This window comes from Rutidosis leptorrhynchoides, chromosome 5, assembly GCF_046630445.1.
Source record: "Rutidosis leptorrhynchoides isolate AG116_Rl617_1_P2 chromosome 5, CSIRO_AGI_Rlap_v1, whole genome shotgun sequence".
Lineage (NCBI taxonomy): Eukaryota > Viridiplantae > Streptophyta > Magnoliopsida > Asterales > Asteraceae > Rutidosis > Rutidosis leptorrhynchoides.
This window is the reverse complement of record NC_092337.1, coordinates 62,215,906-62,360,084: the sequence shown is the minus strand read 5'-3', so window position 1 is coordinate 62,360,084 and position 144,179 is coordinate 62,215,906. Positions and strand designations below refer to the sequence as shown.

The 144,179-nt window shown below is 33.6% G+C and overlaps 1 protein-coding gene across 1 annotated transcript; it reads right to left on the bottom strand.

Moving 5' to 3' along the window:
• Positions 1-30,648: 30,648 nt before the first annotated feature.
• On the bottom strand, positions 30,649-107,083 carry LOC139848680 (serpin-ZX-like). Its single transcript, XM_071838391.1, has 4 exons — positions 107,021-107,083; positions 106,432-106,767; positions 106,060-106,130; positions 30,649-31,381 (listed from the first exon to the last, which is right to left on the bottom strand). Exons 1-4 carry the CDS (start codon positions 107,081-107,083, stop codon positions 30,649-30,651), a joined length of 1,203 nt encoding a protein of 400 aa, XP_071694492.1.
• Between the last annotated feature and the right edge of the window lie 37,096 nt (positions 107,084-144,179).

Here is a 144,179-nt window from a genome sequence, read left to right as displayed (position 1 = left end):
GTTGATAACGCAAATTCGTTTTATGGTTTCCAAGGTTTGAATCGTATGTTTGCTCGGTCCGTCGGGTTTTGGATGGTACGCGGTACTCATGTCTAAACGTGGTCCCGAGACTTTTTGTGAGGCACTCCAAAATCTAGAAGTGAAACGAGGATCTCGGTCCGAAACGGAGTACATTCCGTAAGGTATATTTGAACAAGTTTGCTAGGAATTGAAAACGTTAGCTAGGACAAGTTTCTCAAGAAAATTCGCGTCGCGGAAGATTTATCGGTTTCCAAATACGTTCGTCGAGACTATTCACCCTCGAGGCGAATACTAGTATAACGTGAAGAGTCTCTCTCCATTGAGAATTTAGAATAAGGACCTCCTGAACCGGAAGTACGAGGGTGATGCAAGAGAAGTTTCCGCCCCGATGTGAGCATACCAAGCATTTTGTAGTTCGTCTATAAAAACTATAAGAAAACGAGATAGTACACACGTGTAACATATGTTTGAAGTCGGAAGAATTTGTCATTCATTCGGAAGCATCAATATGGTTTGACAATAATCGAAGATGTGTCCCGGGTATGGTTGTTATCAGTATTCTCGGAGTTGTCGGATGTTCAAACAAGAAAAATGAAGTCATGTACATGGCACATGGTGGTGTTTAGGTTGATCGAGTCTAACCACCATCACGTGTCACTAGAACTTTGGTATGTCTTACCGTAATATAACCACGTTGATCGAGTGTCGTTATATTACGCTAACTCATACTTCCATTCTCACATCACTCCATAGAATCAAGTTCGTGTAACCGTGAAGATCTAAAATGAACAAAATGTAACGATGTCTCAAACGTGACTCGTATTAAATCGAAAGAATTTCTGCAACTCTAAGGAAGCGTTCCCCGAGAGAAGTGTATAAATGATTATTCACGTCAATGCGATTCGAGTCAGACAAAAATGTACTTAGGTATGAAAAGAGTAACGAGTCATGATAACGAGTAGTACGCAACCGTAGTGATAAATAGTGATGACGATACTCATCTAGAGTAGTGGTGGTAACTTTACAACACTTGTGGATAGTAAGCTGAGACGGGGTGGATAACAACCAAGGAGTCAGAATTCCCGAACTAGAGTGACTAACGAAGTCGTGGTCATCCGTACGCGTATAAACCTTGAATTCACGTGTGTTACCAAAAAGTGGCGGAATACGAGTTCGTATGATGAAGGTTGAGCACCATTAAAAAGTTTGCCTAAGAATGATTCAAGTATAATGCACAAGTAGTCAAGTAAGTGCTATCTATAGCAAATGTATGTCAGAATGCAATGGCTAACTATCCGGTTGTAGTCTAGACTCACTAATGCGTCCTAACGACTCTGTTAGACACACTAATGCACGTCCTAGTTCCCTACAACCAACGCTCTGATACCATCTGTAACGACCCGACCAAATCGTCATTGACGGCGCCGCTACTTAGGTCCCATTACGTGGTCGTAGTCCCTATATGAGACTCGTTTGACCAAAATTATGTCGCATTCATTTGAAAAGTACAAGACTTACAAAGTTTAGTTTACCAAACGGATCGACAACAAGTTTAAGTTTACAAAAGTATAATGTATAAATGAAATAAACTTGCGACATAATATAAGTTGAAAGTCACGGTTGCTATAAATAGCGTAAGTATGTAAACAAATGTTTGAATCCAAAGGTGCTATCACTAGCGTATGCATGTATGCTTGACCTCAAGCAAGAAATCAAAGAGTGCGGAAGCATGTATCAAATAGCCGAGTATGAACCTGAGAAACATATAGAAAACTGTCAACGAAAAACGTTGGTGAAATCATAGGTGTTTGTAAACGTTGTTTTTGAACCACAAGATTTAGTATTCCCATAGTTGATTATCAAAATCGTTTGCATTCCAAAAGTATTGTTCGCGAGCACTCAATTATCAAGACTTAACGTTTCCTCCATTGTATACCCCATCCATAGTGCTAGAACAAACACTGATTCTCGAAAATATATTTCATCCGTAGACGGTAGCGAACCGTCCGTAATGAGGGTTTGTCAAACCCGTATGGCCACACAATATAAGTTCTCGCTTACACCCTGCAAGTGTAACTAATGATAATCGAATTGAGGATTTTTGTTCTAACTCGCTGTGGAATGTTTGTTTTCCTTGTACTTGTGTTCAAAGTATAAAAGTAAGTAGTACAAAATGTAACAAAGTATATGTTTCTCAGCCCACAATTTAAAAGTATAAAAAGTTGTTGAAAAGGTGGGACTATGATCTCACCTCGAGTGCACGAGTATAAAAGTACTTCACAAAGTAACGTATGCATGAAAGTTGCTTAGCCTTGACCTAAACAAGTAAGTTGTATCAATTAACCGGTTACGACACAAGGTCGGGTGAAATGTGTTCAATTAGTCCTATGGCTCGTTACGACTCGATTAAGTATAGCATGTGAATCACGTTGTCAAGTTTCATACAAGAAACAAGTATAAAAGCATGTTAGAATGATTGTATAAAAGTTTGGTTAAGTTTGACTAAAAGTCAAACTTGGTCAAAGTCAACGAAAAAGTCAACGCGTTCGGGTCGGGTCCCGAACTATTTTTCTGAGGTTTTTATTCATATATAAGTATATTAAAACAAGTTTCATGTGAATCGGAGGTCGATAGCTAGTCAAACATTTCGCGTGAAATGCGCCAAACAAAGCAGAATCTGGCCAGGCCAATCCGCGCGCCGCGCGGGGATGGGGCGCGCCGCGCCACCATCTGGGCAGAGATTTCTGGTCAGTTTTTCAAAGTATGCACGAACCAAAACATTTTCTAACACAACACTTGACCCGCAAACAATTAGAACATGTATTTTATATCATCGGAAAGCTATTTCGACAAGGAATACAATTAACTACCTTTCACAAGCAAAAACATCGATTACAATAACCGAAAACTCGTCAATTGATCAAGAAAGGTTTATTTTCAAAGTTTCAAGTTCGTAAAACGTATTTTATGATTCGGGAATCCAATTTACACATACGATATGCCGTTTCGAAGGTAATTAAGCATACATTGCATCTAAACACTTACTAACAACATTAACAAGCATTCAACGCATCAAAAGTTCGTTTTAAAGCTATCAAACCCTAACCAAAAGTTCACAAAATCAATAATCACGTTTATGAAGTTTCTTCAATCAATCTATACATCAACATGGAGCTAATGATGCTAGTAACACTTTTAAAACATGAACTTTAACAATCTAACACATTTGATCATCCAAAATCAAAGATTAAGCATACACTTTTCATTTTCAAGCTAGTTACGCCAAAACATCAAGATCGAGCATACAAATCATATATTCATGTTATACACGAGCCATAGACACTAACTAACAACATTTCAAGTCAAAAACACGAATTTAAAGAAATCTAGAGTTTTTAGAAAGTTACCCAAACTTGATGAAATTGGTATCAAAATGTAGAGGATGAAGAGAGGATCACGAATATGTAATTTGTTTTGAAGTTTGCTTCCCGATCCGAATTTAGATGATGAATGTTTGAATTGGGTGTTTGTGTGTGTGTTCTTGCTAGAGAGAAAGAGAGAGAGATGGGGGTGATTGAATGGTGAGGAAGGTGGGGAGGTGGTGGCTAGTTGCCCCAATTTGGCCAAGTGACGAGATTGGTCCCTCAAGTTTCAAAGCGGGTGCGGTAATTAACCAAACGAATATTTTAAAACGCTCGAGTAACGGGTGATGTCAAAATTAAATAGCGGGAATATAATGAACGTTACTCACGGAAACTATTAATTTAAATACAAAGGATTATGTTCCTAAAAAAAAAGACGGTGTTAAAATTAAATTTAACGGAAAAACGCGGGATGTTACAATATACATATATACCAAAGTATGTTTAAAATATATTTACAACACTTTTAATATATTTTGATGTTTTAAGTTTATTAAGTCAGCTGTCCTCGTTAGTAACCTACAACTAGTTGTCCACAGTTAGATGTACAGAAATAAATCGATAAATATTATCTTGAATCAATCCACGACCCAGTGTATACGTATCTCAGTATTGATCACAACTCAAACTATATATATTTTGGAATCAACCTCAACCCTGTATAGCTAACTCCAACATTCACATATAGAGTGTCTATGGTTGTTCCGAAATATATATAGATGTGTCGACATGATAGGTCGAAACATTGTATACGTGTCTATGGTATCTCAAGATTACATAATATACAATACAAGTTGATTAAGTTATGGTTGGAATAGATTTGTTACCAATTTTCACGTAGCTAAAATGAGAAAAATTATCCAATCTTGTTTTACCCATAACTTCTTCATTTTAAATCCGTTTTGAGTGAATCAAATTGCTATGGTTTCATATTGAACTCTATTTTATGAATCTAAACAGAAAAGTATAGGTTTATAGTCGAAAAAATAAGTTACAAGTCGTTTTTGTAAAGGTAGTCATTTCAGTCGAAAGAACGACGTCTAGATGACCATTTTAGAAAACATACTTCCACTTTGAGTTTAACCATAATTTTTGGATATAGTTTCATGTTCATAATAAAAATCATTTTCTCAGAATAACAACTTTTAAATCAAAGTTTATCATAGTTTTTAATTAACTAACCCAAAACAGCCCGCGGTGTTACTACGACGGCGTAAATCCGGTTTTACGGTGTTTTTCGTGTTTCCAGGTTTTAAATCATTAAGTTAGCATATCATATAGATATAGAACATGTGTGTAGTTAATTTTAAAAGTCATGTTAGAAGGATTAACTTTTGTTTGCGAACAAGTTTAGAATTAACTAAACTATGTTCTAGTGATTACGAGTTTAAACCTTCGAATAAGATAGTTTTATATATATGAATCGAATGATGTTATGAACATCATTACTACCTCAAGTTTAGTAGGTAAACCTACTGGAAGTGACAAGAAATGATCTAGCTTCAAAGGATCTTGGATGGCTTGAAAGTTCTTGAAGTAGGATCATGACACAAAAACAAGTTCAAGTAAGATTTTTACTCGAATTAAGATAGTTTATAGTTATAGAAATTGAATCAAAGTTTGAATATGAATATTACCTTGAATAAGAAAGATAACCTACTGTATATAACAAAGGTTTCTTGATCTTAGATGATTACTTGGAATGGATTAGAAAGCTTGGAAGTAAATTAGTAAACTTGAATGGATTTTTGAAGTGTTCTTCCTATGATGATTATAGCTTGATTATTGAAGTGATTTTTGATGAAGATGATGATTAACTACTGGAAAAATACGTTCATAATAGTGTGTGTGTGTGTGTTGAGAGAGAATTAGAAAGAGAATTGGAAGTGAAATGGAGTGAATGATGAGTGGTAATTGGTGAGTGGTGAGTGGGGTTAAAAGGAGTTCTAGTTAGTTGACTAGCTCATGGTAGAAGTTAAAATTGATTAGTCATACATGACATAATCAAGAGTGGAATCCCATGCTAGTTCCTATTGGTATATACTCATAGTAAGTACGTTTTGAAGCTGTATATAATACGGGTAAGAATACGACTAGAATTCTTGATGAAAGAAAAGAATGGAAAAGTAACTGTAACCATTTTCGTTAAGTATCAGTGTTTTTATATATGTCTTGAAGTCTTCCAAAAGTATTTTAATACATCTAAATACACTACATGTATATACATTTTAACTGAGTCGTTAAGTCATCGTTAGTCGTTACATGTAAGTGTTGTTTTGAAACCTTTAAGTTAACGATCTCAATTAATGTTGTTAACCCATTGTTTATTATATCTAATGAGATGTTAAATTATTATATTATCATGATATTATGATATATTAATATATCTTAATATGATATATATACATTTAAATGTCGTTACAACGATAATCATTACATATATGTCTCGTTTCGAAATCCTTAAGTTAGTAGTCTTGTTTATATGTATATAACTCATTGTTAATATACTTATGGAGATACTTACTTATCATAATCTCATGTTAACCATATGTATATCCATATATATATCGTCATGTCATTTTTACAAGTTTTAACGTTCGTGAATCGCCGGTCAACTTGGGTGGTTAATTGTCTATATGAAACATATTTCAATTAATCAAGTCTTAACAAGTATGATTGCTTAACATGTTGGAAACATTTAATCATGTAAATATCAATCTCAATTAATATATATAAACATGGAAAAGTTCGGGTCACTACAGTACCTACCCGTTAAATAAATTTCGTCCCGAAATTTTAAGCTGTTGAAGGTGTTGACGAATCTTCTGGAAATAGATGCGGGTATTTCTTCTTCATCTGATCTTCACGCTCCCAGGTGAACTCGGGTCCTCTACGAGCATTCCATCGAACCTTAACAATTGGTATCTTGTTTTTCTTAAGTCTTTTAACCTTACGATCCATTATTTCGACGGGTTCTTCGATGAATTGGAGTTTTTCGTTGATTTGGATTTCATCTAACGGAATAGTGAGATCTTCTTTAGCAAAACATTTCTTCAAATTCGAGACGTGGAAAGTGTTATGTACAGCCGCGAGTTGTTGAGGTAACTCAAGTCGGTAAGCTACTGGTCCGACACGATCAATAATCTTGAATGGTCCAATATACCTTGGATTTAATTTCCCTCGTTTACCAAATCGAACAACGCCTTTCCAAGGTGCAACTTTAAGCATGACCATCTCTCCAATTTCAAATTCTATATCTTTTCTTTTAATGTCAGCGTAGCTCTTTTGTCGACTTTGGGCGGTTTTCAACCGTTGTTGAATTTGGATGATCTTCTCGGTAGTTTCTTGTATAATCTCCGGACCCGTAATCTGTCTATCCCCCACTTCACTCCAAAAAATCGGAGACCTGCACTTTCTACCATAAAGTGCTTCAAACGGCGCCATCTCAATGCTTGAATGGTAGCTGTTGTTGTAGGAAAATTCTGCTAACGGTAGATGTCGATCCCAACTATTTCCGAAATCAATAACACATGCTCGTAGCATATCTTCAAGCATTTGTATCGTCCTTTCGCTTTGCCCATCAGTTTGTGGATGATAGGCAGTACTCATATCTAGACGAGTTCCTAATGCTTGCTGTAATGTCTGCCAGAATCTTGAAATAAATCTGCCATACCTATCAGAGATAATAGAGATTGGTATTCCATGTCTGGAGACGACTTCCTTCAAATACAGTCGTGCTAACTTCTCCATCTTGTCATCTTCTCTTATTGGCAGGAAGTGTGCTGATTTGGTGAGACGATCAACTATTACCCAAATAGTATCAAAACCACTTGCAGTCCTTGGCAATTTAGTGATGAAATCCATGGTAATGTTTTCCCATTTCCATTTCGGGATTTCGGGTTGTTGAAGTAGACCTGATGGTTTCTGATGCTCAGCTTTGACCTTAGAACATGTCAAACATTCTCCTACGTATTTAGCAACATCAGCTTTCATACCCGGCCACCAAAAATGTTTCTTGAGATCCTTGTACATCTTCCCCGTTCCAGGATGTATTGAGTATCTGGTTTTATGAGCTTCTCTAAGTACCATTTCTCTCATATTTCCAAATTTTGGTACCCAAATCCTTTCAGCCCTATACCGGGTTCCGTCTTCCCGAATATTAAGATGTTTCTCCGATCCTTTGGGTATTTCATCCTTTAAATTTCCCTCTTTTAAAACTCCTTGTTGCGCCTCCTTTATTTGAGTAGTAAGGTTATTATGAATCATTATATTCATAGATTTTACTCGAATGGGTTCTCTGTCCTTCCTGCTGAAGGCATCGGCTACCACATTTGCCTTCCCCGGGTGGTAACGAATCTCAAAGTCGTAATCGTTCAATAATTCAATCCACCTACGCTGCCTCATATTCACTTGTTTCTGATTAAATATGTGTTGAAGACTTTTGTGGTCGGTATATATAATACTTTTGACCCGTAGTACCTCCAAGTCTTTAATGCAAAAACAACCGCGCCTAATTCCAAATCATGCGTCGTATAATTTTGTTCGTGAATCTTCAATTGTCTAGACGCATAAGCAATCACCTTCGTCCGTTGCATTAATACACAACCGAGACCTTGCTTTGATGCGTCACAATAAATCACAAAATCATCATTCCCTTCAGGCAATGACAATATAGGTGCCGTAGTTAGCTTTTTCTTCAATAACTGAAACGCTTTCTCTTGTTCATCATTCCATTCAAATTTCTTCCCTTTATGCGTTAATGCAGTCAAGGGTTTTGCTATTCTGGAAAAGTCTTGGATGAACCTTCTGTAGTAACCAGCTAGTCCTAAAAACTGGCATATGTGTTTCGGAGTTTTCGGGGTTTCCCACTTTTCAACAGTTTCTATCTTTGCCGGATCCACCTTAATACCTTCTTTGTTCACTATGTGACCGAGGAATTGAACTTCTTCCAACCAAAATGCACACTTTGAAAACTTAGCGTACAATTCTTCCTTCCTCAATACTTCTAACACCTTTCTCAAATGTTCACCGTGTTCTTGGTCATTCTTTGAGTAAATAAGTATGTCATCAATGAAAACAATGACAAACTTGTCAAGGTATGGTCCACACACTCGGTTCATAAGGTCCATGAACACAGCTGGTGCATTAGTTAAACCAAACGGCATGACCATAAACTCGTAATGACCGTAACGTGTTCTGAAAGCAGTCTTTGGAATATCATCTTCTTTCACCCGCATTTGATGATACCCGGAACGTAAGTCAATCTTTGAATAAACAGACGAGCCTTGTAGTTGATCAAATAAGTCGTCGATTCTTGGTAGTGGGTAGCGGTTCTTGATGGTAAGTTTGTTCAACTCTCGGTAGTCGATACACAACCTGAATGTACCATCTTTCTTCTTGACAAACAAAACAGGAGCTCCCCACGGTGATGTACTTGGTCGAATGAAACCACGCTCTAAAAGTTCTTGTAATTGGATTTGCAATTCTTTCATCTCGCTGGGTGCGAGTCTGTAAGGAGCACGAGCTATTGGTGCAGCTCCTGGTACAAGATCTATTTGAAATTCAACGGATCGCTGTGGGGGTAATCCCGGTAATTCTTTCGGAAATACATCGGGAAATTCTTTTGCAATGGGAACATCATTGATGCTCTTTTCTTCAGTTTGTACTTTCTCGACGTGTGTTAGAACAGCATAGCAACCTTTTCTTATTAGTTTTTGTGCCTTCAAATTACTAATAATATGTAGCATCGTGTTGCCCTTTTCTCCGTACACCATTAAGGGTTTTCCTTTTTCTCGTATAATACGAATTGCATTTTTGTAACAGACGATCTCCGCTTTCACTTCTTTCAACCAGTCCATACCGATTATCACATCAAAACTCCCTAACTCTACTGGTATCAAATCAATCTTAAATGTTTCGTTAACCAGTTTAATTTCTCGATTCCGACATATATTATCTGCTAAAATTAATTTACCATTTGCTAATTCGAGTAAAAATTTACTATCCAAAGGCTTCAATGGACAACTTAATTTAGCACAAAAATCTCTACTCATATAGCTTCTATCCACACCCGAATCAAATAAAACGTAAGCAGATTTATTGTCAATTAGAAACGTACCCGTAACAAGCTCCGGGTCTTCCTGTGCCTCTGCCGCATTAATATTGAAAACTCTTCCGCGGCCTTGTCCATTCGTGTTCTCCTGGTTCGGGCAATTTCTAATAATGTGGCCCGGTTTTCCACATTTATAACAAACTACATTGGCATAACTTGCTCCAACACTACTTGCTCCGCCATTACTCGTTCCGACACCATTTGTTCCTTTCGTTCTATTAACCCCTGGTCCGTAGACCTCACACTTCGCCGCGCTATGACCATTTCTTTTACACTTGTTGCAAAATTTGGTGCAGAACCCCGAGTGATACATTTCACACCTTTGGCATAGCTGCTTCTGATTGTTGTTGTTGTTGCGGTTATTATTGTTGTTGGGATGATTGTTGTAGTTGCTGTTGCTGTTGTTGTTGTTGTTGTTGTTGTTGTTGTTGTTGTTGTTGTTGGGCCGTTTGTTTTAGTTGCGATTGATGTTGCGATTGTTGGGATAATTGTTGCGATTATTGTTGTAATTGCTGTTGTTGTTGTATTGGTGATTCTTATCACCGTTTTCCTCACACTTTCTTTTTACTTGCTTCACATTGGCCTCTTCAGCAGTATGTTCTTTAATTCTTTCTTCAATCTGGTTCACTAGTTTATGAGCCATTCTACATGCCTGTTGTATAGAGGCGGGCTCGTGTGAACTTATATCTTCTTGGATTCTTTCCGGTAATCCTTTCACAAATGCGTCGATCTTCTCTTCCTCATCTTCGAATGCTCCCGGACACAATAGGCACAATTCTGTGAATCGTCTTTCGTACGTGGTAATATCAAATCCTTGGGTTCGTAACCCTCTAAGTTCTGTCTTGAGCTTATTGACCTCGGTTCTGGGACGGTACTTCTCGTTCATCAAGTGCTTGAATGCTGACCACGGTAATGCGTACGCATCGTCTTGTCCCACTTGCTCTAGATAGGTATTCCACCATGTTAACGCAGAACCTGTGAAGGTATGCGTAGCGTACTTCACTTTGTCCTCTTTAGTACACTTACTTATGGCAAACACCGATTCGACCTTCTCGGTCCACCGTTTCAATCCGATCGGTCCTTCGGTTCCATCAAATTCCAAAGGTTTGCAGGCAGTGAATTCTTTGTAGGTGCATCCTACACGATTTCCTGTACTGCTAGATCCAAGGTTATTGTTGATATGTAGTGCAGCCTGTACTGCGGCTATGTTTGAAGCTAGAAAAGTACGGAATTCCTCTTCATTCATATTCACGGTGTGTCGAGTAGTCGGTGCCATTTCCTTCAAAATAGTCAAATGGAACAAGTTAATCATACAGAATATTAAGAGTAGTTAATAGTATTTCGTAGCATAATATGAACTCATTTATAAAAGCTTTTTCTTCATATTAGCGTTTTATAAGTTTAAATTCGGGTAGTACCTACCCGTTAAGTTCATACTTAGTAGCTAATATACAATTCAACTACTACAATTCTATATGAAAAACTGATTATAATAATATTTCGCGTTCAAACTTTTATACAATATTTTACAAACTTACAATACCGCTTATTTTACATAAAGCATGAAATATAGCACACAATAACTTTGATACAAGATAGTTGTGAAGATAATTCTAGCTAGTACACAAGTCGTTCAGCAAAGGCAATAAAGACACGTAATTCATACGTCCAGAAACAAGTCATGCATTCTGGTTTTACTAGGACTACTTCCCATCCTTGGTCTTGTGGAACATAACCGTTATGGCCGTTGATAAGACAGCGTGTTGTAACGTCGTCAAAGGGACGAGGGTTACGTAATGTCCAACAGTCCTGTAACAATCTAAAAACCTCATTTATTACCCCAATTACCGACTCCGTCACTTGTGGAAACGTTTTGTTTAATAGTTGTAGCCCAATGTTCTTGTTCTCACTTTGGTGAGAAGCGAGCATTACTAATCCGTAAGCATAACATGCTTCTTTATGTTGCATGTTAGCCGCTTTTTCTAAATCATGAAGTCCTATATTCGGATATACTGAGTCAAAATAATTTCTTAACCCGTTGCGTAAAATAGCATTTGGGTTCCCCGCAATATATGCGTCAAAGTAAACACATCGTAACTTATGGATTTCCCAATGTGATATCCCCCATCTTTCGAACGAAAGCCTTTTATAAACCAAGGCATTCTTGGAACGTTCTTCGAATGTCTTACAAACTGATCTCGCCTTAAATAGTTGTGCCGAGGAATTCTGACCGACTCTAGACAAGATTTCATCAATCATGTCTCCGGGTAGGTCTCTTAAAATATTGGGTTGTCTATCCATTTTGTGTTTTTATACTGTAAAATAGACAAGAGTTAGATTCATAAAAAAATACTTATTAATACAAGCAATTTTTACATATATCATAAAGCATAAGCACACTATATTACATATATTACACCACACGAATACAACTATCATATTCCGACTCGCTCGTTTCTTCTTGTTCGGTTTTGGTTCGTTTTGCCAAGTTTCTAGGGATATATGATGTTCCCCTAATACGAGCCGTCGTTGTCCACATTGGTTTAGAAAAACCTGGTGGTTTAGAGGTTCCCGGGTCATTGTTATAACTTAAGGACTTCGGGGGTTGACGATACATATAAAGTTCATCGGGGTTGGAATTAGATTTCTCTATTTTTATGCCCTTTCCCTTATTATTTTCTTTTGCCTTTTTAAATTCAGTTGGGGTAATTTCTATAACATCATCGGAATTCTCGTCGGAATCCGATTCATCAGAGAATTGGTAATCCTCCCAATATTTTACTTCCTTGGCGGAAACACCATTGACCATAATTAACCTTGGTCGGTTGGTTGAGGATTCTCTTTTACTTAACCATTTTATTATTTCCCCCACCGGTTCTATTTCTTCTTCCGGTTCCGATTCTTCTTCCGGTTCCGATTCTTCTTCCGGTTCCGACTCTTCTTCCGGTTCCTCTTCGGGAACTTGTGAATCAGTCCACGAATCATTCCAATTTACATTTGACTCTTCATTATTATTAGGTGAGTCAATGGGACTTGTTCTAGAGGTAGACATCTATCACATAATATCAAACACGTTAAGAGATTAATATATCACATAATATTCATATGTTAAAAATATATAGTTTCCAACAAAAATGTTAAGCAATCATTTTTAAAGAAAACACGGTCGAAGTCCAGACTCACTAATGCATCCTAACAAACTCGATAAGACACACTAATGCAAATTTTCTGGTTCTCTAAGACCAACGCTCGGATACCAACTGAAATGTCCCGTTCTTATTGATTAAAAACGTTCCATATTAATTGATTTCGTTGCGAGGTTTTGACCTCTATATGAGACGTTTTTCAAAGACTGCATTCATTTTTAAAACAAACCATAACCTTTATTTCATAGATAAAGGTTTTAAAAAGATTTACGTAGATTATCAAATAATGATAATCTAAAATATCCTGTTTACACACGACCATTACATAATGGTTTACAATACAAATATGTTACAACAAAATAATTTTCTTGAATGCAGTTTTTACACAATATCATACAAGCATGGACTCCAAATCTCGTCCTTATTTAAGTATGCAACAGCGGAAGCTCTTAATAATCACATGAGAATAAACATGCTTAAAACGTCAACAAAAATGTTGGTGAGTTATAGGTTTAACCTATATATATATATATCAAATCATAATAATAGACCACAAGATTTCATATTTCAATACACATCCCATACATAGAGATAAAAATCATTCATATGGTGAACACCTGGTAACCGACATTAACAAGATGCATATATATAAGAATATCCCCATCATTCCGGGACACCCTTCGGATATGATATAAATTTCGAAGTACTAAAGCATCCGGTACTTTGGATGGGGTTTGTTAGGCCCAATAGATCTATCTTTAGGATTCGCGTCAATTAGGGTGTCTGTTCCCTAATTCTTAGATTACCAGACTTAATAAAAAGGGGCATATTCGATTTCGATAATTCAACCATAGAATGTAGTTTCACGTACTTGTGTCTATTTTGTAAATCATTTATAAAACCTGCATGTATTCTCATCCCAAAAATATTAGATTTTAAAAGTGGGACTATAACTCACTTTCACAGATTTTTACTTCTTCGGGAAGTAAGACTTGGCCACTGGTTGATTCACAAACCTATAACAATATATACATATATATATCAAAGTATGTTTAAAATATATTTACAACACTTTTAATATATTTTGATGTTTTAAGTTTATTAAGTCAGCTGTCCTCGTTAGTAACCTACAACTAGTTGTCCACAGTTAGATGTACAGAAATAAATCGATAAATATTATCTTGAATCAATCCACGACCCAGTGTATACGTATCTCAGTATTGATCACAACTCAAACTATATATATTTTGGAATCAACCTCAACCCTGTATAGCTAACTCCAACATTCACATATAGAGTGTCTATGGTTGTTCCGAAATATATATAGATGTGTCGACATGATAGGTCGAAACATTGTATACGTGTCTATGGTATCTCAAGATTACATAATATAAAATACAAGTTGATTAAGTTATGGTTGGAATAGATTTGTTACCAATTTTCACGTAGCTAAAATGAGAAAAATTATCCAATCTTGTTTTACCCATAACTTCTTCATTTTAAATCCGTTTTGAGTGAATCAAATTGCTATAGTTTCATATTGAACTCTATTTTATGAATCTAAACAGAAAAGTATAGGTTTATAGTCGGAAAAATAAGTTACAAGTCGTTTTTGTAAAGGTAGTCATTTCAGTCGAAAGAACGACGTCTAGATGACCATTTTAGAAAACATACTTCCACTTTGAGTTTAACCATAATTTTTGGATATAGTTTCATGTTCATAATAAAAATCATTTTCTCAGAATAACAACTTTTAAATCAAAGTTTATCATAGTTTTTAATTAACTAACCCAAAACAGCCCGCGGTGTTACTACGACAGCGTAAATCCGGTTTTACGGTGTTTTTCGTGTTTTCAGGTTTTAAATCATTAAGTTAGCATATCATATAGATATAGAACATGTGTGTAGTTAATTTTAAAAGTCAAGTTAGAAGGATTAACTTTTGTTTGCGAACAAGTTTAGAATTAACTAAACTATGTTCTAGTGATTACGAGTTTAAACCTTCGAATAAGATAGTTTTATATATATGAATCGAATGATGTTATGAACATCATTACTACCTCAAGTTTAGTAGGTAAACCTACTGGAAGTGACAAGAAATGATCTAGCTTCAAAGGATCTTGGATGGCTTGAAAGTTCTTGAAGTAGGATCATGACACAAAAACAAGTTCAAGTAAGATTTTTACTCGAATTAAGATAGTTTATAGTTATAGAAATTGAATCAAAGTTTGAATATGAATATTACCTTGAATAAGAAAGATAACCTACTGTATATAACAAAGGTTTCTTGATCTTAGATGATTACTTGGAATGGATTAGAAATCTTGGAAGTAAATTAGTAAACTTGAATGGATTTTTGAAGTGTTCTTGAAGTGTTCTTCCTATGATGATTATAGCTTGATTCTTGAAGTGATTTTTGATGAAGATGATGATTAACTACTAGAAAAATACGTTCATAATAGTGTGTGCGTGTGTTGAGAGAGAATTAGAAAGAGAATTGGAAGTGAAATGGAGTGAATGATGAGTGGTAATTGGTGAGTGGTGAGTGGGGTTAAAAGGAGTTCTAGTTAGTTGACTAGCTCATGGTAGAAGTTAAAATTGATTAGTCATACATGACATAATCAAGAGTGGAATCCCATGCTAGTTCCTATTGGTATATACTCATAGTAAGTACGTTTTGAAGCTGTGTATAATACGGGTAAGAATACGACTAGAATTCTTGATGAAAGAAAAGAATGGAAAAGTAACTGTAACCATTTTCGTTAAGCTAGTTCCTATTGATATATACTCATATTGTTGTTATTTCACATTTGATATTTTGTTTCTTGTCGTCAAAATTAGTACCTTTTTCTGAACTTAATGACAGTCTTTGAAAGTACGTTGTTTTACCCTGTTTTGTATATAACATAAAATACAAACATACATAATTTTGAAGTTGGGTATATTACCTCACGTTCAAAAATTTATAAAATCTAATATTTTTTTTGGCATACTTTAAATCAATTAAATTAAAAATAATGATAACAAAATTTCTCGTCCCGCTCTCGGTTAAAGTAATTTCGGTTCAACTACCTAATCTTCAACTCACGATGAATTTTAGAAATCATTTTTTTACTTAATGAAATAAAGTAAATTTTGTTTTTAAATTCACACAAAACTTTAAAAGAAAACATATTAATTTCATATAAAACCTAAAAAACAAAAAAATTCAGAATGGGGGGAGAAAACTAGTTCTTTAGTGTCTGCTAGTGGAAAAGACCAATCGGATTCCATTCTCGGAACTACACGAGAACAGAACAACTAACTCCAAACAGCATTTTCTTTTTAGAATATTTGAATCTCCTCACACTTAGGTAGATGTGGTGTCGAAATTGTGATTAACTTCATCGTCAATTTCTCTTGGACCATAATCAACTTGCATATCTGTGACTTTTGCTTTAAGCCAGTGACCAGCTTTTTCCGTAATATCCACAAATTCAACTAGCTTCGCCTTTTCTTTAGGCGACAGATTGGATACTAACCGATTATATAACTTAAAGATCCCCTTACTTTTAGCATCAATAACCCGTTTAAAAAGTTTCTTCATTGAACTGTTAATAACGGGGTCATTTAATTTCGTATCAACTATGGGGTTCTTTATTATCAAGTCATCATTAGGTGTTACTTCATTTTCCCCACACTTAGGTGTTCTATTATTGTTAAGCATTACCGTTGGAGTTGGTAAAACAACATGGTTCTTACCAATCATTTTTGTCGGTTCAACGGTTTTGGTTTGTGAATATTTAGACTTTCGAATCATAAAGGTGATCGATTTCTCATCATTACTAAGTGTCATTCTACCCTTTCTTACATCAAATAACGCCCCGGTGGACGCTAAGAATGGTCGACCTAAAATTAGAGGAACGTTTGAGTCCTCTTCTATGTCAATGACAATGAATTCGACTAGAAAGGTTAAATTACCTACTTGAACGGGTAGGTTGTCAGCAATTCCAACTGGGTGCTTAATGGTTTGATCAAGGAGTCGAACACTCATATCCGTTGGAGTTAACTCACCTACACCTAATCTCTTATATAATGAAAGAGGCATAACACTCACACTTGAACCTAAATCTGCTAGTGCATCATACATGACACAGTCACTAAGTAGACAAGGAACAATAAATTCACCCGGATCACCTACCCTAGGTGGAGGATTTGGTGGAACTGTCTTCACCTGGTTTACTTCTACTGTTTTTGTTTCTTGCACTTTTTTATTCTTCTTCTTCTTCTTTACAGAGGTAACACAAACTTTATTACCTATTACTTGCTCATACTCAACTCCTTTTCTTAGAAACGGGATGGGTGGTCTGTATGGTGCCACCACTGGCTTTACATACTCGGGTGGTGGTGGTGGTGGTGTAACTTCTTCATTGTTACTTACATCTAAAACCTCCCCATCTTCTGATGCTGGTTTTTCAGAATTTGTTGAAACCATATTAGCATTTTCATTCCGAGGATTTACTTCAGTATTACTCGGTAGCTTTCCTTGTTTCCTTTCACTCATCAATCTAACAAGAGTACCTACTTGTTTTTCTAGATTCAAAATAGAAGCTTGTTGAGTTCTAAATGACTGATCAAACCTCTCATTCGTTTGAGTTTGAGTTTCAATAAATTGTGTTTGAGATTCAACTAGCTTAAATACCACTTCTTCCAGATTTGACTTTTTCTCTTCGGTTTGTTGTGGTGGTTTATACAAGCCAGGTCTTTGTTGATTGAAAGTGTTGTTTTGAGTTGGTTGGTTATTCGGACCTTGTTGGTTATACGAGTTATTGTTGGGTCCTTTTGGATTGTAAAGAATGTTTTGATTTCGATTGAAGTTTGGCCTTGGCGGTTGATAATTATTCTGATAACTATTTTCCAGCCTTTGGTTCATGTAGACAACATTCTCACGTTGTTCCATCGTTTGTTCAATGTGATAGTCTTTCATTAAGTGTGGTCCACCGCATTGCTCACAACTGATTCGTATTGCGTGAATATCTTTATTCATCTTTTCCATTCGTCTCTCGAAAGCATCTATTTTTGCGGAAACGGAATCAAAGTTATGGCTAGAATCGGCTCTAGCCGCTTTAGATGAACTATATATATCTTTCTCTTGGTGCCACTCATGAGAGTGGGAGGCTGTGTTATCAATAATTTTGTAAGCTTCAGTTGCGGTTTTCTTCATAATGGAACCACCAGCTGTTATGTCGATGTCTTTTCGTGTAGCAACGTTGACACCTTGGTAGAATATTTGTACTATTTGATAAGTGTCTAAACCGTGTTGAGGACATCCTCTCAACAACTTTCCAAATCTTGTCCACGCCTCATATAGAGTTTCATTTGACTTTTGTGTGAACGTAACAATTTCTCCTTGAAGTCTCACGGCTTTAGATGCCGGAAAGAATCTTTTAAGAAATTTCTCAACTAAAACATTCCATGTGTCAATCGCACCTTCAGGTAACGATTCTAACCAATCTTTGGCTTCTCCCTTTAAAGTCCAGGGAAACAACATGAGATAGATCTGTTCATCCTCAACTTCTCGGATTTTGAATAGTGTACAGATCCTATTAAACGTACGAAGATGTTCGTTTGGATCTTCCTTCGGCGCACCACTATATTGGCACTGATTAGTTACCATGTGTAGGATTTGTCCTTTGATTTCATAATCTGGCGCATTAATGTCTGGCTTAATAATGGCGTGACCTTGGCCCGTGCGTGTGGCTCTCATTCGGTCTTCCATACTTAGAGGTTCCAGATTTTTCATAATTGAATTTGTTGAATACGAATCACTAGAAGATTCTGATTTAATGGTTTGTGGTTCAGGAGGAATGATTAGTGGTTCTGGATCTTGGAATTGTCCCTGAATATTCTCCGGATTCTCAATTGTGAGGTCGGGTTCAAAAGATGGATTATCGGAAATTTGAGTTGGAGTTCTTGGTCGACTAGATGATGATTCTAAAGAAAAATCAACGGCGACAATATTGGCTAGATGTCTTGATCGAGTTATAGGTGGTGAACGTATGAAAGGCGGTGAACGTTTTACTCGGTGCATTCACTGAATATCCTATTAGTTTTTAAAAGGAAAGAAAAATTATATAAGTTATCCAATTAATAGACTTTTCTGATTTTGCCCACGTTTCGAATAGCCAAAAGATGCAGCAGAGGGGCAGGATTCGTTTGGTCTCAATATAATTGAGTACTGTTTGGCTCCAATAACCCGGTCCACGTACAAATCCAACTATTACTACGAACCAGAAAATTTTGATGTCTATCAATTTAACCACTTAAAATAAATTTTCGTAATTTTAAGAAAATTAGATAAGAAGTAGAATAAAAATCTATGTCCTAAAACTAGAATAGCGAGAAATAAGAAAGAAAAAGATTGCGCGTCGAAAAAGGTCGAAAAATAGGCGTCGAAAAATAAAAATAAGAAAGTAGCGCGAAAAACGGCGTCGCAAAATTCTAAATCACATAAATCTTTGTCTAAGGAATAAGCACTTAAGGGATTTTACGGCAAACCTAAAAATTCTAGAAATAAAAATAACTATGGCAAAACTAAACTTAATACTAAAAATTGTAACTAGAGTCTAAAGATCTAAAGGTAATAAAAAAAAACTTTTTTTTTAATTTTTTTTTTATATTTCGTTTTTTAAGGATTTTAAAATTTTTTTTAAAAAATTTTTTTTTATATATTTTTTTTAAAAACTTTTTTAAAAAAAAAAATTTCTTTAAAAAAACGATTTTTTTGTACAATTTTTTTTTTAAAACGAATTTTTTTTTCTTTAAAAAAAACGATTTTTTTTACACAACTTAAAATTTTTTTTAAAGGAATTAATAATTTTTTTTTATTATTATTATTTTTTCAAAACTTTTTTTAACTCATTTACTATTCATGAATAGTAAATGAAAAGAAATTAATTAATTTACTATTCACATGAAAGTGACATGATAGAAATTATTAATTGCAAGTTACATAATATACCCCTGAAATATTTAATAAATACGACTTTTTAAAACTTTTAAAACTTTTACGATTCAAAATAGTAAAGGAAAGAAATTAATTAATTTACTATTCACATGAAAACGACATTATAGAAATTATTAATTATAAGTTACATAATATACCCCTGAAATATTTAATAAATACGACTTTTTAAAATTTTTAAAACTTTTACGTATCAAATTTGATTCTAAACTATTATTATATTATTATATTTTATTTCAATATTATTATATTATTATATTTATTAAATTATTATATTTAAATTAATATATCTTTAATCAATCAAAAACTAAAAAAAAAAACTTAAATACCCCGTGAAAACACAAAAAGTGTCCCCGAAATTACTTTTTTTTATAACTATATTTTTACAGATATAAATTAAAAATATAGCGTTTTAGCGCTCCCCGGCAGCGGCGCCAAAAACTTGATGATGTAGCGCGAGGGTACGAAATAGTATTATTTTTAATACAAAATACTACAAAATATTACACAAGTTTTATTAATTTACGGATGGGATATACCTAAACCTTGCTACAACACTATAGGCAGTGTACCTAATCGTAGAGTAGTGTAGTTTTTAGTAAGTCCGGTTCGTTTCACAGGGAGCTAGTGATTACTTACTATATTTTTAACAACTATATTTATACAAAATATATATAATTATATAAGTAGTAATATTATTATAAAAGGGGGGTTTTACCGTTTAATGACCGGTTTGTCGATTCTATATTTTAAGCTCAAAGATAAATGACGATAATTAAAGTGCGTAAAATAATGACAATAAATAAAATGACAGTAAATAAAATTGCGAGTAATAAAATGACAGTAAATAAAGATACGATGAGAAATACAATAAAAGAATTATGCTTATTTAAACTTCCGTAATCATGATGTTTGACGTGTTGATTTTAATTTATTACCATGGGTTAATTGTCCTTTGTCCTGGTTTATTTGATACGTCTATCTGGTTTTTGTCCATAATAGTCCATCGGTCATAAATATAAAGTGCGAGTATCCTCGTCAAATTACCCTTATACCCGAAGTCAAATATTCCAACTGATTAAGGATTTAAACTGTGACGCAGTTATCACTTCTGTCAACAATTACACCAGTTATCACTGTATGTAATCCACCCATGTTTTAATTAGTTTATGAATATTAATTCATCCACTTGATGAGAATGAATAATCAATTACCCAACCCAATTGATTAATTAAATGATTATAACAGATTTCATATGAACGTCACTAAATAGGACAACCATAATCATTATTAATTATTAGGTTAATTAATTTGAAGATAGGTTCGACAGACTCCAATGAGTTGTCACTCAATTAGACAATACCCCCCATCTATTAATAGTCAATAGTCCAATTTCCACAAGTGTCGGTCTTTTGCCCAAACCTTAATTATGGTACAAAATTCAATAACCCCTTCTTAATATTTTAGCCCAACATCACGATTACTTCGGCTCAAATAAGCATAATAATAACTTAGTTACGAGACATTAAATTAAAAAGGAAGAACATAGCTTACAGTGGTGATTAATCGCGTAGCGTTGCACGGACAGAATTTCGACTTAAAACCCGTAAAATATTTCTTACAATAACCCAACTAAACCATAACTTTATTATTAAAATTAACTTATATTAAAATTATAATATAAATATATATTACATATTATAGAAGAGAGAAAGAAATATGAAGAAAGGTGTTTTTTTTCATTACTCCGTGAATTCCATTTTATAGGCAATTGGTGATTTGAAATTTTCACTTATGACCCCTTAACTATGCTCAATTAACAACTTTTTATTATTTATTATTATTCTTATTATGAATTATTTAAATATTATATTATATTCTTGAGCATAGTTAACTTGTAATTTTAGCTCCGTTGCGTCGAGCGTTGAAAGTTGGTTCATGTCTCGGTTCCGAATTTTCTAACGCCTTTTCGTATAATTTAATATCTTGTACTTTGCATTTTGCGGCTTGTACTTTTGTAATTTTGAGACGTTTCTCATCAATATATTGAACCACTTGGAGTGTAACTTGTACGTTTGACCATTTTGGACGTTTTGGTCTTTCAAATCTTCGTTTTTGTCTTTAAATCTTCATTTTCGAGCGATTTGCGTCTTTCGTCTTCGCACTTATTTATTTAACTATTACAACTAAAAATAAGGAAATTACATTTAAAAACTTTACATATTGGAACGATATTGCTACTAAATATATGTTCATTTGGAGCACTATCAAATATCCCCACACTTGAACGTTGCTTGTCCTCAAGCAATACAGAACTTGAAATAAAAACATACATGAATCACTTTTTTATTCATCACACTTTGTACATCAGTGATTTTGATATGGTGGTATAAACAATGATAGTAACGATAGAACCATGGTTAAAGGTGGGTGTGTCATCCAAAGTTGCCTCGGGTTTAGGTCAACGACACTTGCAATCAAATAGCCGATTTACTTTCGGTTTCCAAAGCAAAGTGCACATTTGAAAGGTGGTTTACAGTCCCACATGACTATGAAAATGTAGATCCTTAAGGAAATTGAATCTTTATGAAAACATTTGATCTTTTTAAAAATTTAATCTAGCTTTTACCCTAGATAAGTTTTCCGGAATAACCCTTCACCGGTGTTTGCAAAATATTTTTGTGGGTTGTGTGGGTTTCAGATTTGAAAATTTTAGCTCAACACATGTGGTTTTGTGTTACCCACTTGCTAACCTTGTATTAGGAAAGCAACACGTCCAGTTTACTTGTCCCGTATATTACCTTTCGGCAAACTTCCGTCCGGTTGTAAAGGAAAGCGATGAACAAGAAACTGTTAAGGCAATGTCCCGTGACATGCTTTTAATTATGGTCCAAAAACGTGGCGGATGCTTTTACTATCCTTTGTAGGAGCAATAGTAAAGCTCACCCTTATAATTTGTTGGTTTGGCACAAGGTCCTGTCTCCGACCATACTATGCAACCACCGTTCTTACGGTTGACACCCGATTTGGTTCAGGTGACCTAATGAATTCCAATGAATTCTCAGGATTTTACGTTCAATGGTAATGAACGCATTGAAAATAGGTTTTAAGAAAACAAATCAGTTTGTATTTTGATCAAAATATTTTCTCGTTCAAGCTCGAGTTTAGATATCATCGAATTCCATGAGTTTGAATTCTCAATCTTTAAGGTCAATCTTAAGTATTGAGTAATATCAGTCTTAAAAGCTGATTTTTAATCTTTAAGGAGATTATCCTTTCTGGGGATTTGATTCATTAGTCTTATCAAGCTAATTTGCACGGTGCCCCCCATTGTACGAGATAAATCCTTCTCATGGTTAGGATAAATCTGACCACATGGCGACCCTGTTTGATGCTGAGGTCCGTGGATTTCCTGCTGATTTTAGAGATGACTTTTCTAGATTTTTCGTCAACCTACAGCTGGTCTGGACGACAACTTCTTGACCTAAATCAAGAAGCGCGTGTCTTTTTCGGAAGACTTTACTTCCTTTTAATGATGGAATTGATTCATAGTGTAGATCCATCTTTCTTTAAAATATATTACAGTAAACCGGGTAAAACTGATTAGTATCGTCCAAAGCAAAAGTACCTGCAATAATTCTTATACAAAAATGTGATAGATAGTTTTTAATTGAATAACTTGGTACATTCTCCCCACACTTAGCTTTTATTTATTCTTTTCTTTGCCTTTTTATTCTCTTCTATCCCATTTTAAATGAATTCAAGCGTTTTGGGTTGTTTCTCAATTTATGTCCTCGAGGTAACAATAATTTCAGCATTAACACCTAGTTTTATCGTTCATAAATATGTATAAACATGATTTTGAATTCATTTAGTTGAAATTTTTTCAAATTTTCACAAAATTTGGCAATTAAAACAAGTGTAAACCTGAAAGAATTTATAACCCTTCCCCACACTTGAGATCTTGCAATGCCCTCATTTGCAAGAAATCAGTAAAAATTTAAATTCATGAGGGTGATTAGTGTAGAAAAATGATTAAAAATACCGAGTTTGCAAACATATTGTTGTTATTTCACATTTGATATTTTGTTTCTTGTCGTCAAAATTAGTACCTTTTTCTGAACTTAATGACAGTCTTTGAAAGTACGTTGTTTTACCCTGTTTTGTATATAACATAAAATACAAACATACATAATTTTGAAGTTGGGTATATTACCTCACGTTCAAAAATTTATAAAATCTAATATTTTTTTTGGCATACTTTAAATCAATTAAATTAAAAATAATGATAACAAAATTTCTCGTCCCGCTCTCGGTTAAAGTAATTTCGGTTCAACTACCTAATCTTCAACTCACGATGAATTTTAGAAATCATTTTTTTACTTAATGAAATAAAGTAAATTTTGTTTTTAAATTCACACAAAACTTTAAAAGAAAACATATTAATTTCATATAAAACCTAAAAAACAAAAAAATTCAGAATGGGGGGAGAAAACTAGTTCTTTAGTGTCTGCTAGTGGAAAAGACCAATTGGATTCCATTCTCGGAACTACACGAGAACAGAACAACTAACTCCAAACAGCATTTTCTTTTTAGAATATTTGAATCTCCTCACACTTAGGTAGATGTGGTGTCGAAATTGTGATTAACTTCATCGTCAATTTCTCTTGGACCATAATCAACTTGCATATCTGTGACTTTTGCTTTAAGCCAGTGACCAGCTTTTTCCGTAATATCCACAAATTCAACTAGCTTCGCCTTTTCTTTAGGCGACAGATTGGATACTAACCGATTATATAACTTAAAGTTCCCCTTACTTTTAGCATCAATAACCCGTTTAAAAAGTTTCTTCATTGAACTGTTAATAACGGGGTCATTTAATTTCGTATCAACTATGGGGTTCTTTATTATCAAGTCATCATTAGGTGTTACTTCATTTTCCCCACACTTAGGTGTTCTATTATTGTTAAGCATTACCGTTGGAGTTGGTAAAACAACATGGTTCTTACCAATCGTTTTTGTCGGTTCAACGGTTTTGGTTTGTGAATATTTAGATTTTCGAATCATAAAGGTGATCGATTTCTCATCATTACTAAGTGTCATTCTACCCTTTCTTACATCAAATAACGCCCCGGTGGACGCTAAGAATGGTCGACCTAAAATTAGAGGAACGTTTGAGTCCTCTTCTATGTCAATGACAATGAATTCGACTAGAAAGGTTAAATTACCTACTTGAACGGGTAGGTTGTCAGCAATTCCAACTGGGTGCTTAATGGTTTGATCAAGGAGTCGAACACTCATATCCGTTGGAGTTAACTCACCTACACCTAATCTCTTATATAATGAAAGAGGCATAACACTCACACTTGAACCTAAATCTGCTAGTGCATCATACATGACACAGTCACTAAGTAGACAAGGAACAATAAATTCACCCGGATCACCTACCCTAGGTGGAGGATTTGGTGGAACTGTCTTCACCTGGTTTACTTCTACTGTTTTTGTTTCTTGCACTTTTTTATTCTTCTTCTTCTTCTTTACAGAGGTAACACAAACTTTATTACCTATTACTTGCTCATACTCAACTCCTTTTCTTGGAAACGGGATGGGTGGTCTGTATGGTGCCACCACTGGCTTTACATACTCGGGTGGTGGTGGTGGTGGTGTAACTTCTTCATTGTTACTTACATCTAAAACCTCCCCATCTTCTGATGCTGGTTTTTCAGAATTTGTTGAAACCATATTAGCATTTTCATTCCGAGGATTTACTTCAGTATTACTCGGTAGCTTTCCTTGTTTCCTTTCACTCATCAATCTAACAAGAGTACCTACTTGTTTTTCTAGATTCAAAATAGAAGCTTGTTGAGTTCTAAATGACTGATCAAACCTCTCATTCGTTTGAGTTTGAGTTTCAATAAATTGTGTTTGAGATTCAACTAGCTTAAATACCACTTCTTCCAGATTTGACTTTTTCTCTTCGGTTTGTTGTGGTGGTTTATACAAGCCAGGTCTTTGTTGATTGAAAGTGTTGTTTTGAGTTGGTTGGTTATTCGGACCTTGTTGGTTATACGAGTTATTGTCGGGTCCTTTTGGATTGTAAAGAATGTTTTGATTTCGATTGAAGTTTGGCCTTGGCGGTTGATAATTATTCTGATAACTATTTTCTAGCCTTTGGTTCATGTAGACAACATTCTCACGTTGTTCCATCGTTTGTTCAATGTGATAGTCTTTCATTAAGTGTGGTCCACCGCATTGCTCACAACTGATTCGTATTGCGTGAATATCTTTATTCATCTTTTCCATTCGTCTCTCGAAAGCATCTATTTTTGCGGAAACGGAATCAAAGTTATGGCTAGAATCGGCTCTAGCCGCTTTAGATGAACTATATATATCTTTCTCTTGGTGCCACTCATGAGAGTGGGAGGCTGTGTTATCAATAATTTTGTAAGCTTCAGTTGAGGTTTTCTTCATAATGGAACCACCAGCTGTTATGTCGATGTCTTTTCGTGTAGCAACGTTGACACCTTGGTAGAATATTTGTACTATTTGATAAGTGTCTAAACCGTGTTGAGGACATCCTCTCAACAACTTTCCAAATCTTGTCCACGCCTCATATAGAGTTTCATTTGACTTTTGTGTGAACGTAACAATTTCTCCTTGAAGTCTCACGGCTTTAGATGCCGGAAAGAATCTTTTAAGAAATTTCTCAACTAAAACATTCCATGTGTCAATCGCCCCTTCAGGTAACGATTCTAACCAATCTTTGGCTTCTCCCTTTAAAGTCCAGGGAAACAACATGAGATAGATCTGTTCATCCTCAACTTCTCGGATTTTGAATAGTGTACAGATCCTATTAAACGTACGAAGATGTTCGTTTGGATCTTCCTTCGGCGCACCACTATATTGGCACTGATTAGTTACCATGTGTAGGATTTGTCCTTTGATTTCATAATCTGGCGCATTAATGTCTGGCTTAATAATGGCGTGACCTTGGACCGTGCGTGTGGCTCTCATTCGGTCTTCCATACTTAGAGGTTCCAGATTTTTCATAATTGAATTTGTTGAATACGAATCACTAGAAGATTCTGATTTAATGGTTTGTGGTTCAGGAGGAATGATTAGTGGTTCTGGATCTTGGAATTGTCCCTGAATATTCTCCGGATTCTCAATTGTGAGGTCGGGTTCAAAAGATGGATTATCGGAAATTTGAGTTGGAGTTCTTGGTCGACTAGATGATGATTCTAAAGAAAAATCAACGGCGACAATATTGGCTAGATGTCTTGATCGAGTTATAGGTGGTGAACGTATGAAAGGCGGTGAACGTTTTACTCGGTGCATTCACTGAATATCCTATTAGTTTTTAAAAGGAAAGAAAAATTATATAAGTTATCCAATTAATAGACTTTTCTGATTTTGCCCACGTTTCGAATAGCCAAAAGATGCAGCAGAGGGGCAGGATTCGTTTGGTCTCAATATAATTGAGTACTGTTTGGCTCCAATAACCCGGTCCACGTACAAATCCAACTATTACTACGAACCAGAAAATTTTGATGTCTATCAATTTAACCACTTAAAATAAATTTTCGTAATTTTAAGAAAATTAGATAAGAAGTAGAATAAAAATCTATGTCCTAAAACTAGAATAGCGAGAAATAAGAAAGAAAAAGATTGCGCGTCGAAAAAGGTCGAAAAATAGGCGTCGAAAAATAAAAATAAGAAAGTAGCGCGAAAAACGGCGTCGCAAAATTCTAAATCACATAAATCTTTGTCTAAGGAATAAGCACTTAAGGGATTTTACGGCAAACCTAAAAATTCTAGAAATAAAAATAACTATGGCAAAACTAAACTTAATACTAAAAATTGTAACTAGAGTCTAAAGATCTAAAGGTAATAAAAAAAAAACTTTTTTTTTAATTTTTTTTTTATATTTCATTTTTTAAGGATTTTAAAAATTTTTTTAAAAATTTTTTTATATATATTTTTTTTTTAAAAACTTTTAAAAAAAAAATTTCTTTAAAAAAACGATTTTTTTGTACAATTTTTTTTTTAAAACGAATTTTTTTTTCTTTAAAAAAACGATTTTTTTTACACAACTTAAAATTTTTTTTTAAAGGAATTAATAATTTTTTTATTATTATTATTATTATTATTTTTTCAAAACTTTTTTTTAACTCATTTACTATTCATGAATAGTAAATGAAAAGAAATTAATTAATTTACTATTCACATGAAAGCGACATGATAGAAATTATTAATTGCAAGTTACATAATATACCCCTAAAATATTTAATAAATACGACTTTTTAAAACTTTTAAAACTTTTACGATTCAAAATAGTAAAGGAAAGAAATTAATTAATTTACTATTCACATGAAAACGACATTATAGAAAATTATTAATTATAAGTTACATAATATACCCCTGAAATATTTAATAAATACGACTTTTTAAAACTTTTAAAACTTTTACGTATCAAATTTGATTCTAAACTATTATTATATTATTATATTTTATTTCAATATTATTATATTATTATATTTATTAAATTATTATATTTAAATTAATATATCTTTAATCAATCAAAAACAAAAAAAAAAAAAACTTAAATACCCCGTGAAAACACAAAAAGTGTCCCCGAAATTACTTTTTTTATAACTATATTTTTACAGATATAAATTAAAAATATAGCGTTTTAGCGCTCCCCGGCAGCGGCGCCAAAAACTTGGTGATGTAGCGTGAGGGTACGAAATAGTATTATTTTTAATACAAAATACTACAAAATATTACACAAGTTTTATTAATTTACGGATGGGATATACCTAAACCTTGCTACAACACTATAGGCAGTGTACCTAATCGTAGAGTAGTGTAGTTTTTAGTAAGTCCGGTTCGTTCCACAGGGAGCTAGTGATTACTTACTATATTTTTAACAACTATATTTATACAAAATATATATAATTATATAAGTAGTAATATTATTATAAAAGGGGGATTTTACCGTTTAATGACCGGTTTGTCGATTCTATATTTTAAGCTCAAAGATAAATGACGATAATTAAAGTGCGTAAAATAATGACAATAAATAAAATGACAGTAAATAAAATTGCGAGTAATAAAATGACAGTAAATAAAGATACGATGAGAAATACAATAAAAGAATTATGCTTATTTAAACTTCCGTAATCATGATGTTTGACGTGTTGATTTTAATTTATTACCATGGGTTAATTGTCCTTTGTCCTGGTTTATTTGATACGTCTATCTGGTTTTTGTCCATAATAGTCCATCGATCATAAATATAAAGTGCGAGTATCCTCGTCAAATTACCCTTATACCCGAAGTCAAATATTCCAACTGATTAAGGATTTAAACTGTGACGCAGTTATCACTTCTGTCAACAATTACACCAGTTATCACTGTATGTAATCCACCCATGTTTTAATTAGTTTATGAATATTAATTCATCCACTTGATCAGAATGAATAATCAATTACCCAACCCAATTGATTAATTAAATGATTATAACAGATTTCATATGAACGTCACTAAATAGGACAACCATAATCATTATTAATTATTAGGTTAATTAATTTGAAGATAGGTTCGACAGACTCCAATGAGTTGTCACTCAATTAGACAATACCCCTCATCTATTAATAGTCAATAGTCCAATTTCCACAAGTGTCGGTCTTTTGCCCAAACCTTAATTATGGTACAAAATTCAATAACCCCTTCTTAATATTTTAGCCCAACATCACGATTACTTCGGCTAAAATAAGCATAATAATAACTTAGTTACGAGACATTAAATTAAAAAGGAAGAACATAGCTTACAGTGGTGATTAATCGCGTAGCGTTGCACGGACAGAATTTCGACTTAAAACCCGTAAAATATTTCTTACAATAACCCAACTAAACCATAACTTTATTATTAAAATTAACTTATATTAAAATTATAATATAAATATATATTACATATTACAGAAGAGAGAAAGAAATATGAAGAAAGGTGTTTTTTTTCATTACTCCGTGAATTCCATTTTATAGGCAATTGGTGATTTGAAATTTTCACTTATGACCCCTTAACTATGCTCAATTAACAACTTTTTATTATTTATTATTATTCTTATTATGAATTATTTAAATATTATATTATATTCTTGAGCATAGTTAACTTGTAATTTTAGCTCCGTTGCGTCGAGCGTTGAAAGTTGGTTCATGTCTCGGTTCCGAATTTTCTAACGCCTTTTCGTATAATTTAATATCTTGTACTTTGCATTTTGCGGCTTGTACTTTTGTAATTTTGAGACGTTTCTCATCAATATATTGAACCACTTGGAGTGTAACTTGTACGTTTGACCATTTTGGACGTTTTGGTCTTTCAAATCTTCGTTTTTGTCTTTAAATCTTCATTTTCGAGCGATTTGCGTCTTTCGTCTTCGCACTTATTTATTTAACTATTACAACTAAAAATAAGGAAATTACATTTAAAAACTTTACATATTGGAACGATATTGCTACTAAATATATGTTCATTTGGAGCACTATCACTTACTTATCATAATCTCATGTTAACCATATGTATATCCATATATATATCGTCATGTCATTTTTACAAGTTTTAACGTTCGTGAATCGCCGGTCAACTTGGGTGGTCAATTGTCTATATGAAACATATTTCAATTAATCAAGTCTTAACAAGTTTGATTGCTTAACATGTTGGAAACATTTAATCATGTAAATATCAATCTCAATTAATATATATAAACATGGAAAAGTTCGGGTCACTACATTTGTAACAGCATATATGAAACAATTAGTAGCTAATACTTAAAAACTGTCAAATAAAACCACAAATTCCCTATTTAACTAAACATAACAATAATAAAGCACTGCATAATGTGCATTAACTAGACACCTAATTAAAAGCCAATCTAAATACAATCATAATACGCACCAAGATTGCAATAACCTGATCAAGAAACATTTGTGCAATAATGGATGACTTGCAACAAAAATGGATACAGTTCCACTCGTATCTTCTCTAATCACAAACAAAAATGGATGACTTGCAACAAACTCCATTTTTATGCAATCTGCGCCATCGATTGTAGTTGCTGCTGCAGTTTCTGTGCCTTCTTCATTTACCTCCACAAACGATTTATGATGAATACACGAAATACCTATGCCTTTGTCCCTGAAAGAGTTCACCATTTTAGTTAGACCTCCACCTCTAAAAGGCAACACTAGACCTAATTCCTTTAACATATTAGAAGCTTCAAACCCATACGAGATCTTGAATTTTGGGATCATAACCTCCTCTACTTCTACTTTTTCGCTTGGAATATAAGATTCAAAGAAATCAGATTCTGAATCTATTTTCTCAACTAAACTTTGAAGGCTATCCTGTTTATCTGGGAGATAAAAATACATTGTGAAACGACGATTATCTTCGCCTTGTTCATAAAGTAGGCCCAAGACTTTGAAACCGTTGTATTGACGTAGAATTTGTTCACTGTTAGTCCTCATAAAGGGTACTTGAATTGTGCTTCCATCGAGACGATGGAAATCGTGTAGTTTTGTCATTGACCGGTCAAACTTCTCCTTCCATACCCCCTTAAAATAGAGAGCATTTGCGAACAATAATGCAGTTTGATCGCTAACAGCATCAGCAGGTGTTATGACAATTTGCCTAGCGCACCCACACCAGCGGAAGCGTGGATATAATTTGTTTGAGACAAACATGCGAGAAATAATACAAAGCAAATAAAGTAACTGATAACAAGATGATTTAACGTGGTTCGGCAAACCCTGCCTACGTCCACCCCAAGAGTCTCCTTTATTCTTATAATATAAAAGAACCCGTTACAAGAAAAAGTACACTATGAGTAAACCCAAACCCAAGCCCCTTAGATTTTAGTATAAAATCTAAGTTTCCCGTTGTAGTGACCCGAACTTTTCCATGTTTATATATATATTAATTGAGATTGATACTTACATGACTAAATGTTTCCAACGTGTTAAGCAATCAAACTTGTTAAGACTTGATTAAATGAAATAAGTTTCATATAGACAATTGATCACCCAAGTTGACCGGCGATTCACGAACGTAACAAAATTGTAAAAACTACATGTTGTGGTATATATAGACATATATATATATATATATATATATATATATATGGTTGACATAATATTATGATGAGTGAGTATCTCACTAAGTATATTAACAATGTGTGATATACATAAGAAATGAGATTACTAAGTTAAGAAACTCGAAATGATATATAACGATTATCGTTATGATAATGTCTACTAAATACATATGTATCATATTAAGATATTGATACACTATATTTAACATGATAAAATGATATTTAAATATATCATTAAGTGTGTTAACAATGAACTACATATTAAAAACAAGACTACTAACTCAAGAATTACGAAACGAGACTTATATGTAACGATTATCGTTGTAACGATATTTTAATGTATATATCATATTAAGAGATATTCATACATCATAATATCATGATAATATAATAATTTAACATCTCATTTGATATAATAAACATTGGGTTAACAACATTAATTGAGATCGTTAACTTAAAGGTTTCAAAACAACACTTACATGTAACGACTAACGAAGACTTAACGACTCCATTAGAATGTATATACATGTTGTGTTTTGATATGTATTCTTACAATTTTGAAAGACTTCAAGACACATATCAAAGTACTTCTACTTAAAAAAATGCTTACAATTACATCCTCGTTCAGTTTCATCAACAATTCTACTCGTATGCACCCGTATTCGTACTCGTACAATACACAGCTTTTAGATGTATGTACTATTGGTATATATACTCCAATGATTAGCTCTTAGCAGTCCATGTGAGTCACCTAACACTTGTGGGAACCATCATTTGGAAACTAGCATGAAATATCTCATAAAATTACAAAAATATTAGTAATCATTCATGACTTATTTACATGAAAACAAAATTACATATCCTTTATATCTAATCCATATACCAACGACCAAAAAAACCTACAAACACTTTCATTCTTCAATTTTTTTCATCTAATTGATCTCTCTCAAGTTCCATCTTCAAGTTCTAAGTGTTCTTCATAAATTTCATAAGTATAGTTTCATAAAAATCAAGAATACTTTCAAGTTTGCAAGTCTACTTCCAAGCTTTCTAATCCATTCCAAGTAATCATCTAAGATCAAGAAACCTTTGTTATTTATAGTAGGTTATCTTTCTAATTCAAGGTAATATTCATATTCAAACTTTGATTCAATTTCTATAACTATAACAATCTTATTTCAAGTGAAAATCTTACTTGAAATGTTTTCGTGTCATGATTCTGTTTCAAGAACTTTCAAGCCATCCAAGGATCCTTTAAAGCTAGATCCATTTTTCTCATTTCTAGTAGTTTTATCCAGAAAACTTGAGGTAGTAATGATGTTCATAACATCATTCGATTCATACATATAAAGCTATCTTATTCGAAGGTTTAAACTTGTAATCACTAGAACATAGTTTAGTTAATTCTAAACTTGTTCGTAAACAAAAGTTAATCCTTATAACTTGACTTTTAAAATCAACTAAACACATATTCTATATCTATATGATATGCAAACTTAATGATTTAAAACCTGGAAACACGATGAACACCATAAAATCGGAAATACGCCGTCGTAGTGAAACCGGGGGCTGTTTTGGTTTGGATAATTAAAAACTATGATACACTTTGATTTAAAAGTTGTTCTTCTGGGAAAATGATTTTCCATATGAACATGAAACTATATCCAAAAATCTTGGTTAAACTAAAAGTGAAAGTATGTTTTTCAAAATGGTCATCAAGATGTCGTTCTTTCGACGAAAATGACTACCTCTTTAGTAATTGACATGTAACTTAAATTTTCGACTATAAACCTATACTTTTTATGTTTGGATTCTTAAATTAGAGTTCAATATGAAACCATAGCAATTTGATTCACTCAAAACGGATTTAAAATGAAGAAGTTATGGGTAAAACAAGATTGGATATTTTTAATCTTTTTAGCTACGAGAAATGTTTAACAAATCTATACAAATCATATCCTAGCTAACTTATATTGTATTATACATGTATTCTAATATATTATGTAATCTTGGGATACCATAGACATGTATGCAAATGTTTTGACATATCATATCGACCCATGTATATATATTATTTGGAACAACCATAGACACTCTATATGCAGTAATGTTGAAGTTAGCTATACAGGGTTGAGGTTGATTCCAAAAATATATATACTTTGAGTTGTGATCTAGCCTGAGACGTGCATACACTGGGTCGTGGATTGATTCAAGATAATATATATCGATTTATTTCTGTACATCTAACTGTGGACAACTAGTTGTAGGTTACTAACGAGGACAGCTGACTTAATACATTCAAATCTTTAAAACATAATAAAAATGGTTGTAATTATATTTTGATCATACTTTGATATATATGTACATATTTGTATAGGTTCATGAATCGATCCGTGGCCAAGTCTTATTTCCGAGGAAGGAAATATCTGTGAAAGTGAGTTATAGTCCCACCTTTAAAATCTAATATTTTTGGGATGAGAATACATGCAGGTTTTATAAATGATTTACAAAATAGACACAAGTACGTGAAACTACATTCTATGGTTGAATTATCGAAATCGAATATGCCCCTTTTTATTAAGTCTGGTAATCTAAGAATTAGGGAACAGACACCCTAATTGACGCGAATCCTAAAGATAGATCTATTGGGCCTAACAAACCCCATCCAAAGTACCGAATGCTTTAGTACTTCGAAATTTATATCATATCCGAAGGGTGTCCCAAAATAATGGGGATATTCTTATATATGCATCTTGTTAATGTCGGTTACCAGGTGTTCACCATATGAATGATTTTTATCTCTATGTATGGGATGTGTATTGAAATATGAAATCTTGTGGTCTATTGTTACGATTTGATATATATAGGTTAAACCTATAACTCACCAACATTTTTGTTGACGTTTAAAGCATGTTTATTCTCAGGTGAATACTAAGAGCTTCCGCTGTTGCATACTAAAATAAGGACAAGATTTGGAGTCCTTGTTTGTATGATATTGTGTAAAAACTGCATTCAAGAAACATATGTCGATGTAATATATTTTTATTGTAAACCATTATGTAATGGTCGTGTGTAAACAGTATATTTTAGATTATCATTATTTGATAATCTACGTAATGTTTTTAAAACCTTTATTGATAAAATAAAGGTTATGGTTGTTTTAAAAATGAATGCAGTCTTTGAAAAACATCTCATATAGAGGTCAAAACCTCGCAACGAAATCAATTAATATAGAACGTTTATAATCAATATGAACGGGACATTTAGTTGGTATCAGAGCGTTGGTCTTAGAGAACAAGAAAATTTGCATTAGTGTGTCTTATCGAGTTTGTAAGGATGCATTAGTGAGTCTGGACTTCGACCGTGTTTTCTTTAAAAATGATTGCTTAACATTTTTGTTGAAAACTATATATTATTAACATGTAAATATTATGTGATATATTAATCTCTTAACATATTTGATATTGTGTGATAGATGTCTACCTCTAGAACAAGTCCCATTGACTCACCTAATAATAACGAAGTGTCGAATATATATTGGCAAGATTCACAAGTTCCCGAAGAACCGGAAGAAGAGGAAACGGAACCGGAAGAAGAGGAACCGGAAGAAGAGGAACTAGAAGAAGAGGAACCGGAAGAAGAAGAGGTTCCAGAGGGGAAAATAGTAGGAACCACAGAAAACCGGTCAAATAAAAGAAAATCCTCAACCAATGGACCAAAGTTAATAATGGTCAATGGTGTTTCCGCTAAGGAAACAAAATATTGGGAAAATTACCAATTTTCCGATGAATCGGATCCTGATGAGGATTCCGATGATGTTATAGAAATTACCCCGACCCAATTTAATGAGGCAAAAGAAAATAATAAGGGAAAAGGCATAAAAATAGAGAAATCTAAATCCGACCCCGATGAACTTTTTATGTACCGTCAACACCCGTATTTTCAATATCGTGATAATAACCCGGGAACCTCTAAACCACCAGGTTTTTCTAAACCAATGTGGAAAACGACGACTCGTATTAGAGGAACATCATATATCCCTAGAAGATTAGGAAAAAGAACCAAGTCTGAAGAAGAAGAAACCAGTGATTCAGATTAGAGGGGTGTGAGCATGTTGTGTAATAAATGTATTGTAGTATGCTTGTACTTTTATGTTCTATGTAAAAATTGCTTGTATTGTTTGTTATTACGAATCTAATCCTTGTCTATTTTACAGTATAAAAACAAAATGGACGTTAAGGGTAGACAACCGAATATTTTAGAAGACCTACCAGAGGATATGATTGAGGAAATCTTGTCTAGAGTCAGTCAGAATTCATCAGCACATTTAGTTATGGCGAAATTAACTTGTCAAACATTTGAAAGACTTTCCAGAAATGCCTTAGTTTATAAAAGGCTTTCCTTTGATAGGTGGGGTATATCACATTGGGGAGACTTTAAGTTACGCCGTGTTTTCTTTAAAGCGTTAAATGTGGGGAACCCAAACGCAATTTTACGCTACGGGTTAAGAACCTATTTTGACTCAACATATCCCAACATAGGATTTTGTGAATTGGAAAGAGCTTCTAACATGCAACATAAAGAAGCATGTTATGCTTACGGGTTAGTGATGTTCGCTTCTTACCAAAGTGAGAAAAAGAACATTGGATTGCAGCTTTTAAATAAAACTTTCCCACAAGTGACGGATTCAGTAGTTGGGGTGTGAAACAAGGTTTTTAGATTATTACGGGGTTGTTGGACATTACGAAACCCTCGTCCTTTTGATGAAATTACAACATGCTGCCTAGTTAATGGTCATAACGGTTATTTTCCACAAGACCAAGGATGGGAAGTCGTCTTAGTAAAACAAGAATGCATGACTTGTTTCTGAACTTATGAGTTACGTGTCTTTATTTCCTTTGCTGAACAACTTGCGTATTAACTAGATTTATCTTCAAAACTGTCCTGTATCATAGTGTACTATATTGCATGTTATATGTAATATAGCGAAGTTGTAAGTTTGAAGAATATTTGTATGTGATATATTATTATAATCAGTTTTTCAAATGGAATTGTAGTAGTTGAATTGTATATTAGCTACTAAGTATGAACTTAACGGGTAGGTAGTACCCGAATTTAAACTTATAAAATGCTAATATGAAGAAAAAGCTTTTATAAATGAGTTCATATTATGCTACGACATACTATTGACTACTCTTAATATTCTGTATGATTAATTTGTTTCATTTGACTATTTTGAAGGAAATGGCACCGACTACTCGACACACCTTGAATATGAGCGAAGAGGAATTTCGTGCCTTTATTGCTTCAAACATAGCCGCAGTACAGGCCGCGCTACATACCAACAATAACTCTGAATCTAGCAATACAGCTAACGGCGCAAGAAATCGTGTAGGATGCTCCTATAAGGAATTCACTGCCTGCAAACCTTCAGAATTTGATGGGACCGAAGGACCAATCGGATTGAAACGGTGGACCGAGAAAGTTGAATCGGTGTTTGCCATAAGTAAGTGTGCTGAAGGAGACAAAGTGAAGTACGCTACGCATACCTTCACAGGTATTGCGTTAACATGGTGGAATACCTATCTAGAGCAAGTGGGACAAGATGCTTTTTACGCGCTACCGTGGTCAGCATTCAAGCACTTGATGAACGAGAAGTACCGTCCCAGAACCGAGGTCAATAAGCTCAAGTTAGAACTTAGAGGGTTACGAACACAGGGATTCGATATTACTTCGTACGAAAGATGATTCACAGAATTGTGCCTATTGTGTCCGAGAGCGTTCGAAGCTGAGGAAGAGAAGATCGACGCATTTGTGAAAGGGTTACCGGAGAGAATCCAAGAAGATATAAGTTCACACGAGCCTGCCTCCATACAAAAGGCATGTAGAATGGCTCACAAACTAGTGAACCAGATTGAGGGAAGAATTAAAGAACAGGCGGCCGAAGAGGCCAACGTGAAGTTAGTCAAAAGAAAGTGGGAGGAAAACGGTGATAAGAGTCACCAAAACAACAACAACTATCCCAACAATCGCAACATCAATCGCAACTACAACAAACGGCACAACAACAACAACAACTACAACAATCATCCCAACAACAATAACAACTGCAACAACAACAACAATCAGAAGCAGCTATGCCAAAGGTGTGAAAAGTATCACTCGGGGTTCTGCAAAAAATTTTGCAACAAGTGTAAAAGAAATGGTCATAGCGCGGCGAAGTGTGAGGTCTACGGACCAGGGGTTAACAGAACGAAAGGAACAAATGGTGTCGGAACGAGTAATGGCGGAGCAAGTAGTGTCGGAGCAACTTATGCCAATGTAGTTTGTTATAAATGTGGAAAACTGGGCCACATTATTAGAAATTGCCCGAACCAGGAGAACACGAATGGACAAGGCCGCGGAAGAGTTTTAAATATTAATGCGGCAGAGGCACAGGAAGACCCGGAGCTTGTTACGGGTACGTTTCTTATTGACAATAAATCTGCTTACGTTTTATTTGATTCGGGTGCGAATAGAAGCTATATGAGTAGAGATTTTTGTGCTAAATTAAGTTGTCAATTGACGCTGTTGGATAGTAAATTTTTACTCGAATTAGCAAACGGTAAATTAATTTCAGCAGATTATATATGCCGGAATCGAGAAATTAAACTGGGTAGCGAAATATTTAAGATTGATTTGATACCAGTAGAGTTAGAGAGTTTTGATGTAATAGTTGGCATGGACTGGCTGAAGGAGATGAAAGCAGAGATCGTATGTTACAAAAATGCAATTCGCATTGTACGAGAAGAAGGAGAACCCTTAATGGTGTACGGAGAAAAGGGCAACACGAAGCTACATCTTATTTGTGACGCCCCGTAAAAAACCATCGTGTGCGATTCGTCAACAACAGGATATTTACACGGTTGAATACTACATGCTGTTTGAAAACCGGTTTGCATTCATAAAAATATAACGTTTTACAAAAGATAGCGCGCATCCTACGAATAGGAGCATAAACATAATTATTTGACCCTAAGGTCGTTACAAAGACATTGTTTAAAATTAAAATAAACTATGAATGCCAAAGAAAAGTTCCATGATTGAGACATCTCTAGTAATGCAGCGGATAACTAATACAGCAGGTCCTTAACAGCAAGACAGCAAATCTAACAGCGGAAGCAAGAAACCTCTAGGCACCTGAGAAATACACGCTTAAAGGTCAAAACAAATGTTGGTGAGCTATAGTTTAAGTTGTAACATCAACGTAAGATAGGCCACAAGATTTCAGTGTAACAAAATAGTATGAAAAGTATATGTATAACCGTGGGCACCCGGTAACTAGACTTAACGTTTATAACCCCCTGAAAGTACACTTAGCGAGTGCGTATGTTCACGAAGTATTAAACACCCGTTAAATGCTAGCGCGAATAGCCTGAGTGGGGATGTCAAACCCTATGGATCCATATCTAAGATTCGCATTCACCGGTTCAAAAACCAATGACTAAACGTTACCGTGCTAAAGGGAATGTTTATGCAGTTGTATAACCCACACACATATAAAGTTTAAGTACTCGTGCCTAACATGTAAAATGTAAAAAGCGCATGTATTCTCAGTCCCAAAATAGTTAAAGTAAAAAGGGATGCTATAACTCACAGTGATAAAAGTGGTAAAGTCGGTAATGAAAGTACGCAAGTAGTAAGTCGGTCCGAAAGGTCGTCAACCTAAATCAAAGGTTACTAGGTCAGTAGGTTGTCTTTATAAATTCTAATAGTGCATAAAATAAGTTTAAGTGTCACCATCATCATCATTCATCATCATAAAAGCTAAGTAAGTTCGACAAGAATAGAGATCGAAACAATAGGCTGAATTCGGTCAGCTGCTACGACCTCTACGTAAATCGAAAAGACACATAGTCAGTGGCTATGGCTCCGTATATGAGTCCCCTAACAGCTGACCAATTTTCAGAACCTAACTCGTCTTCGTTAGACCGTGGTGACGGTTTAAGTGCGAGTAGGTCAGAAATTTTAGCACAACGTTAATAGGGTGTAGTGACTCTCGGAGGGCCATAAATCCTAAACCGTAACTCGAATTAAGACGAGGCCTAAACGGAAAATCATCTACTCAAACCATACTAACTGAAAATCATCTTTCCAGTAGCCCAGGTGGTATGATCAGATACGAAAATCAGTGGACAAGTGCTCCGGTGGGGTTCTTGGTGCTTGATGCTCATCACGGTTCTCATCCTTGATGCTTGTAACTTCAAGTGTACAACTCGTTGATGGTTTAGCATTACTTTTGACCAATATTCTACCATCAATACACAATATATTAAGACCAAGTGGTAACATAACTCATTTAAGAGTCTTAGATGGATGATGAACCAAGGTTACATTATATCCTTAGTCTTAACACAAATACAAGTCCTATTTATAAACAAAGTTACAAACTTTACATCAATCAAACAAGTATGAGCACAATCTAAGTCAATTGAGGTGATGGAACCCTAAGCTAGAGAGCTTGGATCCTATTCACACAAGTTACAAGGTTGCAAAGCTAGAAAGCTTGAACCTTTGATGTTCTTGAAGATCTTGAAGCATAAAGCTTGGATTTTTAAGATATATGAAGATGACAAACACAAGTTTGAATCTTTTTAACAAGATAACAAGATCATAAGTTAGAAAACTTAGATCCATCAATAAGATATGAAGATTCAAGCTAGAAAGCTTGCATCTTGGTTGTTCTTGAAGATCTTGAAGCATAAAGCTTAGATCTTGAAGATACATGAAGATTACAAACAAAAGTTTGAATCTATATCATAAAATAACAAGATTAAAGCATAAAAGAAGTAGATCTACAAAGTTGGTGAAGATTCAAAGCTAGAAAGCTTGAATCTTCCATGTTCTTGAAGGATTCATGCTTGAATCAACAAGATATAATCAAGATCAAGTTAAAGGAACTTGATCTCCATGAAAGAATGATGATGATAAACGAAATTGGAAGGGAAAAGAAGAAGAAAAAGAGAAAACTTACAAGTAATACTAGAAAGGAAAGAAAGAAAGAATAATTGTGTGTGAAAACCAAATGAGAGCTAGTGTTTGAATGAGGGAAATTGGCTAGTATTTATAAGCAAAAATTGACATGGATTGATGACTTGGAAGGGCCCAGGGCCGTGATTTTCAAAGGGGAGGGGAGGGGACACCATTTTGCTTTTTGGATAATGGTTGTCTAAAGCATGTACTTATGCTAGAATCCCATGTAACAATTGTGATGACCCGGGAATTTCCGACCAAATTTAAACTTTAATCTTTATATAATTCCGACACGATAAGTAAAAATTTGTAATATTGAGTCTCGAAAACTTTGGAACTATGTTCATTTGTTTAATTACCCTTTGACCATTCCCGACGATTCACGAACAATTGCTTATAAATAAATATGTTTATATTTAAATGTAATGTTATATTATAACTCGAAATTATAAAAATATAATTTAAACATTCAAATTTAAATATGGAAAATAAAGTACATAATAGATAAGTTACTATTAAAATATATATATTTATATATATGAACTCTAAACATAAATAATATCATTATTATTACTTTTATTAATATCTCGAAATTTTTATAGTTATTATTAGTGTGAGCATTTTATATTAGTAATAACATTATAAATATTAAAGTTTATGAATTATATATAAATAGATTTATATAAATACTAATATATATATATATATATATATATATATATATATATATATATATATATATATATATATATATATATATATATATATATATATATATATATATATATATATATTTTATATACAAAAATAGATATATATATATATATATATATATATATATATATATATATATATATATATATATATATATATATAGGTATATAAGTATAAATACTTAATTAAATATAAGGAAATATTTATTCTATTTCCAATCATTGTCCATCTATAGAAGATTGATTCACTAAATCAAAATCGTACAAATCAGAGTTGAATTTTATGAACAAAGTATCTGATCTGTTAACAATCATTTTTTGATTTTATTTTAATTTGTATTCTAGTTCTTGGATAGAACATTCAGTTGACTAAAATTTTCTTTATGGTTAAAAACAACTCAATCAACCCTACACTCTTTGGAGTTTTACTACTTTCTGTTTCCTGTCTAAATCACACACAAATCTCTACTATCTAATTTGAGATATATTATTATACATGTACTAATGCAGAAGAAAAACAAACTAACATATATGCGCACTCTCATATACATCCATCGATCAATCTATATCATATATCTCTATTACTATTAGTCCTAAGGCTTTCACTCCATAAGTCATTGATCATCATCATTAACTTCTAACTTGATCATCTTCATTAAACTTATCACTTTCTCCTTCTCTTCTCTGCTATTAAATGAGACCACTCATCACCACCACCTATGATGATTACCAAAAGCTCGAAACCCATTAAACCATCGATACGTTTGATCACCACCTTTACCACTACTACAACATTAAACACCACCATCATTCTGTTTTGTTTTCGGTTCAAGAACACCGCCACCACCTACAACACCTTTCGTCAACCACCCTCTAAACCTTCAAACTACAATCAAGAATGACACCCTCACCTGCTTGCTGATTATGCTTGAACTAAGAACAATCCCAATCCTAGACACCACCACCTTTCGATCATTAAACAACCCGACATTAAAACCCATTAAAACAATATCATCATCGATATCCTTTGCTGCTATTCGTTTTCTATGACCGTCAAGAACAAACTCATCATCCTCACACCATTTCTTTGGTTTTGATTGTTGTTCCTATTCGAATTCAAACCCAAAAGAACGAAAACCATTTGTTATTACTACCCATCTTGCAAATACAAACTGAGGACCAAACAACTATCTATCTCTCTATCTCTCCATCGATCTCTCCTATTCTTAACCGATCACCACCATGATCACCACCTTGAAAGCCCTCACTACTTTTTGTTTCTCGGTCATAAGCAACCACACACGCCACACCACAAACCAACCCTTAAATGCTATTATTTGCTCGAAAAAGGATACTGCTATATCACATCTACTTCTGCAGTTATGTTTCTATTTCAATCGATGTAACACTCACCCAACAATCATCACCACTATTGTCATATAAACCCATATATTCAATCCACAAACCGCCACTCTCACCACCTCAAACAAATAAATACCACCACTGCAATTATCATCTTCATCATGCTGCTACTATATTTCTTGTATTTATCGACTGACCAGCTGTATTTACTCCTATATTCTTATGTTTTCTCGGTTAAACGAACACTTGACTGCTGCATAATTTCTTTTCTGTTTCGGGTCATGAGAAGACACAAAAGGATGGTGAGCATGAATTATTGATGATAATTGCACATCCCTTGTTTTCCTTTCCCTTTTATTGCCGACATTTTTTTTTTGTTTTCTTCAATAAACAACCCCACTTGTAGGACAGGAGAAAATGGTGGACCAGGTCAATTACAACTTACGAGCACTCCTTCCTCTATCCTTTCCCCTCGTTTTCTTTTTCCAACGATAGATTTAAAGCAACAAAACCCTTCATTTGTTTGTGGGCTGCTGCTATGTTGTGGGTTCTTATTTTTTTTGTTTGTTCTTGGACTTGCCGAATTGGGCTGCTTCATTATACAAAACCCACTTGCATATAAACTCAATTTTTATAAGAATTCTATGCTGGGCCGAAAATGTTTTCGGTTGGGCCATGCTCTAAATCGTTTTGGCCGAACCCATCACCCATTTGTTGAAATGATAACGAAAATGATGATGATATTAATTATGGTTGATGAATGAAGACTGAGATGTTACGATGATGATTCTGTGAACATTAATAACGAATTAAAAATAATGATATACAAAATAATAAGACAATGTAGCATGGAGGAATGGTTCGAGGGTGTTTTGGGTTAGCATATGGTCCCGGGTTCGAGTCTGGGCAAGAGCATTTTTTTTTTGAAACTTAATCTTTGAGGTAGTTTTCTATTATTAATTATTCTTTTTATTGTAAAGATAATTATTATTATTACTATCATTAATATCATTTATATTATATTCACTATTATTATTATTAGTATTATTTTTAAATTTAATTATTATTATTATTATTATTGTATTATTATTATAATTAATATAAACCAAAGATATTTATATAAGATATATATTTATATCTTAAGTATACTAATAATAGATTTTTAATATATTAAATGATATTATATTATATAAGAATATATATCATATGATTATGATAACAAATTATAATGATTAAAAATAATCATAGATAAGCACATTCACTCATATATATTATAAACCATATGTAAACTTAGTTGATTAATAGTACAATGTTTTAATATATATACATGGTATAGGTTCGTGAATCCGAGGCCAACCCTATACTTGTTCAATGTCGTCATATGTATTTTTACTACAAAATACAGTATGGTGAGTTTCATTAATTCCTTTTTAAATGCTTTTGCAATATATATATTTTTGGAACGGAGAATACATGCGCTGCTTTTATAAATATTTTACAAAATAGACACAAGTAATCGAAACTACATTCTATGGTTGGATTATCGAATCGAATATCACCCTATTTAGTCTGGTAATCTAAGAATTAGGGAACAGACACCCTAATTGACGCGAACTCTAAAGATAGATCTATCGGGCCCAACAAGCCCCATCCAAAGTACCGGATGCTTTAGTACTTCGAAATTTATATCATGTCCGAAGGAGGATCCCGAAATGATGGGGATATTCTTATATGCATATTGAATGTCAGTTACCAGGTGTTCAATCCATATGAATGATATTTTTGTCTCTATGCATGGGACGTATGTTTATGAGAAATAGAAATATGAAATCTTGTGGTCTATTAAAATTATGAAATGATTATTATGTTAAACTAATGAACTCACCAACCTTTTGGTTGACACTTTAAAGCATGTTTATTCTCAGTTACGAAAGAAATCTTTCGCTGTGCATTTGCTCATTTTAGAAACATTACTTGGAGTCATTCATGGCATATTTCAAAAGACGTTGCATTCGAGTCGTCGAGTTCATCAAGATTATTATTAATTCAATTATAGTTGGATATATATTCTGAAATGGTATGCATGTCGTCAATTTTCGTTGTAAAGAAAGATTGTCTTTTAAAATTGAATGCAATGTTTGTAGAATGTATCATATAGAGGTCAAATACCTCGCGATGTAATCAACTATTGTGAATCGTTTATAATCGATATGGACTTCGTCCGGATGGATTAGGACGGGTCTCTACAGTTGGTATCAGAGCGGTGGTCTTAGCGAACCAGGTCTGCATTAGTGTGTCTAATTGATAAGTCGTTAGGATGCATTAGTGAGTCTGGACTTCGACCATGTCTGCATGTCAAAAGTTTTGCTTATCATTTAGTGTCGAAAATTATTTTCTTATCATCCTTAAAGTCTAGACACGTCTTACTGCCTCTATTGCATGAATAATGTATAGACAAAATTCATATCTTAGCGTATCTGCTAATTCATATCTTAGCATATATGCTAATTCATATCTTAGCGTATCTGCTAATTCATATCTTGGCGTATCTGTTACTGTAGACTATATCTGACACGTTTCCTTAATTCCCTTCGTAATCTACGGGATCTTCTGTACTATTTATAGATATTCTATGTAATAAGAATATCATCGGATATCCTAAAATCATTTCATATCGAAAAATCCTTTATTCAATCGTACGCAATTGAACTCACCACTAGTTCAAGTCCATCGGATTCCGATATGGAGTCCCACTCCAGCTCCGAAAGCAGCGTCATCAGAATGAATCAATCAATCAGCCATCATCAATTCATCTGATGGGATTCGTAATATACTAAATCATTAGAGACAAGAGGAAGGCGATCCCTTCCATCCACCACATTCTCCTCTTGTTGATGAACCTGAAGCATTCACCGGCAAACCTGTTCGAGACACCATATTTTTTTCCTCATTACCCGAACATCTCGCCATGATTATATATTATCTCAAATTCAAAACCTTATACATCTGTTCGTTCCGACCGACAATCATCCCGGAGTAATAAGTCAACGAGCTTCGCACCCGAGTTGTAGTCTTGAAAAGTATGGTGCAAAATGTACCAGCTTCCGCAACATCACCAGCACCAACAGTACCACCAACAATAGTACCGACAGCAACAGTACCACCAACAACAACATCCGCATCCCAAGCCTAAATTTCATAATCTGTCCCACGAACATCAACATCATACTCACCATAGATACCAAGGATTACCAACATCAATTAACGATGAAGTATTGATTCTTAACTTCATCAATATTCTGCGAAGAATATGTGGATCCTAATAGTTTTAGGGATTACTTATTCCAGCTCGAACCGAAAAATCAAATGAGTCTAATATAATATTGACTTATTAAATCCATGATTACATCTAAATATATATATATATATATATATATATATATATATATATATATATATATATATATATATATATATATATATATATATATATATATATATATATATATATATATATATATATGTATATATATTTTCATAAAGATTGTGATTAAAAAGTCTTTCGTACAAACTATTAATGATGAAAATATTTTAACGGGTAGGTAATACCCGAGGAATATTTAGATTTCGCATTAATAAGTTACAATGTACATTCTTCGAATCTGATTCAACAGTCATTTACTATTCTACTTACTCCACAGATATACGTATCTGTTCACCAAAGTATAACCATTTTCATTCCAATTAAATTTCACATACGAGTTTCTGCCGATCAAAACCCAAGTCAAGATTTGACAAGTGGCATAATGAAGAAAATAATGAACAAAATAAAATTTAATAGTAACCAATTAATTAACTACGTAAAACTTTAAAACTATGTTAACTGTTCCTAGCTAACTGTTACTATATGACTATTTTCTTAAAATATACTAGTTTTGGTGGAGCTATTGAACTATTGGACTACTATTATGGACAATTAAAAATTATTAAAAGAGTAGGAAATATTAAATACAACACATTTCAACTTAAAAGATTGTAAATAAATTTCATCTTTTACAGTTAAATATTTCCTCAAGTTGCCACTTGATTTCATCTTAAACCTCATTTGTATCTTGACGATTTCAATCTGCGTTCAAACCTTTCATGATTCTTGAAAACACCTCAATCGATAGGATGAATCAACCGCACCTTATCTACGGAAGGAAAGATTTATGCTTATAGTTATGCACCTGAGAAATGCTCGGCAACTGAGTAAAAGTTTAACACGTAGCCGCGTTAGATCCTTTGGCATTTATTAAAAAAAAAATAATAATAATAATTTTTGCGATCCCTTTTCAAAGTAGCCAATTTTGTCACAGCTCCAGCAAGTCAACTTCGAATTTTCATTCGAAGTAGCCTTACTATAATCCTGATATATATACGATTACCCTTTTAATACCGGAGAATTCTTTTATATTCCACCATATTACCAGTAGACGTACCAGCAACCTCTTTGCTTCTTAGCTTAAATCTCTCTGACAAATCATTATATTTATTCATTGAAACCCTATCATATACTTATACGCATCTTGTAACGAGAAATGCCATACCAATTACCGGGAATCAGCAATCAGTATTTTGAAAACTCACATCATATCTACATCAACAGTTATATGTATGACATTTATCTCTTAGAATTATGATCTCTCATTCTGAAATTCTGAAAAGCACTCAGTCACAAATCAATACTCTGAATGTTGAAAAAGCTGAATGAAGCAGCAGAAACCATAGACAACCATAAACGACCTTAATCATCGGAAGTTTGATGATAAAGAATAGTATGTTGAAAAAGCTCAGAAAAATTGGAACTGGAAAACGGATTGAGCTAACCACGAAGGAGACCAAGGACAAATACAAGGACCATACCATATATTCAAAGAATCCAGGTAATTCTGGATCCGATGAAACCTTCAACGAATATCTTGCTCCGTATTCATGTTAAAATCTTGCGTAAAATCTTTCTTCATCAACCATCGAACTTAGAAATTCCAAAATATCATCATAAATATCTTCGATATTTCTGAAGATATTTTCATAAATATTCTCGTCCAAAATTATATACCTCTTCGTGTTTCCTGTGTTTCATTATATTAGAAACTTCTGTAAAATCTAAATTTAATTTATGAATGAATCCTGGAGAAATGTAAAGAAATTGATACATGAATTAGTATAATATAATGACACTTGATCAACGTGATTATATTACAGTAAGTCATGCTGAGTTTCTAATGAAACTTGATGATTCACATACCATAACTTCATCAGGTGCCATGTTACATAACTTTTTCGTTCTGCTTAACTTCTGAACATATCAAGAAAAATATATTCTTGATAGTTCTATTCTTAGTGATTCGGGTAATTTGACAAATCAAATCGTGCGGTAACGTTCTTTCTTGATTATAACATTAAATTCATTCGAAACTCCATACTTACAAATTCTAGACCATTACTCGTTTTACTAGAGATCGAGAGGAGATTAAAAAGACGAAGAGCTCCGAAACATAAAGGAAGATATAAAACTTGACAACAAAACTGAAATTACAATAATTAAAAATTAAAACATCACGACAATTAAAAATTAAAAGATTACAATCAAACTACTCGTCGTCGTCAATTGTCATCTCCAAAGTAGCATTCACCAGTCATTTCACCATCCGTGAGGTACTCTGGAGACATCGGTATTTCTCTTGATGCCTCAACTGCTGCTTCAGCTGATTCATCGAGGTAACGATAACTCAATGTCTCTTCATCTTCAAGAACCGCATACAAAGAAATGCGTTTACCGCGATCTTCAATGGTATCTTTTATAAAGTGCCATTGATCATCGGTACACAGAAAACTTACCCTACAATCTGCATCATAATCGTCTTTATAAAAGAACACAGACGTGAATTCACACGGAACTTTTTTCTTCAGAAAAGATAGCAAGTCTTGTAAACCAACATCACGAATGTCAATATCTTCAAACGAAATACTGTCGCCCCACTTATATTCCTTCATTTGATTACAGAAATCACCTCCGTAATGAACAATGAATGAAACAATCATTGGGGGAAGTGTTAACATTTTGCAGTTTGGGAGTGTTTGATTTTGATTTTGAGAAAGGTGGAAATATAAAAGAAATATATGTTTAGGTGTATAAAAATGAAGTATATGATTGGTGTTTTTATAGAGTAAAAGTGACCGTTGGGATAGCCGTTGGAATTTTTTTTTATTCTACTAACGGCTAAAAATTTGGGCAAGTTTTTGGGCGAAGGTGGACGATGCCCGTTGGGACCTCACTTATGATAGTTTCATTCGTGCTCTTCGAGTAATCGAATCGTTTTATCCAAATTATTCAGTAATGATAAAACTCTATTTATCAGCTCATATTCGTCAGGAAAACATATTTATTGTTAGCCATGACGACCTCACTCAAATTTTGGGACGAAATTTCTTTAACGGGTAGGTACTGTGATGACCCGGGAATTTCCGACCAAATTTAAACTTTAATCTTTATATAATTCCGACACGATAAGTAAAAATTTGTAATATTGAGTCTCGAAAACTTTGGAACTATGTTCATTTGTTTAATTACCCTTTGACCATTCCCGACGATTCACGAACAATTGCTTATAAATAAATATGTTTATATTTAAATGTAATGTTATATTATAACTCGAAATTATAAAAATATAATTTAAACATTCAAATTTAAATATGGAAAATAAAGTACATAATAGATAAGTTACTATTAAAATATATATATTTATATATATGAACTCTAAACATAAATAATATCATTATTATTACTTTTATTAATATCTCGAAATTTTTATAGTTATTATTAGTATGAGCATTTTATATTAGTAATAACATTATAAATATTAAATTTTATGAATTATATATAAACAGATTTATATAAATACTAATAAATATATATATATAAATTACAGATTTATATATATATATATATATATATATATATATATATATATATATATATATATATTTTTTTATATACAAAAATAGATATATATATATATATATATATATATATATATATATATATATATATATATATATATATATATATATATATATATATATATATATATATAGGTATATAAGTATAAATACTTAATTAAATATAAGGAAATATTTATTCTATTTCCAATCATTGTCCATCTATAGAAGATTGATTCACTAAATCAAAATCGTACAAATCAGAGTTGAATTTTATGAACAAAGTATCTGATCTGTTAACAATCATTTTTTGATTTTATTTTAATTTGTATTCTATTTCTTGGATAGAACATTCAGTTGACTAAAATTTTCTTTATGGTTAAAAACAACTCAATCAACCCTACACTCTTTGGAGTTTTACTACTTTCTGTTTCCTGTCTAAATGTAACGACCCGCACTTTTTCGATCGTTCTATACTTATAAGATTGATATTTACATAAATTAAACCTTACCAACATGATAAGTAATCCAAATTGTTGAGACTTATATTTCCGAAAAGAGTTTTATACAACGTTTGACCGTCTAGTTTGACCGATGATATCACGAACTATACAATATATGATAATTATACGTCTGTGTATATATATGTATATATACATATTTAACATGATTAAAGAATGATTTAATACCTCATTTTATATTAATAACAACAAGTTATATGTGTATTTTGAAACTACTAACTTAAGTTTTCAAAACGATAACAATACGTAACGTTATTTGACATATATACTTAAGACTTATAATGTTATACATATATTGTATAAGTAATGTATTTAATTACTTTTAAAGAACTTAAATACATAAAACCATATAAGTGTATTCACAAAAGATAGCTATATTTGAATCCTCATTTCATTTTTCACAAAATTTCTATACGTATACCTAGAGTATTTGTACTCGTATCATACCTAGCTCCTATACGTATTTACTAATAGTAAATACACATCAAAATCACCACCTAACCAGCCATTATTCATGCCCTTAGAGCTAGGTAATTACTTTTGTATGATTGCAAGACTAATTAGCAAGATTACAAACTAAAATTTGTCCATGTATGCCCATGAAACACGTTTTTTATGGTGTATATATGTATCATCATTTTAGTTCATTTTTACTTCCATTCTCTAGCTAAAAACACACACACATTCAAGAGTCTTAAACTTCATAACAATTCAGCAACTTACCTTGAAGATCTAGCTTCAAAAACCATACTAAAACACCATAAGAAAACCATACAAAAACACTTCAAGAAAACCCTCCAAGAACACCAACTTACTTCCAATCTTTCATCCACTTCTATCACCCTTTTGATTCTAGCTTCTTACTCCTCTTTTACAGCAAACTTATCCAAGGAACTTGAGGTAGTAACTATGTTCATAACCTTATTCGATTCATATATATATAGCTATCTTATTTTGTGGTACAAAAGTTTAACAACAAGAACATAGTTTGAATGTTTTCAAACTTGTTTGCAAACTAAATAGATCCTTCTAACTTAACTTTTAAAATACTTCAAGACCTGTAATATAACTTATGTATATGCTAATTTAACAAGGTAAAACTTGGTTTTTCAAAGTATAAGTATTTTTAGAAAAATGGTCATTAAATGATTTTGTTGTAACAAAAATGTTTAACTTCATATGTTTCACTAATGTTTCACTTATGCCGTATGATTTTGAATACAAACCAAGGTATTTACAGTTCATAGTCTTAAAGAAGAACTCGATCCAAGAAGATGGCAATTTGAATCAACAAAAACGGATTTGTAACGAAGAAACTATGACCGAAACAAAATTGGTTATCCTAGATCATTTCAACTACGGGATCAATTGGAAAAAAATGATATAAATCACATATTTCTAAGATAACATGATATTTTATATATATGTACTTATAATTCAATTTTATATGGTTCAGGATCACCCGTAAACAATACGAGAAGATTAATCATAAGATCCCATGTTTGTACGCAACACGTCATTTGACAACACCGGTACTTTATGTACGCAACACGTCATTTGACAACACCGGTACCATGGGTCAAGATTAATCTCGACCAACACATATACGATGGGGTTTTATTGATTTCGTTGGGGGTTTTATTTATTTCATTGCGGGTATATTAAACATCTAAAAATGAACCATTAAAATTGAATTACTAACATCGGACTGCTAACTACGGACTAAGGAATTATTCAAAGTATTAAAAGTATAACAAGTATATATTTATAACGTTTGTTTAAAAATGAAAACATATTGATATATTATATATGGATAGGTTCGTGATATCAACCGGAAGACCGAGTCAAAATATATATATCATCAAGACAAGAGTGAGTATATAGTCCCACTTTTAAACTCTAAATATTTCAGGATGAGAATACATGTATTTTATGTTTTACAATATGGACACAAGTAACTGAAAAATATATTCTACGTTGAGTTGTACCACTGGCATACTTCCCTGTAGCTTGGTAACTAATATTTACAGCGGTATTGTAAACGCGAATCCTGTTGATAGATCTATCGGGCCTGACAACCCCAATCGGACTGGACGACCAGTATTCAACGGTTGCACAGTACTTCGTTTTGTGACTACACTTGGTACGGTGTAGTAAGATTTCATATTAAAGGGAATATGCGACGTGAAAATGTTAAGTATGGTTACCAAGTGCTCAACCACTTAGAATATTTTTATTGAAATGTTTATATACGAAATCTTGTGGTCTATATATATATATTGCTGCGCACTAAACCTATATCTCACCAACTTTATGTTGACGTTTTTAAACATGTTTATTCTCAGGTGATAATTAAAGCTTCCGCTGCATTATGTTGAATCTAAGCAGGATCATGCGTACTCATATTTGTGTCAAAAATAAAACTGCATATCCGAGGACGTGTGTTGTAAAATATGCTAGAAATCGTGTTGTTATTATCATTTGTAAAGTTTGTAAGTCGAAGATTATCGTTAAACGATAATCATCTTTTTATTGTCTAAAGCTTGTAACAAAAATAATGGTTTGGTTTGTAATGTATAATATATGCAGTTTTCCTTTTTAAAAATGTCGCATATAGAGGTCAATACCTCGCAATGAAATCATACGTTATCTAACACGTTCTTATGGTTAAGGACGGGTTATGACATGTGGTATCAGAGCGTTGGTCTTAGCGAACCAGGTCTGCATTAGTGTGTCTAACCGAGAAGCCGTTAGGATACATTAGTAAGTCTGGACTTTGACCGGGTCTGATTTAAAAAAAAAAAAAAAACCATTGCTTATCACTGTTGGTTAAAATTTATATGTAAATATTATATAAGTACTAATGGGTTAGTTGTTGTGTGATAGATGTCGAGCTCAAAAATTGTTATCACAATCAACGACTCCGAATCAGAATCTTCAGATGGCGTTCCAGTCATTAACCTGTCCGATGACGAAAATGATATCCTTGGGGAAGACTCACAATTTCCGGATGAACCAACTATAGAAATATCGGAAAGTGAACCCGAGGAGGAAAGTGAACCCGAGGAGGAAAGTGAACCCGAGGAGGAAAGTGAACCCGAGGAAGAAATACAGGAAATTACAAAAGACGAGTTCGAACTAGGAAAGAAACGAAAGGCTAATGAATTAGAAAATCCAAATCCCGAGTTTAATGAGAATGATGTGACACCAATTCCACTCAACACTACCACCCCTATCCCCGCTATTCCTATTCGTTCTGTCCCGGCATCCAGTTCTTCAGTCCCACAGCCAAAATATAGGCAGACAGTTAGGATAAGCGTTAAGCAAATCTTTGTGTCTAAACGTCCTAGAAAATAGATCAAACGATGCGCTGCTGTGTCAAACCATGGAACCGAATAATGTTTTGTATAATATTAATAGTGTGGTTTGCTTAATGTTCGATGTAAGATAAGCATATGTAAAATATTGAAGTATGAAATGCAATAATTTTCCATGGTTAAGTATTATTTAGATTGTAGTAATTGATTCTGTACTAAGCTATTAAGTATGAACATTAACGGGTAGGTACTACCCAAGATATAATTATAAAACGCTAATAAGAAGAAAAGGCTTTTATAATAATACCTAGTTCATATTATTAATAAGCTATAATGTACTATAAACACACACTACATCTATAATAATCCATGTGAATAATTATTTTCTTTCATTAGGAAATGGCGCGATTGAATCGAATGACGGAACAAGAACTCGAGGAACTCATCAACCAGCGAGTGAACGACAGAATGTTATGGGTTGAGGCTGCAAGAGCTGCTGCAGTTAATCCAAATCCTCGTGTAGGATGCTCCTACAAGACGTTTCAAGCTTGCAAGCCATCATCATTCAGTGGAACGGAAGGACCTATCGGTTTAACCCGATGGATAGAAAAGATGGAGACGGTGTTCAAAATCAGCGGTTGTGATGAAAAAGACATGACCAAGTTTGCATCGTGCACTTTACAAGATAGTGCACTCACATGGTGGAAGAATTATGTGAAGGCGGTAGGAGGAGATGTAGCTTATGATACTCCATGGGAAGAATTCAAAGCAATGATAATCACCGAGTATTGTCCAAGGAATGAAGTTATTAAGTTAGAAGATGAGTTACGAAGTTTGAAGGTGGTTGGTACTGAAATCACCAACTACAACCAGCGATTCATGGAATTAGTTTTGCTATGTCCTGAATTGGTTCCAACCGAAGCACGGAAGATTGAAATGTACAAAGGTGGTTTGCCCAAAAAGGTCAAGGCAAACGTTACAGCATCGAAACCTAAGACAATTCATGAAGCTATAACCATGGCAAACGAGCTAATGGATCAGGTCATTTTGGACAAGAAAGCATTCAATACTGAGGTGAAGGTATTGGGGAACAAGAAAAAGTGGAATGGAGGTTATGATCAAGGTAACCAACAACAACCTTATAAGAAACAAGAAACCACGAAAGGTGCGGGTAGCGGTTCAGGCTTTGGTTACAAAGGACAAAGTCCTTTATGCAACCGTTGTCACAAACATCATTTTGGTTACTGTAGTGTGTTGTGCACTAAATGCAATAGACAGGGACATCTTGCTGAAGATTGTAAGGCTCTCGTTACAAATGCAAATGGTAACAAGACTCCTGCCACCAACGCAAATAGAACTGCTTTGGCTAACATTACTTGTTTTGGGTGTGGAAAACAAGGTCATTATAAGAGCCAGTGCCCGAATCAGAATGGCGGACCTGCACGTGGAAGAGCGTTTGTTATTAATGCTAGAGAGGCACGAGAAGACCCGGAGCTTGTTACGGGTACGTTTACCATTAATAACTTATCAGCATCTATTTTATTTGATACTGGCGCCGATAGAAGTTATGTGTGTAGAAATTTTTTACACTAAATTGAATTGTTCATCATTACCTCTAGATGCTAAGTACTTGATTGAGTTAGCTAATGGTAAGCTAATTAAAGCCGATAAAATTTGTCGTGATTGTGAAATAAATCTAGCCGGAGAAACGTTTAAAATCGACTTAATACCCGTAGAATTAGGAGGTTTTGATGTAATAGTTGGCATGGACTGGATGTCCAAAATAGGAGCGGAAGTTGTTTGTGCCAAGAAGGCAATTCGTATTCCTGGTAAGGATAAAATGCCGGTGATGATTTACGGAGAGAAGGGTGATTCAAAGCTAAAACTCATTAGCTGTTTGAAAGCCAAGAAGTGTTTAGAAAAGGGATGTTACGCTATTTTAGCACATGTTAATAAAGTCGAAAAGAAAGAAAAGTGCATCAACGACGTGCCTGTGGCAAGAGATTTTCCTGAAGTTTTTCCGGAAGAATTGCCGGGATTACCTCCATTTAGATCGGTAGAATTTCAAATAGATTTAGTACCAGGAGCTGCACCAGTGGCTCGTGCTCCATATAGACTTGCACCGTCCGAGTTAAAAGAACTTCAAAGTCAGTTAAAAGAATTACTGGACCGTGGATTCATACGACCGAGTACTTCACCGTGGGGAGCTCCAATTTTGTTTGTTAAGAAGAAAGATGGATCTTTTAGGATGTGTATAGACTATCGTGAATTAAATAAGTTAACTATCAAGAATCGGTATCCACTACCGAGAATTGATGACTTATTTGATCAATTGCAAGGATCATGTGTTTATTCAAAAATCGACTTAAGATCGGGCTATCATCAACTACGCGTCAAAGAAGAGGATATTCCGAAAACTGCTTTTCGGACACGTTATGGTCATTACGAATTTTTGGTTATGCCGTTTGGATTGACGAATGCGCCAGCTGTATTCATGGACCTCATGAATCGAGTTTGTAGTCCGTATTTAGATAAGTTTGTTATCGTTTTCATTGATGATATTCTTATCTATTCCAAGAGTGAGCAAGAGCATGAGCAGCATTTAAGGTTGATATTAGAGTTGTTGAGAAAAGAACAGCTATATGCTAAATTTTCTAAGTGTGCTTTCTGGTTGAAAGAAGTACAATTTCTTGGCCACGTTATTAGTAGCAAAGGAATTCAGGTTGATCCAGCAAAAATTGAAGCCATTGAAAAATGGGAGACTCCTAAGACACCAATGCAGATACGCCAATTTTTGGGTTTAGCCGGTTATTATAGAAGGTTTATTCAAGATTTTTCTCGAATAGCTAAGCCGTTGACAGCATTAACGCAAAAAGGGAAGAAATACGAATGGACCTCGGAGCAGGAGAACGCATTTCAAATACTGAAGAAGAAGTTAACTACGGCACCTATATTATCGTTACCAGAAGGGAACGATGATTTTGAAATATATTGTGACGCTTCGCGACAAGGTTTTGGTTGTGTTCTTATGCAACGAAAGAAAGTAATTGCATTTGCATCCCGACAATTGAAGATTCACGAGCGGAATTATACGACGCATGATCTAGAACTGGGAGCAGTCGTGTTTGCATTGAAGATGTGGAGACATTACTTGTATGGGGTTAAATTCACTGTGTTTACTGATCATAAAAGCCTTCAACATATTTTCGATCAAAAACAGCTGAACATGAGGCAACGTAGGTGGGTTGAGTTAATAAATGACTATGATTGTGAAATTCGTTATCATCCCGGGAAAGCGAACGTGGTGGCCGACGCTCTTAGCAGAAAGGAACGAGAACCAATTCGAGTACGAGCGATGAACATAAAAATTCGCATGAATCTCAACTCACAAATCAAAGAAGTTCAACGAGAAGCACTTACTAAAGAAAATATAGGAAATGAAATAATGAAGAAGTATGAGAAGCAACTCGTTATGCGGGAAGATGGAATTCGATATTTTGCAAATCGTATTTGGGTACCGAAGTTGGGTGGATTAAGGAAGTTGATATTGAACGAGGCACATAAGACAAGATATTCGATACATCCTGGAGTTGGAAAGATGTACCAAGATCTTAAGACGCATTATTGGTGGCCTAATTTGAAGACAGACGTTGCAACATATGTTGGGGAATGTTTAACTTGTTCCAAAGTCAAAGCAGAACACCAAAAGCCGTCAGGGTTACTTCAACAACCAGAAATCCCAGAATGGAAATGGGATGGTATTACCATGGATTTCATCACGAAGTTACCAAAGACTGCCTGGGGATACGACACCATTTGGGTAATTGTTGATCGTCTTACCAAATCTGCACATTTCTTGCCTATAAAGGAAACAGATAGAATGGAGAAATTATTACGATTATATATAAAGGAAATAGTTTCAAGGCATGGAATACCTATTTCCATTATATCCGATCGTGATAGTAGATTTACTTCAAAATTTTGGCAATCACTACAGGAGGCACTAGGAACTCGGTTGGATATGAGTACCGCATATCATCCACAAACCGATGGACAGAGTGAGAGAACGATTCAGACTCTCGAAGACATGCTCAGGGCATGTGTGATCGATTTTGGAAACGGATGGGATAAATATCTACCGTTAGCAGAATTCTCGTATAATAATAGTTATCATGCGAGCATTGGAGCTGCGCCATTCGAAGCATTGTACGGAAGGAAGTGTAGATCTCCTATCTGTTGGAATGAAGTAGGAGATCGACATTTAACTGGTCCCGAGATCATACATGAAACGACTGAGAAGATAGTGCAAATCAAGGAGAGATTGAAAACAGCCCGTAGTCGCCAAAAGAGCTACGCCGATGTTCGAAGGAAACCATTAGAGTTTCAGGTCGGGGACATGGTTATGCTAAAGGTGTCACCTTGGAAAGGTGTAATACGTTTCGGCAAAAGGGGTAAACTGAACCCAAGATACGTAGGTCCGTTTAAGATCATCGAACGCATTGGACCGGTAGCTTATCGACTCGAGTTACCACAACAACTCGCCGGAGTACATAATACCTTTCACGTCTCAAACCTTAAGAAGTGTCTTGCAAAGGAAGACCTCACCATTCCTCTTGAAGAAATCCATGTCGACGAGAAACTACAATTCGTCGAAGAACCAATCGAAATCATGGACCGTGAAGTTAAACAGCTCAAACAGAGTAATATACCGATTGTTAAGGTTCGTTGGAATGCTAGAAGAGGTCCCGAGTTTACTTGGGAACGCGAGGATCAGATGAAACGAAAGTATCCGCACTTGTTTCTCGATAACGCAAAATAGGTACAATTTTAAAATTTCGGGACGAAATTTATTTAACGGGGAGGTAATGTAACGACCCGCACTTTTTCGATCGTTCTATACTTATAAGATTGATATTTACATAAATTAAACCTTACCAACATGATAAGTAATCCAAATTGTTGAGACTTATATTTCCGAAAAGAGTTTTATACAACGTTTGACCGTCTAGTTTGACCGATGATATCACGAACTATACAATATATGATAATTATACGTCTGTGTATATATATGTATATATACATATTTAACATGATTAAAGAATGATTTAATACCTCATTTTATATTAATAACAACAAGTTATATGTGTATTTTGAAACTACTAACTTAAGTTTTCAAAACGATAACAATACGTAACGTTATTTGACATATATACTTAAGACTTATAATGTTATACATATATTGTATAAGTAATGTATTTAATTACTTTTAAAGAACTTAAATACATAAAACCATATAAGTGTATTCACAAAAGATAGCTATATTTGAATCCTCATTTCATTTTTCACAAAATTTCTATACGTATACCTAGAGTATTTGTACTCGTATCATACCTAGCTCCTATACGTATTTACTAATAGTAAATACACATCAAAATCACCACCTAACCAGCCATTATTCATGCCCTTAGAGCTAGGTAATTACTTTTGTATGATTGCAAGACTAATTAGCAAGATTACAAACTAAAATTTGTCCATGTATGCCCATGAAACACGTTTTTTATGGTGTATATATGTATCATCATTTTAGTTCATTTTTACTTCCATTCTCTAGCTAAAAACACACACACATTCAAGAGTCTTAAACTCCATAACAATTCAGCAACTTACCTTGAAGATCTAGCTTCAAAAACCATACTAAAACACCATAAGAAAACCATACAAAAACACTTCAAGAAAACCCTCCAAGAACACCAACTTACTTCCAATCTTTCATCCACTTCTATCACCCTTTTGATTCTAGCTTCTTACTCCTCTTTTACAGCAAACTTATCCAAGGAACTTGAGGTAGTAACTATGTTCATAACCTTATTCGATTCATATATATATAGCTATCTTATTTTGTGGTACAAAAGTTTAACAACAAGAACATAGTTTGAATGTTTTCAAACTTGTTTGCAAACTAAATAGATCCTTCTAACTTAACTTTTAAAATACTTCAAGACCTGTAATATAACTTATGTATATGCTAATTTAACAAGGTAAAACTTGGTTTTTCAAAGTATAAGTATTTTTAGAAAAATGGTCATTAAATGATTTTGTTGTAACAAAAATGTTTAACTTCATATGTTTCACTAATGTTTCACTTATGCCGTATGATTTTGAATACAAACCAAGGTATTTACAGTTCATAGTCTTAAAGAAGAACTCGATCCAAGAAGATGGCAATTTGAATCAACGAAAACGGATATGTAACGAAGAAACTATGACCGAAACAAAATTGGTTATCCTAGATCATTTCAACTACGGGATCAATTGGAAAAAAATGATATAAATCACATATTTCTAAGATAACATGATATTTTATATATATGTACTTATAATTCAATTTTATATGGTTCAGGATCACCCGTAAACAATACGAGAAGATTAATCATAAGATCCCATGTTTGTACGCAACACGTCATTTGACAACACCGGTACTTTATGTACGCAACACGTCATTTGACAACACCGGTACCATGGGTCAAGATTAATCTCGACCAACACATATACGATGGGGTTTTATTGATTTCGTTGGGGGTTTTATTTATTTCATTGCGGGTATATTAAACATCTAAAAATGAACCATTAAAATTGAATTACTAACATCGGACTGCTAACTACGGACTAAGGAATTATTCAAAGTATTAAAAGTATAACAAGTATATATTTATAACGTTTGTTTAAAAATGAAAACATATTGATATATTATATATGGATAGGTTCGTGATATCAACCGGAAGACCGAGTCAAAATATATATATCATCAAGACAAGAGTGAGTATATAGTCCCACTTTTAAACTCTAAATATTTCGGGATGAGAATACATGTATTTTATGTTTTACAATATGGACACAAGTAACTGAAAAATATATTCTACGTTGAGTTGTACCACTGGCATACTTCCCTGTAGCTTGGTAACTAATATTTACAGCGGTATTGTAAACGCGAATCCTGTTGATAGATCTATCGGGCCTGACAACCCCAATCGGACTGGACGACCAGTATTCAACGGTTGCACAGTACTTCGTTTTGTGACTACACTTGGTACGGTGTAGTAAGATTTCATATTAAAGGGAATATGCGACGTGAAAATGTTAAGTATGGTTACCAAGTGCTCAACCACTTAGAATATTTTTATTGAAATGTTTATATACGAAATCTTGTGGTCTATATATATATATATTGCTGCGCACTAAACCTATATCTCACCAACTTTATGTTGACGTTTTTAAACATGTTTATTCTCAGGTGATAATTAAAGCTTCCGCTGCATTATGTTGAATCTAAGCAGGATCATGCGTACTCATATTTGTGTCAAAAATAAAACTGCATATCCGAGGACGTGTGTTGTAAAATATGCTAGAAATCGTGTTGTTATTATCATTTGTAAAGTTTGTAAGTCGAAGATTATCGTTAAACGATAATCATCTTTTTATTGTCTAAAGCTTGTAACAAAAATAATGGTTTGGTTTGTAATGTATAATATATGCAGTTTTCCTTTTTAAAAATGTCGCATATAGAGGTCAATACCTCGCAATGAAATCATACGTTATCTAACACGTTCTTATGGTTAAGGACGGGTTATGACACTAAATCACACACAAATCTCTACTATCTAATTTGAGATATATTATTATACATGTACTAATGCAGAAGAAAAACAAACTAACATATATGCACACTATCATATACATCCATCGATCAATCTATATCATATATCTCTATTACTATTAGTCCTAAGGCTTTCACTCCATAAGTCATTGATCATGATCATTAACTTCTAACTTGATCATCTTCATTAAACTTATCACTTTCTCCTTCTCTTCTCTGCTATTAAATGAGACCACTCATCACCACCACCTATGATGATTACCAAAAGCTCGAAACCCATTAAACCATCGATACGTTTGATCACCACCTTCACCACTACTACAACATTAAACACCACCATCATTCTGTTTTGTTTTCGGTTCAAGAACACCGCCACCACCTACAACACCTTTCGTCAACCACCCTCTAAACCTTCGGACTACAATCAAGAATGACACCCTCACCTGCTTGCTGATTATGCTTGAACTAAGAACAATCCCAATCCTAGACACCACCACCTTTCGATCATTAAACAACCCGACATTAAAACCCATTAAAACATCATCATCATCGATATCCTTTGCTGCTATTCGTTTTCTATGACCGTCAAGAACAAACCCATCATCCTCACACCATTTCTTTGGTTTTGATTGTTGTTCCTATTCGAATTCAAACCCAAAAGAACGAAAACCATTTGTTATTACTACCCATCTTGCAAATACAAACTGAGGACCAAACAACTATCTATCTCTCTATCTCTCCATCGATCTCTCCTATTCTTAATCGATCACCACCATGATCACCACCTTGAAAGCCCTCACTACTTTTTGTTTCTCGGTCATAAGCAACCACACACGCCACACCATAAACCAACCCTTAAATGCTATTATTTGCTTGAAAAAGGCTACTGCTATATCACATCTACTTCTGCAGTTATGTTTCTGTTTCAATCGATGTAACACTCACCCAACAATCATCACCACTATTGTCATATAAACCCATATATTCAATCCACAAACCGCCACTCTCACCACCTCAAACAAATAAATACCACCACTGCAATTATCATCTTCATCATGCTGCTACTATATTTCTTGTATTTATCGACTGACCAGCTGTATTTACTCCTATATTCTTATGTTTTCTTGGTTAAACGAACACTTGACTGCTGCATAATTTCTTTTCTGTTTCGGGTCATGAGAAGACACAAAAGGATGGTGAGCATGAATTATTGATGATAATTTCACGTCCCTTGTTTTCCTTTCCCTTTTGTTGCCGACATTTTTTTGTTTTTGTTTTCTTCAATAAACAACCCCACTTGTAGGACAAGAGAAAATGGTGGACCAGGTTAATTACAACTTACGAGCACTCCTTCCTCTATCCTTTCCCCTCATTTTCTTTTTCCAATGATAGATTTAAAGCAACGAAACCCTTCATTTGTTTGTGGGCTGCTGCTATGTTGTGGGTTCTTATTTTTTTTGTTTGTTCTTGGACTTGCCAAATTGGGCTGCTTCATTATACAAAACCCCCTTGCATATAAACTCAATTTTTATAAGAATTCTATGCTGGGCCGAAAATGTTTTCGGTTGGGCCATGCTCTAAATCGTTTTGGCCGAACCCGTCACCCATTTGTTGAAATGATAACGAAAATGATGATGATATTAATTATGGTTGATGAATGAAGACTGAGATGTTACGATGATGATTCTGTGAACATTAATAACGAATTAAAAATAATGATATACAAAATAATAAGACAATGTAGCATGGAGGAATGGTTCGAGGGTGTGTTGGGTTAGCATATGGTCCCGGTTTCGAGTCTGGGCAAGAGCAATTTTTTTTTTTGAAACTTAATCTTTGAGGTAGTTTTCTATTATTAATTATTGTTTTTATTGTAAAGATAATTATTATTATTACTATCATTAATATCATTTATATTATATTCACTATTATTATTATTAGTATTATTTTTAAATATAACTATTATTATTATTATTATTATTGTATTATTATTATAATTAATATAAACCAAAGATATTTATATAAGATATATATTTATATCTTAAGTATACTAATAATAGATTTTTAATATATTAAATGATATTATATTATATAAGAATATATATCATATGATTATGATAACAAATTATAATGATTAAAAATAATCATAGATAAGCACATTCACTCATATATATTATAAACCATATGTAAACTTAGTTGATTAATAGTACAATGTTTTAATATATATACATGGTATAGGTTCGTGAATCCGAGGCCAACCCTATACTTGTTCAATGTCGTCATATGTATTTTTACTACAAAATACAGTATGGTGAGTTTCATTAATTCCTTTTTAAATGCTTTTGCAATATATATATTTTTGGGACTGAGAATACATGTGCTGCTTTTATAAATGTTTTACGAAATAGACACAAGTAATCGAAACTACATTCTATGGTTGGATTATCGAATCGAATATCACCCTATTTAGTCTGGTAATCTAAGAATTAGGGAACAGACACCCTAATTGACGCGAACTCTAAAGATAGATCTATCGGGCCCAACAAGCCCCATCCAAAGTACCGGATGCTTTAGTACTTCGAAATTTATATCATGTCCGAAGGAGGATCCCGGAATGATGGGGATATTCTTATATGCATATTGTTAATGTCGGTTACCAGGTGTTCAATCCATATGAATGATATTTTTGTCTCTATGCATGGGACGTATGTTTATGAGAAATAGAAATATGAAATCTTGTGGTCTATTAAAATTATGAAATGATTATTATGTTAAACTAATGAACTCACCAACTTTTTGGTTGACACTTTAAAGCATGTTTATTCTCAGGTACAAAAGAAATCTTCCGCTGTGCATTTGCTCATTTTAGAAACATTACTTGGAGTCATTCATGGCATATTTCAAAAGACGTTGCATTCGAGTCGTCGAGTTCATCAAGATTATTATTAAGTCAATTATAGTCGGATATATATTCTGAAATGGTATGCATGTCGTCAATTTTCGTTGTAAAGAAAGATTGTCTTTTAAAAATTGAATGCAATGTTTGTAAAATGTATCATATAGAGGTCAAATACCTCGCGATGTAATCAACTATTGTGAATCGTTTATAATCGATATGGACTTCGTCCGGATGGATTAGGACGGGTCTCTACAACAATATGGATAATCCTTATCCATATGGCTAGTATGACTCATTAATTAATTAATTTTATTTATTTTATTTATTATGGGTCACTAGTAATAATACTTGGGCTAATTAATTGGGCCACTAGCTAGTGTAGGGTGGGCTAAGGTCCAATAAGGTAGAAAGTCCAACAAGACTAACTATTGTGATCTAGTAAATAATTAATTAAAATTAAGCATTCAAAAACCCAGGCAATTATTATTATAAAATAATAATTAATATTTCGCAGTCATAATATTTTGGTTACGATAAAAGTTAAACGTGCGCGCAGTTCGCGGTTTATTCGAAACGTTAAATAACACTAACGGTTATAAAAGCATCCGGTGAACAAGTTAAGTATCCTACGTACTCTAAGGCACGTTTTAACATATAATTGGAAGTAAACCACGTATATCAAGTTTTCAGAGTATAAAGTAACACAGTATGCACAAAATCGCAGTTTCGCTAAAATACAAGGCACGAAAGCTAGTCGAAAAAATCGGGTCGTTACATTATTAGTAATTTGAAGGCACAAAAACTAATAAGAAAAGGTTGCTATGATGTTCTAGCACACGTCGAGAAAGTGCAAACTGAAGAAAAGAGCATCAATGATATTCCCGTCGAAAAAGAATTTCCCGATGTATTTCCGAAAGAATTACCGGGACTACCTCCACATCGATCTGTTGAATTTTAAATAGATCTTATACCAGGAGCTGCACCAATAGCTCGTGCTCCTTACAGACTCGCACCCAGCGAGATGAAAGAACTGCAAAGCCAACTGCAAGAACTATTAGAACGTGGATTCATTCGACCAAGCACATCACCATGGGGAGATCCTGTTTTGTTTGTCAAGAAAAAGGATGGTAATTTAGGTTGTGTATTGACTACAGAGAGTTGAATAAACTTACCATAAAAAACCGTTATCCACTGCCGAGAATTGACGACTTATTTGATCAACTACAAGGCTCGTCGATTTATTCGAAAATCGATTTACGTTCTGGATATCATCAAATGCGATTAAAGGAGGATGATATTCCAAAAACTGCTTTTAGGACGTGTTATGGTCATTACGAGTTTATGGTTATGCCGTTTGGATTGACTAACGCACCAGTTGAAATGTCCCGTTCTTATTGATTAAAAACGTTCCATATTAATTGATTTCGTTGCGAGATTTTGACCTCTATATGAGACGTTTTTCAAAGACTGCATTCATTTTAAAACAAACCATAACCTTTATTTCATCAATAAAGGTTTAAAAAGCTTTACGTAGATTATCAAATAATGATAATCTAAAATATCCTGTTTACACACGACCATTACATAATGGTTTACAATACAAATATGTTACAACGAAATAAGTTTCTTGAATGCAGTTTTTACAAAATATCATACAAGCATGGACTCCAAATCTCGTCCTTATTTAAGTATGCAACAGCGGAAGCTCTTAATAATCACCTGAGAATAAACATGCTTAAAACGTCAACAAAAATGTTGGTGAGTTATAGGTTTAACCTATATATTATCAAATCATAATAGTAGACCACAAGATTTCATATTTCAATACACATCCCTGATGTGCTGGATCGAGACCTTTATTTTGAACGGATTTGAGTTGTTTTGTTACACGAATTGATTTATTGTATATGTGGTATTTTATTGATTTTAGGTTGATTTCACACATATATATAGGCAACTAGTCCTATCCGTGTAGTTTAGTTTGTTGGTAAATCCGATTCGTTCCACAGGGAGATGGAGTGTTTAATGGTTTTTTTTTATAGTCTTTGATGTCATACTTAATTAAAGAGGGTTTTGGATTAGGCAATTTATGGTAACAGTAAAAGAAAATAACTTAACTAATTTACTAAATAAAATTACAAGATTACAATAATTAACTTAAAAAGGAACTAAATGAAAGTATACTAATTATGATGCGACAATTATATTACTAGATGGTAATTAGTAAAATAGTAATTTTTAATAAAACTATATGTTTAGAATTTTGTTTTGAGCAATTATAATAGAAACTTATTTAAATTAACTAAAATGCATTTTTAGTAAAACTAATACAAATTAAAAGGAAAATTAATTAATTTACTAATTATAAACTAGTTACAATTTATAAACTTATACTAATTAATGCTAATTTTAGGATTAAAACATATATTTAAGTATTTTATATTAATTAAAACTAATTATATAATAAAAATAACTAATAACCTAAATTATATATAATTAATTAATCAAAACCCTAATTTTTACCCTAGCTGGTACTGTAGCCGCGTCAAGGTCTTACACGATTCGTGTGAGGCTACACGATTCGTGTACGGCTAAAATTATGTGACAATTAACTGTTCGAAAAAGAAATATTTTTATGGTTTCTTTTTATATTTTAAAAATAGTATTCGTAAATAAAAATGATAAAACTTTTATAAGAAGTATAAATGAGGTAAATGGGAGTGTTTACTTAATTGTGTCACCCCTAGGTCCATGGATTGTTTTAAGTTTTACGCCCTATTAAAATGTTCTAGTATCAAACTTTACATTTTTCTCTCGAATAAATATAAAGTTACAACTTAACTAAATAAAATCTAATTTTCATTGGATTCTTTTTAGAAAGCTACTCTTCCCTAAGCATTTAAATTGAGACCTAGCCTAGTTTTGACCTTCGCCAACACCCAAATTATAACGGTTTCCCTTTTTATAATTTCACCTTCATATAATTTATTGATATCACCCAAACCACCGAAGTTTATTTCTAAATTGGTGTCAATAACTTATCCATAAATTCGTCTAGATCATTTTTAATGTTGAAGCTTAATTTAGGTAAATAAATATAACTTTCGTTATTTACATTTACTAAATTAAGTGGCAAGGGTTAAATACCTAATTACATAAAAATGGTTCTTTTAACTAGGCTCAATATTAAAAATACTAAAGTTACATTTTAACTTTACTAATGGTAACAATCCATTTCACTAGGGGCTCTACATTTAAGCAAACACTAGGGAAATTTAGCTATTCATTACACTAAGGTAGACATAAAAATATAGATATGCAAACATAATAACAACGCTAATTTTAACAGAGTAAACTTACTAAAATATCTTCACTTGCATTAACTTCAAACGGTAGAAAAATTACAATAATAACACCCCTTTCACGCGTACAATAACACCCTTTATCACGAACAATACACCCTTAATATTACAACTATTTTTAACCTTGAACTAATAGAGTAATAAAAATTACAAAATAATAACTTGCGTATAATAATTGTATCAAAATATGTGTGTGTATAGTAATTTTGTGTTGTAATAATGTGTCTCTCTGTGTTGTTGATATCTTCTCTGTATTTAAACTGATCCAAGTAGTAGTAGTTGAGCTCAAAAATTCGTTGAAATCCTTGCTGTCTTCAATTTGAGAGAAAGTATTGTTTTTAAAATAATAAAGCAGCCGACCTTCTGGAATCTGTAATAGTGCTGTGGCCTAACATTACCCGAATCGGGTATATATACACGAATCGTGTATGACCAGTAATAGTACACGATTCGTGTAAGGCAAATTTCCAGTTTTCTTGATTTTTCTTCTTCATTTGTTCTTTGTTGATCTCGTGTTGACGTGTACTGTCTTGGTACTATACATTTGAACTCTTTTCTTCATCAATCTTGTACTTTCATTCGGATAAACGTTTCTTGATATAAATCTAGTCAAAACTATCGTTTTATCGTCGTTTCTTCTAACTTCACTCTTTTGTCGTTTTTCTCGTGAAATGCGCATTGAATGTCTTTGTAGATGATAAAAACCTATGAAATATAAGTGATATTGCGTTGAATAATATGTTTGTTTAGAGCAATATCAAAATACCCCACACTAGAACGTTGCTTGTCCTCAAGCAATTACATCTTTTAACAGAGTTAAAACATTATATATCTTTCTTATCGAACATTTAGATCACACAACACACACTACACGAAATGAAACACACGCTATATGAAATATATTACACAACACAGTATTTATTGGATCACACGCACACCACACGAAATGAAATTCTGACAACAGAAACAAACATGAAACTCGTGATTAGGGTTTAAAAATTTGGATCCTTAGGGAAAATTGGACCTTGTGAAAACGTTTTATGATTTTATAAAATGTCATGCTAGTTTTTACACTAGACACGTTTTCCGGTTTTAACCTCAAATTCCGGTTGAGGGTAACTGAAAACCGAAGTCTCAGTCGGCGATTAGTAAGCTATTCGCCCCCATGATTGTAGTATCATGGAACTTGAAGCCAAATGTCCAAAAATAGTTTTACACAAATATAATTCATAAAATAGCATAAGTTTTAGAACAAAATTATATCGTGTCCAAATATCATCGGTGAACCATGAGTTTGCACACCTCAATTTGTTATGGCATATGTATGTTGACCGCGGTCAAACATAGATGCAGTTGATCTTTACGGAGATCATCCATCTGGGGATTAGATTCATTAGTCTTAAAAGCTAATTTGCATTGTGCCCCCCCATTGTACGGGACATATCCTTCTCATGGTTAGGATAAGTCTGACCACCAAAAACCCTGTTTGATGCTGAGGTTAGGTGGATTTCCAGCCGATTTTAGGGATGACTTTACAAGATTTTTCGTCAACCTACAGCTGTTCTGGACTACATCTTCTAACATAAGTTGGCAAGTGTGTCAATTCGGAAGACTTTACTTCCTTACGGGATGGACTTGATTCATCCTCTATTACTCGTGATAATGGAATATTCAGGTTTATACGTTCCTTAGCAATGATATCTGCAATAAACTTCAAAGAAACATGTGATAAATGGTTCTCAATATAAGGATTTATAAATTCTTGTTATAAATGGTTTTCTTTTATAAGTTTTAAACAAATAAACTTATGTATTTTTAATGTATGGAGACAACAATTTCGGTTTTTACACCTGATCTTTAATTGCTCGTAGTTACCTTAAAAATTGATTAGATACATTTGTTTAAAAATTTTCAAATTTTCATAAAAACCAATAACTTATAAGTTCTCGAGAATTTATATATTCCCACCCCACACTTAAGATTATGTAATGCCCTCATTACATAAAATCAGATAATAATGTATAAATTTGAGAGGACAAAAAGTGTAGAGTATTTGGAACTTCCTTTGTTAACCGATTTGGATTTTCAAATTGTTTTACCTATGATCATATCCAATGTTTGTATCACAATGTAATTTGATGTTTCGTTTCGTCTAATTGCATTTTCGTCTGTACCTGTCAAAACCATGTTAAAAACACACAAAATATGGGGTTTTAATTCAATCGTACAACACATTTTTTTACCCCACACTATATTTTCTTGCTAATATATAAAAAAATAAAAACATAATAAGTTTCAATACACACCAAAAAGTTATGTTATTACAAACTAAATTTTTTTTTTTTACTTTTTTCATTTTATATTTTTTTTATATAACTTATAATCAATTAAATTTAAAATATCTTTTATAAATTTATATTTGTAACGGAAATTCGGTTGTTATACCTGATCTTAATCCGTTTATAAATTTTTAAATTCAATTTATAAAATTCAATTCATTAAAAGTTAAAGTTTTTAATGTTTTTCGAAAACAAATTTAAAATAAAATAAAAACACTCTATTTTTGTGTTAAAAAGATTAACATTTTTAAATTTTAAAACAAGTATATGAAGAATACAAATAAAAAGGAATTTAAAATAAAAACGAGACACACGAATGGGACTATTTACAATGTGTGAAGTTTATTAGCGAGTCGTTCACGCGACTCCATCCCAATTTTAACTAACGTCGGGGTGATAAACATCACCCTTCTTTACTCCAATAGAACCATTACCGCAACCATTCTCGCCATTAATTTTTGACAATAACCAAGAGTCCGAAAATCTTGACTCTTTAACTAAATTTTTTAACTTATCTTTCTCAAATTTTGATAAGTTTGACACCAATCTCTCTCTCAAAGGTTCATCTTTTTTCGACATAGCATTTCTAACCCTACCATATAACTTCTTCATGGTTTTCTCAACAACACTATCATTGGGCGGTTTACTATCTAGTTTCTCCTCATCACCCTCCCCACACTTAGCTTGTTGACTAATGGGTTTGACATTGTCAATGATATTCACTGAAACTATCGGTGTGGGTGGTGGGTTCATACTAAACTCAGTTTGATAGGTTACACTCTTTCCTCTATCCTTCAAAACTAGTTTTCCTGTTTTCCAATCTGTTAAAGCACTTGCAGTTGCTAAGAATGGTCTACCTAAAATAATAGGTACAAACTTATCTTCTTTCATGTCTACAACTACAAAGTCAGCTAGAAGCTCAAGTTCACCTGTTTTTACTACTATGTTTTCAGCAATCCCTATAGGTTTATTAACCGACTGATCAATGAATCTAAGGCCTGAATTGGTTGGTTTAAGTTCACCTAAGTTTAAATGTGAGTAAATTGAATAAGGCATAAGATTTATACTTGCACCTGAGTCAGCTAATGATCTAAGAGTTTTAGATTCATTAAGCTTACAAGGTATTATGAACGGTCCGGGATCACCTAACTTAGGTGGCAACTCATTCTTCTTCATAATAGCAGCACATTCTGCTTCAAGAAACGCAGATGATGCCTGCTCACACACTCCTTCTTTTGCCATCAAATCATTCAAGAATTTCCCATAGTTTGGCATACCTGCAACAACATCAACCAAAGGTACATTTACACAGATATTATCCGTATTTAAAGGCTTACAATGATTCTCCTTTGGTTTTTCGGATGCAAGTGCTTGTGGGTATGGAATGGGTTCTTTATAGTCTTCCACTTTAGGTGCTTGCTTCACCGTATCTTCCGCTTCTTCTTTGATCATCTTCAAATCATCATCAACCCTAAATTCGGAAGGCTCAGTGGTTTTAATTATCTGCACTTCCGCATGATTTCCCGACATCAACCTCATCAAATAGTCACCATACTCGGGAGTTATTGCACCAACTCGGATCTCTTCATCTTCACATGTTATACTTTTCACACTTTCAACTCGGGTATCATCCATCTCTTGATAAGGAGTGTAATCCGCCATATTGGATAAATCAGAAAATATAAACTCATCACACTCTTCATCATCATCTTCACACCCAAGAGTAAAAATAGGACTATGCTCCGGTGTTTTGAAACTTGCTTCATCCTCACAGAAACTATAAATAGCATTCACTTGTGAATATGCTGGGGCTTGAGGATCATTCTTCTTTAGTATAAACGGAGGGTTACTTGCAATTGGTGGTCTCTCTGCTAGTAACTGTGAGATCCTTCCAACATCTCTTTCTAAAATCTGAATCGTGGCTTGTTGATTTCGGATTTGCTGAGTTTGGAGCTCTGCATTTTGCTCGTGCTTAACCATAAAATCTCTTAAGAGATCTTCTATACCGGATTTCCTCTCGGGTTGAGGTTGCATAATTGCTAATGGTTGTGGTTGCATGAGTGCTAGTGGTTGTGGTTGATTGGGTTGGAAATTATTTTGATAATTTCTTTGAGGTTGATTTCGGTTATTATAACCTGGTGGCGGATTTCTTTGATTTTGATTTGGGAAATTCCGGTTATTTTGGTAACCTGGATTTCCTCCTTGATAGTTATTATTCTGATAGTTATTAGATCTTGAAGGTCCTCCTACTTGATAGCTGTTTATAGGAGGATATTTTCGGTTGTTTGCTTCTATAGCTGGAAAATCACTAAAGTTCATTTCACCTTTTCGTAAGTAACCTAAGAAATTCGCTTGCTCTTCCATTGTACTTTGATCACAATCTCTAGTAAGATGGGGACCTTGGCATAGTTCACATCCTACTCTAATAGCATGCATTTCCTTGGTTACTTTCTCGATTTGCCTTGCTTGATTTGCTATTTGAACTTTTAAAGAAGAAATTTCATCATTGCTTTCAATACTAGCAACATTTGATGATCTAGAGAATTCTATTTCTTGATGCCAGTTATGAGAATGGGACGCTAAATCAGCAATGATTGTATGAGCGTCTTCAGGTGTTTTCTTCATAACCGAACCTCCGGCTGCAACATCTATATCTTTTCTAGTTGCAACATTGACTCCTTTATAAAATACACAGACTTTTTGGAATGTACTCAACCCGTGTTGAGGACATATTCGAAGCATTTTATTGAATCGAGTCCAAGCTTCATAAAGAGTTTCATTAGGCTTTTGTTTAAAGTGATTTATATCAGTTTGTAATTTTGCTGCTTTTGAAGCAGGAAAGAATTCTGACAAAAATTTGTCCATCATATCATTCCAGTCTTCAATATAGCCTTCAGGTAATGAGTCTAGCCAATCTCTAGCTTCATCTTTTAATGACCATGGAAAGATTTTTAAACATGCGACATCATCGGTGACATCCTTAATTTTGAATAGTTTGCAAATGCTTACAAACTTACGAAGATGCTCGTTAGCATCCTCGTTTGGAGCTCCACCGAATTGGCATGTATTAGTTACCATGTGTAAAAATTGACCTTTTATTTCAAAGCCATCAGTCATCGGGGGTTGGATGATTGCGTGGCCTTGACCTTTTCTTGTGGCCTTCATTAATGCTTCCATTGTTAGGTTTGTCTCGGTCATTTTATCTTCTTCTTTAATAATTGGCTCTATGATTGGTTGAATAATCGGTTCAGAGTCGGATTCTAAGGAAAGTGACTCTAAATTTTTAGCAAGAGTTTCTACGTCTTGAGCTCTTAAGCGTTCGTGGAATTTTCTTTCGGGTTCAGGATGTGAGGGAGTTAATTCAGCGTTGGAGGAACGTAAGTTCATACATTAATTTCTATTATGAGATCACTTTACTAAAGGTTTATCTAGGGTTACCTATTTGTTTCTCTTTTTTAGTGTTTTTCGGTGTTTTAAAAGTACTTCCTATTTCTTTTTGTTGTTTTTGTCCTTTATTAATTCTTTGAGGTTCTGGATTAAGTTTAACGAGTTTAGGATTGAACGGATCATACAATTTGGGAAATTGTACAAAGAATTAAAGGATTTATTCAAAAACTTTGAACTTTCTTGGAAATAAATTTCCTCGAGAGGATCGAATAACATAAAAACAATGATAAAAACCTTTAAACAAACAGATTATCCTTCTGATTTTTGCCCACGTTTCGAATAGCCAAAAGATGCAGCAGAGGGGCAGGATCCTTCAAAGACCAATAAAATTGGTGATCCAACAACCCGGTCCACGTACAAATCCAACTATTACTACGAACCAGAAAAATTATCTATTTATTTACTGCCAACTCCCCGGCAGCGGCGCCAAAAAGTTGATGTGCTGGATCGAGACCTTTATTTTGAACGGATTTGAGTTGTTTTGTTACACGAATTGATTTATTGTATATGTGGTATTTTATTGATTTTAGGTTGATTTCACACATATATATAGGCAACTAGTCCTATCCGTGTAGTTTAGTTTGTTGGTAAATCCGATTCGTTCCACAGGGAGATGGAGTGTTTAATGGTTTTTTTTTATAGTCTTTGATGTCATACTTAATTAAAGAGGGTTTTGGATTAGGCAATTTATGGTAACAGTAAAAGAAAATAACTTAACTAATTTACTAAATAAAATTACAAGATTACAATAATTAACTTAAAAAGGTACTAAATGAAAGTATACTAATTATGATGCGACAATTATATTACTAGATGGTAATTAGTAAAATAGTAATTTTTAATAAAACTATATGTTTAGAATTTTGTTTTGAGCAATTATAATAGAAACTTATTTAAATTAACTAAAATGCATTTTTAGTAAAACTAATACAAATTAAAAGGAAAATTAATTAATTTACTAATTATAAACTAGTTACAATTTATAAACTTATACTAATTAATGCTAATTTTAGGATTAAAACATATATTTAAGTATTTTATATTAATTAAAACTAATTATATAATAAAAATAACTAATAACCTAAATTATATATAATTAATTAATCAAAACCCTAATTTTTACCCTAGCTGGTACTGTAGCCGCGTCAAGGTCTTACACGATTCGTGTGAGGCTACACGATTCGTGTACGGCTAAAATTATGTGACAATTAACTGTTCGAAAAAGAAATATTTTTATGGTTTCTTTTTATATTTTAAAAATAGTATTCGTAAATAAAAATGATAAAACTTTTATAAGAAGTATAAATGAGGTAAATGGGAGTGTTTACTTAATTGTGTCACCCCTAGGTCCATGGATTGTTTTAAGTTTTACGCCCTATTAAAATGTTCTAGTATCAAACTTTACATTTTTCTCTCGAATAAATATAAAGTTACAACTTAACTAAATAAAATCTAATTTTCATTGGATTCTTTTTAGAAAGCTACTCTTCCCTAAGCATTTAAATTGAGACCTAGCCTAGTTTTGACCTTCGCCAACACCCAAATTATAACGGTTTCCCTTTTTATAATTTCACCTTCATATAATTTATTGATATCACCCAAACCACCGAAGTTTATTTCTAAATTGGTGTCAATAACTTATCCATAAATTCGTCTAGATCATTTTTAATGTTGAAGCTTAATTTAGGTAAATAAATATAACTTTCGTTATTTACATTTACTAAATTAAGTGGCAAGGGTTAAATACCTAATTACATAAAAATGGTTCTTTTAACTAGGCTCAATATTAAAAATACTAAAGTTACATTTTAACTTTACTAATGGTAACAATCCATTTCACTAGGGGCTCTACATTTAAGCAAACACTAGGGAAATTTAGCTATTAATTACACTAAGGTAGACATAAAAATATAGATATGCAAACATAATAACAACGCTAATTTTAACAGAGTAAACTTACTAAAATATCTTCACTTGCATTAACTTCAAACGGTAGAAAAATTACAATAATAACACCCCTTTCACGCGTACAATAACACCCTTTATCACGAACAATACACCCTTAATATTACAACTATTTTTAACCTTGAACTAATAGAGTAATAAAAATTACAAAATAATAACTTGCGTATAATAATTGTATCAAAATATGTGTGTGTATAGTAATTTTGTGTTGTAATAATGTGTCTCTCTGTGTTGTTGATATCTTCTCTGTATTTAAACTGATCCAAGTAGTAGTAGTTGAGCTCAAAAATTCGTTGAAATCCTTGCTGTCTTCAATTTGAGAGAAAGTATTGTTTTTAAAATAATAAAGCAGCCGACCTTCTGGAATCTGTAATAGTGCTGTGGCCTAACATTACCCGAATCGGGTATATATACACGAATCGTGTATGACCAGTAATAGTACACGATTCGTGTAAGGCAAATTTCCAGTTTTCTTGATTTTTCTTCTTCATTTGTTCTTTGTTGATCTCGTGTTGACGTGTACTGTCTTGGTACTATACATTTGAACTCTTTTCTTCATCAATCTTGTACTTTCATTCGGATAAACGTTTCTTGATATAAATCTAGTCAAAACTATCGTTTTATCGTCGTTTCTTCTAACTTCACTCTTTTGTCGTTTTTCTCGTGAAATGCGCATTGAATGTCTTTGTAGATGATAAAAACCTATGAAATATAAGTGATATTGCGTTGAATAATATGTATGTTTAGAGCAATATCAATCCCATACATAGAGATAAAAATCATTCATATGGTGAACACCTGGTAACCGATATTAACAAGATGCATATTTAAGAATATCCCCATCATTCTGGGACACCCTTCGGATATGATATAAATTTCGAAGTACTAAAGCATCCGGTACTTTGGATGGGGTTTGTTAGGCCCAATAGATCTATCTTTAGGATTCGCGTCAATTAGGGTGTCTGTTCCCTAATTCTTAGATTACCAGACTTAATAAAAAGGGGCATATTCGATTTCGATAATTCAACCATAGAATGTAGTTTCACGTACTTGTGTCTATTTTGTAAATCATTTATAAAACCTGCATGTATTCTCATCCCAAAAATATTAGATTTTAAAAGTGGGACTATAACTCACTTTCACAGATTTTTTACTTCGTCGGGAAGTAAGACTTGGCCACTGGTCGATTCACGAACCTATAACAAATATGTACATATATATCAAAGTATGTTCAAAATATATTTACAACACTTTTAATACATTTTGATATTTTAAGTTTATTAAGTCAGCTGTCCTCGTTAGTAACCTACAACTAGTTGTCCACAGTTAGATGTACAGAAAATAAATCGATATATATATTATCTTGAATCAATCCACGACCCAGTGTATACATATCTCAGTATTGATCACAACTCAAACTATATATATTTTGGAATCAACCTCAACCCTGTATAGCTAACTCCAACATTCACATATAGAGTGTCTATGGTTGTTCCGAAATATATATAGATGTGTCGACATGATAGGTCAAAACATTGTATACGTGTCTATGGTATCTCAAGATTACATAATATACAATATAAGTTGATTAAGTTATGGTTGGAATAGATTTGTTACCAATTTTCACGTAGCTAAAATGAGTAGTTTTTACCAATTTTGTTTTGCTCGCCATTTCTTCGTTTCTAATCCGTTTTGAGTGATTTAAGCGGCCACGGTTTCGTATTGAACTTGAATTTATGAAAATAAACAGAAAAGGTATAGATTTATAGTCAGAAATACAAGTTACAAGTCGTTTTTGAAAGAGGTAGTCATTTCCGTCGAAAGAACGACATCTTGATGACTGTTTTGAAAAACATACTTTCACTTTGAGTTTAACCATGATTTTTGGATATGGTTTCATGTTCATAAGAAAAATCATTTTCCCAGAAGTATAGCTTTTAAATCAAAGTTTTTCATAGTTTTTAATTATCCAAACCAAAACAGCCCCCGGTTGTAACTACGACGGCGTAAATCCGGTTTTATGGTGTTTATCGTGTTTTCGGGTTTTAAATCATTAAGTTAGCATATCATATAGATATAGATAATGTGTATAGTTGATTTTAAAAGTGTAGTTATAAGGATTAACTTTATTTGCGAACAAGTTTAGAATTAACTAAACTATGTTCTAGTGATTACAAGTTTAAACCTTCGAATAAGATAGCTTTATATGTATGAATCGAATGATGTTATGAACATCATTACTACCTTAAGTTCCTTGGATAAACCTACTAGAAAAGAGAAAAATGGATCTAGCTTCAACGGATCCTTGGATGGCTCGAAGTTCTTGAAGCAGAATCATGACACGAAAACAAGTTCAAGTAAGATCATCACTTGAAATAAGATTGTTATAGTTATAGAAATTGAACCAAAGTTTGAATATGATTATTACCTTGTATTAAAATGATAACCTACTGTAATAAACAAAGATTTCTTGAGGTTTGATGATCACCTTACAAGATTGGAAGTGAGCTAGCAAACTTGAAAGTATTCTTGATTTTATGTAACTAGAACTTGTAGAATTTATGAAGAACACTTAGAACTTGAAGATAGAACTTGAGAGAGATCAATTAGATGAAGAAAATTGAAGAATGAAAGTGTTTGTAGGTGTTTTTGGTCTTTGGTGTATGGATTAGATATAAAGGATATGTAATTTTGTTTTCATGTAAATAAGTCATGAATGATTACTCATATTTTTGTAATTTTATGAGATATTTCATACTAGTTGCCAAATGATGGTTCCCACATGTGTTAGGTGACTCACATGGGCTGCTAAGAGCTGATCATTGGAGTGTATATACCAATAGTACATACATCTTAAAGCTGTGTATCGTACGAGTATGAATACGGGTGCATACGAGTAGAATTGTTGATGAAACTGAACGAGGATGTAATTGTAAGCATTTTTGTTAAGTAGAAGTATTTTGATAAGTGTCTTGAAGTCTTTCAAAAGTGTATAAATACATATTAAAACACTACATGTATATACATTTTAACTGAGTCGATAAGTCATCGTTAGTCGTTACATGTAAGTGTTGTTTTGAAACCTTTAGGTTAACGATCTTGTTAAATGTTGTTAAACCAATGTTTATAATATCAAATGAGATTTTAAATTATTATATTATCATGATATTATGATGTATGAATATCTCTTAATATGATATATGTACATTAAATGTCGTTACAACGATAATCGTTACATATATGTCTCGTTTAAAAATCATTAAGTTAGTAGTCTTATTTTTACATATGTAGTTCATTGTTAATATACTTAATGATATGTTTACTTATCATAATATCATGTTAACTATATATATATCCATATATATGTCATCATATAGTTTTTACAAGTTTTAACGTTCGTGAATCACCGGTCAACTTGGGTGGTCAATTGTCTATATGAAACCTATTTCAATTAATCAAGTCTTAACAAGTTTGATTGCTTAAAATGTTGGAAACACTTAATCATGTAAATATTAATTTCATAATATATATATATATATATATATATATATATATATATATATATATATATATATATATATATATATATATATATATATATAAACATGGAAAAGTTCGGGTCACTACACCAGCTGTGTTCATGGACCTTATGAACCGAGTGTGTGGGCCATATCTTGACAAGTTTGTCATTGTTTTCATCGATGACATACTTATTTACTCAAAGAATGATCAAGAGAACGAAGAATATTTGAGAAAAGTGCTAGAAGTATTGAGGAAAGAAAAACTGTACGCTAAGTTTTCAAAGTGTGCATTTTGGTTGGAAGAAGTTCAATTCTTCGGTCACATAGTGAACAAAGAAGGTATCCAGGTGGACCCGGCAAAGATCGAAACCGTTGAAAAGTGGGAAACCCCAAAAACTCCGAAGCATATACGTCAATTTTTAGGATTGGCTGGTTACTACAGAAGATTCATCCAAGATTTCTCCAAAATAGCAAAACCCTTGACTGCATTAACGCATAAAGGGAAGAAATTTGAATGGAAGGATGAACAAGAGAAGGCATTTCAGTTATTGAAGAAAAAGCTAACTACGGCACCTATATTTTCATTGCCTGAAGGGAATGATGATTTTGTGATTTATTGTGACGTATCAAAGCAAGGTCTCGGTTGTGTATTAATGCAACGAATGTGATGACCCGGAAAATTTCGACTAATTTAAACCAATTCTCTATATGATTTAATATTATATATATATATATATATATATATATATATATATATATATATATATATATATATATATATATATATATATATATTAAGATGTACAAGTAAAACACTAATTGCTACTATAAATACTATTTGCTATAGTAAAACACTATTTACTACAGTGAAACCGTATTTTGCTACAGTGCTACAGTGAAAATGATTTGCTACAGTAAACACTATTTGCTACAGTAAATACTTTTTGCTACAAAACGAGGTACTCAATTCACTCAGGAAATGGAAAAATGTACCACGATCTCAAGAAGTTCTATTGGTGGCCTAATATGAAGACAGAAATTGCTACTTATGTAAGCAAATGTTTGACGTGTGCAAAGGTCAAAGCTGAGCACCAAAAGCCGTCAGGATTACTGTAACAACCGGAAATTCCACAGTGGAAATGGGAAAGAATAACCATGGATTTCATTACGAAATTGCCAAGGACTGTAAGTAGTCATGATACTATTTGGGTGATAGTTGATCGTCTAACTAAATCAGCTCACTTCCTACCAATAAAGGAGACAGACAGTATGGAAAGATTAGCACGCCTATATTTGAAGGAAGTAGTTTCCAGGCATGGTGTACCTATCTCCATCATATCTGATCACGACACCCGATTCACATCATGTTTTTGGCAGTCATTACAAAAAGCATTGGGAACTCGATTAGATATGAGCACCGCTTATCACCCACAGATAGATGGTCAAAGTGAAAGAACAATACAAACATTGGAAGACATGTTACGGGCATGCGTGATTGACTTTGGAACCAGTTGGGATCGACACTTACCGTTGGCAGAATTTTCATACAATAACAGCTATCATACGAGCATCAACGCAACGCCATTTGAAGCACTTTACGGTAGAAAGTGCATATCTCCTATCTGTTGGAGTGAAGTAGGAGAAAGACAACTCACTGGACCAGAAATTATTCATGAAACCACCGACAAGATCATTCAAATACAACAGCGATTGAAAACGGCCATGAGTCGCTAAAAGAGTTATGCTGATGTAAGAAGAAAACCGATAGAATTTCAAGTGGGTGACAAAGTCATGTTGAAAGTGTCACCCTGGAAAGGAGTTGTACAATTCGGTAAACGAGGAAAGCTAAGTCCTAGGTATGTAGGACCCTTTGAAATCACTGAAAGAATTGGAGCAGTTGCTTATCGATTAAAACTACCACAAGAACTTAGTAGTGTTCATGACACATTTCACGTGTCAAATTTAAAGAAATGTTTAGCTGAAGAGGATGTCGTAATTCCTCTTGACGAAATACGAATCAATGATAAACTCTATTTTATCGAAGAACCTTTTGAAATCATGGACCGTGAGGTCAAACAATTAAAACAAAGCAAAATACCGATAGTTAGGGTTCGTTGGAATGCAAGACGAGGACCCGAGTTTACTTGGGAATGTGAAGATCAAATGAAGCAAAAGTATCCACATTTGTTCACTGATATCGCTCATGAAACAGGTACTACTCAAAATTTCGGGCCGAAATTTTCTTTAACGGGGAGGTTATGTGATGACCCGGAAAATTTCGACTAATTTAAACCAATTCTCTATATGATTTAATATTATGTATATATATATATATATATATATATATATATATATATATATTATAAGATGTACAAGTAAAACACTAATTGCTACTGTAAATACTATTTGCTACAGTAAAACACTATTTGCTACAGTAAAACACTATTTGCTACAGTGAAACCGTATTTTGCTACAGTAAACACTATTTGCTACAGTAAACACTATTTGCTACAGTAACACTATTTGCTACAGTAAATACTATTTGATGTCGACGAACTAGCAAACAAAAATGGATAAGGCGGCCATGCGATCGCATGGAAAAAACACTGAAAACTCGTGCGATCGCATGGGGACCAAATTCAGAAAATATGCCTATAAAAGGCCAGCTTGTTCGACGGAAAATATCACACAAGTAAAACATATGTAATAAATATTTATATTTATAATTTTAATTTTAATTATAATTTAAGTTTAATAATAATAAAGTATATTCGAGGGTGTTTTAATTCGGGTTTCAAACCGCTTTAAGCTAAGGAAATATTGGGTATTGTTCGGGGTATTGTTCTTGAATCCAAGGCCAACCATACAGTCGTCTACCATCATTACGTCTACACAATTTGCCTACAATATTGAGTCTCAATATTGAACTGTGAGTTTATAGTCTCCCTTTTTAAATACTTTAAATATTTTTGGGCTGAGAATACATGCAATTTATTTTAAACGCAATAAGACACAAGTACATACTAAATTCTACACCGAGTTAAACCGAAAATCCCTTAGCTTTGGTAACTAGTAGCTGCCAGTACATAGGATATGGACTGGTGGGCGCGAATAATTGTATATGGATCCATAGGGCTTGACATGCCCGTCCGAGCTAGAGCGCTATCCTTTTAACGGACGTATGTTATTTGAGTTTATGACACGTTGGTTTGCGTGTATTAAAACGAATGGGGTAATTATCATTATAGCGTTAAGTTTAGTTACCAGGGTGCTCTGTTACGTAGAATCTATTTATAAACTTTTGATGAAATCTTGTGGTCTATCTTTATATACTTATGACTCGAGCAATTAAACCTATATCTCACCAACATTCGTGTTGACTTTTTAGCATGTTTTATTCTCAGGTCCTTAGACTGCTTCCGCTGTGATGTGCTTGTTGCCTGCATGGAGTCTCTCATGCTTTGTACAAAGTTTATTGCATTCAAAATAAAACTGCGTTGTGTAATAAATAATTGGACTGTGATGTCAACCTGTAAATTAAAGACTTATGTATTTTAGGGTTTTGCTTATACCTAAGCACTCGCCCACATGTTTATAACTTTCTATGTTTAGAAAGTCACTTATTTTAATGAATGCAATATTTAATCAAAACGTATCATATAGAGGTCAAAACCTCACTGTGGAATCAATGATTAACGTGCCACGTCAATAGCGATTTTGACAGGCTGTTACAGTTGGTATCTGAGCTTGAGGTTATAGGGAACCAGAATATGCATTAATGTGTTTAACTGGTTATTGTTAGGATGCATTAGTGAGTCTGGACTATGACCATATCTGTTTTTACTGATTTTTGCTTATCATTTAGTCAAAAACATTATATGTGATATATTTATATGCTAACGTAATTGTTGTTTCAATTATGTGATAGATGACTTCTTCTAATCCTATCATTTTGTACGACTCGGAATCGGACACTGAATCTATTATATCCACAACTGAAAAGGGCGTTCCAATACATATTAAAGAAGAAATTGTGTTAGCCGGGGAATCTCAACTTCAGGTTAACCCAGAGGAGGTCCCAACTCCACCCAGCTTTAGTTTTCCGGAGCCACAGTATCGTTGGCATGGACCCATGATCCCTGGAGTAAACGAGGATATTCCATTTCTAAACGAACATGGACATTGGGCCAGATACACCGCCGACGGGCGGGTTGTGCAGATTACGCCTGGCAGATTTCGGTTCATGACCACCGGTACATATTCTCGTACCCATGATTCAGACGGTTCGTCATCATATTCTCCTACACATGACTCAGACAGTTCGTCATCAGACGAGATCAGTGAGGAAGAGGATTTCGCTAATGAAATAAAAGAAGTCACAAATGAGAAATTCCAACTTGCTATAGATAATAAAAACAACCACAATAATAAAATGTCCTTAATTATTAAAAAGGAACAGGACCATTCGATCCGTAACCACCCTTATTGTATTAAACACACTGAGGCAACGGGTACCTCAAAACCCCAACCAAAAATAAAATACACTGCCAGAAGACCATGTGCACACAAACAATTGGCAGAGAGAACCAAATGGGAAGAAGTTTCTGATAGTTCTGAATAAACGACCATGCAACCATAAATCTTTCATGCGCTATTCTATTGCTTATGTGTGTTACTCTATCTTGTTATGTAAAATAAGCATATGTAAAATATCAGTATTGTATGGTATTGTATTATTTTGGTTTATTAATAATAAATGCATGGAATGATTATTTGTATTATTACTACTTCTTATTATTATTATTACATAATAATGTAGTAACTCGCTATAATTTTTCATAGTGGAATATTATTAGGATTTTAGTAGTTAATTCCTTGTACTAGCTATTATGTATGAACTTAACGGGTAGGTAATACCCTAGAAATAATTATAAAATGCTAATAAGAAGAAAAGGCTTTTATAATAATTGGTTCATATTATTAATATGCTACGATTAACTTTTGACAACTCATTTTACCTATAATATTCTATATGATTAAATTATCTCTGTTGTGTTTATTGAAGAAACATGTCTCAAATGTCGGATGCTGAGTTCGAGGAACTAGTCGAGAAATGTGTGAATGAAAGAATTACTGCAGCCGAGGCAGCAAAAACAGCAGCCGAAGCAGCAGCCAAAGCAGCAGCTGTGAACACAAACTCACGAAAGGATGCTCATACAAAACTTTTCAAGGATGCAAACCACAGACGTTTAGTGGAACCGAGGGACCAGTCGGTCTAACCTGATGGTTTGAAAAGATGGAGTCCGTTTTCAAAATCAGTAATTGTGCAAACGGAGACAAGTCAAAGTATGCTTCGTGCACGTTGCAAGACGGTGCACTTACTTGGTGGAACAATTATGCTAAAGCAGAAGGAATAGATACAGCATATGATATCTCTTGGGATGAACTGAAAAAGATGCTAATCGAGGAGTACTGTCCTGGAAACGAGATCAGAAAAATGGAATCTGAGTTACGTAATCTGAAGGTTTTCGGCGCGAATCTCAATAACTATGAAAAGCGTTTCATGGAACTAGCCTTGTTGTGTCCCGAATTAGTGTCAAACGAGAAACGAAAGATAGAAATGTATATTGACGGTTTATCGATCAATATCAAAGGAAAAGTTACATCGTCCAAACCGAATACGATGCAGGAAGCCATGACAATGGCACACCAACTCATGGACCAGATCACAGAGAGTTCAATTAAGGCACCAATTACCGAAGTCAAGACAACTGAAGGAAAGAGAAAATGGGAAGACTATAAGGGCAAAAGTACTCACCTGAAGAAACAAGAAACTTTTAAAGGTAAAAAAGATGGGGCAACTGCAAGTCCAAACTATAAGGGACCCCATCCGTTCTGCAAAAGATGTTACACACATCATGCAGGTTATTGTCAAGTGGTCTGTGATAAGTGCAACAAGAAAGGACATGTGGCGAAAGATTGTTATGCCACCGTTTCTGAAGTAAAGACAAAACCGACCGATGTCAAGAAATGTTTTGGATGCGGGAAGTCTGGTCACTTTATAAATCAATGCCCTGATAAGGAGAAGAACAAAGAACCTGTAACGTCCTCCCAATAGGGTCTGGAAGGAACGTCACTAATATCAAAATATACCAACATATTATAATAAACGAGAACAATACTAAATGGTGAATTTAACTTTAATGAGTACGCAGCGGAAAATGAAATGTCGTTACAATGACAGGAATAACAATATAGTAAATGTTCACATGCAGAAGTAATAAATGCGATATCTCTTGATCCTATGTCTAAGTAGCATCACATAAGCAGTAAGTATAAGAGCTTGAATCAAACAGCACCTGAGACAAAACATGCTAAAGTGTCAACCAAAAAGGTTGAGTGAAGTTCATAGGTTTAACAAAAAGTTTATCGTTGTTTTAGACCACAAGATTTAGTTTGTAAAGTTGATCTCCCGCAGGATCAAAAAGTTATGCCAATGCGTGATATTTAGACTAAACGTTCAAGTTTGCCCCATGACAAGTTGTGTCTGTCCTTGTCGGTTTAATTTCATTATTAAGTAATACAATGACTTGGTCAAATGTATCGGGGACGTTACTCCCGATAGGCCTACCCCCAATAATTAAGCATGCCGCAGCAATTAAAAATATCACTGTAGGGACTTAGTCGAACATAGCCGGGTATAGCATAGTTTAACAGTTTGGTACTTGTGTCTAAAGTGTAAAAAGTAAAAACAGCATGTGTCTCACCCCAAGTAAAAGTAAGTAAGTTTGCTAGCAATTAAAGAGGGGCTATGAATTCACCTTAGTAAGTAGAGAGAGAGTTATTCCTTGGAATAAAGAATTGAACAAGTGAGCAGGAAAGTCAACCTATTGACATTTAAGAGTAGTTAAGTGTTTTGCCCATGTTTAAGTTTAAGTATGTGTTTAAGTATAGTTTGTTTTACTAAGTTTCTATTCCTAGTAAGCTACTATTTTTATAAAGTTTCCATTTTTAGAAAATTTCTTATTTTACTAAGTTTCTATGACTAGAGAGTTTCTACTTTTATCAGTGTTTTCCATTTTAGGATACTTGCCGTATTAGATAAGCTTCCAATCACCCCTTTCCCTTCGAATGGCTAATTTAGATATAGGGGCTTGAGCCATAGGACCCTTTAAATCGAAAATCCAAACCCTCTGCCTAGAATCTCATAGAACCATTCGTCAAGAAAGTTCTAAGATCTATACATCTCTAATACATATCTCAAAATGTTTTTATGTTACAATATAAGTAGTAGGTTATAGGTGCTAGTAATAGTAATAGTGTATACATGTTATTTATTTTATTTTTAATTGCATATAATTTATAACATTATTTACATGTTTCGGTAAAAATAATAACCGAAGTAAAAAGTAAAAAGTAAAAAGTAAAAATAAAAAATAAGAAAAGAATACTTACTAGTAGTAATTCTTCAAAGAGAGAATGAGAGAAATTTTGGTGTGAGTTTGAATGAGAAATGAGGGGTATTTATACTTGAAAAAATTAGGTAAAAAGAATAAAATAATTAAAAAAAAAAGAAATATTTAATTCTTAATGGGATTTTAAAATTAAAAAGTATTAAATGTTAGGTCATGGGATAATGCACAAAATAAAATAATAAAAGTAGTTTTTTTTTCATTACAATTTTTAATTAAAAAGTAATTTATTTATTTATTTATTTTAGGAATTTTTTTTTTTTGTAAATAAACAAATTTATTTAATATTTTTCCAAGAATATTTGTCAATAATATTTTATTTTATTTTATTTTATTTTATTTTATTTAATTAATAAATACAAATTTTGCATAAAAATAATAAATAATTCGGTATTTTGTATTTTTAATAATAATTATGATTTTAATTATTAAACTATAGCTTTAGTAAGTTTGTAAATATTATTACATTTATATATAATTGGATTTATTATATAGTTAAATATATAATACATTAACTAAATAATAAAAGTGATACAAAGTTTATATACTTAGTTAAATTATTTCAAATTATATAAATTAATAATATATTATTTATTTAAGCGTACATTGTTGACTAAAAATTACTATTCGGTCAATATTTAATTGTATATAACAACCCTTAATACATATAGTCAGACATATAACCCTATGGTTAATTCAGTAATTTAGAAGTCGAAAAGTGAGGGTTATTACAGTACCTCCCCGTTAATAAAAACTTCATCCCGAAGATTTAGGTAGACTTCTCGGATGCATCAGCGGTTGAGAAGAGATGGGGATATTTCTGTTTCATTTGGTCTTCACGTTCCCAGGTATACTCGGGGCCACGTCGTGAATTCCAACGGATCTTAACAATAGGTATGGTGCTTTGTTTTAAGCATTTAGTAGATCGGTCCATGACTTCTACGGGTTCCTCTATGAAGTGCATTTTATCATCAATGCGAATGTCATCTAAAGGAATAACGAGAGTGTCATCAGCGAGACACTTTTTAAGATTCGAGACATGAAATACGTCGTGTACGCTGCTAAGTTCAGCAGGTAATTCTAATCGATAAGCCACGGGTCTGATCCTTTCAGTAATTTTGAAGGGTCCAACAAAACGCAGACTTAGTTTGCTTCGTTTACCAAAACGAACGACACCTTTCCAAGGGGATACTTTCAACATGACTTTGTCACCAACTTGGAATTCCAAATCTTTCCGACCTTTATTAGCATAGCTCTTCTGTCGACTGCGGGCAGTTTCTATTCGTTTCTTAATCTGAACTATCTTTTCGGTTGTCTCGTGTATGATTTCAGGACCAGTTAACTGTCTGTCCTCTAATTCATCCCAGCACAGTGGGGATCTACATTTTCGTCCCTATATAAGGCCTCAAAAGGTGCAGCCTTAATACTTGAGTGGTAACTATTATTGTAAGAGAATTCAACCAAAGGCAAATGTCTATCCCAGCCTTTGCCGAAGTCGATAACACAAGCACGAAGTATATATTCCAATGTTTGAATGGTTCGTTCACTTTGACCATCGGTTTGCGGATGATAAGTAGTACTCATGTCGAGTTGAGTTCCAAGAGCAGTTTGTAAGGATTTCCAGAATCTGGAAGTGAATCTACTGTCGCGATCGGATATGATTGATATAGGAACACCATGACGAGAGACAATTTCTTTGATATACAGTTGTGACAATCTCTCCATCTTGTCGGTCTCCTTGATCGGTAAGAAATGAGCAGATTTAGTAAGACGATCTACTATGACCCATATAGTATCATTGCCACTAGAAGTCTTGGGCAATTTAGTAATAAAGTCCATAGCGATACATTACCACTTCCACTGCGGAATATCGGGTTGTATCAACTGACCAGAAGGCTTTTGATGTTCAGCCTTGACTTTCAAACAAGTGAGACACTTACTAACATAAGTGGCAATGTCGGCTTTCATATTAGGCCACCAGTAGAATTCCTTCACATCTTGGTACATCTTACTGGAACCCGGAAGAATAGAATACCTAGTCTTATGCGCTTCATCCAAGACTAGTTCACGGAGATTACCGAAGCGAGGAACCCAAATTCTGTTGCCAAAGTACCGTGTACCATTAGCTTTCACTTGGAGTTGGTTCTCAAAACCGATAGGTCCTTCACCTTCGATGAGTGTTGGTTTAATAGCTTCCAGTTGAGCTTCACAGATTCATGATATAAGATTTGATTTGATTTTCAGGTTTACGGCACGAACACGTTTAACATCGCTTTTTCGACTGAGGGCATCGACAACTACGTTTGCCTTTCCAGGATGATATTCCATCTTACAGTCATAATCGTTCAATAACTCGAGCCATCTGATTTGCCTCATATTCAGCTGTTTTTAATCAAAGATGTGTCGAAGACTTTTATGGTCAGTGTACACCGTAAACTGGGTACCATATAGATAATGTCTCCATATCTTTAATGCAAATACCACGGCACCTAACTCAAGGTCTTGTGTGGTATAGTTCTCCTCGTGTTTCTTCAACTGTCTAGATGTGTAGGCAATAACCTTTTCACGTTGCATTAAAACACAACCAAAGCCTTGCTTTGAGGCATCGCAGTAAACAACAAAATCATCAGTACCTTCAGGTAAAGATAGAATCGGGGATGTGGTCAACTTCTCTTTCAGAATCTTGAAAGCAGATTCCTGTTCTTCAGACCACTCAAACTTCTTCCCTTTTTGAGTTAGCTTCGTAAGAGGTTTGGCAAGAAGGGAAAAATCCTTTATGAATCTCCGATAATAACCGGCAAGTCCCAAAAATTGACGAATATGCTTCGCAGTCTTTGGTATCTCCCAGTTCTGGATTGCGGTAATCTTAGCTGGATCGACATGTATTCCATTACTATCAACAACGTGTCCGAGGAATTGTACGGTTTTGAGCCAAAACTCGCACTTAGAAAACTTAGCGTAGAGTTGTTCCTTTCGTAAGAGTTCAAGAATCACGCGCATATGTTGCTCATGTTCCTTCTCACTCTTGGAGTAGATCAAAATGTCATCAATGAAAACAATGACAAATTTATCGAGATAAGGTTTGCAGACATGGTTCATGAGATCCATGAAAACGGCAGGAGCATTGGTCAAACCAAAAGGCATGACACAGAATTCATAGTGCCCATAACGAATTCGAAAAGCAGTCTTAGGAATATCAGATTCCTTGACTCTAAGTTGGTGATATCCGGACCTCAAATCAATCTTTGCATAAACAATTGACCCTTGAAGTTGGTCGAATAGATCATCAATACGTGGCAACGGATAACGGTTCTTGATAGTAAGCTTGTTAAGTTCGCGGTAATCAATGCACATCCTTAACGTACCATCCTTCTTTTTAACAAATGAAATAGGAGCTCCCCATGGGGACGAGATTGGACGAATGAAACCTTTATCCAATAGTTCTTGGAGCTGGTTGGAAAGTTCCTTCATTTCGAAAGGTGCTAAACGGTATGGTGGTTTAGCAATAGGAGCAGCACTGGGAGCTAAATCAATTTGAAATTAAACTTGTCAGGGAGGTGGAAGACCAGGAAGATCTTTGGGAAACACATCGGGAAAGCCTTTAACCCTGGTACATCTTCAATACACTTCTCTTTCGATTCGATCATCTTAACGTGGGCTAGAATAGCTGGATAACCTTTCATAAGGTGTTTGCGGGTTTTAATACAGGAGATAATATTGAGATTGGAACCACTCTTTTCACCTTGGATGATAAGAGTCTCTCCATTTCCCAATGAAACATGAATAGTTTTATCGTAACACATGATGGCAGCTCTCAATGGACGTAACCAGTCCATTCCAACTACGACGTCAAAACTTCCGAGCGCGACCGGCAAAAGGTCTATCTTAAATTCTTTATCGGCTAAGATTAGGTTGCAGTTTTTATAGATTTTATCGACTTGCATGACCTTTCCATTGGCTACTTCTACTAATCTTTTAGTTTCTAAGGGTTGAGGCTTTTCAGCAAATAGGGTACAAAAATCACTAGACACGTAACTTCTGTCGGCACCAGTATCGAATAAAATAGTTGCATAGAAATTATTGACAAGATACGTACCCTTGATAACTTCATCTTCATCTCGGGCTTCAGCAGTAGTAATAACAAACGCACGACCCTTCGCAGCAGTAGCATTAGCTCCAGTAGCGGGATTATCTCTCTTCTTAGGACAATTCGGACTAATGTGTCCCTTCTCTCCATAAGTATAGCATGTAGGAGGAGCTTTGGCCAGAACAATAGCCTTATCCTTTGGAGGAGTCTTACACGTCTTAGCAACGTATCCCACTTTCTTACACAACGCACAAACCGCAGTACACTTCCCCGGGTGATGCCTCTCACAACGAATACAGAAAGGATAAGTACCCTTATAATTCGACCTTGTACCATCCGCAGGCTTCTTATTATCATTCTGAGCTGAACCTTGAGATGACTCAAACTTCCTCTTACCATCATTACCCTTGGTTTCAACTTGCTTATTGGTCGACGCCCTTCTTCTCTTGGCCAACATGAGATTTTGTGCCATGAGAATAACAGCATCCAAAGTAACCTTCTCAGCAGCAATAACATTCCCTTGAACATCCTCGGGAAGACCTTCAATATACCGCTCAATTCTTCTAGCTTCAGTAGGAAATATTTCAGGACATAGAGTAGATAGCTCCAGATAACGATTGGTATAGTTCTCAATGTCAGTACCCTTGACCTTGAGTTCCCAGAACTCAGCTTCAAGTTTCTGAACTTGACTTCGAGGACAGAATTTGTTAACCATCATGCTTTTGAGTTCATCCCATGGAATTGCATTAGCATTATCAATTCCTACAGACTTGGCATGAGCAGTCCACCAAGTTAAAGCATTGCCACCCAATGAGCTAGTGGCATACTTTACTCGATCGTTATCACCACAGTTGTAAATACGAAAAATAAATTCCATCTTCTCAAACCAACGGACTAGTTCGACAGCTTCTTCAGTCCCCTTAAATGCAGGAGGATGACAGTTTGAAAAATCCTTGTAGGAACAAGATTTCGGTTGAGTATTAGCATGATTAGCTTGGGTGTTGCCTTGGGCGGCAGCGAGTAACTGTTGGAATTGTTCAGTAGTTAACACAACGGTGTTAACGGTAGGTGCAGCTGAACGAACCATGATGTCACTACATAAAAGTGAACATATGTTTGATAAGTTTAACAAGTTATAAGTTTGAGCAATCACAAGTATGAATAAAATAAAGTATTTATATCGCATGATATTAATAAAACACTTTATATTATTAGAACGAGGCATTAAATAAGACTTTATTACACGATTCGGAAATAGAAATAGTTTAAGGCATAGCCTTTACATAGACAAGGAATTGAAAAAAATAATCTAGGAAATATTAAGATTGAAGTAATCTTCATATTTCTTCTTCTCATCCTCCACCTTCTTCATAAACTCATCAACTTTCTCGTTCCTCGCCTTTTGTTTCTCATGCAGGAACTCGAGATTATCATAAAGGTTAGAAACTTCATTGTTGATTACATGGTACTTGTGGTCCCTTATAGAAAGTTGATTATTCACGTGTTTTTCCTCCATCTTCAATCTAAGGTTAACATCTTCTCTTAGGCAAGAGAGAGATTGCTTCCCCCATCGGGTATTTCTATCACCTTCATACTTCACCAACTTTATCTCCTTCTTTAGTTCAGCATTTTTCTCCATGAGCTTCTTGATCGCTAGGTCTTTTTCCTTCATTTGAAAATCGATCCTTGCAATATGGCGAATTAGGTCATCGGTAGTTTTTCGCAGATTCATGAGCTCGTACTTGGCATCAGCTTCATCGTAGAAAGGAGATCGGGATCTTTTCTTTGACGGCCCAATTTCTTCAAAACATTTCCTCTTGTCTTTATTCCTCGGGGTTGGATAGTATTCAGGAGACCCATGTAACTTTAGGGTAGTATTTGGGTTATAATTTGGTGAGGGAGGACCACCAAAGTCATAAGGTGGACTTTAGAGTGGTCTTTCTGTGGAAGACCTTTCAGTATCTTTTTTGGTTGGCTTGAAAAGATTCATTTTGGTCGTTTGATGATAATTAGACATCCTAACATTAGGAAGGATATTTTGATTAGAATCTTTAAGTCAAGTTTATTAAAGCATAATCGTTAAGATTATGGGGCAATCCTAAGTCCTTTAATTCTAAGGCAGGAAAGGTTATAGTTTTCTAGATTGCTAAGGCACCCTAGCTAACAAGTAAGGCACACATAAAAATGCAATCCTGGTTCTCTATAATAGCCTGGTTATGCTCTGATACCAATCTGTAATGTCCTCCCAATTGGGTCTGGAAGGAACGTCACTAATATCAAAACATACCAACATATTATAATAAACGAGAACAATACTAAATGATGAATTTAACTTTAATGAGTACGCAGCGGAAAATGAAATATCGTTACAATGACAGGAATAACAATATCGTAAATGTTCACATGCAGAAGTAATAAATGCGATATCTCTTGATCCTATGTCCAAGTAGCATCACATAAGCAGTAAGTATAAGAGCTTGAATCAAACAGCACCTGAGACAAAACATGCTAAAGTGTCAACCAAAAAGGTTGAGTGAAGTTCATAGGTTTAACAAAAAGTTTATCGTTGTTTTAGACCACAAGATTTAGTTTGTAAAGTTGATCTCCCGTAGGATCAAAAAGTTATGCCAATGCGTGATATTTAGACTAAACGTTCAAGTTTGCCCCATGACAAGTTGTGTCTGTCCTTGTCGGTTTAATTTCATTATTAAGTAATACAATGACTTGGTCAAATGTATCGGGGATGTTACTCCCGATAGGCCTACTCCTAATAATTAAGCATGCCGCAGCAATTAAAAATATCACTGTAGGGACCTAGTCGGACATAGCCAAGTATAGCATAGTTTAATAGTTTGGTACTTGTGTCTAAAGTGTAAAAAGTAAAAACAGCATGTGTCTCACCCCAAGTAAAAGTAAGTAAGTTTGCTAGCAATTAAAGAGGGGCTATGAATTCACCTTAGTAAGTAGAGAGAGAGTTATTCCTCGAAATAAAGAGTTGAACGAGTGAGCAGGAAAGTCAACCTATTGACATTTAAGAGTAGTTAAGTGTTTTGCCCATGTTTAAGTTTAAGTATGTGTTTAAGTATAGTTTGTTTTACTAAGTTTCTATTCCTAGTAAGTTACTATTTTTATAAAGTTTCCATTTTTAGAAAGTTTCTTATTTTACTAAGTTTCTATGACTAGAGAGTTTCTACTTTTATCAGTGTTTTCCATTTTAGGATATTTGCCGTATTAGATAAGCTTCCAATCACCCCTTTCCCTTCGAATGGCTAATTTAGATCTAGGGGCTTGAGCCATAGGACCCTTTAAATCGAAAATCCAAACCCTCTGCCTAGAATCTCATAGAAACCATTCGTCAAGAAAGTTCGAAGATCTATACATCTCTAATACATATCCCAAAATGTTTTTATGTTACAATATAAGTAGTAGGTTATAGGTGCTAGTAATAGTAATAGTGTATACATGTTATTTATTTTATTTTTAATTGCATATAATTTATAACATTATTTACATGTTTCGGTAAAAATAATAACCGAAGTAAAAAGTAAAAAGTAAAAAGTAAAAAGTAAAAAATAAAAAATAAGAAAAGAATACTTACTAGTAGTAATTCTTCAAAGAGAGAATGAGAGAAATTTTGGTGTGAGTTTGAATGAGAAATGAGGGGTATTTATACTTGAAAAAATTAGGTAAAAAGAATAAAATAATTAAAAGAAAAAGAAATATTTAATTCTTAATGGGATTTTAAAATTAAAAAGTATTAAATGTTAGGTCATGGGATAATGCACAAAATAAAATAATAAAAGTAGGTTTTTTTCATTACAATTTTTAATTAAAAAGTAATTTATTTTTTATTTTTTATTTATTTTAAGGATTTTTTTTTTTGTAAATAAACAAATTTATTTAATGTTTTTCCAAGAATATTTGTCAATAATATTTTATTTTATTTTATTTTATTTAATTAATAAATACAAATTTTGCATAAAAATAATAAATAATTCGGCATTTTGTATTTTTAATAATAATTATGATTTTAATTATTAAACTATAGCTTTAGTAAGTTTGTAAATATTATTACATTTATATACAATTGGATTTATTATATAGTTAAATATATAATACATTAACTAAATAATAAAAGTGATACAAAGTTTATATACTTAGTTAAATTATTTCAAATTATATAAATTAATAATATATTATTTATTTAAGCGTACATTGTTGACTAAAAATTACTATTCGGTCAATATTTAATTGTATATAACAACCCTTAATACATATAGTCAGACATATAACCCTAGGGTTAATTCAGTAATTTAGAAGTCGAAAAGTGAGGGTTGTTACAGAACCCGCACGTGGGAGGGCATTTAATGTTAGTACCAGTGAAGCACGTGAGGATCCTAATCTTGTCACGGGTACGTTTACCGTTAATAATCAACTAGCTTCTATTATGTTTGATACGGGTGCTGATAGAAGTTATATGTGTAAAGACTTTAGTTCTAAACTAAAATGTGCATCATTGCCTCTAGACGATAAATATACTATTGAATTAGCTAATGGTAAACTGATAAAAGCCGATAAAATTTTCCATGGTTGCGAAATAAATCTCGCTGGTGAAACCTTCAAAATCGATTTGATACCCGTAGAATTAGGAAGTTTTGACGTAATCGTTGGCATGGACTGGATGTCCAAAACAAGAGCGGAAGTTGTTTGCACTGAGAAAGTAATCCGCATCCCTCGTAAAGATAAAACTTCATTAATGATTTATGGGGAGAAGAGCAACTCGAAGCTAAACCTTATCAGCTGTATGAAGGCCCAGAAACTTATAAGAAAAGGTTGTTATGCTATTCTCGCACACGTAAAGAAGATCGATACTGAAGAAAGAAGCATTGATGACATGCCGGTTGTAAGAGAGTATCCCGGAGTATTTCCAGAAGAATTACCGGGGCTACCTCCACACAGATGTGTAGAATTCCAGATTGATCTCGTACTAGGAGCCGCACCTGTAGCCTGATCCCCATATAGACTTGCACCTTCAGAAATGCAAGAATTACAAGACCAGTTGCAAGAATTATCAGACCGTGGATTTATTCGTCCCAGTTTTTCACCTTGGGGTGCTCCTATTCTATTCGTCAAGAAGAAGGATGGATCTATGAGAATATGCATACATTACCGAGAATTAAACAAATTAACGATCAAGAATCGGTACCCATTACCGAGGATTGATGATTTGTTTGATCAATTGCAAGGATCAAGTGTTTATTCTAAGATTGATCTACGCTCCGGATATCATCAGCTGAGAGTGAAGGAAGAAGATGTTCCTAAAACCGCGTTCAGAACCCGTTACGGTCACTATGAATTTTTAGTCATGCCTTTTGGATTGACTAATGCTTCAGCAGTATTTATGGATCTAATGAATCGCATCTGTAGACCGTATTTAGACAAATTTGTCATTGTTTTTATCGACGACATATTGATTTACTCAAAGAACAAGGAAGAACATGAGCAACACTTAAGACTGGTACTAGAGATACTCAAGAAAGAAGAATTGTACGCAAAATTTTCGAAGTGCGATTTCTGGTTACAAGAAGTACAATTTTTGTGCCATGTTGTCAGTAAACATGGAATTAAAATTGACCCTGCCAAGATCGAAGCCATTAGTAAATGGGAAACACCGAAGACTCCAACACAAATCCGCCAATTCTTAGGTCATGCTGGTTACTACCGAAGATTCATTCAAGATTTCTCTAGAATCGCCAAACCCTTAACTGCATTGACTCAAAAGGGAAAGAAGTATGATTGGTCCACGGAACAGGAATCCTCATTCCAGTTATTAAAGAAGAAGTTAACGTCTGCACCCATTTTGTCATTACCAGAAGGAAATGATGATTTCGTGATCTATTGTGACGCTTCGTGCCAAGGTTTAGGATGTGTATTAATGCAACGCACAAAAGTTATCGCATATGCCTCACGACAACTAAAAATTCATGAAAAGAACTATACGACGCACGATTTGGAACTAGGAGCAGTAGTTTTTGCACTCAAAATATGGAGACACTATCTATATGGCACCAAGTGTACAGTGTACACCGACCATAAGAGTCTTCAGCATATTTTTGATCAAAAACAACTCAATATGAGGCAACGTCGCTGGGTAGAGTTGTTAAACGATTACGATTGTGAAATCCGTTACCACCCCGGAAAGGCTAATGTTGTAGCTGATGCCCTAAGTTCGGAAAGAAAGAGTAAAACCTCTTAGGATCCGAGCTTTGAATATTACAATTCGTACTGATCTCATAAAGCAAATTCAAGCAGCACCGTTAGAGGCTTTAAAAGAAGAAAATGAAAAAGGCGAAATGAGCAGAGGGTTAGAAAAATAGCTTGAAGTAAAAGCCGATGGAACCCTGTATTTTGCTGGTAGGATATGGGTACCAAGACATGGTAACCTAAGGCAACAAGTACTGAATGAAGAACACAAAACGAGGTACTCAATTCACCCAGGAAATGGAAAAATGTACCACAATCTCAAGAAGTTCTATTGGTGGCCTAATATGAAGACAGAAATTGCTACTTATGTAAGCATATGTTTGACGTGTGCAAAGGTCAAAGCTGAGCACCAAAAGCCGTCAGGATTACTGCAACAACCGGAAATTCTGTAGTGGAAATGGGAAAGAATAACCATGGATTTCATTACGAAATTGCCAAGGACTGCAAGTAGTCATGATACTATTTGGGTGATAGTTGATCGTCTAACTAAATCAGCTCACTTCCTACCAATAAAGGTGACAGACAGTATGGAAAGATTAGCACGCCTATATTTGAAGGAAGTAGTTTCCAGGCATGGTGTACCTATCTCCATCATATCTGATCGCGACACCCGATTCACATCACGTTTCTGGCAGTCATTACAAAAAGTATTGGGAACTCGATTAGATATGAGCACCGCTTATCACCCTCAGACAGATGGTCAAAGTGAAAGAACAATACAAACATTGGAAGCCATGTTACGGGCATGCGTGATTGACTTTGGAACCAGTTGGGATCGACACTTACCGTTGGCAGAATTTTCATACAATAAAAGCTATCATACGAGCATCAACGCAGCGCCATTTGAAGCAATTTACGGTAGAAAGTGCAGATCTCCTATCTGTTGGAGTGAAGTAGGAGAAAGACAACTTACTGGACCAGAAATTATTCATGAAACCACCGACAAGATCATTCAAATACAACAGCGATTGAAAACGGCCATGAGTCGCCAAAAGAGTTATGCTGATGTAAGAAGAAAACCGCTAGAATTTCAAGTGGGTGACAAAGTCATGTTGAAAGTGTCACCCTGGAAAGGCGTTGTACGATTCGGTAAACGAGGAAAGCTAAGTCCTAGGTATGTAGGACCCTTTGAAATCACCGAAAGAATTGGAGCAGTTGCTTATCAATTAAAACTACCACAAGAACTTAGTAGTTTTCATGACACATTTCACGTGTCAAATTTAAAGAAATGTTTAGCTGAAGAGGATGTTGTAATTCCTCTTGACGAAATACGAATCAATGATAAACTCTATTTTATCGAAGAACCTGTTGATATCATGGACCGTGAGGTCAAACAATTAAAACAAAGCAAAATACCGATAGTTAGGGTTCGTTGGAACGCAAGACGAGGACCCGAGTTTACTTGGGAACGTGAAGATCAAATGAAGCAAAAGTATCCATATTTGTTCACTGATATCGCTCATGAAACAGGTACTACTCAAAATTTCGGGACGAAATTTTCTTTAACGGGGAGGTTATGTGATGACCCGGAAAATTTCGACTAATTTAAACCAATTCTCTATATGATTTAATATTATGTATGTATATATATATATATATATATATATATATATATATATATATATATATATATATATATATATATATTATAAGATGTACAAGTAAAACACTAATTGCTACAGTAAATACTATTTGCTACAGTGAAACCGTATTTTGCTACAGTGCAACACTATTTGATGTCGACGAACTAGCAAACAAAAACGGATAAGGCGGCCATGCGATCGCATGGCAAAAACACTGAAAACCCATGCGATCGCATGGGAACCAAATTCAGGAAATATGCCTATAAAAGGCCAGCTTGTTCAACGGAAAATATCACACAAGTAAAAAATCTGTAATAAATATTTATATTTATAATTATAATTATAATTATAATTATAATTTAAGTTTAATAATAATAAAGTATATTCGAGGGTGTTTTAATTCGGGTTTCAAACCGCTTTAAGTTAAGGAAATATTGGGTATTGTTCGGGGTATTGTTCTTGAATCCAAGGCCAACCATACAGTCATCTAACATCATTACGTCTACGCAATTTGCCTACAATATTGAGTCTCAATATTGAACTGTGAGTTTATAGTCTCCCTTTTTAAATACTTTAAATATTTTTGGGCTGAGAATACATGCAATTTATTTTAAACGCAATAAGACACAAGTACATACTAAATTCTACACCGAGTTAAACCGAAAATCCCTTAGCTTTGGTAACTAGTAGCTGCCAGTACATAGGATATGGACTGGTGGGCGCGAATAATTGTATATGGATCCATAGGGCTTGACATCCCCGTTCGAGCTAGAGCGTTAGCCTTTTAACGGACGTATGTTATTTGAGTTTATAGCACGTTGGTTTGCGTGTATTAAAATGAATGGGGTAATTATTATTATAGCGTTAAGTTTAGTTACCAGGGTGCTCTGTTACGTAGAATCTATTGCTAAACTTTTGATGAAATCTTGTGGTCTATCTTTATATACTTATGACTCGAGCAATTAAACCTATATCTCACCAACATTCGTGTTGACTTTTTAGCATGTTTTATTCTCAGGTCCTTAGACTGCTTCCGCTGTGATGTGCTTGTTGCCTGCATGGAGTCTCTCATGCTTTGTACAAAGTTTATTGCATTTAAAATAAAACTGTGTTGTGTAATAAATAATTGGACTGTGATGTCAACCTATAAATTAAAGACTTATGTATTTTGGGGTTTTGCTTATACCTAAGCACTCGCCCACATGTTTATAACTTTCTATGTTTAGAAAGTCACTTATTTTAATGAATGCAATATTTTATCAAAACGTATCATATAGAGGTCAAAACCTCACTGTGGAATCAATGATTAACGTGCCGCGTCAATAGCAATTTTAATGAATTCAAGGTTCTGGCAGACGTTGCAACAAGCATTGGGGACTCGTCTAGACATGAGTACTGCCTATCATCCACAAACTGATGGGTAGAGCGAAAGGACGATACAAACGCTTGAAGACATGCTACGAGCATGTGTTATTGATTTCGGAAATAGTTGGGATCGACACCTACCGTTAGCAGAATTTTCCTACAACAACAGTTATCATTCTAGTATTGAGATGGCACCGTTTGAGGCACTTTATGGTAGAAAGTGCAGGTCTCCGATTTGTTGGAATGAAGTGGGGGATAGACAGATTACGGGACCGGAGATAATACAAGAAACTACTGAGAAAATCATCCAAATTCAACAACGATTGAAAACCGCCCAGAGTCGACAAAAGAGCTACGCGGACAGTAAAAGAAAAGATATAGAGTTTGAAATTGGAGAAATGGTCATGCTTAAGGTTTCACCTTGGAAAGGCGTTGTTCGATTTGGTAAACGGGGGAAACTAAATCCAAGGTACATTGGACCATTCAAGATTATAGATCGTGTCGGACCAGTAGCTTACCAACTGGAGCTACCTCAACAACTCGTGGCTGTACATAACACTTTCCATGTCTCGAATTTGAAGAAATGTTTTGCTAAAGAAGATCTCACTATTCCGTGGACGAAATCCAAATCAATGAAAAACTTCAATTCATTGAAGAACCCGTCGAAATAATGGATCGTGAGGTTAAGAGACTTAAGCAAAACAAGATACCGATTGTTAAGGTTCGATGGAATGCTCGTAGAGGACCCGAGTTCACCTAGGAGCGTGAAGATCATATGAAGAAGAAATACCCGCATCTATTTCCAGAAGATTCGTCAACACCTTCAACAGCTTAAAATTTCGGGACGAAATTTATTTAACGGGTAGGTATTGTAGTGACCCGAACTTTTCCATGTTTATATATATTAATTGAGATTGATACTTACATGACTAAATGTTTCCAACGTGTTAAGCAATCAAACTTGTTAAGACTTGATTAAATGAAATAAGTTTCATATAGACAATTGATCACCCAAGTTGACCGGCGATTCACGAACGTTACAAAATTGTAAAAACTATATGTTGTGGTATATATAGACATATATATATGGTTGACATAAGATTATGATGAGTAAGTATCTCACTAAGCATATTAACAATGTGTGATATACATAAGAAATGAGATTACTAAGTTAAGAAACTCGAAATGATATATATAACGATTATCATTATGATAACGTCTACTAAATACATATGTATCATATTAAGATATTGATACACTATATTTAACATGATAAAATGATATTTAAATATATCATTAAGTGTGTTAACAATGAACTACATATGTAAAAACAAGACTACTAACTCAAGAATTACGAAACGAGACTTATATGTAACGATTTTCGTTGTAACGATATTTTAATGTATATATCATATTAAGAGATATTCATACATCATAATATCATGATAATATAATAATTTAACATCTCATTTGATATAATAAACATTGGGTTAACAACATTAATTGAGATCGTTAACTTAAAGGTTTCAAAACAACACTTACATGTAACGACTAACGAAGACTTAACGACTCCATTAGAATGTATATACATGTTGTGTTTTGATATGTATTCTTACACTTTTGAAAGACTTCAAGACACATATCAAAGTACTTCTACTTAACAAAAATACTTACAATTGCATCCTCGTTCAGTTTCATCAACAATTCTACTCGTATGCACCCGTATTCGTACTCGTACAATACACAACTTTAAGATGTATGTACTATTGGTATATACACTCCAATGATTAGCTCTTAGCAGCCCATGTGAGTCACCTAACACATGTGGGAACCATCATTTGGCAACTAGCATGAAATATCTCATAAAATTACAAAAATATTAGTAATCATTCATGACTTATTTACATGAAAACAAAATTACATATCCTTTATATCTAATCCATATACCAACGACTAAAAACACCTACAAACACTTTCATTCTTCAATTTTCTTCATCTAATTGATCTCTCTCAAGTTCCATCTTCAAGTTCTAAGTGTTCTTCATAAATTCCATAAGTATAGTTTCATAAAAATCAAGAATACTTTCAAGTTTGCAAGTCTACTTCCAAGCTTTCTAATCCATTCCAAGTAATTATCTAAGATTAAGGAACCTTTGTTATTTATAGTAGGTTATCTTTATAATTCAAGGTAATATTCATATTCAAACTTTGATTCAATTTCTACAACTATAACAATCTTATTTCAAGTGAAAATCTTACTTGAACTGTTTTCGTGTCATGATTCTGTTTCAAGAACTTTCAAGCCATCCAGGATCCTTTGAAGCTAGATCCATTTTTCTAATTTCCAGTAGTTTTATCCAGAAAACTTGAGGTAGTAATGATGTTCATAACATCATTCGATTCATACATATAAAGCTATCTTATTCGAAGGTTTAAACTTATAATCACTAGAACATAGTTTAGTTAATTCTAAACTTGTTCGTAAACAAAAGTTAATCCTTCTAACTTGACTTTTAAAATCAACTAAACACATGTTCTATATCTATATGATAAGCTAACTTAATGATTTAAAACCTGGAAACACGATGAACACCATAAAATCGGATATACGCCGTCGTAGTGAAACCGGGGCTGTTTTGGTTTGGATAATTAAAAACTATGATAAACTTTGATTTAAAAGTTGTTCTTCTGGGAAAATGATTTTTCATATGAACATGAAACTATATCCAAAAATCTTGGTTAAACTCAAAGTGAAAGTATGTTTTTCAAAATGGTCATCAAGATGTCGTTCTTTCGACGAAAATGACTACCTCTTTAGTAATTGACATGTAACTTAAATTTCTGACTATAAACCTATACTTTTTCTGTTTGGATTCTTAAATTATAGTTCAATATGAAACCATAGCAATTTTATTCACTCAAAACGGATTTAAAATGAAGAAGTTATGGGTAAAACAAGATTGGATATTTTTGATCTTTTTAGCTACGGGAAATGTTTAACAAATCTATACAAATCATATCCTAGCTAACTTATATTGTATTATACATGTATTCTAATATATTATGTAATCTTGGGATACCATAGACACGTATGCAAATTTTTTGACATATCATATCGACTCATGTATATATATTATTTGTAACAACCATAGACACTCTATATGCAGCAATGTTGGAGTTAGCTATACAGGGTTGAGGTTGATTCCAAAAATATATATACTTTGAGTTGTGATCTAGCCTGAGACGTGTATATACTGGATCGTGGATTGATTCAAGATAATATATATCGATTTATTTCTGTACATCTAACTGTGGACAACTAGTTGTAGGTTACTAACGAGGACAGCTGACTTAATACACTCAAATCTTTAAAACATAATAAAAATGGTTGTAATTATATTTTGATCATACTTTGATATATATGTACATATTTGTATAGGTTCGTGAATCGATCCATGGCCAAGTCTTATTTTCGAGGAAGGAAATATCTGTGAAAGTGAGTTATAGTCCTACTTTTAAAATCTAATATTTTTGGGATGAGAATACATGCAGGTTTTATAAATGATTTACAAAATAGACACAAGTACGTGAAACTACATTCTATGGTTGAATTACTGAAATTGAATATGCCCCTTTTTATTAAGTCTGGTAATCTAAGAATTAGGGAACAGACACCCTAATTGACGCGAATCCTAAAGATAGATCTATTGGGCCTAACAAACCCCATCCAAAGTACCGGATGCTTTAGTACTTCGAAATTTATATCATATCCGAAGGGTGTCCCGGAATGATGGGGATATTCTTATATATGCATCTTGTTAATGTCGGTTACCAGGTGTTCACCATATGAATGATTTTTATCTCTATGTATGGGAGGTGTATTGAAATATGAAATCTTGTGGTCTATTGTTACGATTTGATATATATAGGTTAAACCTATAACTCACCAACATTTTTGTTGACGTTTAAAGCATGTTTATTCTCAGGTGAATACTAAGAGCTTCCGCTGTTGCATACTAAAATAAGGACAAAATTTGGAGTCCATGTTTGTATGATATTGTGTAAAAACTGCATTCAAGAAACATATGTCGATGTAATATATTTCGTTTGTAAACCATTATGTAATGGTCGTGTGTAAACAGTATATTTTAGATTATCATTATTTGATAATCTACGTAATGTTTTTAAAACCTTTATTGATAAAATAAAGGTTATGGTTGTTTTAAAAATGAATGCAGTCTTTTGAAAAACGTCTCATATAGAGGTCAAAACCTCGCAGCGAAATCAATTTATATGGAACGTTTATAATCAATATGAACGGGACATTTCACCCGTACACTCTTTTACACTCCTTACAAGAATAAAACTCTCAACCTCACAAATAAACACACTCCGTTGATAAACTCTATCAACTATGTTTTTCCCATTTGTGACTTGATCCCTTTCTCTGGATCACTTGATCCTTTCTTGGATCACTTGATCCCTTTCTCCGGATGGTCTTGAATTTTTTTTTTGAAATAGTAATATTTTTTAATATGTTTACAAAACTAGAAATTTGGAAAAAATCATTACAAAACTAGTAAAACTGGAGTTTCAAACTCCGGTTTGGGCCAAACCGGTGTTCCAAAGTCCGGTTTCTATCTACTTTGTCCACATGGCAGAGTGACATGGCAAACCGGACTTTGAAACACCGGTTTGCCACGTGTTTTTTTTTTTAAGGATTTTGGGATGAGCTCGTTTATTTGTTTAGAAATTTTTTTTTAATTGTTTTAAAAGTTATATATATATATATATATATATATATATATATATATATATATATATATATATATATATATATATATATATATATAGGGGCAGGATCAATGGGGAAGTAACCAATCGGGGGGAAGCGGGGGAAGCAAAATTATTTTTTTTGAAATTTTTTTTCCGGCATCAAGATCACACGAAAATATGAACATTTAGAAGAGACACTTCGTGATGAATGTTATTATTTAGGCGGGAAAACGATCGACAAAAATAACATTTAAGATAATATTGTTCGTGAAGAATATGAACGTTTTTTTTCATGTTTTGTGAAGTAAAATTTAGGCCGATTTAGAGTTTAGGGTTTAGGGTTTGGTGTTTTGGGTTTATTCTATAAACCTAAAACACCAAACCCTAAACCCTAAACCCTAAACCCTAAACTCTAAACCGTTTGTGTTAAAAACTCAATCTAAATCCTAAATCTAAACCCTAAATCTAAACCCTAAACCCTAAATTTCTAAACCCTAATATCTAAACCCTATAAATCCTAATATCTAAACCCTAATATCTAAATCCCAATAGCTAAAACCTCAAAATACACTCGAAAAACACGATAATTGTTATATATTACTTCTTCGAGCGTTTTCCCGCCAAAATGAAAACATTTATCACAAAGTGTCTCTACTAAATGTTCATATTTTCATCTCATCTATAATGTTCGTGAACAAAGTTTTTTCAAAAAACAAAAAAAAAAGTTTTTGATTCCCACCGCTTCCCCCCGAATGGTTACTTCCCTCTTGATCCTACCACTATATATATATATATATATATATATATATATATATATATATATATATATATATATATATATATATATATATATATATATATATATATAGTTAAATAATGCGTACATGACATGATGACTTCTCAGACTACATTAAAAAAAGTTTCAAATTAGCTTATTAATAATTGATATTCGTCCCCTAAATCTAGCAAAAATAATTAAAACTTTTTTCTAAAAAAATAAATGAGCTCATCCCATAATTCCTAAAAAAAAAAAAAAAAAAGCCACGTGGCAAACCGGTGTTTCAAAGTCCGGTTTGCCATGTCACTCTGCCATGTGGTCAAAGTAAATAGAAACCGGACTTTGGAACACCGATTTGGCCAAACCGGAGTTTGAGACTCCGGTTTTACTAGTTTTGTAAAGTTTTTTTTCAAAATTTCTAGTTTTGTAAACATATTAAAAAATAATACTATTTAAAAAAAAAATCGGATGGTCTTCTCATTCTTCATATCGCCATGTATTTATAGTGAATCATCATCATGTGAATGCCATATATTGAACAACCCATATATACGGCCATATAATTCACCTACCCCCTTTTTGAATTTAAGCATGCAAACATTTTACTTAAATAAATTATAGCCACATGCTCCTTTTCTTTGTTTGACTCTTAGTGTGTAATACATAACATTTATTCAATAATGATAGGCAACTACTAATTTAAAATAGAAACCCATGCAAACATCAATTTGACAACATAAATGTTTGTCAACTAATTGGACCACCTTCCAACAGCAGGAACAACGTCTTTAATCAATCCACTAGTTTGCTTTTCGGCCCACACATTCACTTCATCGGCTACCTCAGCAGGCTGCATTTTGATCAATAAATACAAATTATATGCTAACAAAAGATTAATGACAATTTGGGATGTGTTAGTATTGATCCCACCACCACAACACATTAACTATATGTCAATAATAAATCAACAAAACAAATATTTACTAGAATGACTAAAATTTGTCATTTATCTGTCAAGTTAACTTACCCATCGAGATGAATTTGGTTACCTAATATTCCACAACTTCCAAAACTTACACTATTTAGGAAATATGAATTAATGCCTAACACACTGTACATCACTATTAACAAAAAAAGTTGTAAAAACTAACCTTATTCCAGAAATCGCCAAGCTTACAAACGGCATTATGAAGAGTTTTCACCGTTTGTTCAAAAGAAGGATGAAAAGAAGTCGTACTCTGATCAGCCCAAATTCCATTTGCAAACCTTAAAAGAGGTCCGCCAAAAGGGCTGACATCAGCCAAAACAGAGGACACATGCTGCGAACGAGAATTCACGTCATCAATACTTTTTGCATCCAAATAAGATAACAACTGCTTGTGTGTTTCACCTGTCGAACCCACCGCAACTGACCTCAGGACTGTATCGATAGAAAGCGGCGAGAAAACAACGTTTGATGTGTTGGATAAAACGTGGGTTGCAAGAAACTTTTTTGTGGTAACATGTTTTTCGCGGTGTTGATTAGTCAGAAACGTGATATAGATTTTTTTTTTTTTTTTTTTTTTTTTTTTTTTTTTTGAAAGGCAATGTTAGTGGTTAGAGTTAATTCACGAAAATCCCCCCCCCCCCCCCCCCCCCCCGAGACTCGAACCCTTGATCTCCTCGAACACCATGTTAACATGGTGACCAATGAGGCAAAGCCCCATTGGCGAAACGTGATATAGATTGAAGAACAAATACAGAGGAATGCAAACAAGAACCAGATATTTCTTCCTCGTGCATGAGAATTTGATCCATCACCATCGTTTGTAATATGTTGAACAAAAGTGCGATTTTGTTTTCAGAAGCAGGTTAATTACTAGATTTATAACAATGAAAGTTAAGAACAAAACACAGAATTGCTTTATAACCGAATGAATTACAACTAACTGACCAGTTAAGAACGATTAATAAATTTAAGGAAAGACTCAATTTAGTTCACTTCTATAGTTCTATCGCGAATAAAGGGGGCGGGCTTTTATAGCCTTAATTAATTCCCAGCTGCTGGTATGTCTATTTTTGTAAAGCAATCGTTGATCGAGGAATCGTATCTATAGTCTATCTATCTATTCTATCTATATCTATAGTCTATATTAAAATGCTATAATGATGACATCATAAATAGTCATTTTCCTTCATTGAAAAAAATCAAAAAGAAAATAGAAAAAAATCTAACCCACTTGGATGACATCATAAATCAATTTAATTTACAATTAAATTTTAATCTTTACAATTAATTATAATTTAATTATTATGATTAAGATATAATTTAATCTTTACAATTTTTAAAAAAAATTCAAAAGACATTTGTTATTAGTTATAATTATTATTATTATTAAAAATATAAATACTCAATTTTTAAGCAAACTTTATTATTATTTTTATTAATTATTATTATTATTATTATTATTATTATTATTATTATTATTATTATTATTATTATTATTATAATAATAATAATTATTATTATAATATTAATATTCAAATATGGATTCTCCTTACGGGATTAATTACGTTACATATGTATGCGAAAATACATGTCTCTATATGTTTGTAAAAACGACAAGTTTCTTAGTCAGAATCCGTGGTTTTACGGTCATTAAACTAAACGACTTTACAATTTATTTTCACTTAATTCCTAAAACATATCATTAAACTGTTTCGTTTAACCAAACTCGTGGTTCCACGGGTCATTTCACTAGTAGTTAATATTAAATCTCTATCTTTGTGATGTCATAAATAAGTCATTATCCTTTATAAAAATAAATCAAAAGAAAAAAGAAAAAATTAGAAGACATGTAGATGATGTCATAAACACCAATTAAAATAAATTTATTAAAAAGAAGTAATTATTTATCTTCTACTTTATTAATAAATTAGTTTTTCCTTTTCATAATAACAACTAAATAATTATTCCGTATTAATTTTAACGAACGTTATTATCTTCTGCATCATATCTTATTCTTTTCTTTTCTTCAATCATAACAACTAAATAATTTATGTGGCTAAAATGCCAAGTCAGATTGTGACTGATATTGTGTGACATATTTGTGTGGGAATATCAAATCTCTTATAACATACTTAAAATAAAATTTCCTAAACACAACAAAATATCATTTATTAGTCAACTTTTTAAACACAAAATATCGGATCACTTTTAAAATTATGATAAAACATTCACGTGACCACATGTACAAACTTTTAAAAAATTATACAATCTTTTACAAAAGACCCCATTAGCACAGGTACAAACTTTGAAACATATTATACCATCTTCATATAATAATTGTAATTTTAATTTTTTTTTTAATAAAAATAAAGAGACATTTGTTATTACTAATAATTATTATTAAAAATAAAAATACTCAATTTTAGAGCAAAATTTATTATTATTATTATTATTATATTATTATTATTATTTAACTATGGATTTTTTTACCGGATTAATTACGTTACATATGTATACAAAATACACATCTCAATAAAATGTTGTAATGTAGACGTTTATGACAAGGAAAATAGCAATTGTGATGAAAATTGAAAGAAAGACGTGGGAGAATAAATGTAGTTCATTTATTCTGACCAAGTTAAGTATATCAATATGTTTGTAAAAACAATGACAAGTTTCTTAGTTGGAATCTGTGGTTCCACGGGTCATTAAACTAAATGACTTTAACATTTACGTTCACTTAATACCTAAAATATATCATTAAACTATTTTATTAAAACAAACCCGTGATTTCGCGAGTCATTTCACTAGTTTATACTATAATTTGGATGACATCATATAGCTGACATGTCGAATTCTGATAAGTTCATGGTATTTACCATGTCAACTTTGTGCTTAATTGATGATATATCATGGTTTAAAATATAAAAAAATATAAAATACTGAATATTAAAAAAATAAACAATGAAGATAAAAACATTAATAATTTATTTAATAATAATAATCTATCTATATCTATATCTATATCTATATTATATTTATATTTATATTTATATTTATATTTATATTTATATTTATATTTATATTTATATTTATATTTATATTTATATTATATATAATAACAAAGCAATTTCTCCTAATCATTTTTCAAAAATTTAAGATGGAGTAAAAATAACCATTAGATTAACTCTCAACTTTTAATAATAGTCATAGATTCACTTGATCACTCAACATTTGTCTCTCTTCTCTCTTTCATTTGTTTGTTGACTAGATTACCCTATACAAGCCGTGCGTAAAGAAAATACGGGGACTAGGTTGAACTTCAAAAAACTGCTTAGGGTTCACATAAAACGTTACGCCATTACGTATTGAAAAGCAGATGCAATTAGGGATCTCAAAATCGGCGATAACTCGTCAGAATTTTCCAAACGAAAAATCGGGGTCTAACTCACTCTATTACTCGGTCAATGCCGGTCAAACGGTGGTCAACGGGGTCGGAAAACTTAGATCTTGCCTGAAACTTGAAAAGATGAGGAAGAAAAATAGGAGGCAACTAATCCGAGTTCTATAAGGTTTTGAGTTGATATGAAAAAGGAAGCGTAGGTCTCAAAATCTGGTTTATATGATTTTGTATGTCTTTTTTGTTACTTGCATAAAGAAGAAAGTGGTAGGAAGAAAGAGGCGCATGTGAATGAGTAATTTTGGGGAATACAACCGTTATTTGAAGCAACTAGGGTTTCATAATTTAATTTTAATATGGCTTAAAAGAGTATTGGGCCAACAAAGTCAGATTCTTATTAGATGTGGGGCAACGAAGTCAGTTTCTATTGAGTCATATGGGCTTAAACGATATAGATTAATATTCCGTGACAAAATTACTCCCGTCGCTCATGAACTTATATTCAAATCACTGACGTCGTCCTTAAACTTTTTTTTTTTTGCATGGGTCGTCACTAAACTTTCAAAATGTAACGCTCGTCGTCCTTCTGTTAACTTGGCGTCTCTTTGCTCTGTTAACCTTAAACATGTGCCATACATGTGAGGGTATTTTAGTCTTTTTATCACTTTTTATTTTAATAATATATCTTATCTTTTTTCTTTTTCCTCTTTTCCTCTCTTTTCTCTTTAAAAACTCAATGTTGGGAAGTTATCCCACATCGGTCATGGACAAAAACAAATGTATGCATATAAGTCAAAGGGGAAGTCTCTCTATCACCAATTGGTTTTAGAAAAGGATGGACTCTTGGACTTATATGTTGTACATGTTGTTACACTATACGATTTATCAATTATGTCATGGTATCAGAGCTTAGATGGACGGTTTGTTCTACAGCGAGTCCGAGTCAGGCCCCCATGAGTGTGCCGCCGTCGCTACAAAGAGATTGAGTCAGGCCTTCTTCTTTCCGCCATCTCTACAACCGTTCCACGCCTCGATGTGAGGGGGCGTGTTGGGAAGTTATCTCACATCGGTCATGTACAAAAACAAATGTATGCATATAAGTCAAAGGGGAAGTCCCTCTATCACCAATTGGTTTTAGAAAAGGATGGACTCTTGGACTTATATGTTGTACATATTGTTACACTATACGATTTATCAATTCTGTCACCCAATCTCTTTTCTCTTACTAATCATCTCTTTTTTGATTTAAAGATCGAAGAAACCCACACTAACACCAGATCTTCAAAATTATCATCATCTTCACTTAATAAACCTCCTTTCTCCACCCATTCACTCACAGCCACAAACAAACAAATACAGTAATTGAATAAATATGCATCTGAGTATTTAATCAATTCCATTGAATAATTGAATATTCAATCAATTCCATTCAATAATGCAAAAATATACGCATCTGAGTATTCAATCAATTCCATTCAATAATTAAATAAATAGAACAAAGCAAAAACAAACAAACCTGAATTCGTTGGTGGATTCTAACAGCAATTTTCGATTTCATTCAAGAGCAATTAATCGTTAGGTCATCTTCTTCGGTAGGTTGGAGGTGGTTTCGACGCTTCAGATGTAATCGAAATCGTCGATTACGCTTTCGTTAATACACACGGTAACACCGCCACCATCATCCGTCATCCATCACCACTGTAAGAACGCCGTCATAATGAAATGTCCCGTTCTTATTGATTAAAAACGTTCCATATTAATTGATTTCGTTGCGAGGTTTTGACCTCTATATGAGACGTTTTTCAAAGACTGCATTCATTTTTAAAACAAACCATAACCTTTATTTCATAAATAAAGGTTTAAAAAGCTTTACGTAGATTATCAAATAATGATAATCTAAAATATCCTGTTTACACACGACCATTACATAATGGTTTACAATACAAATATGTTACATCGAAATCAGTTTCTTGAATGCAGTTTTTACACAATATCATACAAACATGGACTCCAAATCTTGTCCTTATTTTAGTATGCAACAGCGGAAGCTCTTAATATTCACCTGAGAATAAACATGCTTTAAACGTCAACAAAAATGTTGGTGAGTTATAGGTTTAACCTATATATATCAAATCGTAACAATAGACCACAAGATTTCATATTTCAATACACATCCCATACATAGAGATAAAAATTATTCATATGGTGAACACCTGGTAACCGACATTAACAAGATGCATATATAAGAATATCCCCATCATTCCGGGACACCCTTCGGATATGATATAAATTTCGAAGTACTAAAGCATCCGGTACTTTGGATGGGGTTTGTTAGGCCCAATAGATCTATCTTTAGGATTCGCGTCAATTAGGGTGTCTGTTCCCTAATTCTTAGATTACCAGACTTAATAAAAAGGGGCATATTCGATTTCGATAATTCAACCATAGAATGTAGTTTCACGTACTTGTGTCTATTTTGTAAATCATTTATAAAACCTGCATGTATTCTCATCCCAAAAATATTAGATTTTAAAAGTGGGACTATAACTCACTTTCACAGATTTTTACTTCGTCGGGAAGTAAGACTTGGCCACTGGTTGATTCACGAACCTATAACAATATATACATATATATCAAAGTATGTTCAAAATATATTTACAACACTTTTAATATATTTTGGTGTTTTAAGTTTATTAAATCAGCTGTCCTCGTTAGTAACCTACAACTAGTTGTCCACAGTTAGATGTACAGAAATAAATCGATAAATATTATCTTGAATCAATCCACGACCCAGTGTATACGTATCTCAGTATTGATCACAACTCAAACTATATATATTTTGGAATCAACCTCAACCCTGTATAGCTAACTCCAACATTCACATATAGAGTGTCTATGGTTGTTCCGAAATATATATAGATGTGTCGACATGATAGGTCGAAACATTGTATACGTGTCTATGGTATCTCAAGATTACATAATATACAATACAAGTTGATTAAGTTATGGTTGGAATAGATTTGTTACCAATTTTCACGTAGCTAAAATGAGAAAAATTATTCAATCTTGTTTTACCCATAACTTCTTCATTTTAAATCCGTTTTGAGTGAATCAAATTGCTATGGTTTCATATTGAACTCTATTTTATGAATATAAACAGAAAAAGTATATGTTTATAGTCAGAAAAATAAGTTACAAGTCGTTTTTGTAAAGGTAGTCATTTCAGTCGAAAGAACGACGTCTAGATGACCATTTTAGAAAACATACTTCCACTTTGAGTTTAACCATAATTTTTGGATATAGTTTCATGTTCATAATAAAAATCATTTTCTCAGAATAACAACTTTTAAATCAAAGTTTATCATAGTTTTTAATTAACTAACCCAAAACAGCCCGCGGTGTTACTACGACGGCGTAAATCCGGTTTTACGGTGTTTTTCGTGTTTCCATGTTTTAAATCATTAAGTTAGCATATCATACAGATATAGAACATGTGTTTAGTTGATTTTAAAAGTCAAGTTAGAAGGATTAACTTTTGTTTGCGAACAAGTTTAGAATTAACTAAACTATGTTCTAGTGATTACAAGTTTAAACCTTCGAATAAGATAGCTTTATATGTATGAATCGAATGATGTTATGAACATCATTACTACCTTAAGTTCCTTGGATAAACCTACTAGAAAAGAGAAAAATAGATCTAGCTTCAATGGATCCTTGGATGGCTCGAAGTTCTTGAAGCAGAATCATGACACGAAAACAAGTTCAAGTAAGATCATCACTTGAAATAAGATTGTTATAGTTATAGAAATTGAACCAAAGTTTGAATATGATTATTACCTTGTATTAGAATGATAACCTACTGTAAGAAACAAAGATTTCTTGAGGTTGGATGATCACCTTACAAGATTGAAAGTGAGCTAGCAAACTTGAAAGTATTCTTGATTTTATGAAACTAGAACTTTTGGAATTTATGAAGAACACTTAGAACTTGAAGATAGAACTTGAGAGAGATTAATTAGATGAAGAAAATTGAAGAATGAAAGTGTTTGTAGGTGTTTTTGGTCGTTGGTGTATGGATTAGATATAAAGGATATGTAATTTTGTTTTCATGTAAATAAGTCATGAATGATTACTCATATTTTTGTAATTTTATGAGATATTTCATGCTAGTTGCCAAATGATGGTTCCCACATGTGTTAGGTGACTCACATGGGCTGCTAAGAGCTGATCATTGGAGTGTATATACCAATAGTACATACATCTAAAAGCTGTGTATTGTACGAGTACGAATACGGGTGCATACGAGTAGAATTGTTGATGAAACTGAACGAGGATGTAATTGTAAGCATTTTTGTTAAGTAGAAGTATTTTGATAAGTGTATTGAAGTCTTTCAAAAGTGTATAAATACATATTAAAACACTACATGTATATACATTTTAACTGAGTCGTTAAGTCATCGTTAGTCGTTACATGTAAGTGTTGTTTTGAAACCTTTAGGTTAACGATCTTGTTAAATGTTGTTAACCCAAAGTTTATAATATCAAATGAGATTTTAAATTATTATATTATCATGATATTATCATGTATGAATATTTCTTAATATGATATATATATATATACATTAAATGTCTTTACAACGATAATCGTTACATATATGTCTCGTTTAAAAATCATTAAGTTAGTAGTCTTGTTCTTACATATGTAGTTCATTGTTAATATACTTAATGATATGTTTACTTATCATAGTATCATGTTAACTATATATATATCCATATATATGTCATCATATAGTTTTTACAAGTTTTAACGTTCGTGAATCACCGGTCAACTTGGGTGGTCAATTGTCTATATGAAACATATTTCAATTAATCAAGTCTTAACAAGTTTGATTGCTTAACATGTTAGAAACATTTAATCATGTAAATATCAATCTCAATTAATATATATTAACATGGAAAAGTTCGGGTCACTACAGTACCTACCCGTTAAATAAATTTCGTCCCGAAATTTTAAGCTGTTGAAGGTGTTGACGAATTTTCTGGAAATAGATGCGGGTATTTCTTCTTCATCTGATCTTCACGCTCCCAGGTGAACTCGGGTCCTCTACGAGCATTCCATCGAACCTTAACAATTGGTATCTTGTTTTGCTTAAGTCTTTTAACCTCACGATCCATTATTTCGACGGGTTCTTCGATGAATTGAAGTTTTTCGTTGATTTGGATTTCATCTAACGGAATAGTGAGATCTTCTTTAGCAAAACATTTCTTCAAATTCGAGACGTGGAAAGTGTTATGTACAGCCGCGAGTTGTTGAGGTAACTCAAGTCGGTAAGCTACTGGTCCGACACGATCAATAATCTTGAATGGTCCAATATACCTTGGATTTAATTTCCCTCGTTTACCAAATCGAACAACGCCTTTCCAAGGTGCAACTTTAAGCATGACCATCTCTCCAATTTTAAATTCTATATCTTTTCTTTTAATGTCAGCGTAGCTCTTTTGTCGACTTTGGGCGGTTTTCAACCGTTGTTGAATTTGGATGATCTTCTCGGTAGTTTCTTGTATAATCTCCGGACCCGTAATCTGTCTATCCCCTACTTCACTCCAACAAATCGGAGACCTGCACTTTCTACCATAAAGTGCTTCAAACGGCGCCATCTCAATGCTTGAATGGTAGCTGTTGTTGTAGGAAAATTCTGCTAACGGTAGATGTCGATCCCAACTGTTTCCGAAATCAATAACACATGCTCGTAGCATGTCTTCAAGCGTTTGTATCGTCCTTTCGTTCTGCCCATCAGTTTGTGGATGATAGGCAGTACTCATGTCTAGACGAGTTCCTAATGCTTGCTGTAATGTCTGCCAGAATCTTGAAATAAATCTGCCATCCCTATCAGAGATAATAGAGATTGGTATTCCATGTCTGGAGACGACTTCCTTCAAATACAGTCGTGCTAACTTCTCCATCTTGTCATCTTCTCTTATTGGCAGGAAGTGTGCTGATTTGGTGAGACGATCAACTATTACCCGAATAGTATCAAAACCACTTGCAGTCCTTGGCAATTTAGTGATGAAATCCATGGTAATGTTTTCCCATTTCCATTCTGGGATTTCGGGTTGTTGAAGTAGACCTGATGGTTTCTGATGCTCAGCTTTGACCTTAGAACACGTCAAACATTCTCCTACGTATTTAGCAACATCGGCTTTCATACTCGGCCACCAAAAATGTTTCTTGAGATCCTTGTACATCTTCCCCGTTCCAGGATGTATTGAGTATCTGGTTTTATGAGCTTCTCTAAGTACCATTTCTCTCATATCTCCAAATTTTGGTACCCAAATCCTTTCAGCCCTATACCGGGTTCCGTCTTCCCGAATATTAATATGCTTCTCCGATCCTTTGGGTATTTCATCCTTTAAATTTCCCTCTTTTAAAACTCCTTGTTGCGCCTCCTTTATTTGAGTAGTAAGGTTATTATGAATCATTATATTCATAGATTTTACTCGAATGGGTTCTCTGTCCTTCCTGCTCAAGGCATCGGCTACCACATTTGCCTTCCCCGGGTGGTAACGAATCTCAAAGTCGTAATCATTCAATAATTCAATCCACCTACGCTGCCTCATATTCAGTTGTTTTTGATTAAATATGTGTTGAAGACTTTTGTGGTCGGTATATATAATACTTTTAACCCCATATAAGTAGTGCCTCCAAGTCTTTAATGCAAAAACAACCGCGCCTAATTCCAAATCATGCGTCGTATAATTTTGTTCGTGAATCTTCAATTGTCTAGACGCATAAGCAATCACCTTCGTTCGTTGCATTAATACACAACCGAGACCTTGCTTTGATGCATCACAATAAATCACAAAATCATCATTCCCTTCAGGCAATGACAATATAGGTGCCGTAGTTAGCTTTTTCTTCAATAACTGAAACGCTTTCTCTTGTTCATCATTCCATTCAAATTTCTTCCCTTTATGCGTTAATGCAGTCAAGGGTTTTGCTATTCTGGAAAAGTCTTGGATGAACCTTCTGTAGTAACCAGCTAGTCCTAAAAACTGGCGTATGTGTTTCGGAGTTTTCGGGGTTTCCCACTTTTCAACAGTTTCTATCTTTGCCGGATCCACCTTAATACCTTCTTTGTTCACTATGTGACCGAGGAATTGAACTTCTTCCAATCAAAATGCACACTTTGAAAACTTAGCGTACAATTCTTCCTTCCTCAATACTTCTAACACCTTTCTCAAATGTTCACCGTGTTCTTGGTCATTCTTTGAGTAAATAAGTATGTCATCAATGAAAACAATGACAAACTTGTCAAGGTATGGTCCACACACTCGGTTCATAAGGTCCATGAACACAGCTGGTGCATTAGTTAAACCAAACGGCATGACCATAAACTCGTAATGACCGTAACGTGTTCTGAAAGCAGTCTTTGGAATATCATCTTCTTTTACCCGCATTTGATGATACCCGGAACGTAAGTCAATCTTTGAATAAACAGACGAGCCTTGTAGTTGATCAAATAAGTCGTTGATTCTCGGTAGTGGGTAGCGGTTCTTGATGGTAAGTTTGTTCAACTCTCGGTAGTCGATACACAACCTGAATGTACCATCTTTCTTCTTGACAAACAAAACAGGAGCTCCCCACGGTGATGTGCTTGTTCGAATGAAACCACGCTCTAAAAGTTCTTGTAATTGGCTTTACAGTTCTTTCATCTCGCTGGGTGCGAGTCTGTAAGGAGCACGAGCTATTGGTGCAGCTCCTGGTACAAGATCTATTTGAAATTCAACGGATCGATGTGGGGGTAATCCCAGTAATTCTTTCGGAAATACATCGGGAAATTCTTTTGCAATGGGAACATCATTGATGCTCTTTTCTTCAGTTTGTACTTTCTCGACGTGTGCTAGAATAGCATAGCAACCTTTTCTTATTAGTTTTTGTGCCTTCAAATTACTAATAAGATGTAGCTTCGTGTTGCCCTTTTCTCCGTACACCATTAAGGGTTTTCCTTTTTCTCGTATAATGCGAATTGCATTTTTGTAACAAACGATCTCTGCTTTCACTTCTTTCAACCAGTCCATACCGATTATCACATCAAAACTCCCTAACTCTACTGGTATCAAATCAATCTTAAATGTTTCGCTAACCAGTTTAATTTCTCGATTCCGACATATATTATCTGCTGAAATTAATTTACCATTTGCTAATTCGAGTAAAAATTTACTATCCAAAGGCGTCAATGGACAACTTAATTTAGCACAAAAATCTCTACTCATATAGCTTCTATCCGCACCCGAATCAAATAAAACGTAAGCAGATTTATTGTCAATAAGAAATGTACCCGTAACAAGCTCCGGGTCTTCCTGTGCCTCTGCCGCATTAATATTGAAAACTCTTCCGCGGCCTTGTCCATTCGTGTTCTCCTGGTTCGGGCAATTTCTAATAATGTGGCCCGGTTTTCCACATTTATAACAAACTACATTGGCATAACTTGCTCCGACACTACTTGCTCCGCCATTACTCGTTCCGACACCATTTGTTCCTTTCGTTCTATTAACCCCTGGTCCGTAGACCTCACACTTCGCCGCGCTATGACCATTTCTTTTACACTTGTTGCAAAATTTGGTGCAGAACCCCGAGTGATACTTTTCACACCTTTGGCATAGCTGCTTCTGATTGTTGTTGTTGTTGCGGTTATTATTGTTGTTGGGATGATTGTTGTAGTTGCTGTTGTTGTTGTTGTTGTTGTTGTTGGGCCGTTTGTTGTAGTTGCGATTGATGTTGCGATTGTTGGGATAATTGTTGCGATTATTGTTGTAATTGCTGTTGTTGTATTGGTGATTCTTATCACCGTTTTTCTCCCACTTTCTTTTGACTTGCTTCACATTGGCCTCTTCAGCAGTCTGTTCTTTAATTCTTTCTTCAATCTGGTTCACTAGTTTGTGAGCCATTCTACATGCCTGTTGTATGGAGGCGGGCTCGTGTGAACTTATATCTTCTTGGATTCTTTCCGGTAATCCTTTCACAAACGCGTCGATCTTCTCTTCCTCATCTTCGAATGCTCCCGGACACAATAGGCACAATTCTGTGAATCGTCTTTCGTACGTGGTAATATCAAATCCTTGGGTTCGTAACCCTCTAAGTTCTGTCTTGAGCTTATTGACCTCGGTTCTGGGACGGTACTTCTCGTTCATCAAGTGCTTGAATGCTGACCACGGTAGTGCGTACGCATCGTCTTGTCCCACTTGCTCTAGATAGGTATTCCACCATGTTAACGCAGAACCTGTGAAGGTATGCGTAGCGTACTTTACTTTGTCCTCTTCAGTACACTTACTTATGGCAAACACCGATTTGACCTTCTCGGTCCACCGTTTTAATCCGATCGGTCCTTCGGTTCCATCAAATTCCAAAGGTTTGCAGGCAGTGAATTCTTTGTAGGTGCATCCTACACGATTTCCTGTACTGCTAGATCCAAGGTTATTGTTGGTATGTAGCGCAGCCTGTACTGCGGCTATGTTTGAAGCTAGAAAAGTACGGAATTCCTCTTCATTCATATTCACGGTGTGTCGAGTAGTCGGTGCCATTTCCTTCAAAATAGTTAAATGGAACAAGTTAATCATACAGAATATTAAGAGTAGTTAATAGTATTTCGTAGCATAATATGAACTCATTTATAAAAGCTTTTTCTTCATATTAGCGTTTTATAAGTTTAAATTCGGGTAGTACCTACCCATTAAGTTCATACTTAGTAGCTAATATACAATTCAACTACTACAATTCTATATGAAAAACTAATTATAATAATATTTCGCGTTCAAACTTTTACACAACATTTTACAAACTTACAATACCGCTTATTTTACATATAGCATGAAATATAGCACACAATAAATTTGATACAAGATGGTTGTGAAGATAATTCTAGCTAGTACACAAGTCGTTCAGCAAAGGCAATAAAGACACGTAATTCATACGTCCAGAAACAAGTCATGCATTCTGGTTTTACTAGGACTACTTCCCATCCTTGGTCTTGTGGAACATAACCGTTATGGCCGTTGATAAGACAGCGTGTTGTAACGTCGTCAAAGGGACGAGGGTTACGTAATGTCCAACAGTCCCGTAACAATCTAAAAACCTCATTTCTTACCCCAATTACCGACTCCGTCACTTGTGGGAACGTTTTGTTTAATAGTTGTAGCCCGATGTTCTTGTTCTCACTTTGGTGAGAAGCGAACATTACTAATCCGTAAGCATAACATGCTTCTTTATGTTGCATGTTAGCCGCTTTTTCTAAATCACGAAGTCCAATATTCGGATATATTGAGTCAAAATAATTTCTTAACCCATTGCGTAAAATAGCATTTGGGTTCCCCGCAATATATGCGTCAAAGTAAACACATCGTAACTTATGGATTTCCCAATGTGATATCCCCCATCTTCCGAACGAAAGCCTTTTATAAACCAAGGCATTCTTGGAACGTTCTTCGAATGTCTTACAAACTGATCTCGCCTTAAATAGTTGTGCCGAAGAATTCTGACCGACTCTAGACAAGATTTCATCAATCATGTCTCCGGGTAGGTCTCTTAAAATATTGGGTTGTCTATCCATTTTGTGTTTTTATACTGTAAAATAGACAAGAGTTAGATTCATAAAAAAAAAATACTTATTAATACAAGCAATTTTTACATATATCATAAAGCATAAGCACACTATATTACATATATTACACCACACGAATACAACTATCTTATTCCGACTCGCTTGTTTCTTCTTCTTCGGTTTTGGTTCGTTTTGCCAAGTTTCTAGGGATATATGATGTTCCCCTAATACAAGCCGTCGTGATCCACATTGGTTTAGAAAAACCTGGTGGTTTAGAGGTTCCCGGGTCATTGTTACAACTTAAGAACTTCGGGGGTTGACGATACATATAAAGTTCATCGGGGTTGGAATTAGATTTCTCTATTTTTATGCCCTTTCCCTTATTATTTTCTTTTGCCTTTTTAAATTCAGTTGGGGTAATTTCTATAACATCATCAGAATTCTCGTCGGAATCCGATTCATCGGAGAATTGGTAATCCTCCCAATATTTTGCTTCCTTGGCGGAAACACCATTGACCATAATTAACCTTGGTCGGTTGGTTGAGGATTTTCTTTTACTTAACCGTTTTATTATTTCCCCCACCGGTTCTATTTCTTCATCCGGTTCCGATTCTTCTTCCGATTCCGATTCTTCTTCCGGTTCCGACTCTTCTTCCGGTTCCTCTTCGGGAACTTGTGAATCAGTCCACGAATCATTCCAATTTACATTTGACTCTTCATTATTATTAGGTGAGTCAATGGGACTTGTTCTAGAGGTAGACATCTATCACATAATATCAAACGCGTTAAGAGATTAATATATCACATAATATTCACATGTTAAAAATATATAGTTTCCAACAAAATTTGTTAAGCAATCATTTTTCAAGTAAACACGGTCGAAGTCCAGACTCACTAATGCATCCTAACAAACTCGATAAGACACACTAATGCAAAATTCTGGTTCTCTAAGACCAACGCTCGGATACCAACTGAAATGTCCCGTTCTTATTGATTAAAAACGTTCCATATTAATTGATTTCGTTGCGAGGTTTTGACCTCTATATGAGACATTTTTCAAAGACTGCATTCATTTTTAAAACAAACCATAACCTTTATTTCATAAATAAAGGTTTAAAAAGCTTTACGTAGATTATCAAATAATGATAATCTAAAATATCCTGTTTACACACGACCATTACATAATGGTTTACAATACAAATATGTTACATCGAAATCAGTTTCTTGAATGCAGTTTTTACACAATATCATACAAACATGGACTCCAAATCTTGTCCTTATTTTAGTATGCAACAGCGGAAGCTCTTAATATTCACCTGAGAATAAACATGCTTTAAACGTCAACAAAAATGTTGGTGAGTTATAGGTTTAACCTATATATATCAAATCATAACAATAGACCACAAGATTTCATATTTCAATACACATCTCATACATAGAGATAAAAATCATTCATATGGTGAACACCTGGTAACCGACATTAACAAGATGCATATATAAGAATATCCCCATCATTCCGGGACACCCTTCGGATATGATATAAATTTCGAAGTACTAAAGCATCCGGTACTTTGGATGGGGTTTGTTAGGCCCAATAGATCTATCTTTAGGATTCGCGTCAATTAGGGTGTCTGTTCCCTAATTCTTAGATTACCAGACTTAATAAAAAGGGGCATATTCGATTTCGATAATTCAACCATAGAATGTAGTTTCACGTACTTGTGTCTATTTTGTAAATCATTTATAAAACCTGCATGTATTCTCATCCCAAAAATATTAGATTTTAAAAGTGGGACTATAACTCACTTTCACAGATTTTTACTTCGTCGGGAAGTAAGACTTGGCCACTGGTTGATTCACGAACCTATAACAATATATACATATATATCAAAGTATGTTCAAAATATATTTACAACACTTTTAATATATTTTGGTGTTTTAAGTTTATTAAATCAGCTGTCCTCGTTAGTAACCTACAACTAGTTGTCCACAGTTAGATGTACAGAAATAAATCGATAAATATTATCTTGAATCAATCCACGACCCAGTGTATACGTATCTCAGTATTGATCACAACTCAAACTATATATATTTTGGAATCAACCTCAACCCTGTATAGCTAACTCCAACATTCACATATAGAGTGTCTATGGTTGTTCCGAAATATATATAGATGTGTCGACATGATAGGTCGAAACATTGTATACGTGTCTATGGTATCTCAAGATTACATAATATACAATACAAGTTGATTAAGTTATGGTTGGAATAGATTTGTTACCAATTTTCACGTAGCTAAAATGAGAAAAATTATCCAATCTTGTTTTACCCATAACTTCTTCATTTTAAATCCGTTTTGAGTGAATCAAATTGCTATGGTTTTATATTGAACTCTATTTTATGAATCTAAACAGAAAAAGCATAGGTTTATAGTCGGAAAAATAAGTTACAAGTCATTTTTGTAAAGGTAGTCATTTCAGTCGAAAGAACGACGTCTAGATGACCATTTTAGAAAACATACTTCCACTTTGAGTTTAACCATAATTTTTGGATATAGTTTCATGTTCATAATAAAAATCATTTTCTCAGAATAACAACTTTTAAATCAAAGTTTATCATAGTTTTTAATTAACTAACCCAAAACAGCCCGCGGTGTTACTACGACGGCGTAAATCCGGTTTTACGGTGTTTTTCGTGTTTCCAGGTTTTAAATCATTAAGTTAGCATATCATACAGATATAGAACATGTGTTTAGTTGATTTTAAAATTCAAGTTAGAAGGATTAACTTTTGTTTGCGAACAAGTTTAGAATTAACTAAACTATGTTCTAGTGATTACAAGTTTAAACCTTCGAATAAGATAGCTTTATATGTATGAATCGAATGATGTTATGAACATCATTACTACCTTAAGTTCCTTGGATAAACCTACTGGAAAATAGAAAAATAGATCTAGCTTCAATGGATCCTTGGATGGCTCGAAGTTTTTGAAGCAGAATCATGACACGAAAACAAGTTCAAGTAAGATCATCACTTGAAATAAGATTGTTATAGTTATAGAAATTGAACCAAAGTTTGAATATGATTATTACCTTGTATTAGAATGATAACCTACTGTAAGAAACAAAGATTTCTTGAGGTTGGATGATCACCTTACAAGATTGGAAGTGAGCTAGCAAACTTGAAAGTATTCTTGATTTTATGAAACTAGAACTTTTGGAATTTATGAAGAACACTTAGAACTTGAAGATAGAACTTGAGAGAGATTAATTAGATGAAGAAAATTGAAGAATGAAAGTGTTTGTAGGTGTTTTTGGTCGTTGGTGTATGGATTAGATATAAAGGATATGTAATTTTGTTTTCATGTAAATAAGTCATGAATGATTACTCATATTTTTGTAATTTTATGAGATATTTCATGCTAGTTGCCAAATGATGGTTCCCACATGTGTTAGGTGACTCACATGGGCTGCTAAGAGCTGATCATTGGAGTGTATATACCAATAGTACATACATCTAAAAGCTGTGTATTGTACGAGTACGAATACGGGTGCATACGAGTAGAATTGTTGATGAAACTGAACGAGGATGTAATTGTAAGCATTTTTGTTAAGTAGAAGTATTTTGATAAGTGTATTGAAGTCTTTCAAAAGTGTATAAATACATATTAAAACACTACATGTATATACATTTTAACTGAGTCGTTAAGTCATCGTTAGTCGTTACATGTAAGTGTTGTTTTGAAACCTTTAGGTTAACGATCTTGTTAAATGTTGTTAACCCAATGTTTATAATATCAAATGAGATTTTAAATTATTATATTATCATGATATTATCATGTATGAATATTTCTTAATATGATATATATATATACATTAAATGTCTTTACAACGATAATCGTTACATATATGTCTCGTTTAAAAATCATTAAGTTAGTAGTCTTGTTTTTACATATGTAGTTCATTGTTAATATACTTAATGATATGTTTACTTATCATAGTATCATGTTAACTATATATATATCCATATATATGTCATCATATAGTTTTTACAAGTTTTAACGTTCGTGAATCACCGGTCAACTTGGGTGGTCAATTGTCTATATGAAACATATTTCAATTAATCAAGTCTTAACAAGTTTGATTGCTTAACATGTTGGAAACATTTAATCATGTAAATATCAATCTCAATTAATATATATAAACATGGAAAAGTTCGGGTCACTACACATAACAACACAAAGGCACCCAGATCAGTCCCAAATTCCGAAGATGGTGGTTGTAAAATCGTATTTTCAGATCTGTCACCACCATCTAATCTTCGATCTCTACTGCTGCGTACCAGATTTGTTTCTATTTTTTTAATGTTTTATTCTTACCTGCAAGAAATGAAGATGAATATGAAAATCTGATATAAAGTAAAGTTTGATTGTAGGGATTTTGATTAATAATGATAATAATTGTATCTAAATCACCATTCATAATTTATCTTTTCTTTCCTTGAACACCATCTGATGAAGAAATATGAAATGGTAAAAGAGGAGGGGTAAAAAATGGGTTTTAAAAGAAATGAGAAAAGAAAAAAAAAAGAAGAAAAGAAAAAAAAAGATTAACAAAATTATTTAATTAAAAAGTTCAAAAAGTCTAAACTACCCTCACTTGTTTGGCACATGCTTCAAGTTAACGGTAAGTTTAGACGGCAAGTTAACGGAAAGACGACGAGCGTTACATTTTGAAAGTTTAGTGACGACCCTTGCAAAAAAAAAAAGTTTAAGGACGACGTCAGTGATATAGATATAAGTTCAAGGACGACGGGAGTAATTTTGTCATATTCCGTATTATTGATGTGGAACTACAAAGTCAGATTTTATTAATATTAATATTGAATATTGAAATAAATGGACTAATACTTATACATATATATAGATTTATATTAAAAAAACTAAAAAGTCAACGAAAGTCAACATCCGAGTTCTCCCCCGAGTTCTCCCCGAGTCGCCGAGAACTCCTCAAAAACCTCCTGCCGAGTTCTCCCCGAGTCGCGAGTTTTACATCCTTGCCAGAAAGCAACAAGAGGTAACTCAAACTCAAATTTACCTCAAAAATCGACCAAATGGGTGAAGGTTAAACCTTCAAACCCTAATAAAACACAACAATCGAACAAAGTAATTAGGATAAACCCTAATTACTGTAAATTGACCAGAGAACAAAGGGCGAATTATAATCCCTTCAATTGCTTACAAGATCTGATGAGAGAAGAAGGGATGAACCCTAATCGGCCTAATGAAATCAAGGAGATAAAAAGGGTTGGGATAAACTGTGAAGATAAACAGCCTCGATCAAATAACCTTTTGAGAAAAGAAAAGTCAAAAGTTATTTCCAGCCACACCTTAAAAGATGATACGGGTAATAATAATAATTCTGACCCTCCTTTTAAGCCCATAGGAGGTTGGTCTGTCCATCATGCTTTTAAGCCCAAAATTCATTTGTCAAATTCATTTGTCTAATTGTTTATATATATCCCGACCTTGTCTCATAAAATTTTATCCGTTAGACACGTTACAAAAGAATTAAATTTTTCTGTTTTGCTACACCCTACTTTCTGTATCCTTCAAGACATTAAGACAAGGGTATTATTGGGCGTGGTACCGAACGGGGTGGGTTGTACTATGTGTAGTGACCCGAACTTTTCCATGTTTATATATATTAATTGAGATTGATATTTACATGATTAAATGTTTCCAACATGTTAAGCAATCAAACTTGTTAAGACTTGATTAATTGAAATATGTTTCATATAGACAATTGACCACCCAAGTTGACCGGTGATTCACGAACGTTAAAACTTGTAAAAACTATATGATGACATATATATGGATATATATATATATATAGTTAACATGATACTATGATAAGTAAACATATCATTAAGTATATTAACAATGAACTACATATGTAAAAACAAGACTACTAACTTAATGATTTTTAAACGAGACATATATGTAACGATTATCGTTGTAAAGACATTTAATGTATATATATCATATTAAGAGATATTCATACATGATAATATCATGATAATATAATAATTTAAAATCTCATTTGATATTATAAACATTGGGTTAACAACATTTAACAAGATCGTTAACCTAAAGGTTTCAAAACAACACTTACATGTAACGACTAACGATGACTTAACGACTCAGTGAAAATGTATATACATGTAGTGTTTTAATATGTATTTATACACTTTTGAAAGACTTCAATATACTTATCAAAATACTTCTACTTAACAAAAATGCTTACAATTACATCCTCATTCAGTTTCATCAACAATTCTACTCGTATGCACCCGTATTCGTACTCGTACAATACACAGCTTTTAGATGTATGTACTATTGGTATATACACTCAAATGATCAACTCTTAGCAGCCCATGTGAGTTACCTAACACATGTGGGAACCATCATTTGGCAACTAGCATGAAATATCTCATAAAATTATAAAAATATGAGTAATCATTCATGACTTATTTACATGAAAACAAAATTACATATCCTTTATATCTAATCCATACACCAACGACCAAAAACACCTATAAACACTTTCATTCTTCAATTTTCTTCATCTAATTGATCTCTCTCAAGTTCTATCTTCAAGTTCTAAGTGTTCTTCATATATTCTACAAGTTCTAGTTACATAAAATCAAGAATACTTTCAAGTTTGCTAGCTCACTTCCAATCTTGTAAGGTGATCATCCAACCTCAAGAAATCTTTGTTTCTTACAGTAGGTTATCATTCTAATAGAAGGTAATAATCATATTCAAACTTTGGTTCAATTTCTATAACTATAACAATCTTATTTCAAGTGATGATCTTACTTGAACTTGTTTTCGTGTCATGATTCTGCTTCAAGAACTTCGAGCCATCCAAGGATCCGTTGAAGCTAGATCCATTTTTCTCTTTTCCAGTAGGTTTATCCAAGGAACTTAAGGTAGTAATGATATTCATAACATCATTCGATTCATACATATAAAGCTATCTTATTCGAAGGTTTAAACTTGTAATCACTAGAACATAGTTTAGTTAATTCTAAACTTGTTTGCAAATAAAAGTTAATCCTTCTAATTTGACTTTTAAAATCAACTAAACACATGTTCTATATCTATATGATATGCTAACTTAATGATTTAAAACCTGGAAACACGAAAAACACCGTAAAATCGGATTTACGCCGTCGTAGTAACACCTCGGGCTGTTTTGGGTTAGTTAATTAAAAACTATGATAAACTTTGATTTAAAAGTTGTTATTCTGGGAAAATGATTTTTATTATGAACATGAAACTATATCCAAAAATTATGGTTAAACTCAAAGTGGAAGTATGTTTTCTAAAATGGTCATCTAGACGTCGTTCTTTCGACTGAAATGACTACCTTTACAAAAACAACTTGTAACTTATTTTTTCGTCTATAAACCTATACTTTTTCTATTTAGATTCATAAAATAGAGTTCAATATGAAACCATAGCAATTTGATTCACTCAAAACGGATTTAAAATGAAGAAGTTATGGGTAAAACAAGATTGGATAATTTTTCTCATTTTAGCTACGTGAAAATTAGTAACAAATCTATTCCAACCATAACTTAATCAACTTGTATTGTATATTATGTAATCTTGAGATACCATAGACACGTATACAATGTTTTGACCTATCATGTCGACATATCTATATATATTTCGGAACAACCATAGACACTCTATATGTGAATGTTGGAGTTAGCTATACAGGGTTGAGGTTGATTCCAAAATATATATAGTTTAAGTTGTGATCAATACTGAGATACGTATACACTGGGTCGTGGATTGATTCAAGATAATATTTATCGATTTATTTCTGTACATCTAACTGTGGACAACTAGTTGTAGGTTACTAACGAGGACAGCTGACTTAATAAACTTAAAACATCAAAATATATTAAAGTATTGTAAATATATTTTGAACATACTTTGATATATATGTATATATTGTTATAGGTTCGTGAATCAACCAGTGGCCAAGTCTTACTTCCCAACGAAGTAAAAATCTGTGAAAGTGAGTTATAGTCCCACTTTTAAAATCTAATATTTTTGGGATGAGAAAACATGCAGGTTTTATAAATGATTTACAAAATAGACACAAGTACGTGAAACTACATTCTATGGTTGAATTATCGAAATCGAATATGCCCCTTTTTATTAAGTCTGGTAATCTAAGAATTAGGGAACAGACACCCTAAATGACGCGAATCCTAAAGATAGATCTATTGAGCCTAACAAACCCCATCCAAAGTACCGGATGCTTTAGTACTTCGAAATTTATATCATATCCGAAGGGTGTCCCGGAATGATGGGGATATTCTTATATATGCATCTTGTTAATGTCGGTTACCAGGTGTTCACCATATGAATGATTTTTATCTCTATGTATGGGATGTGTATTGAAATATGAAATCTTGTGGTCTATTATTATGATTTGATATATATAGGTTAAACCTATAACTCACCAACATTTTTGTTGACGTTTTAAGCATGTTTATTCTCAGGTGATTATTAAGAGCTTCCGCTGTCGCATACTTAAATAAGGACGAGATTTGGAGTCCATGCTTGTATGATATTGTGTAAAAACTGCATTCAAGAAACTTATTTTGTTGTAACATATTTGTACTGTAAACCATTATGTAATGGTCGTGTGTAAACAGGATATTTTAGATTATCATTATTTAATAATATACGTAAAGCTTTTTAAACCTTTATTGATGAAATAAAGGTTATGGTTTGTTTTAAAATGAATGCAGTCTTTGAAAAACGTCTCATATAGAGGTCAAAACCTCGCAACGAAATCAATTAATATGGAACGTTTTTAATCAATAAGAACGGGACATTTCAGTTGGTATCAGAGCATTGGTCTTAGAGAACCAGAATTTTGCATTAGTGTGTCTTATCGAGTTTGTTAGGATGCATTAGTGAGTCTGGACTTCGACCGTGTTTACTTGAAAAATGATTGCTTAACAAATTTTGTTGGAAACTATATATTTTTAACATGTGAATATTATGTGATATATTAATCTCTTAACGCGTTTGATATTATGTGATAGATGTTTACCTCTAGAACAAGTCCCATTGACTCACCTAATAATAATGAAGAGTCAAATGTAAATTGGAATGATTCATGGACTGATTCACAAGTTCCCGAAGAGGAACCGGAAGAAGAGTCAGAACCGGAAGAAGAATCGGAACCGGAAGAAGAATCGGAACCGGATGAAGAAATAGAACCGATGGGGGAAATAATAAAACGGTTAAGTAAAATAAAATCCTCAACCAACCGACCAAGGTTAATTATGGTCAATGGTGTTTCCGCCAAGGAAGCAAAATATTGGGAGGATTACCAATTCTCCGATGAATCGGATTCCGACGAGAATTCCGATGATGTTATAGAAATTACCCCAACTGAATTTAAAAAGGCAAAAGAAAATAATAAGGGAAAGGGCATAAAAATAGAGAAATCTAATTCCAACCCCGATGAACTTTATATGTATCGTCAACCCCCGAAGTCCTTAAGTTGTAACAATGACCCGGGAACCTCTAAACCACCAGGTTTTTCTAAACCAATGTGGAAAACGACGGCTCGTATTAGGGGAACATCATATATCCCTAGAAACTTGGCAAAACGAACCAAAACTGAAGAAGAAGAAATAAGCGAGTCGGAATAAGATAGTTGTATTCGTGTGGTGTAATATATGTAATATAGTGTGCTTATGCTTTATGATATATGTAAAAATTGCTTGTATTAATAAGTATTTTTTTTATGAATCTAACTCTTGTCTATTTTACAGTATAAAAACACAAAATGGATAGACAACCCAATATTTTAAGAGACCTACCCGGAGACATGATTGATGAAATCTTGTCTAGAGTCGGTCAGAATTCTTCGGCACAATTATTTAAGGCGAGATCAGTTTGTAAGACATTCGAAGAACGTTCCAAGAATGCCTTGGTTTATAAAAGGCTTTCATTCGAAAGATGGGGGATATCACATTGGGAAATCCATAAGTTACGATGTGTTTACTTTGACGCATATATTGCGGGGAACCCAAATGCTATTTTACGCAATGGGTTAAGAAATTATTTTGACTCAATATATCCGAATATTGGACTTCGTGATTTAGAAAAAGCGGCTAACATGCAACATAAAGAAGCATGTTATGCTTACGGATTAGTAATGTTCGCTTCTCACCAAAGTGAGAACAAGAACATCGGGCTACAACTATTAAACAAAACCTTCCCACAAGTGACGGAGTCGGTAATTGGGGTAAGAAATGAGGTTTTTAGATTGTTACGGGACTGTTGGACATTACGTAACCCTCGTCCCTTTGACGACGTTACAACACGCTGTCTTATCAACGGCCATAACGGTTATGTTCCACAAGACCAAGGATGGGAAGTAGTCCTAGTAAAACCAGAATGCATGACTTGTTTCTGGACGTATGAATTACGTGTCTTTATTGCCTTTGCTGAACGACTTGTGTACTAGCTAGAATTATCTTCACAACTATCTTGTATCAAAGTTATTGTGTGCTATATTTCATGCTATATGTAAAATAAGCGGTATTGTAAGTTTGTAAAATATTGTGTAAAAGTTTGAACGCAAAATATTATTATAATCAGTTTTTCATATAGAATTGTAGTAGTTGAATTGTATATTAGCTATTAAGTATGAACTTAACGGGTAGGTACTACCCGAATTTAAACTTATAAAACGCTAATATGAAGAAAAAGCTTTTATAAATGAGTTCATATTATGCTACAAAATACTATTAACTACTCTTAATATTCTGTATGATTAACTTGTTCCATTTGACTATTTTGAAGGAAATGGCACCGACTACTCGACACACCATGAATATGAATGAAGAGGAATTCCGTACTTTTCTAGCTTCAAACATAGCCGCAGTACAGGCTGCGCTACATACCAACAATAACCTTGGATCTAGCAGTACAGGAAATCATGTAGGATGCACCTACAAAGAATTCACTGCCTGCAAACCTTTGGAATTTGATGGAACCGAAGGACCGATCGGATTGAAACGGTGGACCGAGAAGGTCGAATCGGTGTTTGCCATAAGTAAGTGTACTGAAGAGGACAAAGTGAAGTACGCTACGCATACCTTCACAGGCTCTGCGTTAACATGGTGGAATACCTATCTAGAGCAAGTGGGACAAGACGATGCGTACGCACTACCGTGGTCAGCATTTAAGCACTTGATGAACGAGAAGTACCGTCCCAGAACCGAGGTCAATAAGCTCAAGACAGAACTTAGAGGGTTACGAACCCAAGGATTTGATATTACCACGTACGAAAGACGATTCACAGAATTGTGCATGTTGTGTCCGGGAGCATTCGAAGATGAGGAAGAGAAGATCGACGCGTTTGTGAAAGGATTACCGGAAAGAATCCAAGAAGATATAAGTTCACACGAGCCCGCCTCCATACAACAGGCATGTAGAATGGCTCACAAACTAGTGAACCAGATTAAAGAAAGAATTAAAGAACAAACTGCTGAAGAGGCCAATGTGAAGCAAGTCAAAAGAAAGTGGGAGGAAAACGGTGATAAGAATCACCAATACAACAACAACAGCAATTACAAAAATAATCGCAACAATTATCCCAACAATCGCAACATCAATCGCAACTACAACAAACAGCCCAACAACAACAACAACAACAACAACAGCAACTACAACAATCATCCCAACAACAATAATAACCGCAACAACAACAACAATCAGAAGCAGCTATGCCAAAGGTGTGAAAAGTATCACTCGGGGTTCTGCACCAAATTTTGCAACAAGTGTAAAAGAAGTGGTCATAGCGCGGCGAAGTGTGAGGTCTACGGACCAGGGGTTAATAGAACGAAAGGAACAAATGGTGTCAGAACGAGTAATGGCGGAGCAAGTAGTGTCGGAGCAAGTTATGCCAATGTAGTTTGTTATAAATGTGGAAAATCAGGCCACATTATTAGAAATTGCCCGAACCAGGAGAACACGAATGGACAAGGCCGCGGAAGAGTTTTCAATATTAATGCAGCAGAGGCACAGGAAGACCCGGAGCTTGTTACGGGTACGTTTCTTATTGACAATAAATCTGCTTACGTTTTATTTGATTCGGGTGCGGATAGAAGCTATATGAGTAGAGATTTTTGTGCTAAATTAAGTTGTCCATTGACACCTTTGGATAGTAAATATTTACTCGAATTAGCAAATGGTAAATTAATTTCAGCAGATAATATATGTCGGAATCGAGAAATTAAACTGGTTAGCGAAACATTTAAGATTGATTTGATACCAGTAGAGTTAGGGAGTTTTGATGTGATAATCGGTATGGACTGGTTGAAAGAAGTGAAAGCAGAGATCGTTTGTTACAAAAATTCAATTCACATTATACGAGAAAAAGGAAAGCCCTTAATGGTGTACGGAGAAAAGGGCAACACGAAGCTACATCTTATTAGTAATTTGAAGGCACAAAAACTAATAAGAAAAGGTTGCTATGCTGTTCTAGCACACGTCGAGAAAGTACAAACTGAAGAAAAGAGCATCAATGATGTTCCCATTGCAAAAGAATTTCCCGATGTATTTCCGAAAGAATTACCGGGACTACCTCCACATCGATCTGTTGAATTTTAAATAGATCTTGTACCAGGAGCTACACCAATAGCTCGTGCTCCTTATAGACTCGCACCCAGCGAGATGAAAGAACTGCAAAGCCAATTACAAGAACCTTTAGAGCGTGGTTTCATTCAACCAAGCACATCACCGTGGGGAGCTCCTGTTTTGTTTGTCAAGAAGAAAGATGGTACATTCAGGTTGTGTATCGACTACCGAGAGTTGAACAAACTTACCATCAAGAACCGCTACCCACTACCGAGAATTGGCCACTTATTTGATCAACTACAAGGCTCGTCTGTTTATTCAAAGATTGACTTACGTTCCGGGTATCATCAAATGCGGGTGAAAGAAGATGATATTCCAAAGACTGCTTTCAGAACACGTTACGGTCATTACGAGTTTATGGTCATGCCGTTTGGTTTAACTAATGCACCAGCTGTGTTCATGGACCTTATGAACCGAGTGTGTGGACCATACCTTGACAAGTTTGTCATTGTTTTCATTGATGACATACTTATTTACTCAAAGAATGACCAAGAACACGGTGAACATTTGAGAAAGGTGTTAGAAGTATTGAGGAAGGAAGAATTGTACGCTAAGTTTTCAAAGTGTGCATTTTGGTTGGAAGAAGTTCAATTCCTCAGTCACATAGTGAACAAAGAAGGTATTAAGGTGGATCCGGCAAAGATAGAAACTGTTGAAAAGTGGGAAACCCCAAAAACTCCGAAACACATACGCCAGTTTTTAGGACTAGCTGGTTACTACAGAAGGTTCATCCAAGACTTTTCCAGAATAGCAAAACCCTTGACTGCATTAACGCATAAAGGGAAGAAATTTGTATGGAATGATGAACAAGAGAAAGCGTTTCAGTTATTGAAGAAAAAGCTAACTACGGTACCTATATTATCATTGCCTGAAGGGAATGATGATTTTGTGATTTATTGTGACGCATCAAAGCAAGGTCTCGGTTGTGTATTAATGCAACGAACGAAGGTGATTGCTTATGCGTCTAGACAATTGAAGATTCACGAACAAAATTATACGACGCATGATTTGGAATTAGGTGCGGTTGTTTTTGCATTAAAGACTTGGAGGCACTACTTATATGGGGTCAAAAGTATTATATATACCGATCACAAAAGTCTTCAGCACATATTTAATCAGAAACAACTGAATATGAGGCAGCGTAGGTGGATTGAATTGTTGAATGATTACGACTTTGAGATTCGTTACCACCCGGGGAAGGCAAATGTGGTAGCCGATGCCTTGAGCAGGAAGGACAGAGAACCCATTCGAGTAAAATCTATGAATATAATGATTCATAATAACCTTACTACTCAAATAAAGGAGGCGCAACAAGGAGTTTTAAAAGAGGGAAATTTAAAGGATGAAATACCCAAAGGATCGGAGAAGCATCTTAATATTCGGGATGACGGAACCCGGTATAGGGATGAAAGGATATGGGTACCAAAATTTGGAGATATGAGAGAAATGGTACTTAGAGAAGCTCATAAAACCAGATACTCAATACATCCTGGAACGGGGAAGATGTACAAGGATCTCAAGAAACATTTTTGGAGGTCGGGTATGAAAGCCGATGTTGCTAAATACGTAGGAGAATGTTTGACGTGTTCTAAGGTCAAAGCTGAGCATCAGAAACCATCAGGTCTACTTCAACAATCCGAAATCCCGGAATGGAAATGGGAAAACATTACCATGGATTTCATCACTAAATTGCCAAGGACTGGAAGTGGTTTTGATACTATTTGGGTAATAGTTGATCGTCTCTCCAAATCAGCACACTTCCTGCCAATAAGAGAAGATGACAAGATGGAGAAGTTAGCACGACTGTATTTGAAGGAAGTCATCTCCAGACATGGAATACCAATCTCTATTATCTCTGATAGGGATGGCAGATTTATTTCAAGATTCTGGCAGACATTACAGCAAGCATTAGGAACTCGTCTAGACATGAGTACTGCCTATCATCCATAAACTGATGGGCAGAGCGAAAGGACGATACAAACGCTTGAAGACATGCTACAAGCATGTGTTATTGATTTCGAAAATAGTTGGGATCGACATCTGTCGTTAGCAGAATTTTCCTACAACAACAGCTACCATTCAAGCATTGAGATGGCGCCGTTTGAAGCACTTTATGGTAGAAAGTGCAGGTCTCCGATTTGTTGGAGTGAAGTGGGGGATAGACAGATTACGGGTCCAGAGATAATACAAGAAACTACCGAGAAAATCATCCAAATTCAACAAAGATTGAAAACCGCCCAGAGTCGATAAAAGAGCTACGCGGACAGTAAAAGAAAAGATATAGAGTTTGAAATTGGAGAAATGGTCATGCTTAAGGTTTCACCTTGGAAAGGCGTTGTTCAATTTGGTAAACGGGGGAAACTAAATCCAAGGTACATTGGACCATTCAAGATTATTGATCGTGTCGGACCAGTAGCTTACCGACTTGAGTTACCTCAACAACTCGCGGCTGTACATAAAACTTTCCACGTCTCGAATTTGAAGAAATGTTTTGCTAAAGAAGATCTCACTATTCCGTTAGATGAAATCCAAATCAACGAAAAACTCCAATTCATCGAAGAACCCGTCGAAATAATGGATCGTGAGGTTAAAAGACTTAAGCAAAATAAGATACCAATTGTTAAGGTTCGATGGAATGCTAGTAGAGGACCCGAGTTCACCTGGGAGCGTGAAGATTAGATGAAGAAGAAATACCCGCATCTATTTCCAGAAGATTCGTCAACACCTTCAACAACTTAAAATTTCGGGACGAAATTTATTTAACGGGTAGGTACTGTAGTGACCCGAACTTTTCCATGTTTATATATATTAATTGAGATTGATATTTACATGATTAAATGTTTCCAACATGTTAAGCAATCAAACTTGTTAAGACTTGATTAATTGAAATATGTTTCATATAGACAATTGACCACCCAAGTTGATCGGTGATTCACGAACGTTAAAACTTGTAAAAACTATATGATGACATATATATGGATATATATATATATATATAGTTAACATGATACTATGATAAGTAAACATATCATTAAGTATATTAACAATGAACTACATATGTAAAAACAAGACTACTAACTTAATGATTTTTAAACGAGACATATATGTAACGATTATCGTTGTAAAGACATTTAATGTATATATATCATATTAAGAGATATTCATACATAATAATATCATGATAATATAATAATTTAAAATCTCATTTGATATTATAAACATTGGGTTAACAACATTTAACAAGATCGTTAACCTAAAGGTTTCAAAACAACACTTACATTTAACGACTAACGATGACTTAATGACTCAGTGAAAATGTATATACATGTAGTGTTTTAATATGTATTTATACACTTTTGAAAGACTTCAATATACTTATCAAAATACTTCTACTTAACAAAAATGCTTACAATTACATCCTCATTCAGTTTCATCAACAATTCTACTCGTATGCACCCGTATTCGTACTCGTACAATACACAGCTTTTAGATGTATGTACTATTAGTATATACACTCCAATGATCAGCTCTTAGCAGCCCATGTGAGTTATCTAACACATGTGGGAACCATCATTTGGCAACTAGCATGAAATATCTCATAAAATTATAAAAATATGAGTAATCATTCATGACTTATTTACATGAAAACAAAATTTCATATCCTTTATATATAATCCATACACCAACGACCAAAAACACCTACAAACACTTTCATTCTTCAATTTTCTTCATCTAATTGATCTCTCTCAAGTTCTATCTTCAATTTATAAGTGTTCTTCATATATTCTACAAGTTCTAGTTACATAAAATCAAGAATACTTTCAAGTTTGCTAGCTCACTTCCAATCTTGTAAGGTGATCATCCAACCTCAAGAAATCTTTGTTTCTTACAGTAGGTTATAATTCTAATAGAAGGTAATAATCATATTCAAACTTTGGTTCAATTTTTATAACTATAACAATCTTATTTCAAGTGATGATCTTACTTGAACTTGTTTTCGTGTCATGATTCTGCTTCAAGAACTTCGAGCCATCCAAGGATCCGTTGAAGCTAGATCCATTTTTCTCTTTTCCAGTAGGTTTATCCAAGGAACTTAAGGTAGTAATGATGTTCATAACATCATTAGATTCATACATATAAAGCTATCTTATTCGAAGGTTTAAACTTGTAATCACTAGAACATAGTTTAGTTAATTCTAAACTTGTTTGCAAATAAAAGTTAATCCTTCTAATTTGACTTTTAAAATCAACTAAACACATGTTATATATCTATATGATATGCTAACTTAATGATTTAAAACCTGGAAACACGAAAAACACCGTAAAATCGGATTTACGCCGTCGTAGTAACACCTCGGGCTGTTTTGGGTTAGTTAATTAAAAACTATGATAAACTTTGATTTAAAAGTTGTTATTCTGGGAAAATGATTTTTATTATGAACATGAAACTTTATCCAAAAATTATGGTTAAACTCAAAGTGGAAGTATGTTTTCTAAAATGGTCATCTAGACGTCGTTCTTTCGACTGAAATGACTACCTTTACAAAAATGACTTGTAACTTATTTTTCTGACTATAAACCTATACTTTTTCTATTTAGATTCATAAAATAGAGTTCAATATGAAACCATAGCAATTTGATTCACTCAAAACGGATTTAAAATGAAGAAGTTATGGGTAAAACAAGATTGGATAATTTTTCTCATTTTAGCTACGTGAAAATTGGTAACAAATCTATTCCAACCATAACTTAATCAACTTGTATTGTATATTATGTAATCTTGAGATACCATAGACACGTATACAATGTTTTGACCTATTATGTCGACACATCTATATATATTTCGGAACAACCATAGACACTCTATATGTGAATGTTGGAGTTAGCTATACAGGGTTGAGGTTGATTCCAAAATATATATAGTTTAAGTTGTGATCAATACTGAGATACGTATACACTGGGTCGTGGATTGATTCAAGATAATATTTATCGATTTATTTCTGTACATCTAACTGTGGACAACTAGTTGTAGGTTACTAACGAGGACAGCTGACTTAATAAACTTAAAACATCAAAATATATTAAAGTATTGTAAATATATTTTGAACATACTTTGATATATATGTATATATTGTTATAGGTTCGTGAATCAACCAGTGGCCAAGTTTTACTTCCCGACGAAGTAAAAATCTGTGAAAGTGACTTATAGTCCCACTTTTAAAATCTAATATTTTTGGGATGAGAAAACATGCAGGTTTTATAAATGATTTACAAAATAGACACAAGTACGTGAAACTACATTCTATGGTTGAATTATCAAAATCGAATATGCCCCTTTTTATTAAGTCTGGTAATCTAAGAATTAGGGAACAGACACCCTAAATGACGCGAATCCTAAAGATAGATCTATTGGGCCTAACAAACCCCATCCAAAGTACCGGATGCTTAAGTACTTCGAAATTTATATCATATCCGAAGGGTGTCCCGGAATGATGGGGATATTCTTATATATGCATCTTGTTAATGTCGGTTACCAGGTGTTCACCATATGAATGATTTTTATCTCTATGTTTGGGATGTGTATTGAAATATGAAATCTTGTGGTCTATTATTATGATTTGATATATATAGGTTAAACCTATAACTCACCAACATTTTTGTTGACGTTTTAAGCATGTTTATTCTCAGGTGATTATTAAGAGTTTCCGCTGTCGCATACTTAAATAAGGACGAGATTTGGAGTCCATGCTTGTATGATATTGTGTAAAAACTGCATTCAAGAAACTTATTTTGTTGTAACATATTTGTATTGTAAACCATTATGTAATGGTCGTGTGTAAACAGGATATTTTAGATTATCATTATTTGATAATATACGTAAAGCTTTTTAAACCTTTATTTATGAAATAAAGGTTATGGTTTGTTTTAAAATGAATGCAGTCTTTGAAAAACGTCTCATATAGAGGTCAAAACCTCGCAACGAAATCAATTAATATGGAACGTTTTTAATCAATAAGAACGGGACATTTCACTATGTGGATGAAGTAACCCAATAAGGTACTGTGACGCTTGCTCACGGAACACCGACTAGGAAAGCTTGGTTATGGCATAGGAGGTTGGGTCACCCATTAGCCGGGTATTTACACACTTTATTTCCTATTTCTTTTTTCGTCTGATGTAAACTTAAATTGTGAAACTTGTATTTTGACTAAAAGCCACCGAAGTACGTTTAAACCTAGTAATACTAGGAAAGAAGTACCTTTTGCTTTAATCCATTCTGATGTGTGGGGTGAAATGTCCCGTTCTTATTGATTAAAAACGTTCCATATTAATTGATTTCATTGCGAGGTTTTGACCTCTATATGAGACGTTTTTTCAAAGACTGCATTCATTTTTAAAACAAACCATAACCTTTATTTCATAAATAAAGGTTTAAAAAGCTTTACGTAGATTATCAAATAATGATAATCTAAAATATCCTGTTTACACACGACCATTACATAACGGTTTACAATACAAATATGTTACATCGAAATCAGTTTCTTGAATGCAGTTTTTACACAATATCATACAAACATGGACTTCAAATCTTGTCCTTATTTTAGTATGCAACAGCGGAAGCTCTTAGTATTCACCTGAGAATAAACATGCTTTAAACGTCAACAAAAATGTTGGTGAGTTATAGGTTTAACCTATATATATCAAATCGTAACAATAGACCACAAGATTTCATATTTCAATACACATCCCATACATAGAGATAAAAATCATTCATATGGTGAACACCTGGTAACCGACATTAACAAGATGCATATATAAGAATATCCCCATCATTCCGGGACACCCTTCGGATATGATATAAATTTCGAAGTACTAAAGCATCCGGTACTTTGGATGGGGTTTGTTAGGCCCAATAGATCTATCTTTAGGATTCGCGTCAATTAGGGTGTCTGTTCCCTAATTCTTAGATTACCAGACTTAATAAAAAGGGGCATATTCAATTTCAGTAATTCAACCATAGAATGTAGTTTCACGTACTTGTGTCTATTTTGTAAATCATTTATAAAACCTGCATGTATTCTCATCCCAAAAATATTAGATTTTAAAAGTAGGACTATAACTCACTTTCACAGATATTTCCTTCCTCGAAAATAAGACTTGGCCATGGATTGATTCACGAACCTATACAAATATGTACATATATATCAAAGTATGATCAAAATATATTTACAATACTTTTAATACATTTTGATGTTTTAAGTTTATTAAGTCAGCTGTCCTCGTTAGTAACCTACAACTAGTTGTCCACAGTTAGATGTACAGAAATAAATCGATAAATATTATCTTGAATCAATTCACAACCCAGTGTATACATATCTCAGTATTGATCACAACTCAAACTATATATATATTTTGGAATCAACCTCAACACTGTATAGCTAACTCCAACATTCACATATAGAGTGTCTATGGTTGTTCCGCAATATATATATAGATGGGTCAACATGATAGGTCGAAACATTGTATACGTGTCTATGGTATCTCAAGATTACATAATATACAATATAAGTTGATTAGGTTATGGTTGGAATAGATTTATTACTAACTTTCACGTAGGTAAAATGAGTAGTTTTTATCAATCTTGTTTTACTCGCCATTTCTTCGTTTCTAATCCGTTTTGAGTGATTCCAGTGGCCACGGTTTTGTATTGAACTTAAATTTATGAATCTAAATAGAAAAAGTATAAGTTTATAGTCAGAAATACAAGTTACAAGTCGTTTTTGAAAGAGGTAGTCATTTCCGTCGAAAGAACGATATCTTAATGACCATTTTGAAAAACATACTTTCACTTTGAGTTTAACCATGATTTTTGGATATAGTTTCATGTTCATAAGAAAAATCATTTTTCTAGAAGTATAGCTTTTAAATCAAAGTTCTTCTTAGCTTTTAATTATCCCAACCAAAACTGCCCCCAGTTTTACTACGACGCCGTATATCCAGTTTTATGGTGTTTATCGTGTTTCCGGGTTTTAAATCATTAAGTTAGCATATCATATAGATATATAACATGTGTTTAGTTGATTTTAAAAGTATAGTTAGAAGGATTAACTTTATTTGCGAACAAGTTTAGAATTAACTAAACTATGTTCTAGTGATTACAAGTTTATAACGTTGAATAAGACAGCTTTTTATGTATGAATCAAATGATGTTATGAACATCATTATTACCTCAAGTTCCTTGGATAAACCTACTGGAAATGAGAAAAATGGATCTAGCTTCAAAGGATCCTTGGATGGCTTGAAAGTTCTTGAAGCAGAATCATGACACAAAAACAATTTCAAGTAAGATTTCCATTCGAAATAAGATTGTTATAGTTATAGAAATTGAATTAAAGTTTGAATATGATTATTACCTTGTATTAGAAAGATAACCTACTGTATGTAACAAAGGTTTCTTGATCTTGGATGATTACTTGGAATGGATTTAGAAAACTTGGAAGTAAACTTGCAATCTTGGAAGTATTCTTGATTTTATGAAACTAGAACTTTTGGAATTTATGAAGAACACTTAGAACTTGAAGATAGAACTTGAGAGAGATCAATTAGATTGAAGAATGAAAGTGTTTGTAGGTATTTTTGGTCGTTGGTGTATGGATTAGATATAAAGGATATGTAATTTTGTTTTCATGTAAATAAATCATGAATGATTACTCATATTTTTGTAATTTTATGAGATATTTTGTAGTGACCCGAACTTTTCCATGTTTATATATATTAATTGAGATTGATATTTACATGATTAAATGTTTCCAACATGTTAAGCAATCAAACTTGTTAAGACTTGATTAATTGAAATATGTTTCATATAGACAATTGACCACCCAAGTTGATCGGTGATTCACGAACGTTAAAACTTGTAAAAACTATATGATGACATATATATGGATATATATATATATAGTTAACATGATACTATGATAAGAAAACATATCATAAAGTATATTAACAATGAACTACATATGTAAAAACAAGACTACTAACTTAATGATTTTTAAACGAGACATATATGTAACGATTATCGTTGTAAAGACATTTAATGTATATATATCATATTGAGAGATATTCATACATGATAATATCATGATAATATAATAATTTAAAATCTCATTTGATATTATAAACATTGGGTTAACAACATTTAACAAGATCGTTAACCTAAAGGTTTCAAAACAACACTTACATGTAACGACTAACGATGACTTAACGAATCAGTTAAAATGTATATACATGTAGTGTTTTAATATGTATTTATACACTTTTGGAAGACTTCAATACACTTATCAAAATACTTCTACTTAACAAAAATGCTTACAATTACATCCTCGTTCAGTTTCATCAACAATTCTACTCGTATGCACCCGTATTCGTACTCGTACAATACACAGCTTTTAGATGTATGTACTATTGGTATATACACTCCAATGATCAGCTCTTAGCAGCCCATGTGAGTCACCTAACACATGTGGGAACCATCATTTGGCAACTAGCAAGAAATATCTCATAAAATTACAAAAATATGAGTAATCATTCATGACTTATTTACATGAAAACAAAATTACATATCCTTTATATCTAATCCATACACCAACGACCAAAAACACCTACAAACACTTTCATTCTTCAATTTTCTTCATCTAATTGATCTCTCTCAAGTTCTATCTTCAAGTTCTAAGTGTTCTTCATAAATTCCAAAAGTTCTAGTTTCATAAAATCAAGAATACTTTCAAGTTTGCTAGCTCACTTCCAATCTTGTAAGGTGATCATCCAACCTCAAGAAATCTTTGTTTCTTACAGTAGGTTATCATTCTAATACAAGGTAATAATCATATCCAAACTTTGGTTCAATTTCTATAACTATAACAATCTTATTTCAAGTGATGATCTTACTTGAACTTGTTTTCGTGTCATGATTTTGCTTCAAGAACTTTGAGCCATCCAAGGATCCATTGAAGCTAGATCCATTTTTCTCTTTTCCAGTAGGTTCATCCAAGGAACTTAAGGTAGTAATGATGTTCATAACATCATTCGATTCATACATATAAAGCTATCTTATTCGAAGGTTTAAACTTGTAATCACTAGAACATAGTTTAGTTAATTCTAAACTTGTTCGCAAACAAAAGTTAATCCTTCTAACTTGACTTTTAAAATCAACTAAACACATGTTATATATCTATATGATATGCTAACTTAATGATTTAAAACCTGGAAACACGAAAAACACCGTAAAACCGGATTTACGCCGTCGTAGTAACACCGCGGGCTGTTTTGGGTTAGTTAATTAAAAACTATGATAAACTTTGATTTAAAAGTTGTTATTCTGAGAAAATGATTTTTATTATGAACATGAAACTATATCCAAAAATTATGGTTAAACTCAAAGTGGAAGTATGTTTTCTAAAATGGTCATCTAGACGTCGTTCTTTCGACTGAAATGACTACCTTTACAAAAACGACTTGTAACTTATTTTTCCGACTAGAAACCTATACTTTTTTTGTTTAGATTCATAAAATAGAGTTCAATATGAAACCATAGCAATTTGATTCACTCAAAACGGATTTAAAATGAAGAAGTTATGGGTAAAACAAGATTGGATAATTTTTCTCATTTTAGCTACGTGAAAATTGGTAACAAATCTATTCCAACCATAACTTAATCAACTTGTATTATATATTATGTAATCTTGAGATACCATAGACACGTATACAATGTTTCGACCTATCATGTCGACACATCTATATATATTTCGGAACAACCATAGACACTCTATATGTGAATGTTGGAGTTAGCTATACAGGGTTGAGGTTGATTCCAAAATATATATAGTTTGAGTTGTGATCAATACTGAGATACGTATACACTGGGTCGTGGATTGATTCAAGATAATATTTATCGATTTATTTCTGTACATCTAACTGTGGACAACTAGTTGTAGGTTACTAACGAGGACAGCTGACTTAATAAACTTAAAACATCAAAATATATTAAAAGTGTTGTAAATATATTTTGAACATACTTTGATATATATGTATATATTGTTATAGGTTCGTGAATCAACCAGTGGCCAAGTCTTACTTCCCGACGAAGTAAAAATTTGTGAAAGTGA

What these genes read in the sequence shown, in the direction of transcription:
- LOC139848680 (XM_071838391.1), bottom strand. Translation starts at nt 107,083, where the DNA reads ATGGTGATGGATCAAATTCTCATGCACGAGGAAGAAATATCTGGTTCT. An exon ending in TTGGCGATTTCTGGAATAAG is followed by an intron (nt 106,131 to 106,431) that starts GTTAGTTTTTAC and finishes ATCAAAATGCAG; the next exon opens with CCTGCTGAGGTAGCCGATGA. An exon ending in GGATTGATTAAAGACGTTGT is followed by an intron (nt 31,382 to 106,059) that starts TCCTGCTGTTGG and finishes AATTGTCATAAC; the next exon opens with ACCTGCTGATGCTGTTAGCG.